The following is a 134,091-nucleotide window of genomic DNA, read 5'->3' on the forward strand; positions in this document are numbered from 1 at the left end:
ACGTCCCGCCAAAATTGGAGCGTTCGGTAACGCTGATATGTACATACATTTAAATTTTTCATGCAGGCGTTATTCACCTATATACACACATACATATATAAGTATGTATTAAATTTTTTAATTCAACACTAATTTGTGTCTTCAATTCCAAATATGATTGTTGTGAATGTAAAAGGTGTGTTTCTGCTTTTGTAAATCGCATGAATAAACTCACAAAATAGGCTTAACGATAAATGACTCTTACATTTGTTCAGAGTAGGGATGGGCATCGATATGGCAATATCGATATAATATTGATATTATGATGTAAAATTTAAGAAAAATCCGATATGATATTTAATGCGATATATTTCGAATACATCGATTTTTGTTACGATATATCTGCTCATCTCTTCCATTATTTTCCCCGCTTTTTATGAATGTACTTCGGGAAGCTTATTTAATTGCACACTTCAAATTATGCCAAAGTAAATTTTAAACATTTATGTATATATTTATATAATATTTATTGATAGTTTTTTGTTGGTTTCTTACAGAATCATCCAAAAACAAGCCAAAATTTGGCAATTTTTTACAAAAATTGATTCGGTATCTGCGCGGTGCAACATATGCAAAATATTGTGAAAACGGCAGGTAACACTACTAACCTAAACGCACATGTGAAAACTAATCACAAAAGCGAAACGATTGAGGCGGGGTTGAATGTACAACCTACAATTGAAAAAAGTTTTTCTGATTTGCGGTCCTGCCTAACAGGTGGTGATTAGGCAAAACAGATTGATAAATGCCTTTTATTCTGGGTAGTTAAAAATGATCAGCCCTTTTCAATGGTGGAAGAAGAAGGATTTAGGTAATTCTGCAGCGTATGTATACCGCATTATTGTCCACCCAGCCGCAAAAAAATGTCGGAAATGATGGACCAAACATTTCAAGAAACTTCAGCTAAGTGGAAATCATATTTAAGTGGTAAGAAAGTAACCCTTACTACTGACATATGGACAGAAACTATGAACGTGAAAAGTTTTTTGGGAGTTACGGCCCACTTTGAAAGAGATTTGGAGCTCGTCTCCATTAATATTGGTGTGACCGAATTAATAGAGCACCATACAGCTGCAAATATAGGGAGCACGCTTTCCGTTGTTTGCGAAGAGTGGGGCATTCAGCTCCATAATGTTACGGCTGTGGTGACAGACAACGCAGCGAACATGACAAAAGCTGTGGGTGACCTTTTCGGAAAGCAAAAGCACTTGCCCTGCGTAGCGCACACGCTCAACCTTGTAGCAAAATGTGCATTGAGTATTGAATCTGTCAGGCCAATAATAACAAAAATAAAAGGAATAGTCACGTTTTTTAAACAAAGCTGTGCTGCAAGCCAAGAGCTTCGTAAGTGGGAGTGCGAGCATGAGCTTATCCAAGAAGTCGCTACAAGAATAGTACTTTCTTCATGTTAGAGCGCTTTTTAATGTTGAAAACGCCCATTAGTAACGCATTGATCGCGCTCCGTACAGGCTTACAAATGCTCAACGGTATTGAGTTGACAACAGCAGAAAACCTTTTGGTCTTGCTACGTCCATTGGAATCCGCGACAAGGGACTTTTCGGGTCAGAACTACTGTACTGCCAGTTTAGTAATCCCGATAATCAATAAAATGCAGGATGACATTGACAACTTAATTTTAGCAGACGAAATAGCAGAGCAATGTTGTCGGACTATACTGTTGGAAATACAGAAACGGTTTGGGCAAATGGAACAGGTAAATAAAAACTTCTTAACAGACACTCGGTTTCGACTTTTTTATAAGTCTGATTTCGAAATGAAATAATAATTCTAAAGATAAATATTATCAATTCATTGTATATTTCAATGTCTCAATATTGTCAACGGCTACAATTTTGGACCCGCGCTTCAAAAATTATTTTTTTTTAAATAGGCTTGCCGTAGCTGCAGCTATAAGAAAACTGCCAAGTACGGAATTCTTGGATAATACCAGTAACATTGACCTTTTGGATGCTGAATCCAATTATGAAGACGTTGTTGGTGGTGATCCAACTCTTTTTGGAAAATGTTGGCTGCGCTACAGCAACAACAAACGCCAAGAACGAATGGTAGGGACGAAGTGTCACATTATTTAGCTTCACCATTGGTGAAGGATAAATGCAATCCCTTAAAAAAATGGAATGATGATAAGGTACATATCCAAGCCTTTTTAAACTGGCCTGTGAGTTTTTGCCTATTGTCGCCACGTCCGTACCATGTGAGAGGCTGTTTTCGACGGCTGGTCGAACAGTGACCCCAATGCGAAACCGCTTAAGCCCCGAAAAGCTAGCACAAGTACTTTTCCTTGGCAGCTTGCCGAAAACTGATTGGAAGTTTTAGTTTTACCTTAAAGCCTGAAATGCATAAATGGATATGCGGGATATATATGTTTCATCATTTAATTTAAGTAAACTGAACCGAAGTGAAAACAGTTCCTTATTTTAATTTTAATTTGATCTCTATTGAATGTATGTGAAAACCGTGTTACAAATATTTTATGTTCTTTATTATTTTTGAATAAATTAAATTTGTTGCTGAAACAACACATTTATTAAAAATTCCTTTTATTTCGCGAGCCAATGACTTGCAGTTGTTGTTGTTTTTAGTTTTAAAAATTTGATTTAATACCATAGAACATTATTTATTACAATCAAACAACAGGGCTCGATTCTCCAATGTATACATACATACGAATGTACATACATGCTATATATGTATGTACGTACACAGACATACATACATACATATGTGTGTACATTTGCATTTGCATATTTTGAAAATCCTGGAACGCAAAGTTATAGATTTAGTTACGTAAATTACAGTCCCCAAATTTGAAATCGATCGGAAAAAATTTATAACACAAACTTTTCATTTGAAAAGGTGAATAAATATTAAAACCCCTATAATTCAAGCTCCACCACTTTCAAATCCAATTTTGAAAATCCGAGTATGCAGTTTTGTTTGTATTCTTTTATAGATTATAAAAATCAAATTTAAAGTTGATCGGTGCAGAAATGCAGAATTTTCAAACAAACTTTGGAGCTCGTTTCCCCCCTTTGGAGCTACAATTTTCCAAAATTCCTTCTTAGTGGGCACCTTTACTATTATAGGATCCTTGAGCTCAAATTTCAGCTTCATAGCTCTTGCCGTTTCGGCTGTGGGCTATTGACGCGGTTTCCTTTTGTGTCCCATTTTTTTTACAGGAAAACTCCCATATTTCAGTCCCCAAAAAAAATTTAAAAAAACCAAGTATAAATTAATCAATTTTAAGTTTATTTGATATAAAAAAATATTTATTACAGCACTATGTGCTTCTTTTCGAGTTGATTACAAACTGAACTTAATATTTAAGCTAAGCCCTAACGAAACCTTTGTCCCAACGTTCCTACGTTGACGTCGGCGTCGACGTTGCACCGAGAATCGCTGAGGTTGCGATCCCACGGTAGCTGGCTTGCCAGCGCGTTGACCTCGTATGCACCGAATTGGACACCCAAGACTTTATGTCAGCATTTCCCAGCACGTTGATTTGCCACGTGCGTCGGTCAGTGCGACAATTTGGTACTCAATGTTGGCGTTTTGAGTAACTAAAGTGTTAACTCCTCCCTCCCTGATCTCGAACGTCCCGGTCGATGAATTAAAATCCGGGGAGATCATGGATGCTTCTAGGTTTTTTAGTATGGCTTTCCGAGGGAGTTTCTGCCGTGCTGATCTTCTCTGGGCGCTGCACTTCGCTTGAGGGATTGCTTTGTTTCTCCACTACTTTTGTGCTCGGTCCGCTCATCTTTAGCTTTACTACGTAGGTGATGAACACAAACACAACTCCGGCTGATATCCCAATACTTGAGAATGTGTTTGCCTTGAGGTTAGCTTGCAGAGCACTTATCCTTTCTGTATTTTTGATGTTCAGGTCCTTCATCAGTTGTAGGGATAGAACCTCCTCCATCGTTGTCAGCGGCCTCTCCAGTTGAATCATAGCTGGTAGCGGCTTATAGTTAGAGGTTTCGTATGATACAATTATTAAATTTAATTATGAACGATCCCTTAAGTGTTTGGGATTCATTATTATTTGAAATCTTACCACTAAAGTTGTTCAGAAGAAGAATACCTGTATCTATTAGTTCTATTGCTTTTATGTGATTATCGTTAATGATGGTACAATTGTTTGGTCTATTTGTTATTAACTTTGAAATGCAGTTGTCATTTGAAATATCTACAATATTTGATCTTAAGCACATACTGATTTTATTAATTTTTTTGCATTGGTTGTTAGTTGAAAAGACTGCATTTTTACATTTAATGACATTTTCGTCTTTTATCTTTAATACCTTTCCCATCTTTTTTAATGGTTTGATGAGTAAATGTTTACATATTTCATTATTTAATTTTGGAATGTCGATAATATAAATTAACTTTTCGCCATTAAATGCGATTTTTATATCAGCAAAATTTAGAGCTTCTTCTATATTATTAAACGGAATATTTTCTTCTGTGAAAATGCTGTTTATTATTTCGGTTTCTTCTTCCGATATTAAAAAGGTATTTACTATATTTGCCTTTGATAAATGAATGGCAAGATTGATATTACTTAAATCTTCTTTTATTAAATCTATCTTATACATACTTTAGCTGTGTGGCAAAAATGTTCTGGAAATTTTCTGAATTTCTTATGCTTTCTATTATAACGTTGTTATCTTCTGTTAATTTATTGATTCTTTGTATGATGTCTTTATTTATAATTACTTGCTTGTTATTATTGCTTATGACATAATTTAATTTATTAGTTATCATTTCGAAATCCTCATGGTCTGGATTACCAGCAATCCATTTCCATACGGATCCGATCTCATTTATTGCCCTTTTTCTTATGGAGTGGGAGGTTAGTTTGTTAATTTGGAACTTTACTAATTCAATTTCTTTTTTAATGAAGGGAAAAAGTGGGTTTGCTAGGGAGATATTATTGAGCAAATCGTGTTGTATCTGGTCTATAGTAAGTTTATACTCGGTAATATTAATGTGGTGCAGAATTTTAAAATTTCCTGATTGAACTTTGCTATCGCCGAGTTCGATAATTGCTACCTCGGCCTTAGTATAGTCCAAAATTTCATATGTGGCATTGCAGCGCATAATGAACATTAATGTTGCTAGGAATAACTTAATAGCCATAGTCCGGTTGTATAGATGTCTTCTGATGATAGATTTCTTCTGATGTATTGGGCTGTCTTCAGATGCACTCGGCTGTCTTCAATGTATTCGGAATGAGGATGTTTGGATGTCTTTAAATTTGTAGTCGTTGATTTGATTTCTTTCCTTCTTTCTTCTGTTTAGGCAACTTCGTTTTGTGTTCACTTGTGTTTCTTTTTTGTTTTTTTTTTTTTGTTTTTGTTTTTTGTTTTTACTTCCAGTATACACTCTTTTTCACTTCTTATGTAGATTTATTAATGAATTTCGATATTAACTTGTGTTCTCGTTATAATTTCTGTATGCACTTTTTGTTCTTTATATGTGTGATTTGACCGATCCCGGATGGCTAGGACCTACGTCCTTCCCTTTTGTACTACTTCACGTAGACTACTAGGGAGCCAGTATCACGAGATTTTTATAGTTGACTCGCGGACTTTTTTTTAACACTACAGACCCTTATGGTCTTATGTTTTTCGAATTATATACCGCGGTCCCTGCTCGGGCGCCAATTAATCAATTTTAAGTTTATTTGATATAAAAAAATATTTATTACAGCACTATGTGCTTCTTTTCGAGTTGATTACAAACTGAACTTAATATTTAAGCTAAGCCCTAACGAAACCTTTGTCCCAACGTTCCTACGTTGACGTCGGCGTTGCACCGAGAATCGCTGAGGTTGCGATCCCACGGTAGCTGGCTTGCCAGCGCGTTGACCCCGTATGCACCGAATTGGACACCCAAGACTTTATGTCAGCATTTCCCAGCACGTTGATTTGCCACGTGCGTCGGTCAGTGCGACAATTTGGTACTCAATGTTGGCGTTTTGAGTAACTAAAGTGTTAACTTATACAATTTCTCTTTTTCTCTGAGAGTATACAAACTAAGTTTAAAGTTAAGCAGATGAAAATTTTAGATTTTTCATACAAACGTTGGAGCCTGGTTTCCCCCCTTTGGAGCTCGAATTTTGCAAAATCCTTCTTTTTAGTGGGCACCTACACTATGAAAGGATACTTAAGTCCAAATTTCAGCTTCCTAGCTTTTACCGTTTGGGCTGTACGTTTTTCACCAATCAGTCAGTCAGGACAAACTGTTTTTATACTCTGTACATGAAATGTACGGGAGCTGAAAAATGTAACAGGCAGAAGGAGGCGTGGCAGACCCCACAAAGTATATATATTATTGATCAGCGTGACAAGACGAGTCGATCTAGCCCGTATGAACACCTGGATCTCAGAGACTATAAGAGATAGAGACACCAAATTTTGCACGAAGATGCGTTATGTGTGTATTCTATACGAGTTTGTTTTATTTTTTTGATTTTCCCCCCCCACTTCCCCCCTATGGGGGTTTTCCCGATTTTCCATTCGTATAATCGCCTATATCTCGGAGCCTATAAGACCTAGGCACACCAAATTTTAGTCCAAGATGACTTGTGTGAATACGCAGAAAATGTATATTTTGGAATTTCCCTCCCAAATGCGATTTTCTCTAACTCCCGTAATTCTTGGAATTTCGAACTAAAATTTTGCAAATACCCCCAGTTAGTAATTATGTGTCCGTATGCCAAGTTTCACTATGATAGACCGATTTAACAAGAAGTTATAGCCATAAATATATTTGCTGCTGCAGCGCTGCTCAAGCGCTGCCCGCGACTGTTGTTGATGCTGGTGCTTTGGTTGACTGCACACATGTTTACACAGACACGAATAGATGCGCATAGGCATACATACACTCACACAGACGCAATTGCTATGTAAATGTGCAATTATACACCCTTTACGTGAGTTCAAATACCGAGAAAGGTAAAATCGATCAAAAATTTTTTTTTTAATTTTCTTAATTTTTTTTATTTTCTATAATTATTGTAAACATATGTGCAGAGTATTTCAAAGTCTTTTTTACTTGTTTCAAGTTTGGTTCTTTCGAATTGGCAATAGGCAATTCTTTTCAATGCTCGATATCGTACGAAATAATTTTTCAAAAGTGGTGCGCTCTAAATGGCACCAATGTTGAAAGGGTCCGGCATGTCATGGACTCGATACAGCTGGAGCTGAGAAAAGACGGCTACAGTGCATATCCAGTGGAGTTACAAAATTGTACAAGTATTACTGCCGTCTGCAAAAAATTGTATATCCGGTGGCAAAACTGCAACCGTACCAAATTGAATGTTCTTCAGAAGCATTCGGATTGGCTTGATATGAAGCTCCTTTTTCAGTGAGAAAAAAAGCTAAAATCTCAAAGGAATCTGATAACCGTGGGCGTCCCAAATCCGATTTCAAAGAGTCTTCTACAAGAACAAAGCAACGAAGATTAGCCAAAATAGCTGATATAGATGAGTCCGCTGCAAACGCTTTACGGAATGCCTCCCAAAAGGCAAATCAAGCATTAACTGAAGCAAATGTTAACGAATTTGTTGCACTTATTATGGACGCCAATTTAACAAAAAAACAATACTTATTGATTCGACGTTTTGTTAACTCCAGAATATTATACAATTTTTATTGAATAGATTATATATTCACTGTAAAAGGAAGGGCTCATTAGGAGTAAAGTAAAAACAATAGTCGCGGACTGCCGTGCGTCTGTTCGCTTTGAGTTTAATTGGAGACTGACACTTTTGCTATACATATTCTTTATGCTTACATTCGTATGCAACAGTGACAGATAACTTGTAGATAACATAAGATTATTATCTGCTTATATGAACATGCGTGCATTGGTACTTATGTTTGTATTGATTTTCAACACCCTTCCCAATGCGAACATGTTTTACAAAATTTCAACATTTTCAAATTAAATTTAACAGCTTTGTAAAATGAACATGCTTCGCTTTAGGGAGATTTTTCGTTAAAATATCAGCTATCATTTCATTGGTTGATGTATACTGTAAAACAATTTGTTCTTCTTTTACAACCTGTCTTGCAAAATTATATCTAATATCAATATGCTTTGTTCTTTCATGGTGTACAGGATTCTTAGCTAATTGTTGAGCACTTAAATGATCGCCATGAAGAACAGTTGGAGTACTCGAGTCACCGCAGCCAATCTCCACTTTAAGACGCCGTAGGTATATGGCCTCCTTACACGCAGTTGAAAGAGCCATATACTCCGCCTCCGTGCTGCTAAGTGCCACGCTGCGCTGCTTCTCAGATCGCCAGGAAATCGGTCCTCCAGCCAAGTAGTATACATAGCCAGTATACGACTTGCGATCGATGCGGTTGCCACCCCAGTCTGCATCCACATAGCCGGTAAGGGGTTGTCCACACTCTTTGTAGTGCAACTTCAGGTCCACAGTTGACGCCAGGTATCGAAGCACATGTTTTACACCCACTAGGTGCTCTGCATGCGGATCTAGATTCCGTTGAGCTATCTTGGCAACGGAATGCAATATGTCTGGCCTTGTTGTAAGCGCCAGCCACATTAACTCGCCAATTGAAGACTGGTAGGATGCAATGTCAACCTTTTAACAATGCTCGCTGGTACACATCACTTGGAAACCAGCATCCAGTGGTGTAGCTGTAGGTCTACAGGTCTCGCATTCATGTTCACGCAATATGTCTTTGATGTATTGCGAATTGCTTAGCGAAATTTCGCAAAGCTCACCGTCGCGCTGCACTTCCATGCCAAGGAACAAATGCAGCTCTCCTTTGTCAACACATTCAAACGATGTTGTAATGGCTGACTTGATGTTGGCCAAGTCCTCTTTTGATCGGCATGCTATAATTATATCATCAACATAAACAAGGATTAATGGTAAGTCACCTCCTCCGTTCCTTTTGTAAAGACACGGTTCATTTTCACATGCTACAAAACCGATGCCTTGTAGTACGCAATCGAGCTTGGAGTTCCACTCGCGCCCCGACTGCTTCAATCCATATATTGCCTTTTTAAGCAATAAAGCCTTGCTTGGATTATTGGGATCTGTGTATCCCTGTGGCTGCTTCATATAAACAGTTTCATGCATTCCTTTTGCATCGCCTCTTGCCAGAATACTGCATATGTGCTACCAACCGCCTCATCATAGGATGTCGGAACCATTACGTCACTAACAACCAATGCTCCAAGCACATTGTATTGCTTTCTTGGACGACCAGGTTTACCAGTTCAAACAATTATAGGCCGGCCTGGCCCAATCTTAAAAATATCCTCGTCAGAGTCTTCTTTTTCGACTGCACTCTCATATGTGTTGGAGCTGCTGTCGTTAGAACTGTGCTCACTGTCATCGTCGTCGATGCTTCTGTCACCATCCGTGTGAGTGACATGCTCTTGAACCTCGCATGCAGGAAAATCGATCGTAACGGTATCTTCATTGGTATGACCACCACAACGCTCATCAAATAGAATGTCTCGTTATTCGACAATCGTCCTCGCCTCTGGGTCGTATAACCGATAGCCTTTGGCTGCTACCGAATACCCAACCATACGGTACTCATGCCGTTTGGGTTTGAATTTGCCTTTACGGGGACCCTTTGCAAGTGCAACTGCAACGGAACCAAAAACTTTTAGATGGCTAGCACAGGGTTTCTTACCTGTCCACGCTTCCATTGGAGTCAGGTTGTTCAGAGCACTGGTAGGTGTTCGGTTTCTTATGTATACTGCTGTGTTAACTGCTTCGGCCCACAAGGACTCGCCTAGTCCCGACTGCACCAACAAGCATCTGGACATCTCCGTTAATGTCTGGTTTGCCCTTTCCGCCACGCCGAAACCGTTGAATGTTGTGTTTACAAACTCGCCTCCATTGTCGGTTCGAATACATTTGAGCTTTTTATCTGTTTGCCGTTCAACCAAGTTTTTAAATTCGACGAACTTACTAAAAACTTCATCTTTCTTTCGCAAAAAATAAACAAATATACGCCTGGACTTGTCATCGATGAAGGTCAGAAAGTATTTGGATCCAGCAGATGACTTTGTGTCGAATGGGCCGCATACGTTAGCATGAACCAGTTCCAACAGCTCTTCGGCACGGTTAGTGCTTACCTTTGGGAATGGCTGTACATGTATTTTGCTTAGCATACACGTTTTGCAATTCAAGCTTGCTTCAGACTGGTAAAATTTAAGTGGCCATAACGCTTATGCCGCAATGTACCATCTGATTCAGTTGCGCAATAACATTTATTTTGTTTGCCTTGAAACATATAAAGGTTTCCAACTTTATTCGCTTTCAGTATACACTAGCCGTTTTGTATAACTTTAGCAAAGTGTGGCCCAAAACATTGTTCTTTTGCACTGACCGGCTAGACCGATCATTTCAGTGTGTGCAATAAATTTTGAAAATAACGTTTTATCGCAACACATATGGCTTGTTGCTCCGCTGTCCAGACACCACATGTTGTTCTCTATCATTTCAACATCCAACGCATTTATCAAGCTGTTCCGCTTTTCCATCTCTTTCTTTGTCGATTGCTTTTTCCCTTCACCGTGAATTTTCTCATGCTTGCACTGTGCCTTGTAGTGCCCTTTTTCGCCGCAGTTGTAATAAATGACGATTTTTCTTTTCTTTTTTGAATTCGCTTTGGAATGCGCGAGGATCTGCTGCGTAGCTATAAATGCTCTTGCATTTTCGCTCTCTCCATCTGCATTGCCTCTGCGCTCTCCCTCTTCCATCAGCTTGATACATAACACATCAAATGACCGTAAATTGTCACGCGCCTCAATGGCGACGACAAAACTTTCGTATGGTTCGGGCAAGCTTGACAACAACACAATTGTTTTTAACTCATCGTTTAATTCGATGCCAACTGTACACAAACCATCCAGAATTTCGTTAAATTCGTGTATGTAACTTGCTAATTGCTAATGCCTTTTCATCTATTGGTCTTGAACTCTCAGTATTACTAGGTTCAGCACCTGATGCCACACTCCACAATTCCGCGTGCACTAAGACAGATCGCATCTGTATGCTCCATGAGTCATAATTATGCTCTTCCAATTTGTCTATTTGATATAGCGCACTCATTATACTCTGTACATGAAATGTACAAAAGTATATTAGGTTTGCGGGAGCTGAAAAATGTAACAGGCAGAAGGAGGCGTGGCAGACCCCACAAAGTATATATATTCTTGATCAGCGTGACAAGACGAGTCGATCTAGTCCTGTCTGTCTGTCCGTCCGTCCGTATGAATATCTGGATCTCAGAGACTATAAGAGGTAGAGACACCAAATTTTGCACAAAGATGCCTTATGTGTATATTCTATACGAGTTTGATTTATTTTTTTGATTTTCCCCCCACTTCCCCCCTATGGGGGTTTTCCCGATTTTCCATTCGTATATCTCGGAGACTATAAGACCTAGGAACACCAAATTTTAGTCCAAGATGCCTTATGTGAATACGCAGAAAATGTATATTTTGGAATTTCCCTCTCTCCCATGCAAATCGCGGTTTTCTCTAACTCCCGTAATTCTTGGAATTTCGAACTAAAATTTTGCAAATACCGCAAGTTAGTTATTATGTGTTCGTATGCCAAGTTTCATTATGATAGACCGATTTAACAAGTTATAGCCATAAATATATTTGCTGCTGCAGCGCTATTAATTTTTATTAATTTTTGGTATTTTCTATAATTATTGTAAACATATGTACAGAGTATTTCAAAGTCGGGACACCCGACTTTAGCTTTTTTACTTGTTTTTAAATGTTATATTTCTTGAGCCACCGAACGATTACAATTTCACAATACTTCACAAAACTTCTCTTATGAGCCTATATGCCCTGGGCCCATTACCTATTGAATAGATTATATATTCGCTGTAAAAGGAAGGGCTCATTAGGAGTAAAGTAAAAACAAGATAGAACGCTACAGTCGAGCAAGCCCGACAGTAAAAACAGAAAAAATTAAAAAAAAAAATATTAAAAAGAAATGAAATTAATTAAGAAAATTTATTTAATACGTACATAGAAGACATATTTATGCAGATTTACATTTACATCACTTCCCTATGCTTGTTTATATACGTGTATATATAAGCAACAACAATAACAGCTGCGGGCAGCGCTGCAAGCCATGCTCTGCTTGCAGCGCTTTATTTATGTGTATCAGAATAAGAAAATAAACTTGACCTGCCTAGGGCTTAGGGGAACCTGGATACCAAGTTTGGTAATTCTAGCTCTTGTACCTTCTGAAAGACGGACATGGGTAAATCGACTCGGCTTGTCACCCTGATCAAGAATATATATACTTTGTGGGGTCTGTCACGCCACGTGTTACATACATTCGCACAAAACTAGTATAGCCTTTCACCCTTTTGGGTACAGGCTATAAAAACAATAGTCGCGGACCGCCGTGCGTCTGTTCGCTTTAGAGTTTTATTGGAGACTGACACTTTTGCTATACATATTCTTTATGCTTACATTCGTATGCAACAGTGACAGATAACTTGTAGATAACATAAGATTATTATCTGCTTATATGAACATTCGTGCATTGGTACTTATGTTTGTATTGATTTTCAACAATTTTTTACCCAGTTACGATAATGCTTTGCGAGTTAAAACACACAGTTATCCAAGTAACATTAGTGTAAACGAATCACTCGCTGAAGTTTACTGAATCTTCAGATGGATGTTGTAAATCAAATTAAATATGTGAACACACTGACCTTAATTGGAAAATGGGGTTTCGGCGGAAGCACTGGACATACTGAATATAAGCAGAAGTTTGCCAATACTTATTTGAAAGACAATTCTTTATTTGTCACGTCTTATTACCTTAAGACATATAACTATGTCGGAAAATCCGATAATTGTTTGGAAAAACCCTAGGCCGTCATCGACTCGCTTTTGTAGACCAATAAGGTTTCAATTTAAAAAAGAAACTACTGAGTTATCAATTAAAGACGAGCATTATATAAAGCAAAAAATACTAGATTTACGGCACACAGAAATTTGTAATCCAAACAAAATCAGCATATAGCACAATCTTCAACTCACAATGGTAGACGGGAAAGTTTGTAATGCTTTGAGTGGAACGTCTTCAACGAAATGTTATATATGCAAAGCCAAGCAGACAGAAATGAATAATATAGTTGACTACCTTAAAAAAACAGTAAATGAATGTCAGTATGAATTTGGCTTATCACCTTTGCATGCATACATACGGTTTTTTTTGAGTATTTCTTTCATTTATCCTATCACTTAGAGATAAAGTTGTGGCAAATCAGGTCTCCAGCTCATATAACCCACGTTACCACGGTACCACCTTTCAGAAACAATTCTAACTTGAAAGCACATACTACTGTATAACTCTAAATACCAAACTGTAACTCCTCAATCTGATCCTTCATGTAGCACTGATAGTAACCCTTTAAAACCGAAGTTTTTTAATAAAGAAGTATCAAATTATTTTACTGATTTAACAAACTTGGGTAACTACACTCAAAATCCAATTACTTTCGCAATAAGCCCACGATCCACAGCAAAAATTCATAACTTAACTAATATTGAAGATCAAGAAAATTTTCAGAAATTAGCCTCAATACACAGACCCGATACTTAAGTACGTTTGGAAAAGAACTTATGTCTTAATTGCGTCCTTTTTAAAACAGCCACCTATACAAACGACAAATATACAAGTACTGTATTGCCCATATTTAAGGAGTTCAATCAACCAGGGGATTTTAAATTTGTCTTGTTCAACTTTCATAGTTATTTTGATGGATTACTAGGAATGGAATTTGTATGCCAAGTAGGAGCTAGGCTTGACCTTGTTAATGGTATTTTTGGAAACTCACCATTCGAAAATTAAGCTCCAACAAAAGCCAACACAACATATGAAAGAATTGTTATACCACCAATGTGCAAAATCTTAATAAATCTTCCTGTCGACATAGAAGTAAGTGATTTTTACCTGGACTCAACAATAATAAATAAATCAATAATTCTTTCTGAAGGCATATACAAAGCAAACCAATGATCAGCAACTATTGAAGTGACCAACGCAAGTAGTACCGAGCAGAATATTTTCCTAGAGCAACCTTTAAAAGTCAGACCTTACAGCTCTTTAAAATACGTGGAAATACAGTTGTTAGAAGAACAACCAAAAATTATTAATAAGAGCCCAGACCTTGCACTATCAATAAAGACTAACCATTTAAATAGTGAGGAAAAAGATGTATTGCTTAAGCTCTGCTCGAACTATAAAGATATATTTCTCAAGGATAATAGCTTACTTACATTTTCAAGCAAAATTAAACATTCAATTCACACGGTACATGAGATTCAAACTCATACGAAGTCCTATAGATACCCCTATATGCATAAAGAAGTAGTACAAAAGGAAATAAGAGAATTATTAAATCAAGGTATAATTAGACCTAGTTTTTCTCCTTGGGTCGCCAATATGGATCGTGCCCAAGAAAAGCGAAAACAGAACAGAAAAGAAATGGAGTCTCGTTATAAATTTTAGGAAACTTAATGAAAAATCTGTGTCCGATAAATACCCGCTACCGAACATAAACGATATACTCTACAAACTTGGAAGATGTATGTATTTTTATACCCTGTACCCAAAGGGTACAAGGGTATATTAGTTTTGTGCGAGTGCACATGGAACACACAGAAGGAGGCTTGGTAGACCCCACAAAGTATATATATTCTTGATCAGCATGACAAGCCGAGTCGATATAGCCATGTCCGTCTGTCCGTCTGTCTGTCTGTCTGTCTGTCTGTCTGTCTGTATGAACGCAAGGATCTCCGAAAGTATAAGAGCTAGAATAACCAAACTTGGTATACAGATTCTCCTGAGACCGAGAAAGGACGAGTTTGTTCATTTTTTCTGATCCACCCCCTCACTCCCCCCCCTATTAACGATTTTCTATAACTTCCGTAATTTTTGGAATTTTGAAGTTCCAAGTTTCATTATGATAGAATGATCGGAAAGAAAGTTACAGCCATATAACCAGGCCCAATGCACACATACATACATATGTACAAGTACACAAACACGCATAAGGCAGGATTCTGATGTAAATGTAAGTGTATCTATGCATGCATGGAATATTTTATATTTAATTTGGTTAATTAATTAAATTAATTTAGTTAAATTAAATTAATTAATTAATTTAATTAAATTAATTTAATTACTTTTTTGTGGGGTGGTACAGGGTATTTAAGAGTTGAGCCTGCTCGACTTTAGCATTCCTTTCTTGTTCTACACTAGATTTAGCTAGCGGATTCCACCAAATAGAAATGAATAAAGCAGATATACCAAAGACAGCGTTTACTGTAGGCGGTGGTCATTATGAGTTTGTAAAACTTCTTGTTCGCATGCCGTTTGGCCTTAAAAACGCACCGGCCACATTTCAACGAGTAATGGATCATGTTAAATGCTTGGACGATATTATAATTTTTTCATCCTCATTGCAAAAACATATAAGGTGCGTGAAATAATTAACTGGGACACTACGTTTTAGAGTATAACAACTAAGCCGTTAAATTTATTTTCATGAAACAAATTACTGCTTAAACTTAATAAAATTATGAATAGACTTCAACTAAAATAAAACAAATAAAACTTAAGAAAATATATTAAAAAAATTAAGCAAAATATTTTCAAACGAAATAATTAACTGGGACAATTTCATTATTTGTATCTTAAAACTGAAAATGAGTAAAACAAAGAATTTTAAACTATGAATATATTCTAAATGGAACACCCGTTGTTGTTTAACACCTTAATTATTCGCCCTGGCATTGAATTGACCAAGTTTTGGAGCATTTGAATGTCCAATTTTTCCCATTCCCTAATTATGGCTTCTTTTAACCCTTTTAGAGTTCCAAACTGCCTTCCGTTGGCATAAAACCGTTGAGATAAGATTCCCCAAAGATTTTCTATTGGATTTAAGTCCGGGCTGCGTGCTGGCCATTCTAAAACGGAAATTCGTGAGTCTCTAAAAAAAGCTCTGGTGAGATGTGCAGTATGAATTGGTGCATTATCCTGCTGAAAAATCCAGGAATCACCGAAAGAATTTTCTCCAAATTGCACTAAAACACTCTCCAACAGCTGTACATAATTTTGTGCATTCATTTTATGCGTTACTAGCAGGTATTAATTATAAGGGTATTCGATTGCCCAATGTATACATTAATACGAATGTACATACATGCTATATTCATACACAGGTATAACCACATACATACATACATATGTATGTTTCTCTTTACTTTTTCAACCGTACGTAGAGAACCGCACACATAGACACGAACTGTTGCTTGTTGTGTGTGTGAGTGTGTGTATGTGTATGTGATGTCCCCAACTATTTGATATTTGTTGTTGCTGCATAAAGTTATTAATGAAAACCCTAATGCCAAATGCACTAAACAAAGAAAAAATTACTTTTAAAAATGTTCTATAATTTTCAATTAATTAACATTTCTTCTAATTAACATTTCTTGACGAATGTACATACATACATATGTAGATACATATGTACATACATAGATGTGCACATATGTATGGACATTTACACAATAGTGTCTCACATTTTGCTTTGGCTATTTTAATCGTTTGAACGCAACTACACGAACAGCTGCTTGCATGTGTGTGTGTTTTTTTTTTGTTTTTTTTTATTATTTTTTATTTATCTCCGGTTGTCGCCTCCAATCTCCTTCTGTCCGCCTCAAACCTTGGGCATGGGAAGGCTACGTGGTTTGCATCTTCCGGTATCCCTCTGCAGGCAGGGCATTCCGCACTGGAGTCGTGCCCAAATCTATGCAGATAACTTCTGAAGCATCCGTGGCCGCTTAGAAGTTGGGTCAGATGGAAGTCGACCTTGACATGTGTTCTGCCGATCCACGATGCTACGTTAGTAATGAGCGTGTGGGTCCACCTGCCTTTTGACGAGGCATTCCATCGCTCTTGCCACTTGCTGACCGTTGTACGTCTAGCCGCCGCCCGCGCGTCTCTGCGAGGCCGCCCGGCTGCAAAACTGTGAAGGTAGCTCGCTTCCAGGACGAGGAGGTCGATAGGTGCCATCCCCGAGATCACCAGCACGGCATCGTCAGAAACCGTCCTGAATCCACTGCAGACATGGAGAGCGCCAAGACGGTATGTAGCAGCGAGGTCGCGGATGTAGCTCCTCTTGTTCACCGCGGCAGCCCATATCGGTGCCGCATACAGCATTATTGATCTGGTTACGCTCATAAGCAATAACCTCCGACCTTGCTTTGGGCCCCGAGTGTTGGCCATAATTCGGGCTAGCGCCCGTGTAGCCTCTGCAGTTTTTTTTATTTCGTCTGCTCCAGATGCTCACGAAAGCACAATCGTTTGGATCGTTTGGACCGCACGAGCGTACCGTCAATTGAGATGTGCGCTTGCTCTACCGCCTTGCGGCTGCTGATAAGCACTGCCTCCGTTTTGCCAGCCGCTAGTTCCAGGCCCACGGTGTTCAGCCAGCTAATGATCGACCGGATGCAGCGGTTGCACGCGTCTTTCACGGCTTTAATATCTTTCGCAACGCCTACAATTGCGACGTCATCTGCGTACCCCACTAGCTCCGTACCGGGTGGGAGTTGGAGGCGGAGAATGCCGTCATACATGACGTTCCAGAGCAGCGGCCCTATGACCGACCCTTGGGGGACGCCAGCGACAACATTGAGGGATTTGGTGCCAGACGATGTGTGAAATCTAAGTATACGATTGCTAAGGTAGCTTCTAATTGAGCGCACCAGGCACTTGGGTACGCCTTGATCCACCAGTGCGTTGAGAATGCATCCCCAGTCTGCCGAATTAAATGCATTTTTGACGTCAAGGGTCACCACCAGGCAGTATTCTTTGGCACCTCCCTTCCATCTGCTACCTGTTATTGCCTTCGACGCAAGATCCACCACTCTACTGATCGCGTCTATGGTGGACCTCGATTTCCTAAACCCGTACTGGTTGGGAGATAGACCGATTGCTGTTTCAAGCCTCGAGCAAAGCAGTCTCTCCAGCACCTTACCGATCGAGTCCAGGAGACAGATCGGCCTGTAGGATGAGGGGTCTTCGAGTGGTTTTCCGGGTTTCGGCAGTAGGACCAGGTTCTGCACCTTCCAGCAGGCAGGGAATACGCCTTCCCTGATACACTTTCCGAACAGAGCAGCGAACGCCCCAGGGTGCATACATAGTGCCAGTTTGAGTGCGCGGTTCGGTATAGAATCAGGGCCCGGCGCTTTGTTGAGCTGCAAGCTACGAGCAGCTAGCAGCACCTCCTCAGTGGTGACGTCGCCTAAGGCAGGCGATAACTCGTTTATGGTAGGGATCATCGCAGGTGACTCAGGTCTCGAGGGGAATAGGGTACTTACAATTCGTGAGAGTTTCTCAGCATCATTGGGAGCATTGCGTCCGCCAGCGTAGATTCGCTTCACAATGAGCTTATATGCTTTCCCCCAGGGGTCGTGCTCGGCTGAGTCGCACAGCTCGAAAAAGCATCGCCTCTTGCTTGCTGCTATTGCCCTTTTCAGAGATCGCCTAGACTCCCGATAGGCATCCTGTCTGAGGGGCGACGAGGGTGTGCCGCGAGCTCTCTGCGCCATTCTTCTTGCCCTGATACAAGAGCTACGCAGTTCCGCGATTTCATTGGTCCACCAGTAAGCTGGTACGTGGTGGCGCCTATAGGGGCAACGTATGTCCATGCTGGCGTCGCATGCCGCGCGGATTTGGGCCACGGCGTCCATAGCCATAACTTCAGGATCACCGGAGAGTCGGAAGCCGCTGAGGGCGCTTGCGAAGGATGCTGGACGGAAGGAATCAAGCTTGTATGCCACGTTGGCGGACGGTGAATTCAGCATGTTGCGGGAAGTTACTCCGACTGTGAGTGTAATGGCCACATGGTCGCTTGCCGTACAAGTGTCGCTAATGGACCACATGATCTGACTGTGGAGGGAGCTACTAGCATACGACAGGTCAATTATGGATCCGCTGCCTGCCCTGCTGAATGTGTGGTGTGACCCGGTGCTCAGCAGCGTCAGATCCAATACTGAAAAAGCTTCCAGTAGTGTTCGGCCTCTCGCGTTAGTGGTGTTGCTGCCCCACTCAACTGCCCATGCGTTGAAATTTCCGCCAATTATAACACGGCTACGTCCCCTGGCGTCGTCTACCAGAGCGTCGAGGAAAGAGGCGAACTCCGATAAGGAAAGGCTGGGTGGAAGTTAGCAACTATAGACCCACAGGTCAGAAACTTTGGCTCTCACGAAGTAGTTACCAGCTTTGCATTCCGAGAAAGCGGGCGCTCTAGGCTCACAAAGCCATAGAGCAGCCTTGCCGGAAAGATCCACTGCCCAATTGCTGTTGCTGTACGTTCTATATGGCTCGCTGAGTAGCGGCAGACTAATATTCTGCTCGCCGATGGTCTGCAGAAGCAGGTCTTGTGCTGCGATGCAGTGGTTCAGATTGAGCTGCAAGAACCTTATCATCGTAGTAGTCTTACCGCCTCCTTGTACGCCGGACATTTAAAACTTCCTGTGTGTGTGTGTGTGTGTACTTAGTTGTCCCCAACTGTTTAATATTTTGTATTGTTTGTTCTGCCTGCTTTTGTAAAATGCATATTTTGAAAATCCTTGAATGCAAAGTTGTAGTTTGTTTAGTTACGTAGATTACATTACCCAAATTTTAAATCGATCGCACTAAATTTATAACACAAACTTTTCATTTGAAATAGTGAATAAATATTAAAACAAACGTTGGAGCCTGTTTTCCCCCTTTGGAGCTCGAGTTTTCTAAAATCCCTTTCTTAGTGGGCACCTAGACTATGAAAGGATACTTGAGTCCAAATTTCAGCTTCCTAGCCTTTACCGTTTGGGCTGTGCGTTGATCACCAATCAGTCAGTCAGTAAGTCAGGACAAACTGTTTTATATATATAGATAAGTATGTATGCATGTATAAATTGTACATATGTATTATGTATTTTATGTTATGTATTAAGAAAATTAAAAAAACATTTGGATCGATTTTACCTCTTTCGGTATTCGAACTCACGTAAAGGGTGTATAATTGCACATTTACATAGTAATTGCGTCTGTGTGAGTGTATGAATGCCTATGCGAATCTATTCGTGCCTGTGTAAACATGTTAGCAGTCAAACAAACAGCAACATCAACAGCAAATATATTTATGGCTATAACTTCTTGTTAAATCGGTCTATCATAGTGAAACTTGGCATACGGACACATAATAACTAACTGGGTGTATTTGCAAAATTTGAGTTCGAAATTCCAAGAATTACGGGAGTTAGAGAAAATCGCGATTTGCATCTTATAGTCTCCGAGATATAGGCGATTATACGAACGGCGTTACGGAAAAACACCCATAGGGGGTGGGGGGAAAAATCAAAAAAATAAAACAAACTCGTATAGAGTACACCCATAAGGCATCTTTGTGCAAAATTTTGTGTCTGTTTGGTGACAGACGGACAGACAGACCGACAGTGCTAGATTGACTCGTCTTCCTGATCAAAAATATTTATGTATACTTTGTGGGATCTGCCACGCCTCCTTCTGCCTGTTACATTTTTCACTTCCCGCAAACCTAATATACTCTGTACATTTCATGAAATGTACAGAGTATAACAAGAAAAGAATGCTAAAGTTGAGCAAGCTCAACTCTTAAATACCCTGTACCTCCCACCAAAAAGGAAAAAAAAAACAAAAAATTTTTAAAATAATTTAAAAAAATTATATTAATTTAAATATTTAATTAAATTATTGACATGTTCATGTACAGTTTCAACAGCAAACATTTACATCAGAGATGTACACGCAGACAGCTCTGCTTGTTTATATGCGTGTATGTATGCAGCACAAAGTTGAACCCAATCAGCAACAACAACAACATTTGCGGGCAGCGCTGCCGGCAGCGCTACAAGCAGAGCGTGAGCAGCGATTTTATTTATGGCTATAACTTTCTTCAGAATTGACCTATCATGATGAAACTTGGCATACAGACACATAATCACTAACAGGATGTAGTTACCAAATTTTAATTCCAAGAACTACGGGAGTTATGAAAAAAACTCGAATTGCGGGGGAGTGGGGGGGTGTATCAGAATAGGTCTTGGGGGAACCTGGATACCAATAGCTCTTGTACCTTCTGAGATCCTTGCGCTCATACAGACGGACAGACGGACGGACATGGCTATATCGACTCCGCTTGTCACCCTGATCAAGAATATATGTACATACTTTGTGGGGTCTGCCACGCCTCCTTCTGTGTGTTACATACATTCGCACAAAACTAGTATAGCCTTTTACCCTTTGGGTACAGGCTATAAAAAATATAATCTCTGCCCAAGCTCTGCCCGCAGCTGTTGTTGTTGCTGCTTTTCGGTAAGCGCATGCATACGCACTGGCGCACACACATAGACATACTCATACGCACAATCCGCATAGACACAATCCTGACATAAATTTGTGCTATAAACATACATACCTACATATGAATATACCTTCGCTCGTATTAAATATGTATATGTATATACATACATATGTATGTATGTATAAACACATTTGTATTATTACATATGTACATACGTATGTACATGCAGACATACCATTGAATGTACGTACATACACTTGCCCGCATAACTCTGCGTACACACAAAAAAATAGACAAATTTTAGCATTAAATGTGAATATCTTTTAATATATGCAACTTATTGATGTAAATGTTTCTGATTTGCTTAGATTCGACATTTTTCTTAGTAACTACTTTTTTTTAATATTAATATAACAATGAATATATTTTATTTCTATTTTTTAACAAAACCTTTTTGAAAAATGGACCCGCAAAAGTCTGTTTTTCAAACAAATGATGTCGCTAAATTCGTTTTTAATAACTTGTCGGGTATCCTTTTCTTTGAAGGACCTCTGCCAGACGTCGAGCATCGATTCCACCAGCTTTTTTGTGTCCGCCGGTGTTATTTTCTCCCATTCCTGCAAAATTACCTCCTTGATCATACTTTTGGAGGTAATGTTGTGCTGCCGGATTCTGCGCTCGAGCAAGTCCCACAAATGCTCTATGGGATTGAGGTCTGGAGATTGGGGAGATGTTTGCAAACGTTTTTTTACGTTACCCAGCAACCACAGCCTTACGCTGTGAGCTGTATGTTTGGGATCATTATCTTGTTGGAAATAAAAATCATTTTCCAGCCCCCACTTCTGGGCACTTGGAAGCAAATTGTCCTTCAAAACTTGGATATAGCCTTTTTGGTCCATTATCGACTCTATGAACTCCAGCTTCCCAACGCCATTAACTGCCATGGACCCCCAAACCATTATTCCTCCTCCGCCGTGTTTGACAGTTGGCACTAAATTTTCTTTATTTAAGGCTGTACCAGTTTTTCTCCACACCAATTTCTTGCCTTTTATGCCAAAAATGCAGAACTTGCTCTCATCCGAAAAAATGACCTTGTCCCAAAATTCAGCAGGCTTCGACACGTGCTCATTTGCGAACTCCATGCGCTTTTTCTTATTCACCTCTGAAATATGAGGCTTCCTACGTGCATCTCGGCTGTGATATCCAGCTTTTTTAATAATTCTTCGCACGGTGTCTTCAGATATGGTTTTGGAGAACCTTTCTTCCACCTCAAATCGCACCTGCTGAGCAGTCATCCTTGGGTTTAAGCGAACTAAAGCAACGATACGCTTTTCCTCTCGCTTTGTTAATAGAGACGGACGCCCAGATCGTGGCTTTGATAACACCGAACACGAGTAAACATAATTATTGAACACCGTCTGACATGATGAATGAGTTCTGCCCACCACCTGCCCAATTTCTCTATAAGATTTGCCCTGGACACGCAAATTATGTCCGTCCGTCTGTCCGTCTGGATGAAGGCAAGGATCTCAGAAACTATAAAAGCTAGAATAACCAAAGTTGGCATCCAGATTCTCCTAGGTCCGAGAAAGGACGAGTTTATTTTATTTTTTTTAATTCCCCCCCCCCCACCCTTCCCCGCTATAGAATTTCGTCAATAGCGTCCACATTTCAAATGCTATCTAAACCAAACTTTGGACACATAATTTATATACAATTATCTACTGTTGTTCTTTCAATTCGGTCAATTCTAAGAAAAGGTATTAGCAAAACAAATTCTCGCCAGTACAACCCCTCCAAACTGCAGCAACAAGTTCGCTCTTCTTCTTCCTCTTTTTGCTGCTGCTATGGGCGCAGCTAAAATGTTTCTATTTTTTTGTCTGTACGCAGAGTTATGCGGGCAAGTGTACATACAAATTACTATATAAGTAGTACACATGTACGTAAATACATACATAGTACATAGTTGTATGGTCTATTTCAAGATTAAGTTCAATTAGTAGTTATTGCAATATGTACATACATAATTGTAATTATCTATCTAAAAAAAGTACACTGCGACGAAACAGATATTATTTCTCTTTTGCTTCTGAACATACACACTCTGTTGCTATGTTTGGTCGTTTTTTGTTATCTGCGTAGCAGGCCTGTCGGTTCTTTAGCATTAAATAAGCAATTAAACAAGCTAGAAATAGTTAAACGATCGTTTTTATACCCTGTACCCGTAGGGTAAAAAGGGTATATTAGGTTTGTGCAAAGTATGTAACATACAGAAGGAAGCATCTCCGACCCCATAAAGTATATATATTCTTGATCAGCATGACGAGAGAAATCGATCTAGACATGTCCGTCCGTCTGTCCGTCTGGATGAACGCGAGGACCTCAGAAACTAGAATAGAATAGAATAACCAAAGTTGGCATCCAGATTCTCCTAGATCCGAGTAAGGACGAGTTTATTTTTTTTTTTTAATTTTCCCCCCCTTCCCCCGCTACAGAATTTCGTCAATAGCGTCCACATTTCAAATGCTACCTAAACCAAACTTTGCACACATAATTTATAAATAATTATCTACTGTTGTTTAAAATTTTATTGAATTCTGTCAATTCTAAGAAAAGTTATTAGCGAAACAAATTCTTGCCAGTACAACCCCCACAAACTGCAGCAACAAGTTCGCTCTTCTTCTTCCTCTTTTTGCTGCTGCTTTGGGCGCATATAACTCAGTGACGGAAGCTTACCTGGGTACAGGGTATTACACTGTCGGGCTTGCTCGACTGTGGCGTTCTCTCTTGTTCGGTTATAATATTACCCGTTAAGGAAAATGACCTCTCAGCCGCTGCACTGCTAGCTGGCACTGAGTGAATTTTCATTGCTAGTTCGTACAAATGAGGGTAGTTGTTTTTATTTTCCTGCCACCACTCCATTAAATTAAAATTTTCAGACATATCTATTGCTTCTTTGCTGTATCTGTCGATCTCATCTACAGGGTTTTCTACCGTTTTTGAGGCTGACTGTTTAATTCATTTTGAGAAAAAGAAAACTCGTTTGTCTTAATGGAACGTGGAAATTGGCTAACGGAATCTAATGTAATACTATCAGACTGACTATCAAAAGAAAATATTGATGTGGAAGAAGATAAAGGTGTAGATAAAGGTGAAATAGATTCATACCCTGGAACTAATTCTGCGGGTGAATTAGGTTTGATAAGGGAAAGGCAGAAATCTTTTATGCTATTTAAATCATTGCCTTGCATGTTGATGGCAGGTGGGTATAAAAAGAACGCAGCTTTATGCTACATGTCTAAATTGGCGACCCATATTTCATCGATGTGTTCCAAAATATGGTTCTTTAAAATGGAAATTGTAGCTATGTCTTCTGCTATAGGCTGACAAAGTTCTTTTATTGTTATTATTGTCGGCAAAACATAGCATAATGATGGCGAACTACTAAGTTGTAGTTTCTTAAAGACAATTTCAAAATTATCACACATTTGCACTAGAGCTTCAAGAACGGTTACATTAATGTGTAGCATTCGTCGGCTCTCGTCATTTTTTGCCAAAATACTGTTCACCTCTCCCCAATTATCAGTAATCGACTTAAGCATCCTATAATGCGAGTTCCACCGCGTTGGGCAATGGCTTTTTAAAGATGTAGGAAGAAGATGCTGCACATTTGCCTTTTTGAAATATTTTACCATTTTCTTGCATGCATCTAATATGTCAACAAGTTCTGTGGTGGCAGCGAAGGATTTTTTAAGAACATTTGAAAATAAATGGCTACTACAGTTAATTCGCACATTATTCTGCAAAGCCTTTACAACATTTGTAGCCCTATCTGTTATGAACTTAATTGGCTCAAGGTTGCCCACACCAAATTCATTAAAAACGCCGTTCAACTTATGAAAAATATTTTCACTCGTCGACCTTTCGAAATCCATTGATTTCATTCCTATTACAATATCAATAAACTTACAGTCTTATTGATAATGTAATGTGACACCCAGGAAGTTCCGTTTGATGTAATTGTCAGTTCACATGTCTATTGTTGCTGATGCTCCACCGCTGCCCACAATATTAGCAATTTCGTCTCTGATTTCTTCTTTCTTTTCCTTTGCGGCCTTTTGCACATTTCTAGAAATTGTTGTTGGATCTGGTAGTAGGTCCTCCACATCGACATGTTCGCCGTACGTTGCTCCGATTTTAATGAAAAATTTCACCAACTGGAGAAAGCCAGAGCCCCGGACAGCGGAAAATGGTCTGCAGTCTTCAGCTATCCATGTCGTGCACATCTCAAGAGCAGCGGTTTTGTCCTCCGGTGATACCGTTTTTAAAATACCCGCCTGCTTCATCGCTTTGCAGCAGCTGTGCCGATTAAGGTTTGATGTATGGCCTGGAATGTACTTCAACAGCGTTGTGCACGTCCGGCAGTATATCAAACCAGGCAAGATTGAATCGTCATCTTTTTTTATTTCCGATAAAATGTTCCACACAAAACTACGCCCTTTCCGTGGGCCGCATAAAGTATATGTGCCATTTACAATTTTTTCTTTAATGCTTTGGTTACAGTCTTCTATTTTTTACGCATTTTTGAGAGAACGCTACAGTCGAGCAAGCACGACAGTGTAATACCCTGTACCCAGGTAAACTTCCGTCACTGAGTTATATGCGCCCATAGCAGCAGCACAAAGAGGAAGAAGAAGAGCGAACTTGTTGCTGCAGTTTGTGGGGGTTGTACTGGTGAGAATTTGTTTTGCTAATAATTGATTTCTTAGAATTGACCGAATTGAAATTTTGAACAACAGTAGACAATTATATATAAATTATGTGTGCAAAGTTTGGTTTAGGTAGCATTTGAAATGTGGACGCTATTGACGAAATTCTGTAGCGGGGGAAGGGGGGGTCCTTTCTCGGACCTAGGAGAATCTGGGTGCCAACTTTGGTTATTCTAGCTTTTATAGTTTCTGAGATCCTTGCGTTCATCCAGACAGACGGACAGACGGTCGGACATGTCTAGATTGATTTCTCTCGTCATGATTTAGAATATATCTACTTTATGGGGTCGGAGATGCTTCCTTCTGCATGTTACATACTTTGCACAAACCTAATATACCCTTTTAACCCTACGGTAAGGCGGCCAACTTTTTCAAAAGCCAATGCGGGACAATTTAAGGTGGTGTTTTTTTCGATGTGTCATATGTACAGTTACATATGTATGTAAATATTAAACACTTAAAATAATTATTCAATTTGTTTATGTTTTTTTATTTTTAAAATCATATTTTTCACACGAGTGAAACTTTTTGACCAGTACAGGATTTTTTTACCTTGTACCCGTAAGGTAAAAAGTATATACATATTAGGTTTGAGCAAAGGAAGCATCTCCGACCCCATATGGTGTATATATTCTTAATCAGCACGACGAGAGAAATCGATCAAAGTATGTCCGTCCGTCTGAAAACGGTTGAGCGCACATTAACCAAATTAGCAACATAAACCATATTCCATATTGCAAAGATAATTTATATATACATAAACATTTTTTTTTTTTTCAATTTTTATGAAAATCGGTCAATTTTAAGTTACCGAAACAATTTTACTCCAGTACTACATCGGCAAATTGCAGCATCAAGTTTTCTTCTGCTAGGGACGCATAAGCTCATTGCCGGAAGTTAGCCTGGGTACAGGGTATTTCACTGTCGGGCTTGCTCTGCGTTCTCTCTTGTTATTTATAATGTCATTAAATAGTCCGCCAATATTATATATTAAAAAAACAGGAGAGCAGGAGGAGGAGTTGCAGTAGACAAGAACAATGGTTTTCTATCTCTTCCTCTATTATATTATGTATTTTAAATGTCATGTTGGTAATGCGGGACATGCGGGACGCGTTTTAGGTTTTTCGGGACTATTTTATTCGATTTTTCAATGCGGGACAACACCTGTCAATGCGGGACTGTCCCGCACAATGCGGGACGGTTGGCCGCCTTACCTTACGGGTACAGGGTATAACAAAAGAAAATACAAGTGCATGTGCACGCGCCGAGATCATTGCTCGGTTGCCATGACTCGAGAATTACCAATACAGAGGCGAACATTTCGGTCGTGCATGCAATGTTGTAAACACGACGTTCGATCATTGCTTGCACGCAGGCAAAAACTTTCGGTCACAACCGCTCATTATGAGTCTTTGCAGTTTTGATTCGAACTGACTGGTTGGTGAGCGTTCGTTCACAACCGGTCATTGCTTGCATTCATGCAAGAAGTTTCGGTCACAACCGGTCACTTCTAAGTCTTTGCAGTTTTGAGTCGAACTGACTGGTTGGTGAGGGTTCGTTCAAAACCAATCATTGCTTGTCACTATACCCAAATGAAATAATCATACCGAGTATGGGTAAATACTCGAGTATACCCAAAAATGAAGTACTCCTTGCAGTTCTCTGGTACACTCCAATTTTATGTGCACGCATATTTATTATTAGTGCATTTTATTAGCAAGGCACATTTTCGGTGGTACTTCGTGTGTGCGTGTGTGTATGCAGATGTATATTTTTATACTCTGTACATGAAATGTACAAGAGTATATTAGATTTGCGCGAGCTGAAAAATGTAACAGGCAGAAGGAGGCGTGGCAGACCCCACAAAGTATATATATTCTTGATCAGCATGACAAGACGAGTCGATTTAGCCCTGTCTGTCCGTCCGTCTGTCCGTCCGTATGATCACCTAGATCTCAGAGACTATAGGAGCTAGAGACACCAAATTTTGCATAAAGATGCCTTATGTGTGTACGCTATACGAGTTTGTTGTTTTTTGATTTTTCTTCCCATTTCCCCCCTATGGGGGTTTTCCGTAATGCCGTTCGTATAATCGCCTATATCTCAGAGACTATAAAAGCTAGGGACCCCAAATGTTAGTCCCAGATGCCTTATGTGAATACGAAGAAAATGTATATTTTGGAATTCCCCTCCCTCCCCCCTCTCCTCAGCAAATCGCGATTTTCTCTAACTCCCGTAATTCTTGGAATTTCGAACTTTTGGAAATACCCCCAGTTGGTTATTATGAGTCCGTATGCCAAGTTTTACTATAATAAACCGATTTAACAAGAAGTTATAGCCATAAATATATTTGCTGCTGCAGCGCTGTTCAAGCGCTGCTCAAGTGCTGCCCAAGCGCTGCCCGCTGCTGTTGTTGATGCTGGTGCTTTGGTTGACTGCACACATGTTTACACAGACACGAATAGATGCGCATAAGCATACATACACTCACACAGACGCAATTGCTATGTAAATGTGCAATTATACACCATTTACGTGAGTTCGAGTTTTTAATTTTCTTAATTTTTTTTATTTTCTTTAATTCTTGTAAACATATGTACAGAGTATTTCAAAGTCGGGACACCCGACTTTAGCTTTTTTACTTGTTTAACTTTTTGCCAGAGGGCTTGCGCCTACTTGTCTGCATACAAACGTGTCAGTGTTTGTTTTTTATACCCTGTACCCGTAGGGTAAAAAGGGTATATTAGGTTTGTGCAAAGTATGTAACATACAGAAGGAAGCATCTCCGACCCCATAAAGTATATATATTCTTGATCAGCATGACGAGAGAAATCGATCTAGACATGTCCGTCCGTCTGTCCGTCCGTCTGTCTGTCCGTCTGGATGAACGCAAGGATCTCAGAAACTATAAAAGCTGGAATAACCAAAGTTGGCATCCAGATTCTCCTAGGTCCGAGTAAGGACGAGTTTATTTTTTTTTTTTTAATTTTCCCCCCCTTCCCCCGCTACAGAATTTCGTCAATAACGTCCACATTTCAAATGCTACCTAAACCACACTTTGCACACATAATTTATATATAATTGTCTATTGTTGCTCATTTTATTTTATTTTATTAATTTTATTCAATTCGGTCAATTCTAAGAAAAGTTATTAGCAAAACAAATTTTCGCCAGTACAACCCCCACAAACTGCAGCAACAAGTTCACTCTTCTTCTTCCTCTTTTTGCTGCTGCTATGGGCACATATAACTCAGTGACGCAAGTTTACCTGGGTACAGGGTATTACACTGTCGGGCTTGCTCGACTGTAGCGTTCTCTCTTGTTTGTCTTAATACACATTTTGTCCGCTATAAATCCAACAAACATATCTAGTTGGATCGTCTCATAGGGTTTTTACAGGAAAACTACAGCTGGCCCGTTCGATTTAGACATGTCCGTCCGTCTGTCCGTCTGGATGAACGCGAGGAACTCAGAAACTATAAAAGCTAGAATAACCAAAGTTGGCATCCAGATTTTCCTAGGTCCGAGAAAGGACGAGTTTATTTTATTTTTTGGAATTTTCCCCCCCTTTCCCCGCTACAGAATTTCGTCAATAGCGTCCACATTTCACTGTAGCGTTCTCTCTTGTTAAAGACTGCTATTTTGGTTTGGTTTATTTGCCTAAAATTTAATTATTGTTTAATATATATAATAATATATATATAATATATATATATATATATATATTGATGAGTTAATTTTACAAGGATTTGCTTTATTTTAACTGATTGTACGTGCGTCTCACGTGGTGCCGAATTACAAGTGCCCCGATCATTCTCCAGTTCCGATGGTTCATTCATCGGAACCACTTAAATGCTATCGGAATTAAATAGAATCGGACTTAACTAATTGTCGGTTAGCTATCGAGTGCATATACAATCCAACAACTCGGCCAACCTGACAATGAGATCGTCCTCGATCATAATGCTTATAAATTAATTTAGTAAAGATAACAGTTAAATGAATGAATAAATAAATAGATAAATAAATTTATATTAAATTAATCGGAGCTATTTTCACACTGGTTACGCCAATCAGCCCATTTTCGAATTCGGCATGCCTCTACGATACCATCATACGGAATTTGACTAATTTGACAATTTTCAATGTCCGTGTATTCTGTCAATGCGTCAATATCGCAACCTCTTTGCTGAATCCCAAACAATAATTTTGACGGAAGCTCACCTGTACCTGAATGCTCTGAATTATTTATAGCATATTCGACTTTAACAAGGAGTTTGCTCCAATCTGAATGTTGCACTGGCTCACTAATTTTAGCTAACATTGCTTTTATTACCCTGTTGACCCTTTCGACTTGACCATTTGCTTGCGGTGATGCTGTTGCTACTTTTATATGTTCAATATTATTTTCCAAAAGGAATTTATCAAATTCTAAAGACGTAAAACATGAACCTCTGTCACTAACAATTCTACGTGGTCTGCTATAGTATTCGAAATATTTTGAAAGACATATGTTTACTTCTTTTGTACTAGTGGCGTTCACAGGAAATAATTTTACGAATTTCGTAAATCCGTCAATAACAACTAATATATGTTTCTTTTTTGAAATTATAGAAGGAAGAGGGCCAAAGTGATCAATATGTATGGTATCAAATGGGATCGATCGCTTGGGGATATTATGAAGGGTTCTATTATTTGCATGTGCAGGCACAGTAAACATAATGCATTTTAAGCAGTTTTGAATAAACGAATCAATTTTGGTTTTCATATTCGGGAACCAATAGTGTTTTGCTATTTCTTTTAAACATTTCTCGGTCCCTAGGTGGCACAATTTCTTATGAATCCTTCTTATTAAATGCGTTTCCATTTCTTCTGGTACATATAACAAGTCAATATCATCTTTACCTTGTCTATATACAATGCCGTCACTTAATACAAAATTCTTAACAATACCATGCTCCAATTTATTTCTAAGCTCTGTAATGTTTCTATCTCGATTTTGTGTTAGTTGAATTTGAAAATTAATATCGTCACTGTCAATAACTGCAATTATTTTATCTTTGTTCACGTTGGTTCGTACTTAAATTCTTGTTGAATAGCTGAAGAGTATCTACTTAAAGCATCCAAATGTTGCATATATTTTCCACTACGATGTTTCCTAGTACAATTATAGTTAGCAATCTCCATAGCCCATCTTGCTATTGCTGAATTCATTCCTCTTCGCTCAAGACATAATACTAGTGCATTGCAGTCTGTTACAATAGTAAACGGTATACCCTCTAAATAAATACGAAACTTTTTCAATGAATAGTAGTGTTTCTAATTTAAAACTTTCCATTCTCGATTCTTGTTTAGTTGCTCTCCGCGAAAAATATGCAATCGGATGAAATTTCCCGTCGTTTTGTTTCTGTAGTAAAATTCCTCCAAATCCTTCACTACTTGCGTCACAGTGCAATTCAGTTTCTCGATTTGGATTATAAAGAGCTAATATAGGAGACGAAATCAATTTTTCTCTAAGGTATTCAAAAATTGCAACACACTCATCATTAAGTTCAAATCTCGTATTTATCCTCGTAAGTTCTTGCAATGGCTTCGCGACTTTTGAATATGCTGGAATAAATCTTCTAAAGTATGAGAATAATCCTAAGCACTTTTGCATTTCATGTCGGTCTCTATGGAAATGGAAGATGTTTTATTGTAGAAATGTGCTCGTTATTTGGACTTATTCCTTTTCCACTTACGGTATATCCCAAGAACTCTATGCTTGTATATGCGAATTGGCACTTACTAATTTTTATTTCTAGTCTATACTCTGCCAGAAGTCGTAACACTTTGCCCACTGTTTTGAAGTGGTCGTCAATTGACTTTGAACCTATAGCTATATCGTCCATATATACAACTACGTCACCTTCACGAATCAACGGCTGTAATATGAAGTTTATAAATCTCATGAAAACAGCTGGTGCATTCATAAGTCCAAAAGGGACTCTGGTGTACTCGTATTGGCCCAATGGCCCAATGACAAAAGATGTATACTGCACTGAAGTTTCTGCTACTCTTACTTGATGGTAACCACTTTTTAAATCTAATAGCGTGAAAAACTGGTTTCCTTCCATTCTTTCTAAGCAATCATCTATAAGGGGTAATGGATATCCATCTCGGATAGTTATTTTGTTCAATTGTCTATAATCAACACACATTCTTTTTTCTCCTGATTTTTTCTTTACCAGAACTATAGCCGAAGTATAGGGTGAATTGCTAGGTCTAATGTATCCCTTTGTCAATAAATCGTCAATTGTATTTTCAACTTCTTGCTTTTCTTGGTATGATAGCCTTCTTGGAACAGACCTTACTGGTTCAACAGAATTGAGTTTTATATTCATCTCATAACTATGATCAACAGCTGGAATGTTGTGCAAATCTAAATAATTCGATTTGATTAAAGCGATAAGTTTTTCTTTGTGTAAAACACTGTTGGTTAAATGGTCATTAACAATCTCTTTACAGAGTTCACTATCACTATTGTCATTCAAAACACCACCTTTTAGTTCAATACACTTTTTAAAATTTTTTAGACAATTAATTTTATTCAATGTAGTAAATCCTAACCCATAAGATTTCAAAAAGTTCCGGCCTAGTAATGCTTCGGTCACAATGCTAATGTTTGGAACAACATAAAAGGTAATATTCTTCACTTCGCCAAGAAAGAGTATGTTGAGCTTAATTTTTCCAAATGAAAATATAGTCGATCCATTCACACAAAAGTATTTTGTAGGTTTCAATGTAAAGTTAAAGTTATCATAAGGCACTGCCGATTTTTGTATCAAATTAATGCAGCTACCAGAGTCGAGAAGGGCGGAAATATATTTCAAATTATTAATGCGATTTATACCAGTGTCAAAATAAACTCCTACCTTATTAAAAATGGGAATGAAATCATTGGTCTTCTCTTGGTCCAGCTGACCCGTGGTTCCAGCAACAAACTTGGACGGTTGTCCAATCTTCTGTGGGCAATTCTTGATCACGTGCTGAAGAGATCCACAGCGGAAACACGATCCTCTCTCCCGTTTTGGTGCAGTACAAGCAGAAGAATAATGACCGTAAGCAGAACAGTTGTAGCAGCGGACTTCTTTAACTGGCGGTGGTTGTGGTGTAGCAATATTCTTACGGAGTGCTGAATACTTGGGAGCAATCTCTTTGAGTTGGTCGACAGTTTGTGCGGAGTACAATAAAGCGACACTAGGTGATTTGTCGCGCATACCATCAATAATGAACTGAACAGTTAGTTTTTCATCAATCCCGGCACGAGATGCTATTTCTTCCATTTTCAATATATATCCCAAAACGGACATTTTGCCGGACTTAAATATCGTTTCTTTTAGCAGCAATATAACTTCGGCCATTGAATTGCTACGACCAAATGTCTTCAAAAATGATGCTTTAAAATCGTCATATGTTTTAGAACGATTAACACGTAAAAACGATTCAGCTTCGGTTCCTGATTTCATCAGCATACGTACGCATCGCAGTTTGAAGTTGTCGCTGTCATCAATGTCCTGGCAAGTACGCTCGAATTCGGAGATCCATTCGTTTGCCGTTTCCAAGCCATTGCCATAGAAAGGCGCAATAGATTGCTTAATCAGTTGGATATCTGCTGCAATTTTGTTTCCAGTAGGCAATAAACCCATAAGCGTCTTCTTCTTCTCTGCAATTCTAATGGCAGCGTCAATTAATGCTTCTTCTTCTTTCAAGTCGCTTAAAGTTTGGTTAGCTCGGGCTTCTCTGGACATGCTCTCACATAGCGACACAGTTTCCTCATGGTCCTCATTTTCTTCAATATCATCAATGCCGTCAATTTTGTTGTTTCTTGCAAGTATGCGTAGTTGTCTTATCGTTACAGTAGCCGGAAAATCAATTCCATTTGAAATCAGCAACTCAATGATCTGTGCCTTGTTCATTTTAGCAAATTAGCAAAATTCTTTGGATGGATGAGCAGATTATTGTAGGCAAGTAGTTTACGGGGTGTCTATCCCACTTCTGAAGTTGATGAGTTAATTTTACAAGGATTTGCTTTATTTTAACTGATTGTACGTGCGTCTCACGTGGTGCCGAATTACAAGTGCCCCGATCATTCTCCAGTTCCGATGGTTCATTCATCGGAACCACTTAAATGCTATCGGAATTAAATAGAATCGGACTTAACTAATTGTCGGTTAGCTATCGAGTGCATATACAATCCAACAATATATATATTATTATATATATTAAACAATAATATATATATATGTTCTAAATTTTGAGAGTGGATCTTGCAGAAAAGTGTATTTAGCGAAATGGGCCCACGCACTACTATTGAGCAGCGAGAACTTGTTCTCAGGCACTGTAAAGCGGGCTATTCCCACAGGAAAATTGGAGAGATGGTTGGACTTAATGATTCCACAGTCCAGAGCATCATTTATCGATTTGTTCGTGAGAACAGAACCCATGATAAGGGTAGAAATGCTCCAAATAAAATTTTTAATTCTACGGACGAGCGCTATTGTTCGGAAAATCCAGGAAAACCCAAGATTATCAGCTCCAAAACTGGCCAATGATGTTGAGGCAGAGTTGGGCAAGTCATGCCACCCAGAAACAATTCGTCGCGTGCTTCGGGAACACGACTTTAATGGCAGAACGCAAGAAGCCTTTTATAAGCGAAAAAAATAGGACGTGTCGCCTTAAGTTTGCCCGGGAGCACTTGTACAAGGATAACGATTTCTGGAGTACAGTGTTATTTTGTGATGAGTCCAAATTTAATATTTTTGGATCAGATGGAGCCTCATATGTGTGGCGTAAGCCAATCACAGAACTCGAAACAAAAAATTTAAGGGCTACAGTTAAGCATGGCGGTGGCAACGTAATGGTATGGGCCTGTATGTCAGTAGCCGGCGTCGGAAACTTACAGTTTATTGAGACGACAATGGACAAAACTAAATATCTTGAAATATTGAAGTCCAATTTGATTGAAAGTGCCGAGAAACTGGGCATAAGGGACGTCTTCAGGTTTTACCAAGACAATGACCCAAAGCATACGGCGGGCATTGTGCAGACCTGGATGATATGGAATTGTCCGCATGTTATGAAACCACCAGCCCAGTCACCTGACTTAAATGTCATTGAAAATTTGTGGTCAATTTTGGATGCAAACATTTGAAAACGCAAAATTTCAAACAATTCCGACCTCAAAAATGCATTGCTTGACGAATGGTCCAAAATTACGCCACAAGTGACACAAAAGTTGGTCGAATCCATGCCAAAAAGCCTCAAAATGGTGGTTGATCAAAAGGGTGGTCATACCAAGTATTAAATTTAGTTAATTGATCAAAAACGTAGTTGTAATAATGTAATACATTAAGTGGTTGAAATAAGCTGCGGCATTGTTTTTCGTTGAATTTTTAGTTTTTAATTATTATAAAATGTTGAAAAAATACTTTAAAAATATATGAAGTTAAATTTTGTAAGTTAAGTCATCAGACTAACTAATTGCGTTTAAATTATTTTGATATCCCTTTTAGTTAAGATTTTACAGAGGCTACCATTTTTTTTTTAGGGTGCTGGTTGAAATAAGCTGTGAGCCACTGTATGTGTATAGTGGACAATCGAACTCTGTTGTGTAATTTGTAATAGTGTTCTATGGTTTTAAATGATAAATCAAATTTTTAAAACAGCTGCAAGTCATTGGATCGGTCTTATTGTTCTTCTTTCATTCACTTTATTTCATAATTTCCGTCTTTTTATACCCTGTACCCGTAGTGTAAAAATGGTATATTAGGCTTGTGCAAAGTATGTCCGTCCGTCCGTTTGTCCGTCCGAACGCAAGGATCTCAGAAAGCTGGAACAAGCAAAGTTGGTATCCATTTTATTTTTATTTTATTTTTAATTTTCCATCCCTTTCCACGCTACAGAATTTCGTCAATAGCGTCCACATTTCAAATGCTACCTAAACCAAACACGCATAATTTATATATAATTATCTACTGTTGTTCAAAATTTTATTCAATTTGGTCAGTAATCCCCCCTCCCAAACTGCAGCAACAAGTTCGCTCTTCTTCTTCCTCTTTTTGCTGCTGCTCAGTCGGGCTTGCTCGAATGCAGCGTTCTCTCTTGTTATTGCTAGACAAAATGCCAAAAATTTACAGTTACGACTGGGTAAGCGATAGTAAAGCAGAAACTGAAAACGGACCTACGCATATTTTGCTTCGCATTTCGGGCAGATGTATGCACATTGGGCCAGAAAGCCGATTTTTTGGCAAAAATTCGAAACGTGAAGTTAGAGACTTGAAATTTAGTAATTGTACTTGTAATGACATGTATAAAAACTGTGCTAAATTTTGGACCGATCCGACCACGCCCACTCCATCCCCTATGAAACAGAGAGAGAGACGCTACAGCCGAACAAGCCCGACAGTAAAACACCCTGTACTCCAGCAAAAAAGAAAAAAATATTTTAAAATATTTTCTAAACATAATTTATAAATAAATGTTTCTAATTAATAAAAAAAATATATTTAATCCTTGGGACTGTGTGCTTGTGAGTGTGTTTACGTGATGTCCCCAACTATTTAATATTTGTTTTGTTATTTGCTTTATATGCGAGTTGAAAGCCTTATTTCTATATTTTGAAATCGTTGAATGCCAAGTAGTACATCTAGCAATTTTGAATTTGTAGCCCAAAATTTGAAATCGATCGGACAAAATTTATAACACAAACTTTTTATTTGAAAACAATAAAGGAATGCTAAGTCGAGCAGGCTCAACTCTTAAATACCCTGTACCATCCCACAAAAAAGTAATTAAATTAATTAATTAATTTAATTAAATTAATTAACTAAATTAATTTAATTAATTAACTAAATATTAACTAATTAAATATAAAATATTCCATGCATGCATACATACATTTACAATTACATCAGAATCGTGTCTATGCGTGTTTGTGTACTTGTACATATGTATGTATGTGTGCATTGAGCCTGGTTATATGGCTATAATTTTCTTTCCGATCATTCTATCATAATGAGACTTGGTATACGGTTATATAATTACTAACCTAATGTGACTACCAAATTTTAGTTCAAAATTCCAAGAATTACGGGAGTTATAGAAAATCGTTAATAGGGGGGGAGTGGGGGGGGGTGGATCAGAAAAAATGAACAAACTCGTCCTTTCTCGGTCTCAGGAGAATCTGTATACCAAGTTTGGTTATTCTAGCTCTTATACTTTCGGAGATCCTTGCGTTCATACAGACAGACAGACGGACAGACAGACGGACAGACGGACAGACAGACGGACAGACGGACATGGCTATATCGACTCGGCTTGTCATGCTGATCAAGAATATATATACTTTGTGGGGTCTACCAAGCCTCCTTCTGTGTGTTCCATGTGCACTCGCACTAAACTAATATACCCTTGTACCCTTTGGGTACAGGGTATAACAAGAAAGGAATGCTAAAGTCGAGCAGGCTCAAGTCTTAAATACCCTGTACCACCCCACAAAAAAGAAATTAAATTAATTAATTAATTTAATTTAATTAATTAAATTAATTAACTAAATTAAATATAAACATGTAAAAAAGCTAAAGTCGGACGTCCCTACTTTGAAATACTCTGTACATATGTGTATAAATATTGTTAACAGAGGCATAATTTTACATTAGGGGGTGGTGTTCCGCAAGGCAGCGTGCTTGGCCCACTGCTCTACTCGCTGTATACTGCTGATTTACCTAGACCCAATGATGTTCTTCATTGGAGGACCCCTCGAAGGCTTTAATTGCAACATATGCGGACGACATTGCGGTTCTTTATAACTCGAAAAATCACCGAGAAGCAGCAGATGGACTACAGAGCTATCTCAATACACTGGCAGCTTGGTGCACTAGATGGAATTTAGAGGTCAATCCCATGAAAACCTCTAACCCCTGCTTCATGCTGAAAATGCTAATTCCCTGCACGCCTCCTATTCAGCTTGAGGGAGTAACCCTAGAACAGACAGCGCAAGCTAAATACCTTGGCATTACCCTAGACAAGCGTCTCACTTTTCGGCCACATCTGAAAGCAACGGTAAAAAAATGTGGCCAAAGAATGCAACAGTTGCGATGGCTACTAAATAGAAGGAGCACTTTGCCACTTAGAGCAAAAAGAGCTGTCTATGCCCACTGCATAGCTCCGATATGGCTGTACGGTATTCAAATTTGGGGGATCGCCGCAAAATCTAATTATAAACGCATCCAGGTCCTGCAAAACCGTGCATTGCGGCAAATTACCAACTGCCCCTGGTACGTGCGCGGTTCGACCCTTCACCGAGACCTAAACCTGTGACCCGTGGAGGAGCAGATTGGAAGGCATACAAGTAGATACAGTGACAGGCTTCTGAGTCACCGCAGTTTGCTTGCAAGAGGACTCCTTCCTGCTAGACCTTTGCGAAGACTGAAACGATTAGGTTTTTTCAAAACACTTAGATAAGCATAAGCCACCACTAACTTATTAATCCTCGCGCGGAAGTGCTCGAGGTTGGGCTATTTTATATTTGTAAATATGTATTGTTAAGGTGCTAATCTGAATGCACGGCTTCAATGCTTTGATTAAACAGAAAAAAAAAAAATTTTTATAAATATATGTTTATGTTAGTGTCGCCGCTCGAATTGGCTCCCGATTAATGAATTTAATCGGTACCCAGGGAACACCACGGGGAGGCCATTACCTACGCAATGGGGTCCTTTAGCAAAAACTAATTTTTTGCAGACCTACGAGTCGACTTGAGTTGTGCAAATACAACTCCTATGTTCCCCAAAACTAAAAATAAAAGTATGTTATTTATAAATACTTAATAAATTAAAAAATTAAATAAATATAAATAAATAAATAAGTAAATTATACAAAATCCTAATTCTCCTGCAAACTAACTAAAATTCCACTATGATGGCTATAAACCATTTCATAAGTGCGCGCCGTGGCCCTGCGATCTGAAATATTTGAACACGTCCAATCAATATGTGTATCACTATTGGTCGTAGACGTGTTCAAATCTAACAAAAATCGAAAACTATGACTACCTAAAAAATCAACTATGCTCCTACTGCACCCTGACAGAGACCGTAGGCAAAAATTAAAATCTCCTAACACTAATGAATTATCTAAACATGGAAACTTCAGAAATAAATCCTCAAACTCTGTTTTAAACTTTTGCAGGGGATATGTTGGGCTTTTATATAGTACTAATAACCCTAAAGACTTATACTTTAACACGGCATACTCAAATACTGCAGAACGCACATTTTCGGAATTAGCAAAGCACCGACCACTGGAGCAAAGACTAACATTCTCAAATATTTCATTCCTAACGAATACAAGAATGCCTCTTTTCGGTCGGGGTCTACCAGTTACTTGCGGACAATCTAGGCGCACTGCACTGGTGAAGCCAGGAATTTCATATGTTTCGTTTGAGTATGTGGAAGCCTCAACAAAACATAAGATTGAAGATTTAAGCATTAGCTGATCGGAGCAAATATCGCTAATGTGGCAGTGCAAACTTTCCGTATTGTGGAAAAAAACATTGAAAATTGAATTTTCAAATAGATTGTCAAAGTGAGTGTGCAGTAACTTTATGCTTCTTAGATTTTGTAGCTCTTGCTCTACATCTGAATGTCGATTAGACTTAGGAGGGTCAAACGATCCAACTATGAAAAGGCCATCCGCACTTGTGGCTCTACTACAAGCTACATATAAAGTTTCACGTTACATACGAGGAATTGTGTGGACCACCACTTTAGTATATGTAGCTCCCTGACTTTTATGAATAGTTATACCTTCTGCAGGTATAACTGGAAATTGATTACGGTCAATAGTAATTTGCTCATTTGATAAATACTGTAAACTTTTAGTCGTTTTCAAAACTGGGGTCCAAGAAGGCTCTACGCGATGTGGGCACTTAGCTCGAGCATTTACTCCTACACTGTCATCTAAAAATTTTATCCAAAGAATATGAGGGGAATTGGATACATTGAAACCTACTTCCATTAAAACGCCTGTGGCTCCATTGACGAGACCATCTGCTGTATCTACATTGACCGTCATTATATACTTTGCAGTGGTTTTCAAAATCAGAGTTGTGCACAACCCTTGAGTTTGAGAAGATTTAAAGTTCTTGACGGAATCTAATTTTTGTTGCTTTCTTTCAGCATTCAGGTGTGCGGCCTTTATGGAATCAAGAGCAACTGAAATATGTTGTTCTGTAGCAATCGATTGCAATTTTATGCCATGTTATTAAGTGCTTTTGCAAAGGATTGGTCGTCTCTCTTCCGCATTATCTCTATGAGTTCAAAAAACTGAAAACTATCCCACAGAGAAGATCCATAAATAGCACTGTATGGATCATACGACGCCGAAGTGGATTGGAATATCCATCGATCTCCTACAGGACGTAGTTGTCTGAGATCGCCGAAAACTATAACAGATATTCCTCCAAATAGAACATTTCTGTTATTAAAAATTTGTTTGAGACGACTATCCAATTGGGGGAACATTTTGGCACCGACCATTGAAATTTCGTCAATTATAAGAAGTTTGAGATCAATGAATCTCGAACGCAGGGTGTTTAACAAATTTGCACCTAAATCTTTCAATGACGACGGACTGGTTCACTGGAAGTGAAAACATGGAATGAAGGGTGGAACCCCCAATTCCAAATGCTGCTTTTCCTGTGGGTGCGCACAGTACAATTTTTGCAGTTGTGGGGTCGCAACCAGGCCTACGATTATAAAAATGTGACAGGGACTGAAAAATTGCTGATATAAGCCTACTTTTGCCAACACCTGCTCCGCCACCTACAAACTCCTGGAAAATGTTATTATGCTTTGCATTGTGCAAAACATGGCTATAGAATGTTTTTTGCTTCACATTAAGTGATCTAACTATAGTTGCTAAGTTTTTAATAGATATAATTGGCGGGAGCTTTATTACTCGGATAGTATCATCCGATTCTTCTATATTACAAGTACTATCTGCATTTATATTTATAACATTTATTTGAGAATTTATCTCAGGAAAAGCTAAAACCCTATACTCATTATCTAAAACTGCCAGATTTTCTATATTTTCCTCACTAACTTCCTCATTTTACATGGCCCTTCTAAGCGCGTCTTCTAAATCTTCTAACATATTATATTGACAAAAGGAAGTCCTAATGGAATCTGTATTTTGATTATAAATTTGCTCGCAATTTCTTTGAACTAATTCCGTCTGTTCATCTCTCCACGGTAAGAAAAGCATTAGAAGTTCCCTAAAGTAGTTCTGTCTATCCAAATTGACATTGAACTTCCTATACCGAATTATACACGGCTTGGTCCTTTTTCTAACAAACCCACTGACATCGCGGTGAGGAAGAAAAACACTGCCTAGGACCTCATTTTCTTCAACATCGTCATTATCACTTTGGCGAGTTGCTCTGCGGCTTTTCGAAAAACTATAAAATGCTGCAAAATCGGCTAAACACAGGCCTTCGAGACTATCTGGTCGGTGTATATAATGGTCGAGAAGGCCTACTACAAAAATGTCAGTGAAAGATCTCAGTGCCTGAAATAAATTTATGACCGATATGCAACAGTTTTTGCCTGATGGTTAAGTCGCCTCTGTGAATCTCGTTCACGGCTTCACGCATCAGTTTCGAAATTCCCCTTTGGCTTTTATTTATATAATTAATAACATAACTGCAGCACGCATAAGGGTCCAGAATAAACTGAATATCCATGTTGGCCCTTATAATTGACAGAATGTGTTTATTATAAGCGTTAACTTTAATGGCTGCAAAGGTTCTCTTCAGAAAAATTTGGTGTTTTTATACCCTGTACCCAAAGGGTACAAGGGTATATTAGTTTTGTGCGAGTGCACATGGAACACACAGAAGGAGGCTTGGTAGACCCCACAAAGTATATATATTCTTGATCAGCCGATGTAGCCATGTCCGTCTGTCTGTCCGTCTGTCTGTCTGTATGAACGCAAGGATCTCCGAAAGTATAAGAGCTAGAATAACCAAACTTGGTACACAGATTCTCCTGAGACCGAGAAAGGACGAGTTTGTTAATTTTTTCTGATTCACCCCCCCACTCCCCCCCTATTACTGATTTTCTATAACTCCCGTAATTCTTGGAATTTTGAACTAAAATTTGGTAGTCACATTAGGTTAGTAATTATATATCCGTATACCAAGTTTCATTATGATAGAATGATCGGAAAGAAAGTTATAACCATATAACCAGGCTCAATGCACACATACATACATATGTACAAGTACACAAACACGCATAAGGCACGATTCTGATGTAAATGTAAATGTATGTATGCATGCATGGAATATTTTATATTTAATTAGTTAATATTTAGTTAATTAATTAAATTAATTTAGTTAATTAATTTAATTAAATTAATTAATTAATTCAATTACTTTTTTGTGGGGTGGTACAGGGTATTTAAGAGTTGAGCCTACTCGACTTTAGCATTCCTTTCTTGTTTCAAACCAGACCTAAGAGCATATTTATAATCCTCGTAACTGAGTTTCACTTGATCGTGAAAAAGAAAATTTTCGAATACTCTCAAGTGACTTATACTATTAGCGACAAAAGGAGAGTTTAAAACATTTTGAATTTTCGTTAAATTTTCGCGATGAAGAGAAATGTTATTAGTTTCTTCCGGCAGTGGCTTCAAAATCTTTGTTTGGGGCATTGGTGGATATGGAATACCAAAGCGACAACTCTAACTTCTCTCATACATGAATGCCCATGATTATGCTTTTGGTATTCTATAAACTGCGCTAAGTCAGTATTTGTTACATCTGTGGTAACGAAATGATCAATGAAGGCTATCACTGGAGAAATAGACGCTTCATTGTCGAAGTCCACTGCTGGGGCATCTTTAAGCCAAAACATGCCATGTATATGGGGAGAACCTCTTTGTTGGAACTCAACTCGCCAATAGTACCTAATAACGTTATGCTCACCGAAAACGCCCCCCCTCTTCTTCATGACTTTCAGTATTTGCCGATACCGAAAGTCGAAATACCTAGCGCAAGTCACAGGGTCTGCTCTAATTAAGCGCGCTTTTTCGCCGAAACTTAAAATTAGAGCAGTTTCCTCTGTTATTTCTTGCCTATCTACTGTTCTTTTTAAAATGACAAGCAGCTCAGTCCACCTCGTCTCAGCAGCCGACATAGCGATAAAGAAAGAAGGTAGGCCGAACTGACGAATCATGGCCATAACCTTCTTCTTTTCTGCTTCCCAATGAGCAGGTGACGTCCGAATACCTCTAAGGACCCTATAGCCTTCATCGTAGCGAATAAGACGATCCATATGATCATCATTAAGGGCGTTAGTAGCTGTTATGCCGTGAGGGGCGCTATGCTTTCTTAAGCATATTGAAGTATTATTTCGAATATGAATCAGCTCTACCTTTTTATAATTAAAGAATAATTTATCAGTTCTACTACCTCTCCTATCTGCATTCAAAAGTTCAGAACTGACAATGGTTTTAAAACTTTGGAAACTTTTTCTTTTTATGCCAGCAAATATTGTTGGGAAAGCTAACTCTTCTGAGTCAGCATCAAGAATCATATCCAGGGGTCTTTGGCCTTCGCCAGGAGCAATTGTGATTCTTTGCATGGCAACATTATCTATTTGATTATTCTCAAGGAGAGTTTCTTGACCCCCAGGATTGAGCTCCTCCATTTCCACATCTTCATCAATATGGGATGGCTCGCGAACTCTTCGCATAATTCCCTCCACTAATTCTGCATCTGCTTGAGAAGCTATGAAGGGAACAGTTTCGGATGCAAAATTAGACATCCACTGTTCATTAACTACTACATTATGCTTTCTATAAAGCTCTGTGTTAACTAAATATCTAATTGCATCTGCAATTTTTGAGGGCCTAATGGTTTCAGCCATGAAATCATGGGAATATTCCATTCTACGCTTGAGGTGGAGCTGGACGACCTCGGCTTCATGGAAAGCTCGTGGGAGGAAAGTCACGATATTGCTTACCGGTATGGGGACATTTACTACAGCTCCTTTAATAGCACTTTGGCGCTCAAAACCTAAAGACTTAATAATCATAAATGGAAGACGAGGAGAAATAAGGCGTTCCTCTAAAGGAGTAAGACAATCGGGCAAATTAGGAAAATCTAAGCCATTAGAAATGGAAAAATTTGGTTTCTTATTAGATTTAATACTGCGGGCACATATTTTGCAAAACTTGAAAATGCCTTCAACAGAAGGAAATTGACTGGAAAGAATTAAAATGTCCGCACTAAAATCGTTGCAATTCTGAATATAATCGCGTTTTATTTTTTCTGTTTGGTGCGGAAACCATAAGCGTTTGCAACAAACGCAAATTTGGTCTGGTCCCAACTTAACCATCCTATTCTATACCATGACATTCTGAGAGATATTTGATTGTTCACCTTAATTTTGGGAAGCATTATTCCGATTTTCTGCTTAGCCCTATTACTTCTATATTCGATAACTCGTTGGCTAATTCTCCTTGAGGCATCTAATGGTGCTTGTCGTGCTAACAACCGTGCGCTACGACGTGCTGACATATCGCGCGCTCGTTCTTCAATCCTTCTAATAGGATGGTCCCTAACTTGTGACCTATTAACCCTGTCCTGCTCTCTTTCTAATATGCGGCATTCTACATCGGATCGTAATAAGGCCCTTCTATCTGCGTCCTGCCTTTGTTCATTAGCCCTATAGTTGGCGTCTATCTGTCTCCGTCTTCTAAACTCAGTATTCTGAGTCTGTTCGCTTGACTGAAATTCCCTATCTAATCTACGATTTGCTCGACGCAGAGTATCGGCTTCCTGCTGATCCTGCCGAAACCCTGCGTCCCCACGTCTCCGTCTTCTAAAGTCCGTGTTCTGACTTTGCTCCTGCTGTCTAATCGTAGCGGTACGCCGCAGACTATTATTTTCCTGCTCATTGGCCCTATCCTCTTCATTTGCTCTACGGTTCCGCTGTGAGAGTGCATTTCTTGCTCTTTCTGCCTGTGTATAAACAGTGTTTTCCCTATTTGCCCTATTTCTCAAACGGAGATTTTCAACTCGTTGAGAAGCAGATTGACGGCCACGTCGAGGCATATCGGACGGATAGTATAATAAACAAAATAATAATAACAAAACAAGAGAGAACGCTACAGTCGAGCAAGCCCGACAGTGTAATACCCTGTACCCAGGTAAACTTCCGTCACTGAGTTATATGCGCCCAAAGCAGCAGCAAAAAGAGGAAGAAGAAGAGCGAACTTGTTGCTGCAGTTTGGTGGGTTGTACTGGCGAGAATTTGTTTTGCTAATAACTTTTCTTAGAATTGACCGAATTGAACAAAATTTTAAACAATAGACAATTATATATAAATTATGTGTGCAAAGTTTGGTTTAGGTAGCATTTGAAATGTGGACGCTATTGACGAAATTCTGTAGCGGGGGAAGGGGGGGAAAATTCCAAAAAATAAAAAAAACTCGTCCTTTCTCGGACCTAGGAGAATCTGGATGCCAACTTTGGTTATTCTAGCTTTTATAGTTTCTGAGATCCTCGCGTTCATCCAGACGGACGGACAGACGGACGGACATCTAGATCGATTTCTCTCGTCATGCTGATTCAGAATATATATACTTTATGGGGTCGGAGATGCTTCCTTCTGCATGTTACATACTTTGCACAAACCTAATATACCCTTTTTACCCTACGGGTACAGGGTATAATAATAATACCAAAATAATAACAAAATACTATAGTAGTATATATAGTATAGTAGTAATTTAAAACAAAATAATTTAAAATATGAAAAAAGTAAGAAATAGCCTTAAAGAAGGCTAATTTCATTCAAAATATAATAAAATATAATGAAATAGTTGGTGTTCCAGCGATGTCACAGCAGCTTAGGCACAAGGAATTGCTTATAACGGCGGGCAATCAACTATTAGTATTTAATTTCGCACAAAAAACACTTTCACTTGCGCTCCACAACAACTTTCGCGCCTAAAGTTAGCTGACAACTGAAATCTTATGCTCGATTAAGCAATTGACCTGTCACCGAAAATCCACTCAATTACTCTTATTTTACCACCCATTAGTCTGTTTAATTGTTCTCTTTCTAATTCATACGCCCTTTACAAGTGCCGCTTGACTTGTTCATGTGCGTTTGGGAATATCGCTCATGTCTCGTAAACTCTCTTAGCCGTCATTAAATTGCCTTTAATCGAGTTAAAAGTCATAAAATTAAATTAGATCACCAAAAAATCTTAATAATAATTATTAAAATTTTGAGAAAGAAATAAATTCAATGTGCGCAATATGCAATATGCATATCAACAATAAGTCACAAGTTTTTGTTTGATTTGCTGGATGCGGGGAGAAACGTCGCAGCAGGGAAGGAGGGGAGCTTACTCTCAAATTATATTTTGACCGGCTCTCTCTTCTTCCTCTCATTGCTGTGACAGTCGAGTGCACCTGCACTTTGCATAACATTTTTTCTCACGCAATAATGCATGCGTCTTGTGTGTGTACATACGTTTTGCAATGCATAAAGCATTTGACCATTCAGTCATATAGAAGTATTATAGTGGTTTATTTTATCAAAACTATTAATGGTATTAACACTTAAAGAAAATATAAAAGGAGGGGCATTTTGTGATTTACTGGGATTTTTAAGCATTCGTATATAATTTTTTATCCCGCCAAATTTAACAGGTCGCTCTTCTAATATTTTTCATGCTCTTATTATTGACAAATAGAGCTCAAAATTCTGTCATATGACAGTGTCCGTAGTGATGTCACAACTCTTTCTCTTTACGCTCTTTATTATTGTGGCCTTGAAATTATTTGCAGTAGCATTAGCCTTGGCCTTGATCGAGTAAAGAAAACACGAGTTGAGATAGGCCATGGTTGATATTCCTTGTTGTCTTCTTTATTAAATACTAGCAGGTCTTGCCCGTCTTTACTGGGCTAAGTAAAATGTGCTTATAATTAAAAGTTTATTTACTATATGATATTCTTCTTTCGACACTCTCTAAAGGTTTTTAAAGAGTTAATTTTCCAAAAAGCCAATATAGTACAATAAGTACTATTTATGGTTATACGTACATACACACATATGTACATATCAGTCCTGACTTAACTCTGTGCTTCCTCAGCACGTTGTACGCACTGTCGAGTTATCCCCGAAAAGTCCGACGCGGGACATTTAATTTTGATTTATAAATCGGGACGTCCCGCCAAAATTGGAGCGTTCGGCAACGCTGATATGTACATACATTTAAATTTTCCATGCAGGCGTTATCCGCCTATATGGATACATACATACATCTCTATATATATAAAACAGTTTGTCCTGACTGACTGACTGACTGATTGGCAATCAACGCACAGGCCAAACGGTATGAGCTAGGACACAAGATCCCTCTTATAGTGAAAGTGAGCACTAAGAAGGGGTTTCGGAAAATTCGAGCTCCAAAGGGGGAAAACGAGCTCCAACGTTTGTATGAAAAATCTACAATTTTTATCCGATTAACTTCAAACTTAGTTTGTATACTCTCACAAAGAATACAAAAAAACCTGTATACTTGGTTTTTCACCATTTTTCCTGGGGCATGAAAAAGGGGGGTTTTCCGTGGAAAAATTGAAACACAATCAACACCCCACAGCCCAAACGGTAAAAACTAGGAAACTGAAATTTGGGCTCAAGTATCCTATCATGGTGTAGATGTGCACTAAGAAGGGATTTTGAAAAATTCGAGCTCCAAAGGGGGGAAAAGTAGCTCCAAAGTTTGTTTGAAAATTCTGCATTTCTGAATCGATCAACTTTGCATACTCGGTTTTTCGAAATTTGGAGCTTGAATTATTGGGGCTTTAATATTTATTAATTTTTTCAAATGAAAAGTCTTGTTATAAATTTTGTCCGATCGATTTCAAATTTGGGTAATCTACGTAACTAAAATTACAACTTTGCATTTAACGATTTTTAAAATATGCATTTTACAAATGCAGGCAGAACAAACAATACAAAATATCAAACAGTTGGGGACAACTAAGTATACATACACACACACACACATACATACATACATACAAGCAGCTGTTTGTGTAGTTGCGTGCAAACGGTTGAAGTAGCCAAAGCAAAATGTGAGACACTAATGTGTGAATGTTCATTTGTATGTATGTACATACATACATACATATGTACAAAAGTACATTCGTCTTGCACTGACAGGGCAAGAAATGTTAATTAATTAAAAATTATTAACATTATAACATAAACATTTTGATGTTATATTTTCGTTGTTTAGTACATTTGGCATAAGGGGTTTTTAGGACAACGGACTACAAGGGCGTACGCAGGTTGGGCAGGGGGGACATTGCTCCCCCTAGAAAAAATTTCGCATTATGAATTACACCAGCACCATATGTATTACATACGTACATACATATGTACATACGTCTGTATTTATAGTATGTACATATGTATGTACATCAATAAGTATGTACATATGTACGTTCATACATTCCTATATACATATATAGGAATGTATGAACGTACATACATACTTATTGATGTACATACATACATATGTACATGCTATACATACAGACGTATGTACGTATGTAATACATATGGTGCTGGCGTAATTCATAATGCGAAATTCTTTCTAAGGGGAGAAATGTCCCCCCTGCCCAACCTGTGTACGCCCTTGTAGTCCGTTGTCCTAAAAACCCCTTATGCCAAATGTACTAAACAAAGAAAAAATAGCATAAAAATGTTTATGTTATAATGTTAATAATTTTTAATTAATTAACATTTCTTGCCCTGTCAGTGCAAGACGAATGTACTTTTGTACATACATATGTATGTATGTATGTACATACATGTGTACAAATGAACATTCACACATTAGTGTCTCACATTTTGCTTTGGCTACTTCAACCGTTTACACGCAACTACACGAACAGCTGCTTGTATGTATGTATGTGTGTGTGTGTGTATGTATACTTAGTTGTCCCCAACTGTTTGATATTTTGTATTGTTTGTTCTACCTGCATTTGTAAAATGCATATTTTAAAAATCGTTAAATGCAAAGTTGTAATTTTAGTTACGTAGATTATATTACCCAAATTTGAAATCGATCTGACAAAATTTATAACACAAACTTTTCATTTGAAAAAATGAATAAATATTAAAACCCCAATAATTCCTGCTCCAACACAAATTTTGAAAAACCGAGTATGCAGTTTTGTTTGTATTCTTTTATAGATTATAAAACCTAAATTTAAAGTTGATCGATTCAAAAATGCAGAATTTTCAAACAAACTTTGGAGCTACTTTTCCCCCCTTTGGAGCTCGAATTTTCCAAAATCCCTTCTTAGTGCGCATCTACACCATGATAGGATACTTGAGCCCAAATTTCAGTTTCCTAGCTTTTACCGTTTGGGCTGTGGGGTGTTGATTGTGTTTCAATTTTTCCACGGAAAACCCCCCTTTTTTCATGCCCCAGGAAAAATGGTGAAAAACCAAGTATACAGTTTTTCTTGTATTCTTTTTGAGAGTATACAAACTAAGTTTGAAGTTAATTGGATGAAAATTGTAGATTTTTCATACAAACGTTGGAGCCCGTTTTCCCCCCTTTGGCGTTCGAATTTTCCAAAACCGCTTCTTAGTGCTCACCTACACCACTGAAGACAACATGTGTCCAATTTTCAGCCTCTTAGCTCTTACCGTTTGGGCTGTGCGTTGATTGCACATAGCTTTTCGTTTACCGAATTTTCCACCGGAAAATCATTATTATTCAGGCCGCAGGAAAAATATTGAAAATCCAAGTATACAGTTTTTTTTGTATTCTTTTTGAGAATATACAAACTAAGTTTGAAGTTAATCGGATAAAAATTGTAGATTTTTCATACAAACGTTGGAGCTCGTTTTCCCCCTTTGGAGCTCGAATTTTCCGAAACCCCTTCTTAGTGCTCACTTTCACTATAAGAGGGATCTTGTGTCCAAATTTCAGCTTCCTAGCTCTTACCGTTTGGGCTGTGCGTTGATTGCCAATCAGTCAGTCAGTCAGTCAGTCAGTCAGGACAAACTGTTTTATTTATATAGAGATGTTTTTTACTTGCCATATATCAAATATCAAATAGTTGGGGACATCACATACACATACTCACACATACATACAACAAGCAACAGTTCGTGTCTATGTGTGCCCATGCATACATACATATGTACTATACAAGCATATGTATGTATGTATGCCTGTATATGTATGTAGCATGTACATACAAAACAACAACAACAACTTCAAGTTGTTGGCTCGCACATCTTCTTTCGTTTTGACCATTTAATGTTAATTGCAAAGGCAGAACGCCAAAAGTTTACAGTTACCGTCGCTAGGCAACGACTGCGTAAGCGATAGTAAAGCAGAAACCGAATAACGGAGCTACGTATAATCTGCTTCGCATTGCGGGCAGATGTATGTATGTATGTATATGATTTGTTCTTATTGATATCAATAAATAATTAGATTTTATTATTTAAATATTCTGCTTATTGCATTCAAACTTCGATATTTTGATGGTATCGGTGGCTTCAACTATCGAAAGTTTTACTCTAGCAATTGAGATGAGAATTGTCAGTTCTTTATGATCGTGGCTCATCGCTGCACGGCATTGACACGAGTGCCGTGTTTCATATTCTGAGTTTGTGCGTGACCGTATTGACTCAATATGGCACGAAAAGACTCAAATGTGAATTTAAAATTAGGATAAACCCTTATAATTATTCCCCTTTTTTGCACAAAGTCTATCTTAAAACGTTGCGTTATCTCTATATATAAAACAGTTTGTCCTGACTAATTGGTGATCAACGCACAGCCCAAACGGTAAAAGATGAAATTTGGACTCAAGTATCCTTTCATAGTATCCATCATAGTGTAGGAGCACACTAAGAAAGGCTTTTGGAAAATTCTAGCTCCAAAGGGGGGAAAACGAGCTTTAAAAAATATTAGTTATGTTCGTTTAACGAAATAGTTTGGCAAGAACAAAAATGTAACGGGCTACTGAACAATATTTTGTCAAGAACAGAAAATGTTCATTTAAATACCTTAAATGCCTTCCTACTGGTAACTTATAAGGTGAAAACATATGGGTAGGTTATGCACACACAAAATAAATACTATTGGAAACATTATATTGAGCCGGGTTAAGACGGGCAATACCTGCTAGTACATACATATATAAGTATGCATTAAATTTTTTAATTCAACACTAATTTGTGTCTTCAATTCCAAATACGATTGTTTTGAATGTGAAAGGTGTGTTTCATTTGCAGCGATGTTAGCTAACACTAAAACGGTAAGTCGCTGTAAATATGCGATCAGCTGAGATGCTAGAGATGGGCATATGTCGGATGCTCTATGTGCTAGAGCATCAAAACTATCGATAGTTGAATCCGTCGATACAATCAATAATTCCATCGAAGTTTGAATGCAATTAACAGAAAATTTAAATAATAACATCTTTTAAATTATTGAGATCAATTAGAACAAATCATATACAAACATACATATGTACATCTGCCCGCAACGCGAAGCAGAATATGCGTAGGTCCGCTTTCGGTTTCTGCTTTACTATCGCTCACGCAGTCGTTGCCTAGCGACGGTAACTGTAAACTTTTGGCATTTTGCCTTTGAAATTAACAGGCGTAAATGATCAAAACGAAAGAAGAAGCGCGAGCCAATGACTTGCAGTTGTTGTTTTTCGTTTTAAAAATTTGATTTAAAACCATAGAACATTATTTATTACAATCAAACAACAGTGATCGATTCTCCAATGTATACATACATGTGTACAATGTGTACATACATACGAATGTACATGCATGCTATATATGTACGTATACAGGCATACATACATACATATGTATGTACATATGCATGCATGTTTCTCTTTACTTTTTCATACATAGACACGAACTGTTGCTTGTTCTGTGTGTGAGTGATGATGTCCCCAACTATTTGATATTTGCGCTCTTTTTAATTTGTTGTTGATGCATAAAGTTAATGAAAACCGCAATGCCAAATGTACTAAACAAAGAAAAAATTACTTTTAAAAATGTTATATAATTTTCAATTAATTAACATTTCTTGCTCTGTCAGTGCAAGACGAATGTACATACATACATATGTAGATACATATGTATGTACATATGTACATAGATGTGCACATATGTATGGACATTCACACATTAGTGTCTCACATTTTGCTTTGGCTATTTCAATCGTTTGCACGCAACTACACGAACAGCTGCTTGCATGTGTGTGTGTGTGTATGTATACTTAGTTGTCCCCAAATATTTGATATTTTGTATTGTTTGTTCTGCCTGCATTTGTAAAATGCATATTTTGAAAATCCTTGAACGCAGAGTTGTAGATTTAGTTACGTAGATTACAGTCCCCAAATTTAAAATCGGTCGGAAAAAATTTATAACAAGACTTTTCATTTGAAAAGGTGAATTAATATTAAAACCCCAATAATTCAAGCTCCACCACAAATTTCCCAGTATGCAGTTTTGCTTGTATTCTTTTATAGATTATAAAAATCAAATTTAAAGTTGATCGGTGCACAAATGCAGAATTTTCAAACAAACTTTGGAGCTCGTTTTCCCCCCTTTGGAGCTTGAATTTTCCAAAATCCCTTCTCAGTGCGCACCTACACTATGATAGGATACTTGACCCCAAATTTCAACTGTGTAGCTCTTACCGTTTGGGCTGTGGGCTGTTGAGGCGGTTTCCTCTTGTGCCCCAAAAAAGCCACAATATTTCAGTCTCCAAGAAAATATTCAAAAAACCAAGTATGCAACTTTCTTCGTATTCTTTTACTGATTTTAAAACCCAAGTTTTAAGTCTATTGGTTGAAAAATGAGGATTTATCAAACAAAATTTGGAGCTCGTTCTCCCCCCTTTGGAGCTCGAATTTTCCAAAATCCCTTTTTAATGTGCACCTACACTATGATAGGATACTTGAGCCCAAATTTCAGCTTCCTAGCTTTTACTGTTTGGGCTGTGCGTTGATCACCAATCCGTCAGTCAGTCAGGACAAACTGTTTTATATATATAGATTTAATAAAAACCAAAAATTCTGGCAACCTTAATGTTATTGGTGCTGTAGTATTTCAAATTTAATTAATTTTAAACAAGATAGAACGCTACAGTCGAGCAAGCCCGACAGTAAAATAGCCTGTACTCTCCACAAAAAAGAACAAGAGAGAACGCTACAGTCGAGCAAGCCCGACAGTAAAATAGCCTGTACTCTCCACAAAAAAAGAAAAATTAAAAAAAAAATTAAATTATTAAAAAAAATGAATGAATTAATTAATTAAAATTAATTAATTAAATTAAATTAGAATACATGTTTATGTTCAGTTTTAACAGCATACATTTACATCACGTACCTATGCGTGTTTATATGCGTGTATGTATGCATCACAAAGTTGAACCAAAGCAGCAACAACAACAACAGCTGCGGGCAGCGCTGCCGACAGAGGCAGCGCATGAGCAGCGATTTTACTTATGGCTATAACTTTCTTCAGAATTGACCTATCATGATGCAATTTGGCACACGGACACATTAGTACTAACTGGATGTACCTACCAAATTCCGAGAATTACGGAAGTTATAAGAAAAAACACGAATTGCGGGGGAGTGGGGGGGTGCATCGAAAAAAAACTCAAACTCGTACTTTCTCGGTCTTAGGAGAATATGGAAACCAAGTTTGGTTATTCTAGCTCTTATACTTTCTGAGATCCTTGCGTTGATACGGACAGACAGACGGACAGACGGACGGACGGACAAGGCTATATCGACTCGGCTTCTCATCCTGATCAAGAATATATATACTTTGTGGGGTCTGCCACGCCTCCTTCTGTGTGTTACATACATGCGCACAAAACTAGTATAGCCTTTCACCCTTTGGGTACAGGCTATAAAAATTAAAAAAAAAAAAAATTTCAAAAAAAATTAAATTATTTAAAACAAGAGAGAACGCTACAGTCGAGCAAGCCCGACAGTGTAATACCCTGTACCCAGGTAAACTTCCGTCACTGAGTTATATGCGCCCAAAGCAGCAGCAAAAAGAGGAAGAAAAAGAGCGAACTTGTTGCTGCAGTTTGTGGGGGTTGTACTGGCGAGAATTAGTTTTGCTAATAACAGTAGACAATTATATATAAATTATGTGTGCAAAGTTTGGTTTAGGTAGCATTTGAAAAGTGGACGCTATTGACGAAATTCTGTAGCTTGGGAAGGGGGGAAAATTAAAAAAAAAAAAAAAAAAATAAACTCGTCCTATCTCGGACCTAGGAGAATCTGGATGCCAACTTTGGTTATTCTAGCTTTTATAGTTTCTGAGATCCTTGCGTTCATCCAGACAGACGGACGGACATGTCTAGATCGATTTCTCTCGTCATGCTGATTCAGAATATATATACTTTATGGGGTCGGAGATGCTTCCTTCTGCATGTTACATACTTTGTACAAACCTAATATACCCTTTTTACCCTACGGGTACAGGGTATAAAAAAAACTGCTGGAAAAACACACCGCACCGGGGTTTGAACTTATGAACGCGGCGACTCAGCGTCTTTGAACACCGCAACTTAAACAACTACGCCACCGAGGCATTTGAATCAACTGAAGCTATAACATTATATTAACATAAGAACTAACAATCATTGGTCAGTTCAGCAGATCACTCGCTCTTCTTATTTCAGTGTTATGTTATGTTATGCAACAAAAACAAAATATAAACCTATAAATATAAACTCCTCTTGGAGAATCGAACTCACGCGCACCGTGCACGAGCAACCGAGGACTTATACGGCTTTGCCACGGACGCTATCACACACTCGGAAATTTGGTTGATTAATCTAAATGACACTAAAATATATATTGATGGAGGCATTTGAAACGTTTTTGCTCATGAGAAGGTAACTAGCCAAAACTTCGGAATATCTCCGTTGTTTATGGCAAACAAAAAAACATATTATTATTAAAGATATTGATTTAAGCAAATTATACGTGTGCGCGTGGTTGTTAGTGTGTGTAAATGTGTTCAGTACAAATTTAAACCAAAGCAGCAACAGCGACAACAGCTGCAGGCAGCGCTTGAGCTGCAATTACATTTATGGCTATAACTTCCTTGTTAATCGGCCAATCATTACTAAAATTGGCGTATACACTGATGATAACTAACTAACTATTTGCCAAATTTGAGTTCGAAATTCCAAGAATTACCGGAGTTACGATTTGCGGTGAGAGGGGGGAGGGAGGGAAATACCAAAATACACATTTTCTGCGTATTCACATAAGGCACCTTGGACTAAAATTTGGTGTCCCTAGGTCTTATAGTCTCCGAGATATAGGCGATTATACGAATGGTAAATCGGGAAAACCCACATAGGGGGAAAGAGGGGGGGGAAATCAAAAAAATAAAACAAACTCGTATAGAATACACACATAACGCATCTTTGTGCAAAATTTGGTGTCTCTATCTCTTATAGTCTCTGAGATCCAGGTGTTCATACGGACGGACAGACAGACAGACAGGGCTAGATCGATTCGTCTCGTCATGCTGATCAAGAATATATATACTTTGTGGGGTCTGCCACGCCTCCTTCTGTGTGTTCCATGTGCACTCGCACAAAACTAATATACCCTTGTACCCTTGTCTGTCCGTCTGACCGTCTGTCCGTCTGTCTGTCTGTATGAACGCAAGGATCTCCGAAAGTATAAGAGCTAGAATAACCAAACTTGGTATACAGATTCTCCTGAGACCGAGAAAGGACGAGTTTGTTCATTTTTTCTGATCCACCCCCCCACTCCCCCCCTATTAACGATTTTCTATAACTCCCGTAATTCTTGGAATTTTGAACTAAAATTTGGTAGTCACATTAGGTTAGTAATTATATATCCGTATACCAAGTTTCATTATGATAGAATGATCGGAAAGAAAGTTATAGCCATATAACCAGGCCCAATGCACACATACATACATATGTACAAGTACACAAACACGCATAAGGCACGATTCTGATGTAAATGTATGTATGCATGCATGGAATATTTTATATTTAATTTAGTTAATTAATTAAATTAATTTAGTTAATTAATTTAATTAAATTAATTAATTAATTTAATTACTTTTTTGTGGGGTGGTACAGGGTATTTAAGAGTTGAGCCTGCTCGACTTTAGCATTCCTTTCTTGTTTATATTTAATTTAATTAATTAATTAAATTTTTTGTGGGGTGGTACAGGGTATTTAAGTGTTGAGCCTGCTCGACTTTAGCATTCCTTTCTTGTTTTTATACCCTGTACCCGTAGGGTAAAAAGGGTATATTAAGTTTGTGCAAAGTATGTAACATACAGAAGGAAGCATCTCCGACCCCATAAAGTATATATATTCTTGATCAGCATGACGAGAGAAATCGATCTAGACATGTCCGTCCGTCCGTCTGTCCGTCCGTCTGGATGAACGCGAGGATCTCAGAAACTATAAAAGCTAGAATAACCAAAGTTGGCATCCAGATTCTCCTAGGTCCGCGAAAGGACGAGTTTATTTTATTTTTTTTAATTTTTTCCCCCTTCCCCCGCTACAGAATTTCGTCAATAGCGTCCACATTTCAAATGCTACCTAAACCAAACTTTGCACACATATTTTATATATACTGTTGTTCAAAATTTTATTCAATTCGGTCAATTCTAAGAACCCCCCCCAAACTGCAGCAACAAGTTCGCTCTTTTTCTTCCTCTTTTTGCTGCTGCTTTGGGCGCATATAACTCAGTGACGGAAGTTTACCTGGGTACAGGGTATTACACTGTCGGGCTTGCTCGACTGTAGCGTTCTCTCTTGTTTTAATTTCTATAAATATTCTACCTATTCCACTTGTTTTATTTCTCCCGCCAAATAAAAAATGCCAAGGCCACGCTAAATCAGTGCTAGAAGCCTAACGTTAGAGAAAGAACGTTAAAAGTAGATCTGAATACCCAGCTGCGCACGACACATGCTTTGGTTGCCTTCTCTTTCTTTGGCGACACAGTGGATATTTCTCAGAGGATATTTATTAAAAAGTAAACAAATTTTTAAGTATTTTGAAGAATTTTCGATAACAATATATTGTCGGGAAAAAACTCAAACTCGTACTTTCTCTTCGGTTATTCTAAGACTTATACTTTCTCAGATCTTTGCGATCATACAGACATACATATGTATGTATTTTATAATTTTTTTGATGCTGACAAATATGTACATAAATACACGCATAGAATCACAAAAACACAATTCCTATGTAAATGTTCAGTTATAATCCATCAAAAATTTTTCCTTTATAATATTACAATTTCGTTAAAATTCTATAATTATTCTAGGAAAGAAAAGTTGTTAGAGAAACAAATTCACTACAGTACTTCGCCCATAACTGGGCACATATGTACATACAGGGTGCGCCATATGTATAACTCGGTGCCGTCTGGGAACAGGGTTTTTTACTGTCGGCCTTGCTCGACTGTAGCGTTCTTCCTTGTTTTAATATTAATATGCGTATATATTACTCGTGAATAAACTTTTACAATTATAATTATTCGTGCAACTGATTATTCTTATCATTGATGATAATAATTGTTGACAAAAATGCTAATGGCATTGAACAAATAAGTAAGTTTTTTATTTGAATCAATCTTAAATTATATTATTTGAAATGTAATTAGCAAATTAAAACAAGAAAGGAATGCTAAAGTCGAGCAGGCTCAACTCTTAAATACCCTGTACCACCCCACAAAAAAGAAATTAAATTAATTTAATTAATTAATTAATTAAATTAACTAAATTAATTTAATTAAATATAAAATATTCCATACATGCATACATACATTTACATTTACATCAGAATCGTATCTATGCGTGTTTGTGTACTTGTACATATGTATGTATGTGTGCATTGGGCCCGGTTATATGGCTATAACTTTCTTTCCAATCATTCTTTCATAATGAAACTTGGTATACGGATATATAATCACTAACCTAATGTGACTACCAAATTTTATTTTAAAATTCCAAGAATTACGGGAGTTATAGAAAATTGTTAATAGGTGTGAGTGGGGGGGGGGGGGGGGTGGATCAGAAAAAATGAACAAACTCGTCCTTTCTCGGGCTCAGGAGAATCTGTATACCAAGTTTGGTTATTCTAGCTCATACTTTCTGAGATCCTTGCGTTCATACAGACAGGCGGACATGGCTATATCGACTCGGCTTGTCATGCTGATCAAGAATATATATACTTTGTGGGGTCTACCAAGCCTCCTTCAGTGTGTTCCATGTGCACTCGCATAAAACTAATATACCCTTGTACCCTTTGGGTACAGGGTATAAAAAAGATCTCCTTTATATTATACAATATATATATTGCAAACAATTTGTTGACATACTGTACATTCGTACCAGTGTGCACTGCACTGGAATGGCCTTGAATAAATAGTAAAGAATAAAAGAACCGTTAGAATTGTCAGCTCGGCCTTCTCTGCATTGTTTGATGATCAGTTAGCAAGTGAACGTCATAAAAATCGGTTGTGTTACATTCTTCGGAATTATGTTTTACTTAATAAAGTGCGGAAAGTTGTACGTTTTTGAGAAAAAGAAATGTAAAATAATATCAAAAAACATTTGTTTAACAAAAATAAATGGAGCTACTTTTGAAGCAGAAATTATTAATTCCAGTGGTAAGTTGCATCGTAAATTTGGTCATACTAACATGCACACATACTTATGTACATTCGTATGTACATATTTACGTTTATGTACATAGAATCAAAAGAACTTCTCGAAGGCCTATGCAAAAAGATGAATGAGGCGTTATACAGTAAGTATAAAATTTTTTTCACCGATATAAAAGAGTGGCAAACAAAAACTAATTTTTAATTAAATTTTTCCATTTTAGAGGCCAAGAGCAAAACCTCTGATGGTGGCGTTAACAAAGAAAACATTCAAAAAGATTCTGGTAAGGTATCTTGATTATTATAAACATGACTGTATTATTAATTATACTCTGTACATAAAATGTACAAGAGTATATTAGGTTTGCGGGAGCTGAAAATGTAACAGGCAGAAGGAGGCGTGGCAGACCCCACAAAGTATATATATTCTTCGAATTTCCCCCCCTCCCCCTCTCCCATGCAAATCGCAATTTTCTCTAACTCCCGTATTTCTTAGAATTTCGAACTAAAATTTTGGAAATACCCCCAGTTAGTAATAATTTATTAAAATGTCCGTATGCCAAGTTTCATCATGATGGACCAATTTAACAAGAAGTTATAGGCACAAATATAGTTGCTGCTGCAGCTCTGCCCGCGGCTGTTGTTGATGCTGGTGCTTTGGTTGACTGCGAACATGCTTACACAGACACGAATATACGAGCATATACATACATACACTCACATAGACGCAATTGCTTTGTATATGTGCAATTATACACCCTTTACGTGAGTTCGAATACCAAAAGAGGTAAAATCGATCAAATTTTTTTTTTAGGTCTCTTACTTTTTTAAATTTCTATAATTAAACAAAGTCGTACTGCTTATATACATAGGGCATTTGTGTTTAAATTTTCTCTAGCTCTTATTATCTTTGAGATCCAGTTGTTCATTTGGACGGACAGACATGACTCAATGGACTAATCTCGTCACGCTGATCATCAATAATATATATTTGCAGGGTCTGTCATCTTCTGCATGTTACATTTTCACTTTGCACAAACCTAATAAGTATTCGCATTTTTCATTTCATGTATAGAGTATAAAAATGTCACTAATCCATAAAATACCCCGTCCGTCTACGAAATATTTCTTGCGTAATAAGTGAACAGAGTATTTATAGCCTGTACCCAAAGGGTGAAAGGCTATACTAGTTTTGTGCGCATGTATGTAAAACACAGAAGGAGGCATGGCAGACCCCACAAAGTCGATATAGCCATGTCCATCTGTCTGTCTGTCCGTCTGTCTGTATGAGCGCAAGGATCTCAGTAAGTACAAGAGCTAGGATAACCAAAATTGGTATCAAGGTTCCTATAAGCCCTAGGCAGATCGAGTTTGTTTATTTTTTCTGATACACCCCCCCACTCCCCCGCAATTCGTGTTTTTTCTTATCACTTCCGTAATTATCAGAATTTTGAAATCAATTTTGGTAGGTACATCCAGTTAGTACTAATGTGTCCGTGTGCCAAATTTCATCATGATAGGTCAATTCTGAAGAAAGTTATAGCCATAAGTAAAATCGCTGCTCATGCGCTGCCTCTGTCGGCAGCGCTGCCCGCAGCTGTTATTGTTGTTGCTGCTTTGGTTCAACTTTGTGATGCATACATACACGCATATAAACACGCATAGGTACGTGATGTAAATGTATGCTGTTAAAACTGAACATAAACATGTATTCTAATTTAATTTAATTAATTAATTTTAATTAATTAATTCATTCTTTTTTTTAATAATTTAACTTTAAAAAATTTTTTTTTTTTTAATTTTCCCTTTTTGTAGAGAGTACAGGCTATTTTACTGTCGGGCATGCTCGACTGTAGCGTTCTATCTTGTTTTTTTTTATAGTTTTATAAGATACGTTAATTTTAAAATGTTAATTTAGAAAGCTTAATAATCATTTTTAATAGATTCTACAGAACTTTCAGAAGTTAGTTCAAAAGCAGTTAGTGGCTATACCGACACTTTGGAATCACTCGGCTCTAATTGGCCAGAATCTGCAACATACGATGGCATCAACTCATCATTAACAATAAACGAGTCATTTTTGATTTTAGAGATGTTGAAATACAGCAAAAACACAAACAAAGAGCAAAAGACAATTTTGTACGTTCTGCAAAAAATTGCAAACAAAATTTGCTCGACACTTACAAAACGTTCATATGAATGAACCAGATGTTAAGAAATTTATGGTTCTTTCAGCTAACGATCCCAATCGAAAAATTCTAATTGATTCTATTCGGAAAAAGGGAGGTTTTATCTACAACACGGATCAAATATATAACGAAGGTATTATAATAGCACCTCGCCAAAACCGAATTAATTCTCGTAATGGTCCACATGACTTAATAAGTTGTAAAGGTTGTCTTGGCTTCTTTCGGAAATCGACAATTCGTTGCCATATTCGCAACTGCCGCGTTTTTCATCCTAATGGTTCGAAAAACATGTTAAGGGATGGACGCAGCAAAACTGGCTACATGCATAAAGCTGCAAATGTCATATTGCGTCGAAAAGTTGTTCCAGTTTTAAAAGACGATGATATCACGAGAAAATTATTATATGACCATTTGATCGTATTATTGGGAAATGCAGAATGCATGAAGTGTAATGCATTACAACATGATATAATTCGGTCTCATTTAAGCGTATTAAGTAGACTGGTAATAGAATTAAAACAACAGTCGCAAGGCCAAATAAAGGAGTTAAAGGATGCCATTCATCTTATGATGACTAGCATTCGAACTGTTTCCCAGTGGGATAACGAACTTTTGTTTTTTAAAACCCCATCGGTACAAGTCTAAGCTCATTAATAAAAAATGTGCAAAAATATTATTGACACATTGTATAATAAATCAAGATGAGACAAATAAAAAATTAGTAAATGATTTTATTGTCTTATGGGAAACCGAAATACCTGTAAACATAAACAAAAAAGCAATCGAGGACCAAGCCAAAAAACGTCGAGCTGTAAAAACAATTTTACCTTTGAAAGAGGATATTAAAAAACACTTTGATTTTGTTAACAAAAAACCCGCCGATGCACTGAATGTTTTGAATAAGAAATTCGATTTTGAAGCGTGGAATAGTTTGATACGAAGCACATTAGTAAGTCTCCAAATATTAAACCGTCGTCGGGCTGGAGAAATAGAACGATTGAGCATTGAAAATTATAACACCGCTCATGCAATGGAAGAAAATATAGACAAAGATGTTCTAAATAAACTGACAGCTAAAACGAAAAGGTTGACTCTTCGAGGAAAATTAAATAGAACAGTGTCAGTACTTCTTAGTCCCTTTGATTGTTTTTGTATCGATATGATCCTCAAACACCGCAGCGAAGCTGGTGTCGATGAAAAAATTGTTACATATTCAGCGTTGCAAGCCCGAAATCACTTGGGAAAGAGTACATTCGTGCTTGCCCAATTTTAAAACAATTTGCTTATGAATGTGGTGCCAGCTGCCCAGAAGCCTTGAGGGGCACAATGCTTCGCAAACATTTAGCAACATACACTTCTATGCTAAATGTTGAAGATATTCAGATAGACCGACTTGCCAATTTTATGGGCCATCATAAAGAAATACATAAAAATATTTACCGTGTCCCCGCTACAATTGCGGAAATTACAGAAGTGTCCCAAATGTTAATGGCAGCCATTGGGAATAGCCCCGAACGGAATAATAAGAACCCAAAGCCCGGTAAGTTTCTATGCTTAGAAAAATTAGGCACAATACGTCACATATATTACTCTAACTTACATATTCTCATTAGGCGAATAAAATAATAATGAGAAAGATAATTGTGCACAAGACATCGAAAATGAAGGTACAATATTGAAATTTTTAAATAATTGAATTGTGTATGTGTGTGACTGGGTGCATATATGTTATATATAGTATATCACTTAGGGACCTGATCAAGCTCTTGGCCATTGATTTTCATTATTTGTCGATAAGTCCTGAGACTCCATTACAGTTTCACCTCCGGGCCCTGAAAGATATACTATAAGCCATATATGAACCATATGGAAAGTAGCCACAAGGTGTGGGCGGGTCAGCTAAAATACTTAAAAAAAAATGAATTCAATTTAACAGCTGAACCTTTTGAAGATTATGGATCCGAGTACATCGACGAAGATGAGTATGAAGTCAAAAGAGGAAATAGTTGAGCCGCAGCCAAATCGAAAACGCCGCAGTAGTAAGAACAAAAAACTATAACATTATATGTATACAAATATAAACCAAATTTTGAATGCATGAATTGTATTTGCGGTGGAGAGGGGGGAGAGAGAGAAATTCCAAACTACACATTTTCTGCGTATTCACATAAGGCATATTGGACTACAATTTTGTGTCCCTAGGTCTTATAGTCTCCGAGATATAGGCGATAATACGAATGGAAAATCGGGTAAACGCCCATAGGGGGGAAGTGGGGAGGAAAACCAAAAAAATAAAACAAACTTGCACAGCGTACACAGATAAGGCATCTTTGTGCAAAGTTTGTGTCTCTACCTCTTATAGTCTCTGAAATCCAGGTGTTCATACGGACAGACTGACAGACGGACAGACAGACAGGGCTAGATCGACTCGTCTCGTCATGCTGATCAAGAATATATATACTGCCACGCTTCCTTCTGCCTGTTACATTTTCAGCTCCCGCAAACCTAATATATTCTTGTATATTTTATGTACAGAGTATAAATAGTCTCCTTCTGCTTCAATACAGCTTTTTGCACGATTCAAAAGCACGTCGTTTTAGCTCGTTGGCCGGTATTGCCGCCAGTATGCCGGTGCAAGCCTTTTGAATGGCCTCCACGTCTGCATAACGCTTTCCTTTCATGGGCAAATGCATTTTTCCGAAAAGGTAGAAGTCGCACGGTGCCATATCAGGTGAATACGGCGAGTAGTTAATGGTTAAAATGTGATTTTTGGTCAAATATTCGGTCACAAGCGTCGATCGATGATACGGCGCATTATCGCGCAACAAACGCCAACTTTCATCTTCGCGATATTCGGGCCGAACACGTCGAATACGGCGCACCAAACGCTTCAAAACTCCAAGGTAGAATACCGCATTTTCGTTTTGGCCGGGTGGAACAAATTCTTGGTGGACAATACCTTTGAAATCATAAAAACAAATCAGCATTGTCTTTACTCTAGACTTCTCCATGCGCGATTTTTTGGGTTTCGAGTCGTCCGGTGCCTTCCATTCGGGATCATATTAGAAACACCACGTTTCGTCACCAGTCACAATATTGTAAAGGAAGTTTTTGTCCTTTTTGACCTCTTTAATGGTATCCTTCGAATGTTGGATTCTGAGCAATTTTTGGTCGTCAGTCAATTTGTGCGGAACAAACCGTGCACACACCTTTCGTAAGCCCAAATGTTCGGTCAAAATGCGATAAATCGATTTTTTGGAGATGTTCAATTCCATTTCCATCAATTTCAATGATGATTTCGGCTTATTTTTGGTGAATTCACGCACAGTTTCGATGGAATTTTCGGTAATCACGAATTTTGATTGGCCCACATGTTGATCGTCATTTATGTTCTCACGACCACTTTGAAAACGTTGAAACCATTCGTGCACTCTGCTACGGGATAGGCAATCATCGCCATAAACTTATTCCATCAATTGAAACCTTTCGGTAAAAGTTTTACCAATTTTAAAACAAAATTTAATGTTGGCTCTTTGTTCGAAGCTTATTTTCGCACCAATCGATGAAATGTCAATAAATTCTCACTGGACAATCGATAAAAATAGCAGACTTGACTTTATTTACATATGTACATATAGTATGTATGTGGGTATGAAGGTACATATGTGAAATCAACGCACAGCCCAAATGGTAAGTGTTAAGAATTTGTCAAAGTGTGGGTGGGCACCAAGAAGTGGTTTTAGAAAATTAGAAATCCGGTGTACTTTAAGCTTGGTTTATGTATTTACTCTGAGAAAGAATACAAGATAAACTGCGTGGTATTTTTGTAACTTTTCATTAAAGATTAGGAGAAATAATTATGATATATGTATATACATATAGTACATATGTGTGTATGCTCACTTAAATGTTGTGCAGTTGCATAATTAGACCAAATAACTTTGCCAAATTGTACAGCTTTTAATTCTAGAAATTACTTGCCTTGATTTACATACATACATACATATGTATGTATATAACCATATATAGTATTTATTGTACTTTACGTCCTAGCTCTCGAATCGTAAAAAGTAATTTGCTGTTTGGAAAATGAATTCTTTAGAAACTTTAGAGAGTGTCGGGAGACAAAATATCATATAAACGTGTAAATAAACGTATAATTGCAAGCACAAATACTGAGCCAGCATAGACGGACAAGACCTGCTAGTAGATTATAAAAACCAAATTTTTAATCGGTGGAAAAATGAACATTTTTCAAACAAACTTTGGAGCTCGTTTCCCCCCTTTGGAGCTCGAATTATCCAAAAGCCTTTCTTAGTGGCAGCTACACTACGATGGGATACTTAAGCCCAAATTTCAGCTTCCTAGCTTTTACCGTTTGGGCTGTGCGTTGATCACCAATCAGTCAGTTAGTCAGGACAAACTGTTTTATACTTGTATATATAGAGATGTTGCCATTGCACTATGGTTTTTTTGCCCGATTTTTTGGCAGAAACTCGAAATATTAAGATATGTACCCAAAATTTAGTTTGTACGCATATTTTAATACCTCGAGACGACATAAAGTTCGATTACAACTTGACATGTTTTTTTTAATATAATTGGAGAAGGATTTTACTTTTACCGATATTAACATAGTATTGTACTAAGATGCTTACGTTAATTTTCTGCAATATATTCTGCTTAAATGCGTCTTCTGAGTCTTTGTTGCTGCTAAAAATTTCAACAATTTCTGCATGCCCAAACAGTAGTTTTGCTGCAACAAACGCAATTTTACAGAAAACGTGAAAATTGGGACGAAGTTCTTTAGTAATTCCATAATAAACATATATTAGTTAGTATTTCCACATTGATAACTTTTTGCAACTCTTTACCATTCAAAAGTACTATTCCACAAAACACAGCGCAACTTATTAAGGTTAATTTTAAAAAAAGCACATGAACAACACATGGCACAATTACACGAACACACTATATCGCTTAAAAACAGTTTTGGATTATAATTTTACATACCTTGATTAACGTTTTCCATTATATAACTTAACTTTTGTTGATTCTTTTCTTAATTCTGCAAGCTCTGAAAGTTTACTAAAAATTGCTGCCAAAATCACAAATACATGTGTTTCACACAATTAGGTAACTTTCAATGCGCGCCAAGAAAATGGTGTTGCCATATCAGCAGGAATTAATTTAATTTTCGCTTAATTAAACAATTTATAATAAAATAAAAATAAAATTTTTTATATTTGGACAGAATGTTTTTTTTGACTTTCTGCCAAAAAAACGGCCAAAAAAACCATAGTGCATTGGAAAGGTACTTCTCAATACCCCAAAAGCCTTATTACCTTTATCAACTGATGAGGTTTTAGTCTTGGAGGAATTGAAGCAACTTATTTTTTCCTTCGAGCTCTCAGTATTGCACATTTCATCAAGCTCTTCAGTAACAGTCTCTATGAATATACCGCTGGTTTGCGGACTATTACATAATTTGGAAAACCTTAAAGGCAACATGAAGACTGTTGAAGGCCATGAAGCATGTAAATGATTAATGGAAGGCGTTAAGCAAAGATTATTGCCATATGAGAAGCGCACAGTCACACGAGTGTCAACACTGCTAGATCCTCGTTTTGAAAGGGAGGTTTTCTTGCATTCTCTTAATAAAAATTTCTGGAAAATGACCTCTCATCTCTCAACATCGCCTTGATCTACGCCTCCTTCAGAAGGAAGCGTCCGTATAAGCACCTGGATCTTAGAGACTGTAAGAGCTAGAGACACCAAATTGCGCAAAGATGTGTGTACGCTATATGAGTTTGTTTTATTTTTTCGGTTTTCCCGATTTTCCATTCGTATAATCGCCTATATCTCGGAGACTATAAGACCTAGGGACACCAAATTTTAGTCCCAGATGCCTTATGTGAATACGCAGAAAATGTGTATTTTGGAATTTCCCTCCCTCCCCCCTCTACCGAGCAAATCGTAGCTCCCGTAATTCTTGGAATTTCGAACTAAAATTGGAAATTATGTGTCCGTATGCCAAGTTTCACTATGATAGACCGATTTAACGAGAAGTTATAGCCATAAATATATTTGCTGCTGCAGCGCTGCCCACGGCTTTTGTTGATGTTGCTGTTTAGTTGACTGCGAAAATGCTTACACAGACACAAATAGACGCACATAAACATACATACACTCACATAGACGCAATTGCTTTATATATGTGCAATTATATACCCTTTACTTGAGTTCGAATACCGAGAAAGGTAAAATCGATCAAATTTTTTTAAATTTTCTTATTTTTTATTTTCTATAATTATTGTAAACATATGTACAGAGTATTTCAAAGTCGGGACACCCGACTTTAGCTTTTTTACTTGTTTTTTAAATGCATCGTGCATTATTTAATACAAATTTTTATACCCTGTACCCAATTGGTACAAGGGTATATTAGTTGTGTGCGAGTGCACATGGAACACACTGAAGGAGGCTTGGTAGACCCCACAAGGTATATATATTCTTGATCAGCATGACAAGCCGAGTCGATATAGCCATGTCCGTCTGTCCGTCTGTCTGTATGAACGCAAGGATCTCAGAAAGTATAAGAGCTAGAATAACCAAACTTGGTATACAGATTCTCCTGAGCCCGAGAAAGGACGAGTTTGTTCATTTTTTCTGATCCACCCCCCCACTCCCCCCCTATTAACGATTTTCTATAACTCTTGTAATTCTTGAAATTTTGAAATAACATTTGGTAGTCACATTAGGTTAGTGATTATATATCCGTATACCAAGTTTCATTATGAAAGAATGATCGGAAAGAAAGTTATAGCCATATAACCGGGCCCAATGCACACATATGTACATACATATGTACAAGTACACAAACACGCATAGGCACGATTCTGATGTAAATGTAAATGTATGTATGCATGTATGGAATATTTTATATTTAATTTAGTTAATTAATTAAATTAATTTAGTTAATTAATTTAATTAAATTAATTAAATTAATTAAATTAATTAAATTAATTAATTTAATTAATTTAATTTCTTTTTTGTGGGGTGGTACAGGGTATTTAAGAGTTGAGCCTGCTCGACTTTAGCATTCCTTTCTTGTTATTTTTTTGGCCCCCCCTTTGGTAAAAGCTGTCTACTACACCCTTGTTTGTGTGGCCTGCCACGCTTCCATCTGTGTGTTACACACATTCGCACAAAACAAATATAGCCTTTTACCCTTTGGATACAGGCTATAAATAACCATTAGTACTATACAATTTTTCTTTATAAGTGCAATAAAATGTAAAATCAGGAGACCTTCTTTATCAAATCACATATTGTACAATTTTAATCAAATAACTCCGGAAAAGTGAGGTATGATCTATATAATGAGCCGCCATCGTAAAGCTCAGCAAATATTCAAACCTTGTTTGTGTCAAAAACCACATAAGCACATACATCCAAAGCTTTGGCACCTAAAGTTCAGCTTTAATCACAACCACTAAAGCTTTTCTCACATACACGCAAATGCATTAGAACACACACACAGCCCATTTACCGTTATTATTCAAAAGGTTATACCGCTATTAATTGGTACGGCTAGGCTTTTTATACTCTGTACATAAAATGTACAAGAGTATATTAGGTTTGCGGGAGCTGAAAATGAAACAGGCAGAAGGAGGCGTGGCAGACCCCACAAAGTATATATATTCTTGATCAGCATGACGAGACGAGTCGATCTAGCCCTGTCTGTCCGTCTGTCCGTATGAACACCTGGATCTCAGAGACTATAAGAAGTAGACACCAAACTTTGCACAAAGATGCGTTGTATGTATTCTATGCGAGTTTGTTTTATTTTTTTGATTTTCCCCCCACTTCCCCCCTAGGGGGGTTGTCTCGATTTTCCATTCGTATAATCACCTATATCTCGGAGACTATAAGACCTAGGAACACCAAATTTTAGTACCAGATGCCTTATGTGAATACGCAGAAAATGTGTATTTTGGAATTTTCCACCCTCCCCCCTCTCCCATGCAATAGCTACCGCAATTCTTAGAATTTCGAACTAAAATCAAAACAAACAAGTACAAAACCTAAAGTCGGGTGTCCTGACTTTGAAATACTCTGTACATATGTTTACAATAATTATAGAAACAAAAATAAGAAAATTTAAAAAAATTTGATCGATTTTACCTTTCTAGGTATTTGAACTCACATAAAGGGTATATAATGGCACATTTACATAGCAATTGCGTCTGTGTGAGTGTATGTATGCCTATGCGCATCAATTCGTGTCTGTGTAAGCATTTTCGCAGTCAACCAAACAGCAACATCAACAACAGCCGCGGGCAGCGCTTGAGCAGCGCTTGAGCAGCGCTGCAGCAGCAAATATATTTATGGCTATAACTTCTTGGTAAATCGGTCTATAATAGTGAAACTTGGCATACGGACACATAATTACTAACTGGGGGTATTTGCAAAATTTTAGTTCGAAATTCCAAGAATTACGGGAGTTAGAGAAAATCGCATTTGCGGGGGAGAGGGGGGAGGGAGGGGAATTCCAAAATATACATTTTCTGCGTATTCACACAAGGCATCTTGGACTACAATTTGGTGTGCCTAGGTCTTATAGTCTCCGAGATATAGGCGATTATACGAATGGAAAATCGGGAAAACCCCCATAGGGGGGAAGTGGGGGGAAGATCAAAAAAATAAAACAAACTCGTATAGAATACATACAACGCATCTTTGTGCAAAGTTTGGTGTCTACTTCTTATAGTCTCTGAGATCCAGGTGTTCATACGGACAGACGGACAGACAGGGCTAGATCGACTCGTCTCGTCATGCTGATCAAGAATATATATACTGCCACGCTTCCTTCTGCCTGTTACATTTTCAGCTCCCGCAAACCTAATATATTCTTGTACATTTTATGTACAGAGTATAAATAGTCTCCTTCTGCTTCAATACAGCTTTTTGCACGATTCAAAAGCACGTCGTTTTAGCTCGTTGGCCGGTATTGCCGCCAGTATGCCGGTGCAAGCCTTTTGAATGGCCTCTACGTCTGCATAACGCTTTCCTTTCATGGGCAAATGCATTTTTCCGAAAAGGTAGAAGTCGCACGGTGCCATATCAGGTGAATACGGCGAGTAGTTAATGGTTAAAATGTGATTTTTGGTCAAATATTCGGTCACAAGCGTCGATCGATGATACGGCGCATTATCGCGCAACAAACGCCAACTTTCATCTTCGCGATATTCGGGCCGAACACGTCGAATACGGCGCACCAAACGCTTCAAAACTCCAAGGTAGAATACCGCATTTTCGTTTTGGCCGGGTGGAACAAATTCTTGGTGGACAATACCTTTGAAATCATAAAAACAAATCAGCATTGTCTTTACTCTAGACTTCTCCATGCGCGATTTTTTGGGTTTCGAGTCGTCCGGTGCCTTCCATTCGGGATCATATTAGAAACACCACGTTTCGTCACCAGTCACAATATTGTAAAGGAAGTTTTTGTCCTTTTTGACCTCTTTAATGGTATCCTTCGAATGTTGGATTCTGAGCAATTTTTGGTCGTCAGTCAATTTGTGCGGAACAAACCGTGCACACACCTTTCGTAAGCCCAAATGTTCGGTCAAAATGCGATAAATCGATTTTTTGGAGATGTTCAATTCCATTTCCATCAATTTCAATGATGATTTCGGCTTATTTTTGGTGAATTCACGCACAGTTTCGATGGAATTTTCGGTAATCACGAATTTTGATTGGCCCACATGTTGATCGTCATTTATGTTCTCACGACCACTTTGAAAACGTTGAAACCATTCGTGCACTCTGCTACGGGATAGGCAATCATCGCCATAAACTTATTCCATCAATTGAAACCTTTCGGTAAAAGTTTTACCAATTTTAAAACAAAATTTAATGTTGGCTCTTTGTTCGAAGCTTATTTTCGCACCAATCGATGAAATGTCAATAAATTCTCACTGGACAATCGATAAAAATAGCAGACTTGACTTTATTTACATATGTACATATAGTATGTATGTGGGTATGAAGGTACATATGTGAAATCAACGCACAGCCCAAATGGTAAGTGTTAAGAATTTGTCAAAGTGTGGGTGGGCACCAAGAAGTGGTTTTAGAAAATTAGAAATCCGGTGTACTTTAAGCTTGGTTTATGTATTTACTCTGAGAAAGAATACAAGATAAACTGCGTGGTATTTTTGTAACTTTTCATTAAACATTAGGAGAAATAATTATGATATATGTATATACATAGTACATATGTGTGTATGCTCACTTAAATGTTGTGCAGTTGCATAATTAGACCAAATAACTTTGCCAAATTGTACAGCTTTTAATTCTAGAAATTACTTGCCTTGATTTACATACATACATACATATGTATGTATATAACCATATATAGTATTTATTGTACTTTACGTCCTAGCTCTCGAATCGTAAAAAGTAATTTGCTGTTTGGAAAATGAATTCTTTAGAAACTTTAGAGAGTGTCGGGAGACAAAATATCATATAGTAAATAAACGTATAATTGCAAGCACAAATACTGAGCCAGCATAGACGGACAAGACCTGCTAGTAGATTATAAAAACCAAATTTTTAATCGGTGGAAAAATGAACATTTTTCAAACAAACTTTGGAGCTCGTTTCCCCCCTTTGGAGCTCGAATTATCCAAAAGCCTTTCTTAGTGGCAGCTACACTACGATGGGATACTTAAGCCCAAATTTCAGCTTCCTAGCTTTTACCGTTTGGGCTGTGCGTTGATCACCAATCAGTCAGTTAGTCAGGACAAACTGTTTTATACTTGTATATATAGAGATGTTGCCATTGCACTATGGTTTTTTTGCCCGATTTTTTGGCAGAAACTCGAAATATTAAGATATGTACCCAAAATTTAGTTTGTACGCATATTTTAATACCTCGAGACGACATAAAGTTCGATTACAACTTGACATGTTTTTTTTAATATAATTGGAGAAGGATTTTACTTTTACCGATATTAACATAGTATTGTACTAAGATGCTTACGTTAATTTTCTGCAATATATTCTGCTTAAATGCGTCTTCTGAGTCTTTGTTGCTGCTAAAAATTTCAACAATTTCTGCATGCCCAAACAGTAGTTTTGCTGCAACAAACGCAATTTTACAGAAAACGTGAAAATTGGGACGAAGTTCTTTAGTAATTCCATAATAAACATATATTAGTTAGTATTTCCACATTGATAACTTTTTGCAACTCTTTACCATTCAAAAGTACTATTCCACAAAACACAGCGCAACTTATTAAGGTTAATTTTAAAAAAAGCACATGAACAACACATGGCACAATTACACGAACACACTATATCGCTTAAAAACAGTTTTGGATTATAATTTTACATACCTTGATTAACGTTTTCCATTATATAACTTAACTTTTGTTGATTCTTTTCTTAATTCTGCAAGCTCTGAAAGTTTACTAAAAATTGCTGCCAAAATCACAAATACATGTGTTTCACACAATTAGGTAACTTTCAATGCGCGCCAAGAAAATGGTGTTGCCATATCAGCAGGAATTAATTTAATTTTCGCTTAATTAAACAATTTATAATAAAATAAAAATAAAATTTTTTATATTTGGACAGAATGTTTTTTTTGACTTTCTGCCAAAAAAACGGCCAAAAAAACCATAGTGCATTGGAAAGGTACTTCTCAATACCCCAAAAGCCTTATTACCTTTATCAACTGATGAGGTTTTAGTCTTGGAGGAATTGAAGCAACTTATTTTTTCCTTCGAGCTCTCAGTATTGCACATTTCATCAAGCTCTTCAGTAACAGTCTCTATGAATATACCGCTGGTTTGCGGACTATTACATAATTTGGAAAACCTTAAAGGCAACATGAAGACTGTTGAAGGCCATGAAGCATGTAAATGATTAATGGAAGGCGTTAAGCAAAGATTATTGCCATATGAGAAGCGCACAGTCACACGAGTGTCAACACTGCTAGATCCTCGTTTTGAAAGGGAGGTTTTCTTGCATTCTCTTAATAAAAATTTCTGGAAAATGACCTCTCATCTCTCAACATCGCCTTGATCTACGCCTCCTTCAGAAGGAAGCGTCCGTATAAGCACCTGGATCTTAGAGACTGTAAGAGCTAGAGACACCAAATTGCGCAAAGATGTGTGTACGCTATATGAGTTTGTTTTATTTTTTCGGTTTTCCCGATTTTCCATTCGTATAATCGCCTATATCTCGGAGACTATAAGACCTAGGGACACCAAATTTTAGTACCAGATGCCTTATGTGAATACGCAGAAAATGTATATTTTGGAATTTCCCTCTCTCCCCTCTCTCCCCCGCAATTGCGATTTTTTCTAACTCCAGTAATTCTTGGAATTTCGAACTAAAATTTTGGAAATACCCCCAGTTGGTTATTATGTGTCCGTATTCCAAGTTTCACTATGATAGACCGATTTAACGAGAAGTTATAGCCATAAATATATTTGCTACTGCAGCGCTGCCCACGGCTGTTGTTGATGTTGCTGTTTAGTTGACTGCGAAAATGCTTACACAGGCACAAATAGACGCACATAAACATACATACACACACATAGACGCAATTGCTTTGTATATGTGCAATTATATACCCTTTACTTGAGTTCGAATACCGAGAAAGGTAAAATCGATCAAATTTTTTTAAATTTTCTTATTTTTTATTTTCTATAATTATTGTAAACATATGTACAGAGTATTTCAAAGTCGGGACACCCGACTTTAGCTTTTTTACTTGTTTTTTTTTTTATTTTCTTAATTTTTTTTATTTTCTATAATTATTGTAAACATATGTACAGAGTATTTCAAAGTCGGGACACCCGACTTTAGCTTTTTTACTTGTTTTTTAAATGCATCGTGCATTATTTAATAAAAATTTTTATACCCTGTACCCAATTGGTACAAGGGTATATTAGTTGTGTGCGAGTGCACATGGAACACACTGAAGGAGGCTTGGTAGACCCCACAAAGTATATATATTCTTGATCAGCATGACGAGACGAGTCGATCTAGCCATGTCCGTCTGTCTGTCTGTGTGTCCGTCTGTCCGTATGAACACCTGGATCTCAGAGACTATAAGAAGTAGACACCAAACTTTGCACAAAGATGCGTTATGTGTGTACGCTGTGCAAGTTTGTTTTATTGTTTGGATTTTTCCCCTACTTCCCCCCTATGGGGGTTTTCCCGATTTTCCATTCATATAATCGCCTATATCTCGAAGACTATAAGACCTAGGGACACCAAATTTTAGTATTTGGTATCGGTATTTGAACTCACGAAAAGGGTGTATAATTGCACATTTATAAAGAAATTGCGTATATGTGAGTGTATGTAGTACGTCTATGCGCGTCTATACGTGGCTGTGTGAGCATGTTTGCAGTCAACCAAAGCACGAGCATCAACAACAGCTGCGGGCAGCGCTTGGTCAGCAAATATATTTATAGCTATTACTTCTTGTTAAATTGGTCTATCAAAAACTTCTATCAAACTATTTTAGTTCGAAATTCCAAGAATTACGGGAGTTATGTGAGAAACACGAATAGCGGGAGAGTAGAGGTGTATCAGAATAAAAAAATAAACTTGACCTGCCTAGGACTTAGGGGAACCTCGATACCAAGTTTGGTTATTCTATGATAGGTCAATTCTGAAGAAAGTTATAGCCATAAATGAAATCGCTGTCCATGCTCTGATTGTAGCTCTGCCAGCAGCTGTTGTTGTTGTTGCTGCTTTGGTTCAACTTTGTGCTGCATACATACTCGCATAGCAATACACAGAGATACGATTCTGATGTAAATGTCTGCTGTTGAAACTGTACATGAACATGTCTCCGAACAAATCGCCGAACAAATTAGTAGTGAACTGAAACAACCAATATCGAAATACGGATTTGACTTAGAAACTTCGGTGAAAATTCGTTGGAGAAGAAATGCTGAATGATTTTTTCTAGGTATCATCCAATCGGATGTTCAAGCTCACAGGAGACTATAGCTGATTACGAAAAAAAACTTATTTTATTCATTTTAGTTTTTTAAGTGCGATATGAATTTTAATCTTTTCATAATGAATACAATATAGTTACATTTAGTTAAGGACTAAAGCTAGAGTAACCTATTTACGAAATTAACAAGTATTTTGTGTAACGGTTTCCATTGTGCTACGGCCACGCCGGGATGCCTGAATATCTAGGCGACCAACTCGGCAACTCGCACTCGACTAATTTAATGACTATTGTTCACTGACTCGGCTTGATGTAACGGGAAAGCAAAGACGTAGACGATGAAATAACTGAAGAGTACTTGTAATACTTATTAAGTTAACACCTATGGAAATACTTATATACATAACATTTGTATGCAAAGTACCAGTATGTGTGTAAAGAGTGTAAAAGTAGAAAGATTCTTATTTAGTTTAATTGCTAATTATCACACAGAAAACTTAATGCGTACGCGTATGTACTTGCACTGATTCGATTGCATTGACTTGACTCGTTGGCTGCTGGAGGGGGACGCATTCAACCATAGCCCAGCAGGTATTTGGGCAAATAGGTTATCGAGGAGAGCAAACTGTAGCTGCAAGTGGTTAATAGTTGAAGAAAAAAGAGTTCCATTGAAATGTGTGCACATTTATTGTCATCAGGATTAGTTTAGACCTCGTTACCACAAACTTGTTAACAGCGTATTTACAAATAAGCATTTATTGAAACTCAGCCAAAGGCATAGATAACATCTATCGGCTCCCAAGTCGTCGTCTCTTCTGCGCTGGGTTCTTTATCAGTCTCTGCCCTGTTTTTAGTCAAACCAACACCGTGCAGAAAGTAAAAATATGTATTTATTATTATTATTAAGTGCATAACTTTCGGCGCAAGCTAATGAACACTAAACAAAAATGGCAGCAACGTTTTTGAGCGTTTCATGAGTTACCAACAATACCGACAACACAAACAGAAAAGTGAATAAAACTACGTTAGCAGTACATACGAATTGCTCAGTCCACGATAGAACCATGACTTCCAAGACTTTGAAGAGCCCTCGTCTATCTTGGATTCCACATCTGCGCAAAAATGCTTGCGATCATGGGAACGGCCGCTCTTGCAATCGCAAAGCAGACGTTTCTTGCATTCCGCATCACAGGTTGGCCGTGCCGGTGAGTTTTTCCAGTAATTTCTAACATAAATGTAACGTAGAGATAGGCGGAACAAGTAAAGTTTTATAATTGCCAACCCACTTGTAATACAGATCGAAAAGCTCCTGGTTGTTGGTCAGCTCGTTTATCAGATCATCCCAATCTGCGGGTCGCAAAGCTTTCATGTTGTAAGCGGCCCTCGCTGAATAAAGCTTGTACCATATGGGATAATCATAGAGATTGGCCTCCTTGAGATTCATAATCCAAGATTCATGGTCGATCACCAATCGAGTCGTGGTATCATGATCGCCGTCCACATAGTAAATGCGATACCCAGGGTTCAGATCATAATATGGGGATACGGAGGGTCCAATATATGCAATGCTGTTGGCGTGCGCTAAAATAGTACCAAGATCCATGGACCATAAATATTGCATTAAATGGATAGACAGACCTAAAGGTAAAACTCACTCAGATCATGTGGATCGTAAAACATTTCAAACTCATCGTAGTGCGTATGGCCATAGAACTGCGCTGTTATAGTGTTTTCATAGCGAGAAATGATTCTGTAAAAGTTGCGCGACCACACCTTGAGGCAATCCGAGTGCCCTGGAGGAATATGGCCGATGACGTGCACCTTTTCATTGGAGAATTCGGCACTTTGTAATTCGTATATGAACCTTAAAAGAGAATAAGAAATTATAATTTATTATAAACAAGTATTTCACATTTTTGTGTGTTTTATTTAATTCATAAAACACATTTTAAAATTTGTATGTGTCCTTCTGGATTTCTTGCGATACGTTCAAAGGCTTCCTTATTATCTATATGTATGTGTATACATATGTATATAAAACAGTGTGTCCTCACTGACTGATTGGTGATCAACGCACAGCCCAAACGATACGATGTAGGAAGCTGAAATTTGGATTCATATCCATTCATAGTGTAGATGCGCGATAAGAAGCGGTTTTGGAAAATTCAAACGTCAAAGAGGGCAAAACGGGCTCCAACGTTTCTCCAAATACTATAATTTTCATCTGATTAACTTTAAACTTAGTTTATATGCTCCCAGAAAGTAACTGTATACTTGGTTTCCACAATTTTTCCTGGAGCATAACAAAGTTGGAACACAATCAACATCACACACCCCAAACGGTAAGAGCTAGGATGCTAAAATTTGGATACATGATTCATTTTAAATTCTACATGAGCAACCAAGAAGCGGGTTTGGAAAATTCGAGCTCAAATTTCGTTTTAAAAACCGTCATTTTTTAACCGATCAAGATGGGTTCGTATAATCTATGAAAGATAAAAAGAAACCGCAAACACGGTTTTTTGAAATTTGTCTTGAAGCTTGAATTAATGGTCTTGTAATATTTCTTCAATTTTTTTCAAATGAAAAGTTTGTGTTATAAATTTTGTCTGATCGACCAAATTTGGGGTACATAATCAACATACATAACTAGATCTACAACTTGGTATTTGACGTTTTTCAAAATATAGGAAAAAGTCTTTACGAATGCAGCAACAATAAATAAGAGACAACGCAAAATATCAAACAGTTGGGGACATCACATACGCACACTCACAGTATTAGAGATTGGCATAGTCGGTGCTTTTTGTTCGTGGCACACTGCTGCACTGCGTTGACACGAGTGGCGTGTTTCATATTCCGATTTCGTGCATGGTCGTGATTGACTTAATAAGGAACGAAAATACACGAACGTGTTATAACAAGATAGAACGCTACAGTCGAGCAAGCCCGACAGTAAAATAGCCTGTACTCTCCACAAAAAAGAAAAATTAAAAAAAAAAAAATATTAAAAATAATTAAATTAATTTATTAAATTAATTAAGAAAATTTATTTAATATATACATAGAAGACATGTTTATGTACAGTTTTACATTTACATCACGTGTCTATTTGTATGTATACAAGGACGTACTCAGGGGGGGGGGGGGGGCAGGGGGGGCCGTTGTCCCCCTAGAAAAAATTGTTCCATATAAAGTCGACCACACGTTCATTATTATGACGCACTATTTCGCCTTCAGATGGATCTGCGTTGGATTTATTGAAGTTTTTTCATCGATCATATGCATAAATTATTTTTTAAATGCATCGGGCATTATTTAATCAAAATTTTAATTTTTTGGTCATGATGAAATTTGGCATACGGATACATAAGCACTAACTGGACGTAACTACTAAAACTGATTTCAAAATACCAGGAACTACGGGAGTTATAAAAAAAACTGCCTAGGGCTTATGGGAACCTGGATACCAAGTTTGGTAGTTCTAGATCTTGTACCTTCTGAGATCCTTACGCTCATTCAGACGGACAGACGGACAGACGGACATGGCTAAATCGACTCGGATTGTCACCCTGATCAAGAATATATACTTTGTGGGGTCTGCCACGCCTCCTTCTGTGTGTTACATACATTCGCACAAAACTAGTATAGCCCTTCACCCTTTGGGTGCAGGCTATAAAAATAAAAGAAACACGACCAAAATATATTTTAACATTAGGAAATACTCTATTAATTATTTCAGTTTTTATACTCTGTACATGAAATGTATAGAAGTATATTAGGTTTGCGGGAGCTGATAAATGTAACAGACAGAAGGAGGCGTGGCAGACCCCACAAAGTATATATACGAGTTTGTTTCATTTTTTTGATTTCCCCCCCCCCCCCCCCCCCCACTTCCCCCCTGGGGGTTTTCCTGATTTTCCATTCGTATAATCGCCTATATCTCGGAGACTATAAGACCTAGGAACACCAAATTTTAGTCCAAGATGCCTTATGTGAATACGCAGAAAATGTATATTTTGGAATTTCCCTCCCTCCCACCTCTAGGTAAGTAGGTAGATAGCGCCTGCATAAAATAATTAAATGTGTGTGTGCATGGTCATTTAAATGTTGTGCATAATAATGCATAAGTTGATCGAATATCTTTGGCAAATTATGCAGCTTTTAATTCTAGAAATAACTTGCCCTGAACATCGCTATCATAATTCAAAAATATACATATATGTATATGTGCATATGTATGTGTTATGTATAGGTAGATAGTATATGTATGTACATATGTACATACATATATTGCACTAAATGTCTGCCCTAGCTCTCGGAAAGTACCACAGAGATTTGCTATTTGGTAGTTCCTGTCGGGCTTGCTCGACTGTAGCGTTCGCTCTTGCTTACATTTTAGCTTTAATGTCCTATATGTATTTATGTACTTTGTCCTACTCTTCTACAAAGATAAATCCCCAGTCACGGCAACCCCAATCCCTAGTCCTCTGTTCTTACTCACCATTGCAGCTCCGTTGCGGGATCTGTAGAGTTAAGGAGTAACCACCAGTTCTTGTTATTACAATAGTTCATGTTCAGAGATATAATTCGAAATCCGGGTCGAACCAGAACCGAATAGAAGGCTCCGCGGCGAACGGTGTGCGATACACTTTGCGGCAGCCAGCGACGCCACTGCACGTCCAGCTCATCGTATAGCCAATTGATGGATATGTCCACCTGATTGACATAGGGAGGCGGAAAGCTGTTGACCGGCGCGCTTTCGTGATTGCCCAGTGCAGGAAAAATGGGTACGCCCGGGAACATCTCCGTCATTTGTCTCACAGTCTCCTTGATGATTTCCAGATTTTCCTCTTTCGTCTGGTTCCAAACATCGTGCGGTGGCAAGTCTCCGGTCCACAATATATAGTCAATATCTTTGTGGGTGTCTGCGATGTGGGACAACATGTTGTCCACCGTGCGCTTGGGCGTGTCACACTTACGGTAGTCCCCCCATTTTCCCGCCGCCGCATTAGGGTTGGCCGGCCTACCGCTGCTCAAGCGACAGCACAGGGGCTCGTTGCAATCGGCATTGGAGCCCTCCACATAGTGGGGGTCGTAGTGCGTGTCCGAGATGTGCAGCACTTTGAAGAATGGTGCCGCCTCTTTAGGTATAGGCAGCTCGGCTAATACAGGGGGCTTGGGAACTGGTGGAAATACGACCTCCCACTCATGGTACGGGTTGTACACGTCACCACAGCCATCGCCTATGACGAAGCTGCAAATTTCATCGGGGCCCAAGTTGACACGCTGGAGCACGTAAATGACCTCGCTGCCAAACAGATGTGAGACGCCCTCGCAAACCCTTGGGCTCTGAATAGAATTGTAAAATAAATGCCAGTTTAATATATATTGGAAGAAATGTTTTGTCTAATTCTGACCTGTATGTTGAGATTGACGCAGAATTGGTAGATCATCTTCATGATCTCGGCCTCCGTTTTTCCCGCCTTGATGTAGTGCTGGAGCAAACCCGCCCCCGCCTTGCAGGCAGTGCACGATACCTTCGACATAACGCTGTTCTCTATCTCAAAAGCAACCTGCTTCAGATTGAATAGCTTCAGTGCCTTATCCACGAAGGGTGGATATACTAGACCATCGCCCACTGATGTGTCATACCAGAGCATGCGTGGTGAAGTACGATTGCGTTTCATTTGCCGAAGTCGCTCCAAAAACTCGTCATCGCTCTCTGAGGGCTCACTGTTTGTCCGATTGGCAAAAGTCTTGAGCTCTATGTGGGGACTTATGCTGCGGGGCTGGGCTTCTACAATCCACTCATCGACTGGCTGAGTCCAATTCAATGGGGGACGTGCATTTGTGTAGAGAAAGGGCAGCGCTATAGTTGGCAAAACAATAACTACATGTATAGTACCCGAATTCAGTTCAGAATTTTTAACATTTTCCGCACTCACCATGAGCAACACCGAGCACACCAAGTGCCACGATGAGGCAGCAGATTAGTCGACTGCGACACAACTGCTGTGTCATAATTGAGGCCCCAGGTGCTTCCTCTGCTCCGCTTTGTTTATTCCCTCAATTTCTCTGTGTTTCACGGCACGCACAGGTATTCCCAGTTGCCACTTGACCTACATTTTTGGGTTATAAAAAAAAGTGAAAAATCATTATTGTTGTAAACTCGTTTCGACTTGTTGCCACCTTCTTGCCCTTCATTAAATATTTTTCACTCCTTTAGCTGTATTTTTGTTTTACTTTCTTTACATATCTCCATTTTATGACACAACTGCTTGCCATGCATGTTTATAAATAAATTCCCACAATAATTTATAGAATTTAATTGCAATTTTTACACTTGCATGACTCGTATCTATAATTCGGAATCTCCGCTGTCGTCAATTAATCAATATACAAAACCTTCCCTTGACGAGGCAACAAACTTAGTGGCGAAAGTAAAACTGCTGGGGCCTGGTAAGAATTCCACAATATGAGTTTGTTCCAGAGTCGACTCCGGTTCGAATTACGGCGCTACCATCATCATCGAACTTACAAATATAATACTTAAATTCTTTAAGCGTGGGTCTCTCCTTTATAAGAAACGTAAAACTGACGCATTATGGACAATGGTGGAAGCCGATTCACAACACAATAATTAAAACAAAAAAACAAAACTACTCATATAAAATTACAGAAACTTCTGATATCTAAAAGAATCAGTCTGTGTTGCTCATTTCCTATGATACAGCAGTTGGATTACAATGTTTTAAATATAACTAGACTGGAATGCTGGAGTCGAGTGGGCTCTCTCAACTTAAATACCTTATTCCGACTCCCACAAAAACAAACAAGTGGAGAAGCTAAATATCTTTATCTTTTTATACTCTGTACATGAAATGTACAAGGGTAAATTAGGTTTTTCGATGTCGAGGATATCGAAATATATGAAAATATAAAGCATTCTTGCTTGACTCTTTGTACTATCAGGAAGATTTTAAATAGCAAGGGTCAATGAAAAATATCTCTCTTTAGGAAATATGATCAAAACAGAAGTGTGATATAAATATCCAAATGAGAAACTTTACATTTTCGCGACTTTGGAATAAAATATCTCGAAACGGGTTGTTCATAAATTTAAAATTTATTTAAATTGTTTGATTATTTCTCTGTAAAAATATGATAAGCAAAGTGAATTCAATAACTTTTAAATTTTGGTCTCGATGTACCTTCCGGTGGAAATGCCCATATGTACATGACAAGTGTATGTGTGCAGTACAGAAAAATAGATGTAAATCGAAGAAAAAACATCGATGTCTTTATACAAAAACTTAAAGTATTAAATACAGCTTTAACAAGTGGAGAAGCTAAGGGCGGGTGTCCCGACCTTGAAATACTCTGCACAGTTGTTTGCATGTGTAGAATAATTATAGAAATTGAAAAAACATTTTTTTGATCGATTCCTCCCTTGGTATTCGAATTCACGTAAAGGGTGTATAATTGCACATTTACATAGGAATTGTATCTATGTGAGTGTACTATATGCATGTCTATGTTATAGTCTCTGAGATCCAGGTGTTCATACAGACGGAAGGACGGACAAACAGACAGAGCTAGATCGACTCGTCTTGTCATGCTGATCAAGAAAATATATGCTTTGTGGGGTGTGCCTGCCACCTTCTTCCTGTTACATATTTTACTTCCCGCAAGCCTAATATACGGAGTGTAAAAATATGATTATAAGTTGTAAAATTATTATTTAAAAAAAAAGTTCATTTAAATAATATAAAAATAAATAACACGTACTTAGAGTCGTAAAATACATTTACATACAATATTGTCTTTACGTCTCTGCACACAGAGTCCAGACGGACATTTCTTTATCTACTCGTCTGGTCATGCTGATCAAGTATATACATATGTATACTAGCAGGTCTTGCCCGTCTTTGCTGGGCTAAGTAAAATGTGCTTATAATTAAAAGTTTATTTACTATATGATATTCTTCTTTCGACGCTCTCTAAAGGTTTTTAAAGAGTTCATTTTCCAATATAGCCAATATAGTACAATAAGTACTATTTATGGTTATACGTACATACATACATATGTACATATCTTCGTTCCGCACCGGGCGGACTGCCAGTCCTGACTTAACTCTGTGCTTCCTCAGCACGTTGTACGCACGGTCGAGTTATCCCCGAAAAGTCCGACGCGGGACATTCAATTTTGATTTATAAATCGGGACGTCCCGCCAAAATTGGAGCGTTCGGCAACGCTGATATGTACATACATTTAAATTTTTCATGCAGGTGTTATCCGCCTATATACATACATACATAAGTCGCTGTAAATATGCGATCAGCTGAGATGGGCATATGTCGGATGCTCTATGTGCTAGAGCATCAAAACTATCGATAGTTGAATCCGTCGATACAATCAATAATTCCATCGAAGTTTGAATGCAATTAACAGAAAATTTAAATAATAACATCTTATAATTTATTGAGATCAATTAGAACAAATCATATACAAACATACATATGTACATCTGCCCGCAACGCGGTTTCTGCTTTACTATCGCTTACGCAGTCGTTGCCTAGCGACGGTAACTGTAAACTTTTGGCATTTTGCCTTTGAAATTAACAGGCGTAAATGATCAAAACGAAAGAAGAAGCGCGAGCCAATGAGTTGCAGTTGTTGTTGTTTTTCGTTTTAAAAATTTTATTTAAAACCATAGAACATTATTTATTACAATCAAACAACAGTGTTCGATTGTCCAATGTAAAATTTACATACGAATGTACATACATGCTATATATGTACGTACACAGGCATACATACATACATATGTATGTATGTACATATGCATGCATGTTTCTCTTTACTTTTTCAACCGTACGTAGAGAACCGCACACATAGACACGAACTGTTGCTTGTTCTGTGTGTGAGTGTGTTTATATGATGTCCCCAACTATTTGATATTTGCGTTCTTTGTAATTTGTTGTTGCTGCATAAAGTTACTAATGAAAACCTTAATGCCAAATGTACTAAACAAAGAAAAAATTACTTTTAAAAATGTAAAAAAATTTTTAATTAATTCACATTTCTTGCTCTGTCGGTGCAAGACGAATGAACATACATACATACATAGATGTGTACATATGTATGTATGTGTGTACATTCACACATTAGTGTCTCACATTTTACTTTGGCTACTTCAATCGTTTGCACGCAACTACACAAACAGCTGCTTGTATGTGTGTGTGTGTGTGTGTGTGTGTATGTATACTTAGTTGTCCCCAACTGTTTGATATTTTGTATTGTTTGTTCTGCCTGCATTTGTAAAATGCATATTTTGAAAATCCTTGAAAGCAATGTTGTAGATTTAGCTACGTAGATTACAGTCCCCGAATTTGAAATCGATCGGAAAAAATTTATAACACAAACTTTTCATTTAATATTAAAACCCCAATAATTCAAGATCCACCACAAATCCGAGTATGCAGTTTTGTTTGTATTCTTTTATAAATTATAAAAGTCAAATTTAAAGTTGATTGGTGGAAAACTGAAGATTTTTCAAACAATTTTTGGAGCTCGTTTTCCCCCCATTGGAGCTCGAATCCCTTCTTAGTGCGCACCTACACTATGATAGGATACTTGAGCCCAAATTTCAGCTTTCTAGCTCTTACCGTTTGGGCTGTGGGCTGTCGACGCGGTTTCCTCTTGTGCCCCAAAAAAGCCCCAATAATTCAGTCTCCAACAAAATATTCAAAAAACCAAGTATGCAACTTTCTTTGTATTCTTTTATTGATTTTAGAAGTCGATCGGTTGAAAAATGAGGATTTTTCAAACAACTTTGAAGCTAGTTTTCCCCCCATTGGAGCTCGAATTTTCCAAAATCCCTTCTTATCGCCAGCCTACACTATGAAAGGATACTTGAGTCCAAATTTTAGCTTCCTAAATTTCACCGTTTGGGCTGTGCGTTGATCACCAATCAGTCAGTCAGGACAAACTGTTTTATATATATAGATATATATATGTACATACATTGTGTCTGGGTCTGCCACGCCTCCTTCTGCCGGTTAAATTTTTCACTTTCAACAAACCTAATAACCTTGTATATTGCATGCAAAGGGTATATTAAGCTGCAATACAAGTATTAGCGTAGTGTTAGGCAGCTATGTGCTGGTGGTTTCGCCACTACTATTACGGTGAAAAAAAGGCGTCTGTGCAGGTTCTTATCAGAACATGTTTGTATGTAAAAAATCTGAATTTTTTTTTGAAATATTGCAGTTTTCAAAATTATACTAATTAATAAATTGGAATATCTGTTTATGTGACATGCGTTTGGACAGATTGGGAAACAGGTTGACATATTTCTGATTCATAATCTCAAGTGAATGGAAATTTACCACTTTTGTAATCTCTCTGCTGACTCTTATGGCGACCAGCTGACTTAAAATAGTTTAACTTTAACCGCAAACAATAAATGTTTATTAATTTCCTTACTGCTCCTTGCTGCTAAAAAAAACTCTGATCAGTGAAAATATTTGACTATGTCTATGACTTAAATATCAATTTGTTTATTTTTGGTGCCTTTAACTAACGTTAAAAGTGAAGAAAGACGTATCGAATAAAATTTAAACAATTCGAAATACTGACCCATTGGATTACGTTTGACTTTGGTAACTACAACACAATTAATTATGTAAGTGTGGACACCTCATAGAAGTAGTTAAATTAAATTACTAATGATATCATTTTTAACAGCGAGGGGTATCAGAAAAAAAAGTGGTAAAATTTTTTGCAAATTAATCGAAATGCCATTGTTTTAAGCTTTCAAGTTAGTTATTTTTGGACCCTAAACCTGATGATTTTTACAACACGCTGGATTAAAATCCAATTTATTTAAGCGATGTATCGTCTATGCATTATAGGTCAAATAGTTATATTCTTGAGCAGTATGACAAGACGAGTCGATATCGAAACTTTCTGTTCATCCGTTGCCGTTGTTTATATACTTTTTGAGGTCTGTGACGCCTCCTTCTCGCACTTAACTTGTATACGCTTTTGGTACAGGGCCCCAAAAAGTTTTGAACATAATTTAACAATAATACTGTTGTGCCGGCCCTTTTATAAAAATAAATATACAAATTTCTCAATCAAGGACTCGTGAATATGAAAACAGATGACTCCCAATTACTATCAAAGATATGTGCGATCCTTGGGAGCTCTACGTATCACGTATCGTAGATCACTTTAATGAAGCTAAAGAACATTTTTATTTTGTTTTGTTATACTATATATGTTAATTTCACTTTTGTTTAACATTATTTTTTCTTGAAAAATATTTATTTTTTATTTGACGCATTTAATGGCCTCACAAATGTTCGTGATAACCTCAGGTCGTTGAAAAATATATTACGTCCATACATATATAACTGTTGTCATTGATAACAAAATCGTTATACAAGTAGCCAACTTATACACACAATTCTGATTATTAACTGCAGATATGAAGCTAAAGATGCAAGAGGCAAAGGCAACGTCATAATTATTAAACTCTGTACCTGAAGTACTAAAGTAAGTATATTAGATCTGTGAACAAGTGAACAAGTGAACAAGAGAGAACACTACAGTCGAGCAAGCCCGACAGTAAAATAGCCTGTACTCTCCACAAAAAAGGAAAATTAAAAAAAAATTAAATTAATAAAAAAAATTTAATTAATTAATTAAATTAATAAAGAAAATGTATTTAATACATACATAGAAGACATGTTTATGTTCAGTTTTAACAGCATACATTTACATCATTCGTGTTTATATGCGTGTATGTATGCAGCACAAAGTTGAACCAAAGCAGCAACAACAGCAACAGCTGCGGGCAGCGCTACAAGCAGAGCATGGCAGCGATTCTATTCTTCTATATATTTTATGGCTATTACTTTCTTCAGAATTGACCTATCCTGTGGACACATAAGCACTAACTGGTTGTAACTACCAAAATTGATTTCAAAATTCCAACAATTACGGAAATTTTAAGAAAAATCACAAATTGCGGGGGAGTGGGGGGTGTGTCAGAATAAAAAAATAAACTTGATCTGCCTAGGACTTAGGGGAACCTCGATACAAAGTTTGGTTATTCTAGCTCTTGTACTTCCTGAGATCCTTGCGTTCGTCCAGACGGACGGACAGACGGACATGGCTATATCGACTCGACTTGTCACTCTGATCACGAATATATATACTTTGTTGGGTCTGCCACGCCTCTTTCTGCCTATTGCATACATTCGCACAAAACTAGTATAGCCTTTCACCCTTTTGGTTGACTGCAAACATGTTAACACAGGCACGAATAGACGCGCATAGTCATCCATTGCTTTGTATATGTGCAATTATACACCCTTTACGTGAGTTCGAATACCGAGAGAGGTAAAATCGATCAAAAAATTTTTTTAATTTTCTTAATTTTAATTTCTATAATTATTCTAAGCATATGTACAGAGTATTTCAAAGTCGGAACACCCGACTTTAGCTTTTTTACTTGTTAATAAATTAATGTAATTTTTTTTTAAAGTTTTTATACTCTGTACCCGTAGGGTAAAAAAGGTATATTAGATTTGTGCAAAGTATGTAACATGCAGAAGGAAGCATGTCCGACCCCATAAAGTATATATATTCTGAATCAGCATGACGAGAGAAATCGATCTAGACATGTCCGCCCGTCTGAATGAATGCAAGGATCTCAGGAACTATAAAAGCTAGAATAACCAATGTTGGTATCCAGATTCTCCTAGGTCCAAGAAAGGACGAGTTTATTTTTTTTTTAATGTTCCCCCCTTCCATATAGCGTCCACATTTCCAATAGCGTCCACATTTCAAATACTACCTAAACCAAACTTTGCATACATAATTTATTTATAATTATCTACTGTTGTTTAATAAATGGCCAATTCTAAGAAAAGTTATTAGCAAAACAAATTCTCGCCAGTACAACCCCCCCCAAACTGCAGCAACAAGTTCGCTCTTCTTCTTCCTCTTTTTGCTGCTGCTATGGGCGCATATAACTCAGTGACGGAAGTTTACCTTGGTACAGGGTATTACACTGTCGGGCTTGCTCGACTGTAGCGTTCTCTCATGTTTTTCTTCTGCTGGTGGTGATTGCTCTTTAACTGAGATGAGAAAATTGAAACTGGGTTCATTGTAAACAAAAGCACAACGCGATTAGCTGACAATGCAGCGCAATTCCCAAGAAGATACATTAAACCGACAGTCGCATATAATCTCCTTTGTTTTGTTTAATAAGCAAAAGGGGTGACAAATTCACTAAGTTCATCAGCAGGCCAGTGGTTGCAGCAGAAAATGAAACAGATACGAGCATGGCAATAACGAGCTACTGCTCTTAAGCATCGGGAAACAATTATAATTGTATCATTGTTGTTGTTGTTTTTGAATGTTGCTATCTCGGCTACCGCGGTTGCGGCATGTTCAGAATGGGTTCGCACATGACATGTGCACATGCCGAGGTCTCAAACTATAAATACAAGTATGCAAGTCAAGGGGATCTTGCTGTGCAGAGAGTTACTTGATGTTCATATACATATGTATGTACTTAGTTCTATATGTAACTACACGTATGTAGTTACCAAACCAAAACCTTTATACTATAATTGTTCTACACATAGGTACAGAGTATTTTAATATCGGGGTCTCCAACATTAGCTTTTTCACATGTTATTATACTCTGTATATTTAAAAGTATACTAATTAAAATAATTTAGGCATATATAGGGTATAGGCTTTGCAAAAACCTAGGTCATTCCTTTTTATACCCTGTACTCAAAGGGTACAAGGGTATATTAGTTTTGTGCGAGTGCACATGGAACACACAGAAGGAGGCTTGGTAGACCCCACAAAGTATATATATTCTTGATCAGCATGACAAGCCGAATCGATATAGCCATGTCCGTCTGTCTGTCTGTATGAACGCAAGGATCTCCGAAAGTATAAGAGCTAGAATAACCAAACTTGGTATACAGATTCTCCTGAGCCCGAGAAAGGACGAGTTTGTTCATTTTTTCTGATCCATCCCCCCACTCTCCCATATTAACGATTTTCTATAACTCCCGTAATTCTTGGAATTTTGAACTAAAATTTGGTAGTCACATTAGGTTAGTGATTATATATCCGTATACCAATGATTGGAAAAAAAGTTATAGCCATATAACCAGGCCCAATGCACACATACATACATATGTACAAGTACACAAACACGCATAAGGCACGATTCTGATGTAAATGTATGTATGCATGCATGGAATATTTTATATTTAATTTAGTTAATTAATTAAATTAATTTAGTTAATTAATTAAATTAAATTAATTAATTAATTTAATTTCTTTTTTGTGGGGTGGTACAGGGTATTTAAGAGTTGAGCCTGCTCGACTTTAGCATTCCTTTCTTGTTTGAGATAAGCTTGAGAAAGTACCATTAGCATTACTAAGAAGCTCACATTTTTGCCTATTTGCAACTGTATCATAATGATAAGACACATATTAAAAATTGCAACCAATCTTAACAGTTCAGTAAATTTTTGGTGTTTTACATTAAAAAAATAAAAATAGGACATTTTTATTTAATGGCGTGATTAAACCTTTTATCTAACCAAGAAAAAGGCTTAATAATGGCCTATTTTAAATCTGGATTGAATAATAACCAAATTTCACGTGCGATTGGGCAAAGTCGCACAGTAATCGCGAAGATTTTGAAAGATCCAGCAAAATATAGAGTTAAGCGAAGATCCGGAAGGAAAGCAATACTTTCTACTCGCGACAAAATGCAAATATTAAACAAGAAGAACACAAAGTTGAACCAAAGCAGCAACAACAACAACAACGGCTGCGGGCAGCGCTGCCAGCAGAGCTGCAGGCAGCGCATGAGCAGCGATTTTATTTATGGCTATAACTTTCTTCAGAATTGGCCTATCATGATGATAGGTCACACGGCCACATAAGCACTAACTGGATGTAAAAATTGATTTCAAAATTCCAAGAATTACGGAAGTTATAACAAGAGAGAACGCTACAGTCGAGCAAGCCCGACAGTGTAATACCCTGTACCCAGGTAAACTTCCGTCACTGAGTTATATGCGCCCAAAGCAGCAGCAAAAAGAGGAAGAAGAAGAGCGAACTTGTTGCTGCAGTTTGTGGGGGTTGTACTGGCGAGAATTTGTTTCGCTAATAACTTTTCTTAGAATTGACAGAATTGAATAATTGAACAACAGTAGATAATTATTTATAAATTATGTGTGCAAAGTTTGGTTTAGGTACCATTTGAAATGTGGACGCTATTGACGAAATTCTGCAGCAGGGGAAGGGGGGGAAAATTAAAAAAAAAAAAAATAAACTCGTCCTTACTCGGATCTAGGAGAATCTGGATGCCAACTTTGGTTATTCTAGCTTTTATAGTTTCTGAGATCCTCGCGTTCATCCAGACGGACAGACGGACGGACGGACATGTCTAGATCGATTTCTCTCGTCATGCTGATTCAGAATATATATACTTTATGGGGTCGGAGATGCTTCCTTCTGCATGTTACATACTTTGCACAAACCTAATATACCCTTTTTACCCTACGGGTACAGGGTATAAAAATAAACTTGACCTGCTTAGGGCTTATGGGAATCTGGATACCGAGTTTGGTTATCGTAGCTATTGTACTTGCTGAGATCGTTCCGCTCATACAGACAGACAGACAGACGGAAGGTCGGACGGACGGACAGATGGACATAGCTATATCGACTTCTCTTGTCATCCTGATCAATAATATATATACTTTGTGGGGTCTGACACGCCTCCTTCTGTGTGTTACATACATTCGCACAAAACGAATATAGCCTTTTAACCTTTGGGTACAGGCTATAATAACCCCAACAATCATTCAATACATTCTAAATTTCATGACAAGCCGAAGAATTGAGTGACTACTACTCAATTACGATTACCACTCCGCTCTAAGAATGTCTCTCGGCGCTTTTCGAGAAACCCCCATAAATAACATAGTTTTTATTAAGTTTCAACAATTTCGAGCATTGATCTTCTACTTAAATAAATGATCTAAAGCATTTAGGAGGCTCACACCCACCATGGATGCTTACCTCAACTTCACGATTGCCAAAGGTCTGCTCCCATATTTGAGCTCCATATAACTACACAGCGAAAACAAAAGCAATTAAATTTGCAAAAACATCAAAACATAAATACTGCATATGCCCAGATTTACTACCTTCAATTGAATCAATTCTGAGCATATCCCTCTAATGTTCCACAATCTGCCAACTGATTTTTTCAAGATCCGGGAACCCAACACAAATATTTTGGGAAACGATGTTTTCACGAAATCGCCAACTTCAAAGAGCAGCTTTTGGATCGGAAACATCCCGCTCATTATCGCACACATACATATGTACATATGTACTTAAAAACACGACTATCCAAACACAAGTGGCTGACATAAGAAATAATGCCAATTATTATTAATAATTATAACAAATATTTATACATCTTCCGTTACTACATAATATACAAGAACGGTCATCTAAGGTCAATCAGTCAAATTGGTCATTACCCGTTCGTTAAACGCTTCCACAAATACCCTAAAAACTATAAATTCCTTCTTCTGTAAATATTTAACTAGCTCTAAGTCTAGCTTAAGGTCATCGAGCTATGGCTGTAATCTAAGTTCGAATAGTGTTATCACATCACATAGGAATTTACAATGAATAAAAAAAATAAATAAATATATAATTGTAATTATAAGATGGGCACGACCTGATAGCTTCCACTGGAATGATATGCTTTTGTGTTATTTAAAAACGGGGAAGTATAGTAGCACAGCGGCCTATTTTGGCGACTTATCAACAATCATTTAATCAGTTAATGAATGTATGAATTTTGAGTAGAGCCCTTGCTTATCAGCTAATATTATTTTGACATTCTATCCTATGCTATCCTATCCTATCAGTGCCCGCTGAGTTGCTCAGACTCAGCTCACTTGTTAGCATCACATGACACGCACAAAACAATAACAACAACAATGCCAATAAAAGCGGCAACAATGCAACATGTGTAAATTGATTTGTTTGCTGTTTATTTTGTATCTCCCGCTAGCAAAAGCTTAAGGCCATTTGTGACAATGTGTGAGTATGTGAACGTATGTTTGTATTCATATACATATGTATATCTTATGTACTACTATAGTGTGAGGTATGTACGAATACGTCTTATGCATAATTTCAATGAACGAGTATGTAGACGCAAAACATTGCTTTGGAGGCCTCAATTGCGAGTGCGACGCTGCCTTTGGCCGCTGGCATGGTAATTGGCATGCCGGTAAGGCCCAACAGTACGTACATTGGCCTCCGTACTTACGCAGTGAAATCGTCCCAGACGGGGGACTAATGGTGGAGTAAGGTCTCGACAAACCAATGTCTTTTCTGTGAAAATCGAAAGTGCCTCAGTCGAGGCGCTAAGTAAGTAGCCCACAACTACTCGTAAAAGAGTTCAATGGGCTAGATAAGCTTTGATGGCGGACGCTTGAACACTATATTAACTCATCGGCAGGGCTGCGACTGCCATGGCTCTGGGCATTGCAACAAGAAACTTGTTTCGGTCTAGGCAAGGTTAAGTCTGAGAAGCTGCTATAACTAAGACCGAGATATGCAGGTCAAGTTTCAGCGATAAAACGTCGCATGCAAAATATTTTTGGAATCAACCCCAGGTATTACAAATAAAAAAGGGAAAAGGAAATGATTTACAAAACTCTCGGAAACCGGTTGTGCACGTGAACAACTTTTGGCACACTTTTTGACTCAATGCCGGGCTCTTGTCTTGTTTGTTTATAGCTTTCCCATAATTGTCCATCGAATGACATGCTTATTGGGCATTCAGTGCACGGCTGTAAGGGCAGCCAATAATAGAAAGGCCGTAGTGGCAACAGAAACGATTCCAACCAAAACAACAACGGTTCCATATATATTTAATTGTGCGCCCAGCTTTCACTTTCTTTAGAGATGATTTTGATATCGTAATCTTGTTGTTGCCTTTTTTCTTTTTGTAGATGAAAATGAAAATGTTGTTGCTTGGGGAAATGTGCTAAATGGCTTGTCTCTATTATGCAGCTATTGTGTAACGGTGCAGGCGTCACGCTGCGCCTAATGTCTTAATCTTTGTATATATATATATATAAATATGTATATACGCGTGTGTCGTTTTATAACAATTAAGAGGCTCTGAAAAGTGCCTTTAGAAAAAAAAAAAAATGAAAACGAAAGTGAATTTTCTTGAGCTGTGGGCGCACCATCAACTTTTGTTATCTAACCTAACTTTAAGATACGCCACATAGCATTAACAAATATAAAATACTTACATATCTATATCTTTATGTAGATACATATGTATGAATGTATTTATACATTTATCTGAGAAGAGGTGGAGATAATTTGTGGGGATTGGCCTAGATTCTCATTGTTTCATTTTTTAATTAATGCGGAGCTGCTATCGAAACGCGGGAAATGGGGGCCACGCACGATTGAAACAGAAATCACGGCCAAATCCAAAGGTGGCTATAAATAATGAAAGCGGTACGTAACCAACCAGCCCAGACCAAACGCACTAAGAAGTTTTACGCCTGCTGACGCCGACTGAATAACAAAATTAAATTAAACGGCGACTAGACTCGAGAGCGATAATGAGCGACTGGGGAAGATTGAAAGAGAGAATTGGCATTCTAAAGCTAAACAAGGCAATTTGTAGAAAAAAGTGAAACAAAGCTTTGACAACTTTACAGCATAGCCGCCAACGGCCGTTGTACAATGGCCAGAGCCGCACATAACGGCTATTTTGCAAGCAGCCGCAATGGCAACAGCAACAACAACAGCAGCATGGCTCTGCGCATGCGCAACTGCGCGTATAAACATCGCCAACGATGGCAAGTGAAATGCTAAAACGTGTTTTCATTTCAACCGATAGCCCGCAAATTTTTGCTCTTCTTTGTTATGCCCACATTGACAAAATGTGTAACGCTTGGTTTCAATTCCCCCCTCCGAAAAAAAATAAAATAGTGTAGCAGCTGCACAGATTTACGATTTTTACCTCAATTTATAACAGATGTACGAACGGTATTTTAGTATCACATGTGTCACACACGTATACGTATAGTACATGCATACAAACACATGCACTAAACAATGGAGCCTTTTGTATTTTCTTTTCGTTTGATTTTGTTTTCGTGTCTGGGGCACGCGTTTTATGGGATTTTGTTCTGTTTTGTTTGTCACTTTTTCTTTCGATTCTCTATTCTTAGCACTTTTGTGCCTCTAATTCGCGATTCTTCTTTGTTTGGTGGCCCCGCTTAAATACATCTCAATACTATGACTAAGGTTGTTTATTTTCGTTGATTTTATGAAAGACCAACCGCGACAATAAACTTTTGCACATGTACACTGATTATTGCTGTTGTTTTTGTTGCTGGCGTAGATTTCACCGACTAGCTGCCTCAGCTTCTCACGCGCTCGTTTCTCTTTAATGCCGAACAGCGCAACCGCACGCCTTGAACAGCCGAAAGCAACTGAATGATGGTGTAGCTTTCAAGAGCGCAACTTTTGAGTCAAGCTTGTGGGATAAGCAGCTGTTTTTGATTTCTACACTATGGAGAGGCCAGCGATACTGGCAAGCGGCAGTCGAGCTTTTGAGCTTTCGAGCTGCAAATGTGCGCTTTGATTTTTAAATGCACAAAACGCCGTTCAGGTTCGGTTATTTCTGTTTGATGTATAATTAAGGTTTGTAGTTGTATCATAAAAACAAATCTAAAATCATTGTTTAAATAACTTCAAGCGGAAGCTGGTCTGCGTTAATAATTAAAAGTACGAATGTGAATTTGTGTTTATCAGCAGATCAGTCATACAAATTCTAGGTAAAATAAATTCAATGATTGTAACACCTACGCTATTAAAAATATTAGTGATATTCCGGCAACAGCTATGGATTGGTAATACGAGTATGTATATATTTAAACAAGTAAAAAAGCTAAAGTCGGGTATCCCGACTATGAAATACTTTGAATACTCTGTAAAATAATTATAGAAATAAAAAAAATTTAGAAAATTAAAAAAAAAATTGGATCAATTTTACCTTTAGCACTATTCATTATGCATATGATCAACGACTTTTTATACCCTGTACCCGTAGGGTAAAAAGGGTATATTAGGTTTGTGCAAAGTATGTAACATGCAGAAGGAAGCATCTCCGACCCCATATAGTGTATACATATATTCTGAATCAGCATGACGAGAGAAATCGATCTAGACATGTCCGTCCGTCCGTCTCACCGTCCGTCTGGATGAACGCAAGGATCTCAGAAACTATAAAAGCTAGAATAACCAAAGTTGGTAGCCAGATTCTCCTAGATCCGAGAAAGGACGAGTTTATTTTTATTTTTTTTTAATTTTCTCCCCCTTCTCCCGTCATAGAATTTTGTCAATAGCGTCCACATTTCGAATGCTACCTAAACCAAACTTTGCACCCATCATTTATTTATAATTATCTACTGTTGTTTAATTTTATTCAATTCGGTCAATTCTAAGAAAGTTATTATACAAATTCTCTCCATCTATGTGGCAGATTCAAACGACGTGACCCGGGGTCTCTCGTTCCGCTCATAATCATACAGTTGATGTGGTGGACCTAAATTGCTAGCTCCTGTTTCCAATGTAGGCTCATCTCGTCGCTGACAGTGCCACGTGAACTGGAGCACTCCACAGCAGTTGCTGCTCCTCGTTGCCTGCTGGTCGTCAACTGGTGGAAGTTGCTTCCAGCAGCGACAGCAAAATATGTACCCCAGCTTCTCCTTCAGTAGCGACATATAGCGAATGGTCTGTAACAGATAGGTATAGAAGAGGGGATTCAACGCGCAGCTAGTCAGGTTAAGGACGCCGAAGCTGAAGTACAGCAACCAATCCACGGGCGTGGAAAAGGAGCCGTAGAGACGCATTATCAAAAATATCCAAGCGGGCAGGCGCAAGCAAATAAACACCGCCATCATAAGGACCACGACAAGCACCATCTGGCGATGACGTGACTCCCGCGCAGCCGCTGCCGGTGTCTGTGTAGGGGGTGTGGCTTTAGTAGCCCATGTGCTGGGCAACGTGGTCACATCGACAGGCAAGGCTACACTTAGTGCAGTCATCATGGTACAGGGCAGAAGGAGACCCATCAGTAAGCCAGGCGACATATCCAAGGGCGCCTTGTGCATTCGGCATTTGAGATGTTGATGCTGCTGATCCTGTTGTATCCGCTGCTGCTGATGTCGTCGCAGCCACAGCTGACGCGCTATTATCGCATTCAGCCAGATAAAGCCCACAATGCAGGGCAAGAATATGATGCCGAACAATATGACGTAATAGAGTCCGACATCGTGCTGTGCGTAAATGAGCAAAATGATAATTGTTATCGACGAACGAGTACACGGGTATAACTATTTGACTATGTTTTAAGATAAGGCAACCGCAAAACATTTGTCAATGAGTGCCTCATAGTTGATGGGCTTAACTTACATCTTCTGATAAGCACATGTTAACCGTTTCCAATACACTAAGCTCCTGATCCTTCTGGTCCCACTTTTTCGAGGAGTTATTATCCAACTGCTGCACCTGGACCTCCTCCAGTGCATAAATCCTAGCGAGCGGTACTGCAGTACCAATGGAGGTCAACCAAATGGCAGCCATGGAGGCGGCACAGAAGCTCAAGCGTTGACACAGATTCTGCATTGCACGCAGGATGACCATGTAGCGATCCAGCGCAATGGCCACCAATGTTAGGCTGCTTGCCAAAATGGCAGCGGTTGTAGCAAAAGGCATAAATTTGCACATCACATGACCCAAAGTCTGCAATATAATTACAAACTACAATAAGAAACTGAATATGATATTAATTATTGAATCATAATTTCACTGTTTATTAACCGATTTAAAAAAAGGAGGTTATCAATGAATGTTTTTTTTTTCTGTTTGTTACCTCAGCACATCCGAATCGGTCCGGATGATTCTTTTTCCATTTCCAATTTGGTCCAGTTCTGACAGTGCCATACATACGAAAACCGTATAAGTCGTAAATGTGCATCAAGTATGTTTGTGCGTGACAAATGGACGAATAACCGATTTCGATGATTCTTTATTATTGAAATCAATTTACTTCAAGTGAACTTTGATGAGAGTTTGGTTAGGTTTTGTAAAGGAGGATGTTCTCAATTCGACTGTATTTTTGATTGTTAACTCAGAACTTTCGACTGGTTGAACCGATTTTGATGATTGTTTTTCCATTTGAAAGATGGCGCTTCCCGAATGGTCCCATTTCAATATGGCCCAGTTCTGACACTGAACAGGATGCTGTTTCTTACGTATACCCAGTTAAATAATTGGACGATATTTCTTAAAAGCATAGCCGAACTTGCGCTGCTCAAAGTAATTTTATTCACCAACAACCGGTACAATATTTAAGCGGAACTTTAACTTTTTTTGAAAGATGTCCAAGGAAATTTAGCACAAATTTTTTTAAATGCCTCATAACAATCTAATGATCAAATGATTAGTACTTGAAAGTGTATTTCTGTTAAAAAGTATTTAGAAGGACCATAGTCATTTATCAATTATTAAGATACATTTGACCTGGAATTTTAAACATAAACAAAGGTTCCGATATTATTTGTTAACGACCTTAATAAATAAGGAATTTGATAATCAACGACTTTCGTGGAATCACAATCGGGGAGAAAACGTGAAAGATTTTTAAAAATTGTATGTTTAATATTTTAGTCCATACTCTCGTACTTTTTTTTTTTATTTCCTGCAAAGTATACTTCCTCGACGATATACTCGCACAAACCCGTATATAAATATAAGCTATTTGTCATATGTGCATACATACTCGTATTTTAAACTCACCCACACTTCCAGGTACTGGGCAGTGAACTGCGCCATGTATGCCACGGATGAGAAGAGCGCCGATAACAGATCACTGCATGCCAACGATATCAGACAAAATCGAAAGAGTGGACGCAGCTTACGTCGGGAATTCACATACAGAGTACTCAGGTTACCGATGCAAGCGATCAGACAGAGAGCCCCAACAATACCCATGAGAATTTTCCGCCTGTTCGCGCTAATCTGACTTAGGTCTGTGATGAGTATACTCGGACTCTGTTGTACATAGTCGTGGATCTCGGCAATGCCAGCGACCCACTTCTCGTACAGTTGTGCCAGTGTCCATTGGAATAATGCCATTTCGTGACAAGCCTAAAAGTATACTATGATTTTGACCGCCTTTCCTTGCGAGCTTCCACGCTTGACTAAAATCGAAACCCAAAGTGGCAGTTGAATTGTCCATCGTTCATTTTTTATACACTATACTGGAAAAGTGAAAGGCTTTACGAAATCGATCGGTTTTTGCAACACCCCGCTAATTATGTATATACTTGATCAGCTTAACAAGACGAGTATTACTTGTAGAGCAAGGGCTTGCTATCTATACTATATTCATCCCCCCCCCTCCTCCACCAATCAACACTCTTTCAAGTCGTTTTAAAAATTGAGCCTATTTATACCAATTTATAGCTATTGCGTTTTTTTCGTAATTCCGTTACATATAATTCCGGCACATAAAAACATAGAGTTATATATTATTAATATCCTGTATTTTTAGTTAGAGCTGCAATAAAAAAATCCATATTAGATTCTACTTAACCTTGATCCGCGTACAGGGTATATAAGAGTCGGACTTCGACTGTTTTATTTAATCAATTTTCGTGCCTGGATAGCTTATCGTACGATTTTTCATTCGTTTGTTGACGTTTAGTTACGTATTCGAAATACCATGGACGACATTATTGTTATCAAATGTCTGATAAAAGTATGAGCGATGATGTGAACATGCACATTACCATACATGTAACATATTATGGGAACAAGTGTCTCTTTGCGTTAAACGCTTGCCACGCAATTGCCAATGGATTCTACGCTTTCGTTCTCAATAATGTCAAAACTATTAGTTATTCAAGCTAAGCTGCCATTGCCTTCTTGGTATAACCACTGAAAATTATTTAAAATTATGAAGTAGATAAGTGGAATTTAAAGAATTGGCCGCGCACAGCTCTTGCATTCAATTCTTATTTAGTAATTTAGTATTTACAACGTTTTTATATTGGATACACCAAGCTTGGTGGTATTGAGACTTGGCTTTTTTACACGCAGAGCAAGTTTACTTCAAATAGGAATTATAGCTGCAGAAATCAACCTTAGTACCGAGACTTGCTTGCCATAGAAATATTGGGTACAGCCAAGTTAATTTTAATTGGGATGTCACGGCTGCAATACCTTTCTATGAAATATTCATTTTTCCAAAAACAAACCGGGTTTTATGAGTTTAATTCTTAGCTCGATAGGTCCGATTTCAAAATGGCTCGAATGAAACATCACAAGTTTTATGTAATCCATTTAATTTAGCATTTTTTGCCATATGCTTAAAGTACTAGATCAATATTTTGAGCATTTAATTTTAGCGCTTATTTTTTATCTGCTCTTTTGCTACAATATTATAGCACATTTGTTAAAGTTATTGTCGATCTTTTTGCGTAAGTGGCATCAAAAAATACAACCCGCCTCGCTGCTCATGCACATGTCTAGATATATAGTTTTGTATATATGTATGTATGTTTGTATATGCTAAGCTAAATTAGGAGTTAATGAAAGATTACAAATAAACTTTGTTAAACTTAACAGCAAAAGCCTTGCGTGAATAAAACAAATTACATCTATGCCTTACTCATACAAATTTAAACAATGAACACACAAAAATAAGTAATCGTTGACAATAAGAAGTGTAAATCATTTATACAAAACACTAAAAGCTAGCTTAAGAAGTACGCACGACAATTACCTGGAATTTGTTGGAAAGCATAACCCACACACACTCTAACCCCTTCTCGCACTTACACTCACACACACATACACACTCACACACACACACACATCTACAGTCGCAGTCACACACCAGCACACACAAATGCATATGCAACAGTTACGCTCGCTTTATTCTCGTACGTGTATGTGTGTATCTAGCAATATTTTAAATAGCTATAGTCTTTTTTGCTTAGCGCATATCCGCCACAATCTGCATGTATTATGTATTATGTATTATATATATATATATATATATATATATATATATATATATATATATATATATATATATATATATATATATATATATATATATATATATATAATACATAATATATATATATATATATATATATATATATATATATATATATATATATATATATAGTATGTTTAGTATGTAGTGGTATTGGATTAGTTCTGTTATAGGTAGCTTTAAGACGACGGAGTAGTTTAAGTTGCAACGCGCATACGCCTAGTAATACGCCAGCTGTTCGAGGGAGTCGTAGCTGGCATCCACGATACTCGCGCACTGACTGGCCATGTGGACGGTGAGCGTTTGGTAGGGAAGGGGCTTCCCTATACTCAGATTTGCGGTGACATAGATCAGATAGCTGGCGCCTGGCGTGAGGCTGAGTATGGTTTCCGTTTCTAGTTGGTCACTCGTGCTGCGTATTGAGAATAAAGAGATGAGAGATTGAAAGAACTAATTTATTAATGGAACGCCCCGACACTCACTTCTGCTGTTTTCCGCGACATTTCATATACTGGAAATCGCTTAGATTCTGCACCCTCTGAGCACCGAAGTCCATGCAATAGTTGGAGTAATCCACAAAGCTCCTATTGCGCTGCGGCAGATTAAGCACGATGATACAGTAGCTGAAAGAAAAGGAACAGTTTTTCGAGGTTGACCATCAGCTTGCCACACGAAGTAGACCTACCTTAGTGTACGCTGATCCGGTGATCCGTGCCAGGCGATGACGCTGCTCGTGCACCGCGTGCGCACGTCGTACACCGTGATATTTTGGGGAAGCTCTGGCAAGTCCCGAAACTGTCCGCTGCTACTCACTGCCAACTATGGAATAGAAACAGTTCATATCAGCTGGAAATCGTTCAATATCGGAGAGTTTTAGTTATATTTGTCTGTTCCGAACATATAGTACATATTTTAATATTTTACCGTCCCTAGCCGTAAAATCAGGCTTCTATGTTAATAATGCTGGTCTACTTTTTTTACGAGTAAGTGCGATGGCATTTTGTTAGCTCTTATTATACTCAGAGTAATCAGTAATAACTGTGGTCCGCATCGGGTTTTATGAATGGATGCAAAGTTTAACCTCATCCTCAATTTTGCAGTTTAATGCAGGAGAACTTTGCGAGCAGTCCTACCGGATAGATTTGCGCTTACTTTTCGTGCTCTAATTGTTCGTAATTTGAAATCTTTCTGAAAGACATGAACAGTTCGCGGTCAGCTAATGTAACGATGCGGTTCGCGGTCACTAGTGAAGTTTTTCTTGGTGCTCCCTGTATTTCGATGAATTTGTCTGGCTGGAGAGCATTCTTTACGAAATTTTAAGACCATCCCATTGATCTAGCAATAAATTTGTAGGTTATGGGAAAATATTCAAAAAGTTTGGTACAACGTTCCTGTAAAGATTTCTCAGAAGTTGGTATCCTTTATGTCTGCAGGAATCGGCAAGATCATTAAGAATAATGCCGGATGTTCAGGGTACTAAGTGCGCTCCGACTTTGAAATACTCTGTACATACATATGTGTAGAATAATTATGCGTGTCTACGCGTGTTCGTGTGTGTCTGTATATGTCTCGTGTTCCTGTGCAAAGCAGTAACAACAACAACAGCTGCTGGCACTGCTTGGTAATAAATACATATATGGCTGTAATTTCCTGTTAAATCGCCCTATCATTATGAAACTTGTGAAACACTAGCTTGAGATATTTTCAAAATTCCAAGAAATACGAGAGTTATGGAAAATCAGTGATTGCTGGTGAGAGGGGGGAGGGAGGGAAATTCCAAAGTACACATTTTCATTCACATTCATTCACATAAGTCATTTGGGACTAAAATTTTGTGTCCATAGCTCTTATTGTCTCTGAGATATAGGCGATTATACTAATCGAAAATCGGGAAAATCCCATTTCCCCCCAGGGGTGGGGGGGGGGGGGAATTTAGTGTCTCTATCTCTTATAGTCTCTGAGACCCAGGTGCTCATACAGACGGACGGACGGACATGGCTAAATCGACTCGGCTTGTCACCCTGATCAAGAATATACTTGTATATATAGTACTTTGTGGGGCCTGCCACGCCTCCTTCTGTGTGTTACATTTTTTAGCTTGCGAAAACCTAATTTACTCTTGTACATTTCATTTACAGGCTATAACGAACCTAATATACTCTAGTACATTTCATGTACCGAGTTAAAAAAGCTTGCCTCGTGAAAAAAAATTCTCACACCAATTAATCTGTCCAGGTGTGTACATAGTTTGTTGCTATACTTACGCGTACTTTCTGCGCCCGTAACTCCTCGTCTACATTGCTTGGCTCAAACCGCATTAGATAACGTTCGCCCGGCTGTACGCTCTCCAGCTTGATGTAGGTGGGTCTATAGATGTTGTCCACTTCGTGAACAAGTCGACGCTGGCGCAGCATCTTCACTTTGATCTCACTCCCCGAGCAGGGTAGGAGCAAGTACCTTACATAGCTGGTGCCTGGCGGCACCTTATAACTATAAACTTGCACACCATGCATTCCCCCGATCTTGAGCTGTGAGAGTGACTGCGGCCGCAGCGCTATGGGATGCGTCCTATTAAAGTGTACCATAGTGTGGGCCAGATGGAAGGTAAGATTCTGCCGGCGCTGATGCACCCCGTAGACATCCAACCGATAGCTGGTATTAGGTTGCAGTCCACGCAACAGCAGGTTGGTGCGTGAGCCCGTACAAACGATATGCAGACTCTGCCGCTCATCTAGACGACGAGCACGGTCTGCCTGGCGTGCCCACACAAGATCCACCAGATTGCTTGCACAGTGCATTGTTGATTTTTGTTTCTGCTGGAGAGCGTAGGCGTAAGCTGCCTCACAAAAGTTAGCAAATAAAGGAGCATTTCCGGCTCCTACACGTTGACCCGGATTGCTGACCACTACCAGACAGTAATGCATGGCATGGTAATCCAATTTGCTGCAAAAGAAATGTCGTTGTAGACAATTGGAAAAATCAGTCATGGCTGAAGAATTGTCTGTCAATAGTATGCTCCAGAATAATATCGATATATGGCTAATCGGTCAAAATAAGAATAAATCGGGAAGAACATAATTGTTATATAAGTGCACTAGCAAGTCTTACCCGTCTTTGCTGGCTCAGTATTATTAGTACTTACAATTATACGTTTATTTACTATATGATACAAGGTGCGTTCCAAAGTAAACAGGACTTTTTGAATCCAACTACCCCTGTTGGCGCTATCTACAAGTATATGTCGACTGGTGCGTTAGAATCTGCTATCTTTATCGATTGTCCAGTGAGAATTTCTTGACATTTCATCGATTGGAAGTGAAGTTATTGCGTTTTAAGTGTCAGTATGTTTGTGTTATCGGTGCGAAAATGAGCTTCGAACAAAGAGCCAACATTAAATTTTGTTTTAAAATTGGTAAAACATTATGTCCTGGAATATATATTTCTCATCCGACTTTCTCTAAAGTTTATGAAGAGTTCATTTCCCAAACAGCAAATTACTTTGGTACGATTCGAGAGCTAGGACATAATGTTTTACCAATTTTAAAACAAAATTTAATGTTGGCTCTTTGTTCGAAGCTCATTTTCGCACCGATAACACAAACATACTGACACTTAAAACGCAATAACTTCACTTCCAATCGATGAAATGTCAAGAAATTCTCACTGGACAATCGATAAAGATAGCAGATTCTAACGCACCAGTCGACATATAGATAGCGCCACCAGGGGTTGTTGGATTCAAAAAGTCCTGTTTACTTTGGAACGCACCTTGTATCATATAGTAAATAAACGTATAATTGTAAGTACTAATAATACTATATATTTATATATATATATTTATACATATGTTTTTTGCTTTAAGTGATCCAGTAATTAGATGATCTGCATAGAGCAGAAAATCAGCTACAGATTTGTGTTTTTTAAAGCCAAATTGATTTTGCCATAAAAAGTTGTTGTGGTGAACGAACCACCACAGGCGATAATTTGCAATAATTTTGTCCAATACTTTAGAGAGGCATTGATTGAGAGATATGGAGCGGTATGAGTCGGGTTGTGTTTAGTCGGAATTGGGTTTGTTAACTGGGATGACTAAGCTGGTTTTGTATTGTTGTGGTATTTTGGAATGAAAAATATTGTTAAAGTGTTGGTTTTGTGTAAATTGAATCTGTGTGAGAAGTTACTATCTTTGGCAGAGCCGGCCCAAAATTGGGCTAAGAGGTTTGCAATTTGGTTGCGGTCGGTGGTATTTTGGTTGGAGAATGGATCTGTGATTGCATGTATGGATTTAATACGATTGAGACCATGAAGAACACGAATATTTGTCCAAATTTTAGATGTAGGTGTATTGCGATTCATTTATGCAGTAAATTCGGCAGTTGATAATCTTTTGGCGGTCTTGAGTACATGTCTGAACTGAGCATTCTCTTTCTTAAAGCTTTTTATTATACCCTGTACCCGTAGGGTAAAAAGGGTATATTAGGTTTGTGCAAAGTATGTAACATACAGAAGGAAGCATCTCCGACCCCATAAAGTATATATATTCTTGATCAGTATGAAATCGATCTAGACATGTCCGTCCGTCTGTCCGTCCGTCTGTCCGTCCGTCTGGATGAACGCGAGGATCTCAGAAACTATAAAAGCTGGAATAACCAAAGTTGGCATCCAGGTCCGAGAAAGGACGAGTTTATTTTATTTTTTGGAATTGTCCCCCCCTTCCTCCGCTACAGAATTTCGTCAATAGCGTCCACATTTCAAATGCTACCTAAACCAAACTTTGCACACATCTATATATATAAAACAGTTTGTCCTGACTGACTGACTGATTGGTGATCAACGCACAGCCCAAACGGTAAAGGCTGGGAAGCTGAAATTTGGACTCAAATATCCTTTCATAGTCTAGGTGCCCACTAAGAAAACTCAAGCTCCAAAGGGGGGAAAACAGGCTCCAACGTTTGTATGAAAAATCTACAGTTTTCATCTGATTAACTTCAAACTTAGTTTGTATACTCTCAGAACAATTCCAAGAAACACTGTATACTTGTTTTTTTTTTGGGGACTGAAATATGGGAGTTTTCCTTTTAAAAAATGGGGCACAAAAGGAAACCGCGTCAACAGCCCACAGCCCAAACGGCAAGAGCTATGAAGCTGAAATTTGGGCTCAAGGATACTATCATAGTGAAGGTGCCCACTAAGAAGGAATTTTGGAAAATTCTAGCTCCAAAGGGGGGAAACGAGCTCCAAAGTTTGTTTGAAAATTCTGCATTTCTGCACCGATCAACTTTAAATTTGATTTTTATAATCTATAAAAGAATACAAACAAAACTGAATACTTTCAAAATTTGTGGTGGAGCTTGAATTATTGGGGTTTTAATATTTATTCACCTTTTCAAATGAAAAGTTTGTGTTATAAATTTTTTCCGATCGATTTCAAATTTGGGGACTGTAATCTACGTAACTAAATCTACAACTTTGCGTTCAAGGATTTTCAAAATATGCATTTTACAAATGCAGGCAGAACAAACAATACAAAATATCAAACAGTTGGGGACAACTAAGTATACATACACACACACACACCCACATACAGGGTGCGCCATCTTTTATGTCGGTATGTAAACATTGAATATCTTTGAAAATAAACAACTGATTTTCAATAATGAGATATTTTTATTTAATTTGGTTCTGTACAATTTCTTGAACTGAGGTTTTCAACTCTGGTCTACTCAAATCAATCGGTTCACTAATGACAAAGTTATTCAATATTTACATACCGACATAAAAGATGGCGCAACCTGTACTTCAATCGTCTCCCTCGATTTCTCCAAGGCGTTCGACCGAATTGGAGTTCATGCAATAACAGAGTAACTTATTGAATGGCAAGTCGACCCAAAAATAACAGAATACATTAAAAACTTCATAACTAATAGAAAAAACATTATTAAAGTAGGCTCTGTCCCGATCGATAATAGTATACCACAAGCTTTGCAAAATCATTGATGTTCAAAAAGACATAACCTTTTGCAGCTACTCAGACGATTTTCAATTAATTATAAGTTTCAATAAAAAGAAAAATTCCATGAAAAGCTTAGACAATTTATTCCAAAATATTCTAGACTGGGGTGAAACTCTGAATACTCTATACATATCTGTAACAAGCACCAATGCCAAAGTCAAATCTCATCAAACAACATTGTTATTCCAACAGTAAATATATTAAAAATGCTTGGAATTACGTTGGAATAAGCACATCATGGACCTAATTATCTCACTTTCAAAAAAACTGAAAAAACTGGCAGACCCCACAAAGTATATATATTCTTGATCAAAATGACAAGCCGAGTCGATATAGCCATGTCCGTCTGTCTGTCCGTCTGTCTGTATGAACACAAGGATCTCAGAAACTATAAGAGCTAGAATAACCAAACTTGGTATTCAGATTTTGTTCAGTTAATGATGATATATCTGTATACTAAGTTTCATTATGATAGGTTGATTAGAAAGAAAGTTATAGCCATATAACCAAGCACAAACTGTATTTGTTGCTGCTTTGACATAATTATGTAATGCACACATACATATGTACAAGTACACAAACACGCATAGACACGATTCTGATGTAAATGTATGTATGGAATATTTGATATTTAATTAAATTAATTAATTAAACTAATAAAACATTTTTAATACAATTTTTTTTTTGTGGGGTGGTACAGGGTATTGAAGACTTGAGCCTGCTCGACTTTAGCATTCCTTTCTTGTTTACTACTATAGTGTATAATATTTTATTTGGTCAACTTATGCAACTTCACAACTTGTTAACACGCACACACACATACTTGTACATATGCACACATTGATTTATTTTTTTCCTAAAACTTGATATGAATTTCATTCGGTATTCTTTCCTATAGTAATATAATTAAGATTGAGGGTATTCGGTTGTAAAACTCAGATTTTTTTTTAGGAAAATGATGGAATCTGTGTTCCCGCTTTGGAGCTTAAATTTTAAAAATTAGTTCGCAGCTACACACTTTGTGAAAGGAAGCTTGTCTCCAAATATTAGCTTCCTAGCCTATGTCGTTTGGCCTGTGCATTTATAACCAATCCGTCAGTAAGCCAAAACACGCAATTTTTTATTAGTACAGTGCCCGGATGGCATTCCAATTGAAAAGGCTTGAATATTTATAAAGCAAAGGCTTCAGGGAAAACGACTATTAATTCTTTAGCAACTTTCCGTGAAATTCGAAAAATTAGGAAGTCGCTTCCAATCGAATATGCTGAAAATTTAGTGGAAATCATGCCTCGCAGATGCCAAGGGATTATTGACTCTGGCTGTGAATAGAATAGAATCAGTATTAATGCAATTGCTCCTGAGCACAATTATTAGGATTATCTGCAAAAAGTTGTTTAAAAATAAAGCGTGTTCGAAATACGTCCCACATGCTCTTACTTAACATACTGTACATATGTATATGCTCATACTGTATTATAAACTTGATTAGGCTTAAGTTGAACTTCAGCAACTAGGAGGATCTTCAAGAATTCAGCCCTTCTTCTCTCTATATATCGATAACATCACAAGTGTCCTTCCTGAATGTCTAATTTTTAGTCATGCCACCAACAAGGCCTTAATGAACGCAGATGATCTTGAGAGAAACGCCTCGACAGTTGCAGAAGATGATCAACACTCGTCGTGAAGAAAGAGGTCGTCTAATAAACGAAAGTTGGCATTTATATGTGAAGCCGCTATTTATAGTTAAAGAGTTTAAATATCTAGTGCGAAAGCTCGGAACTTCAACTTCTATGCAGACTTGAAGCTAAAATTTTCGGACTTAATAAAAGCAATTGACAGTCATATACCGAAAACGAAAAATTACAGTGTTTCTTTAGGTTACCGAGAAGCACCCCTAATTATCCTATTCACAATGAAACGGTATGATCGATTCTTTATACCGAAGCTTTGAATGCTCACTTTTTATATATACTAGTACAAAATACCATGCTATGCCGAATACAAGATTATCAACAATTATCAAAGTATTTCTGCAGACAGATTCAAGTAAATTTTTCGAAAGCGACGCTTTTGGAGATATTTGGTTATGTCACCAGGCTTTCAGCTCAACAAATTCTTTGCAAGATATCCTATTCCCACGATAAATATAGCAAGATAAAAAGTTATGCACTTGATCGCTATATCTCAAATTTTGAGCGAAATTTTAGTAAAATAATGAAATAATGTTAAGAAACAAAATACTATGACTGACTGCGGTCAATCTTTAGCTTTGCTTAGCTTCACGCCAACAATATGGTATCTGGGAAAGACCCGGGCAGCTAGGTGTAGTAGCCGGTATAGTTCAGTACCCCTACTGGTACACATTGATCGATAGAAATTTGGTTGCCTTATATCGGAAAAGTTCTGTTTGTTTGAAACACACCCTTCTTCAACAACAACAGAAAGCATTTGTCCTCTTCAACTCACCTGTGTTGCCATTTGACAATAAGCTGCCGCTTTCGCACGCGGTTCTGAGTCTTAATACTAATGCGATGTGTCCGATTGAGTAGTGGCCAACTCTGATGAGGATGCGAGGCATGCGCTTCAATCTTGAGCGATCCGCGCTGACGGGCCTGCACAAATAAATCGTATTGGCCGCGCAAGGCACAGGGCAACACCAAGCTATGCAAAGAAGCCCGCTCTCCACCTCTAGTTGCAGCTGCAGATCCGAGCCCAGGCTTAGCAGCAGCTCCTGCAGCCATCGCCGCTGCCGGCTTCAAGATGTTGGCTGTGTTAGTGAGGACAAAGTTTAGTTGCTGGTCTTGCTCCTCGTCCGACCCCAACCGACTTACCTGTCTGGTTGTAGTACATTTTGCGAGCCACGTGCTCCGAGAATTGAATTGTCAGCGGCGTTGACTTGTTTAATTGCAGCACAAATCTGTGGAGAAAAAAGGGAGGGGAGAAAAAAAAAAGAAGTGAGAAAAGGTTGCATGAGGGAGTAGCAGTCGACGCCCTTTGCCAAAAATCTTGACACCAAAAAAAAAAAAAACATATAAATCGCAATTTGTTTTGACCGCTTTTACCGTCGGCGTCTACTGAGCAAATGACTCAGCGCTTTCGGCGTTGCAACTTTGTTGCATGCACATACACACACACATACATACACACATTTAAAATACAGACTATACAAAAATGAGTCTAAGCGCTTTGTGCCAAGTGTTGTCGAATAACTGCCGCTTGGGTTCTCTGGAGTAACCGGAGGCGTTTTGTTTTGTAACCGGAATTATATTTATTTTTACGATCCCTATTTGGTAATGTCTTGGCCACACAAATGTTTGTCCCTTTCAAGCATCAATGTACCCGAACTCGTAACTAAGAGCAAACAAGTTAAGAATGAGGGAGGGAGGGAGGTAGGGGCTCCTCAGTCAAACAAGAAGTGCCGCCAGCGCCATTGCGTCAGATGACTCATTGAGTTGGCTGGCGTTTCTTGTCTGCTCGCCATTTGCCGACCCCCGGCTCAAAGTTTTATGAGCCTCTACTTCCGGAGAAAGGCATTTGCCTCGCCCTCACGCTTCTCAAGCGTCCCAAGGACTCAACGCCTTCAACTTTTTGAGTGTATTATGTATGTTTGCGTGTTTGTTGGACAACTGCAGCAATGCCTGCCAACGCCCCCCGCCTGTTTGATTGAGTGTTTTAATGCATTTCATTGTTGGCGGCCATTTGCAGTTCAGTTTTGGCGCCGCAACGACTTTGCAAATATTTGGCTTAATTCAAGCCTTGCATGATGCCAATACAGCTGTTTTTGTTGTTGCTGTTGCCTGTTTGTTGACTGATGATGACACGAGCCGCAATTACATAATGCAAGCAAACCCGATTCGGACATGTGAACTACATTCTAATCGCAAGTTTAATGCTCTAATACAATGTCCTGTTAGGAGCGCTGAAGCAAATCAGGAAGGCGTATACATTTTTAAAAATAAAATATAAAAATAAAATAAAAACAAGAGAGAACGCTACAGTCGAGCAAGCCCGACAGTGTAATACCCTGTACCCAGGTAAACTTCCGTCACTGAGTTATATGCGCCCATAGTAGCAGCAAAAAGAGGAAGAAGAAGAGCGAACTTGTTGCTGCAGTTTGGGGGGGTTGTACTGGGGAGAATTTGTTTCGCTAATAACTTTTCTTAGAATTGACCGAATTGAATAAAATTTTATACAACAGTAGACAATTAAATATAAATTATGTGTGCAAAGTTTGGTTTATGTAGCATTTGAAATGTGACGCTATTGACGAAATTCTGTAGCGGGGGAAGGGGGGCAAAATTAAAAAAAATAAAATAAACTCGTCCTTACTCGGACCTAGGAGAAGCTGGATGCCAACTTTGGTTATTCTAGCTTTTATAGTTTCTGAGATCCTCGCGTTCATCCAGACGGACGGACAGACGGACGGACATGTCTATATCGATTTCTCTCGTCATGCTGATCAAGAATATATATACTTTATGGGGTCGGAGATGCTTCCTTCTGTATGTTACATACTTTGCACAAACCTAATATACCCTTTTTACCCTACGGGTACAGGGTATAATTACTGATTACTGACATTTGTTTAGGCTATTTTCAATCAAAAGTAGACGAGAACGACTGCCGTACACAACATACAGGTTCGCTTCTAATTCTGCGGCACAACCTAACTAATAAATCAGTATAAAACTTTGTATGGTGCCCTTTGACAGATAGTTTACTAAACGGTATTTTGATAATTTTCAAACACTAATCAATCTTACGTTAGACTTAACTTATATATAAGTATCCAATATCTTTTCATAACATATACGTGTACTTTATATTTACATTTCTGTAGCACAACAAGAGTATTACAAATGGCCTCCTCATGTGAAGCAACACATCTGAGCACTAGCCAGTGTAGAGTGCACAACTCGATAATTAGCATGAGGACTATCCCTCATGTTGCCACCTCAACATCAGTTGCTCTAGCAGCGCGGCATGGCACACAATGTGGCCAATCGTTTTGTTTTCATTGCCGCTGTGCATTTGGGCCATCGTTAATCCGTCCAATGAATCGGCCAACACGGTCATTTACATGTTACCGGAAAGCGAGCTGGGGCCTCACACCTGGCAAGTGGGCGTCGAATGTCTTCATCAGTTCGCACAGATTTTCTTTCATCGCAAGCCGGTCGAGCGTCTCACCCGAGCGTACAATCTACTGCTGGCCAATGTCTACAACATGTCCGCGCCGGCTGACCAAATTCTTTACGGCTATAGCAAAGTGATCAACGAGGCTGCGACTGCAGCGAACGCAACCAGGGATGAGATCTTCCAGCTACGAGTGGTATCCGATCGGAACTACAAAATGACTCTTCTGAACGCAGGCGAGATTCTGTTGAGCGACAACTATGTGATTGTGGTGGACAGCGTGACGCGCCTGCACAACCTAATGGATAACTACATTAGTCAGATGCGCTCCTGGAATCCAGGTGCCCGATTCCTTGTACTTTTCAACTCCGCCAAGTTTCACCACAAGCCGCTGAGTGTGGCCACCCAAATTTTCAATGATCTTATGCAGAACTTCTATGTGCATCGGGTGGCGCTGATCTTTGCCACCTCGGCCACCGAGTACAATTTATTGGTGAACGACTACTACAGCAATGTGGACTGCCGAATTTTGAACGTCCAGAGTGTTGGACAATGTCTCAACGGCAAGCTGTTCCCAGATGCGCAGTCGGTTCAAGCAGCCATGACCGATTACATATCCGGATTCAGTCCAAAGAACTGCACCTTCGATGTTTGTGCGACTATAGCGGCGCCTTTTGTGGAGGCCGATTGCGTTTTAGGCTTAGAAATGCGCATACTCGGATTTATGCGGAATCGACTACAGTTCCAGGTGCGTTTTCATGAAATATTCCAATAAAATATGAATTTCACATTTCAACACATTTCCGTTTTCAAACTTCAGTTTCATTTTTAACAAATTAAATTATTTTATCGAGTTAAATTCGTTTCTCTTCTGCGGGTAAAATCAAATGAAATAATGAAAATGAAAACATCGCATCATCTGCTTTTTAAAGTCTATGTATCTCACAATAACTTTTTATACTCTGTACATGAAATATACAAGAGTATATTAGGTTTGCGGGAGCTGAAAAATGTAACAGGCAGAAGGAGGCATGGCAGACCCCACAAAGTATATATATTCTTGATCAGCGTGACAAGACGAGTCGATCTAGCCCTGTCTGTCTGTCCGTCCGTATGAACACCTGGATCTCAGAGACTATAAGAGATAGAGACACCAAATTTTCCACAAAGATGCGTTATGTGTGTATTCTATACGAGTTTGTTTTATTTTTTTGATTGGGGGTTTTCCCGATTTTCCATTCGTATAATCGCTTATATCTCGGAGACTATAAGACCTAGGCACACCAAATTTTAGTCCAAGATGCCTTGTGTGAATACGCAGAAAATGTCCCCCGCAAATGCGATTTTCTCTAACTCCCGTAATTCTTGGAATTTCGAACTAAAATTTTGCAAATACCCCCAGTTAGTAATTATGTGTCCGTATGCCAAGTTTTACTATGATAGACCGATTTAAAAATAAGTTATAGCCATAAATATATTTGCTGCTGCAGCGCTGCTCAAGCGCTGCCCGCGGCTGTTGTTGATGTTGCTGTTTGGTTGACTGCGAAAATGCTTACACAGACACGAATTGATGCGCATAGGCATACATACACTCACACAGACGCAATTGCTTTGTATATGAGCAATTATATACCCTTTACGTGAGTTCGAATACCAAGAAAGGTAAATTCGATCATTGAATTTTTTTTTATTTTCTTAATTTTTTTTATTTTCTATAATTATTGTAAACATATGTAAAGAGTATTTCAAAGTCGGGACACCCGACTTTAGCTTTTTTACTTGTTGAAATTAATTTTGCAATGCATTAAAAAAATCATCAACAATATGAATTGAAAATTCGTTTGATTATTATAGGATTGGTTTAGAGTAAGCGTTACTATAAACTTTATAAAGTGAGAGGGGAATGTAAACCTATTGACATGTTTATTTAACTGTTTTACCAAAAGATGACAGAGAACCGAATCATGCACTCTAAAAACAAAATCATCAAAAAAATCCTATTTGTCAACAATTCTAAATTTGCATACTCCGTTCAGAATGGGTGGAATGCTATAACTAGTTTCATGTGATTATTGAAATTGATGTATCAATACTAAAACACCTTGTTCGAGGTTGTCCTTTTAGGGATATAAGTAATAAATTTCAGTCTGTTCTGAATGTTCTTATTTTTACTTGCTTTATTTGAATATGTGCCTTAATAAATAAAAAAATGAATGTATAATATTACCCGACATTATAGAAATAATTCTTCATCAATTTAATTGCAGTCTCTTTCTAGTTTGATAAATGCCAACAGCAATTTATAGTACGACAGACAGAAAAAGTTTTTCAAAATTTCCGCCATGCTATATATATTTTTAGACATTTTTTTTTTCGAAATAGAAAAAATAGAATTTCACTCTATTATATGAATATTTTTTGTTTTGAATTGTACCTGTTTGCTAATCAAACAATATGACTAAGCCATTTTCTGTGTGTAATGTTCAATATCTAATTATTATTCCCTTTGTAGATCAATCAAAGCTGCACACGAGAGGCCCGCGGCGACATAGATTCTGGTTCTGGCAATTGGAGTGGACTCCTAGGAAAGCTTACCGACGGGGAATGCGATTTTATAATAGGCGGCTTTTACCCCGACAATGACGTGGCTGATTTCTTCTGGGGCTCCGACTGCTACTTGCAGGATGCATATACTTGGTACATTAGGCTGGCCGAGCACCGACCTGCTTGGCAAGCCATGGTGGCCATATTTTCACTGGGGACTTGGCTTTGCTTGTTCGGAACTCTGTTAATCAGCTGGTTGAGTTGGTACTTTCTGGTTCAGGTGTTACCTGAGCCACAGTACTACCAGCAGCTAAGCCTAACGGCTATCAACGCTTTGGCTGTATCCATTAGCGTCGCTGTCTACGAGCGTCCGCTTTGTGAGTCAACCCGCCTCTTTTTTATGGCTCTAACTTTGTATGGGTTGAACATAGGAGCCACTTATACATCGAAGATGATAGAAACCTTTCAGGATCCTGGTTATTTGCATCAGCTGGATAAGCTTGAGGAAGCTATGGAGGCCGGTATTCCCTTTGGAGGTCGTGAGGAAAGTCGCGATTGGTTCGAAAATGAGAACGACATGTGGATCTTCGACGCCTACAATACTACGTCCGCCTTTATTCCGCTCACCGAGAATCTGTTAGCCGTGAAGAACGGCGAGCGCTGTATACTTAGCAATCGGATGTACATAATGCAGAATATCTTTGCGGACGACATATACGCCTTTTCCTACAACGTATTCTCCAGTCCCATACAGATGATCATGAAGGCGGGCTTTCCCTTCATCTTTGAGATGAATACCATTATACGCTTTATGCGAGACGTAGGCATTTTTCAGAAGATTGATGCAGACTTTCGTTACAATAACACGTACCTGAATCGAATTGCCAAGATGCGACCAGAGTTCACAGACAACGTCATTGTGTTGACCACCGAACACCTGAAAGGTCCTTTTGGTATCCTCATTGTGGGCGTTTGGGGTGCCTCGCTCACATTCCTTGTCGAGCTCTGGTGCGGCCGAAGGAGATCTCGGCAACTGAGACAGCTGAGACGCCAACACCGCAATCTGCGACGTCAGAAGCGCAAGTACACGCGACAAATGCATGTGGCTCCGGCCTCCATACGCTTTACGCCGCTCAAGCGCCGCAAAGTTTTATAGATAAGCAGCAGCTGACAAACAAGCTAACTAACCAAACAACCATCCGACCAAATAACTTACTAACTAACTGCACTTGCTGCGATAAAAATTGACTCAATTCACATAAATTTGCAATTGAAGGCGGCGGCGTTGGCGGCATCTCTGGCAATGACGATGCACGCACCCCAAAGAGTCGCCAACGCTATCCTCCTCGTCTTCGTCGTCGTCGTTGCCATCGTTGCCGTCGTCGCCGTCGTCGGTGTTGTTGTCAGTGTCTACTGGCACGCCAAGTCTGTCTGGTCCCGTCTGGTAGTTTTCACGCGAAATACTTAAAATCAGAGACAACGTTCTATTTTTACAACTATCAAAAGCGACGGCAAAAACAAGCAAGCAACCCATGAGGCGAGCAGCCACCATGCCACCATGCCACCAGCCGGCAATGGAGCCGCCCGCCTGTTGGCAACACATGCCGCGGTTCGTAGGACAATGCCTGACTCACTGACTTCAGCACCCTAGCTCCCCAGCCACCCGACTCCCAACTCCCACGGCGTACCGCACACCGCCTTCGTTCTTCACATTGTCTACGTGGTTTCTCTGCAAATTGACAATCAGCTCTGAATGAAACTTTTCCTGCACAGATACGCAAAACTCGCAAGATATTGTTATAAGTAGCATATTTACTTATTGTTAGCAAAAGAATAGAAATAAAGATTCTTAAATATAGCCAAATAAAAGAAAAGAGCACAAAAGTACTTTCAACTCAGCCACAATAAATTGGGCTACCATATGGGTATCATATCTAACATAAAACAAAGAAATATGAAATGGAGTGAAACCGAAACATGATTAAACATAAAACTTTCTTAAAAATATATGTTGGTTTTCGCAAAAAGAATTTTCGAGCGTACTGTACATACATATGTACATATGCCACTGTTTTTTGCCCCAATCAATAATGAAAACATTCATAACGAGATCCATATTCACAAATTCAGCATAATGTACTGTTTTACCCAAAGATTACGTTATTACGTTTTACATACTTCTATTATTGACACACTTGGTATATAGTAGAATAGAGATGCTCTCATATATATTTATCTGTTTGCTACTTTCTCACGATAAGGCACATTTCGGCACTGAATGCAAAAAAGAAAAGAAAAAAGAAAATCATAATACAAGCATACCATTTTTGAACAATTGAAAAGAATCTGCAATCCATTTTCAACCCTACTGATGATTCCATACACAAATCAACTCATTAAAACTTACTCAACTGAGTTACAAGCAGGAAACATGCGCCACGATCTTCAAAGAGAGTGTCGGCTTACAAATGCTGATGGTGAAGCTTGTATCACATTATCAGTAGCTGGCACTTGACAGAAGCTTTTAATGAAACATGTGCATCAGTCATGGGTGGTATAGAGAAGGAGAGAGAGAGAGGACGAGAGCTGGGCCGAAAAAGACAAAGGGACAAGCAGTGAGAGGGATGGAAAAGAGAGAAGTTAGCACGTGTTGAGCTCCTGGCTCATTTGTTTACTAAAGACGCAAAGCAGCTGTGAGTGAAGAAATGCGTATTATCCGTTTTAAACAAACCATATAGTATTCATGTGCGATATACACACATACAAATGTACTATACATGCATACGTGTACACACTACATACTTAAGTACTCGGCAGCACTCACAAAATGGGCACAAACGCTCTTACGCTCCCATATCTGAGAGTGCGGATGTGTGTGTATGTGTGTGTGTCAGTCCGATTTGCATTTTGGTGAAATTGTAGACTATTGAACTATGGCTGTGTCTTTAACTGTCCGTCGGCATCGCTGCTCTCTGACCAAGAATACGCCGTCTTCGGCTGACTAACAACAGACTGACGCTGACGCCCATGTGTCTGTGCGTATTGCATTTATTTTTGTATTTTCCACTTCTAAAAATACAAATCATACGAACAATTTTCGACGCAAAAAGGCTGCCTAAGTGATTGTGACTCTGGCTCTGAGTGTGACGACGGCGATGACTATTGGCATGGGTATGGGATGCAAGGTCTGTCCAACATCTCGGTGCTGCGCAGTTGTGGCGAATTATGCAGCACATTTTATGGCAATTGTTGTTGCTGTTGTTGTTGCCGTTGCAGTAGCTCCTTTGATATGCTTACAAATAAATAGTTTCACGCCATAAAAAGTGAACAAAATATAAAATACAGCTAACTAAAAGTATGAAAAACAAGGCGAATGGGCAGGCAAGCAATAAAAGTTGTTTACAACTCGCCGTTCTCTGAGCCTGCCAAGCACGTCGTCCATAAAAAGCCGTGCAGGCGGGCGGCGGATGACTGTGGTGGAGGCACATTAACAACATTTTGTGGTTTGTTTGCGTTTTCGGGCCGCTGCCAACATATAATGCACATACAGGTGGTCGCTGGAGCGTTTGCCACCAAACCACTGAGCCAAGTACCAGGCAACGAAAATTGCAAATCGAAAATCGCAAATGTAAAATTAAAAGAGTGAAGCAATCCAGTTGGAGGAACGTATTGCGTATGTCGAATTAGGTCGTAAAATTAATATTTATGATTTGTTTGCGCAAAATATGAAGGGGTCGAATCGACAGGACATAGGCCTCTCACTACTTGCCGCTGTTTGCCGCTGCTTGCCAATAGCCACCGTGTTCTGTTGATTCTGGCAAAATTCTTAATGACTGCACGCGCCATAAATTGACTGGACTAAGTCACTAGCTAGCTAACTGACGGACTGGCTAGCACTGGCCGGCTCCTTTGCCCCTCATTCACACGCTACATATGCCACATGCAAGGTCTCAACTTGACACGAACATCACGTACACACCGCTCGCAATCGGAGCTGTGTTGGCGCAATTGGAGCAGGCCGGCCAACCGCTTGTCGGCTGGGAGGAGGGGCAATGAGGGGTAGGGAGCGAAAAAGAGGCGCGCGCTCGCGCGTTTGCCCCACTGGCTGCCGGACAATAAAAATCAAGTGTGTGGCACATTAATTTGAATGGACATGGACCGTGGACAGGCTGGACAGGCTGGACATACTGGACAAGCGAACAAACCAAAGCAAACGTGCAAAACATTTGCTATTTTATGCCGCGCGAGAATTATCAAAGTTATATGAGAGGCAACGACGTCGTTTAGGCGGCCCCAAAAAGTACAAAAAACAAAACCTAAGGAAAGAACAAGAAAACAGTTCGCACGTTCATCGGAGACGCGCGCGACATGGAAATCCAAGGCGCGGTGACAAGCACAAATATATATTAAAACAAAATGCCTGCGTCAGCCTGCTGCCGACTGCCTCCTGCCCGTTGCCTCCTGCCTCCATTGTCGCCTGCTTCAGCCTTGGCGGCGGCGAAAACGTGACGACTATTCCTGACCCGCCGAAAATGAGGAGGATAAAAAGTTTCTCATACGCCATGTGCGGCAACGACCCAAGCGTAAACCCGAACCCAGGCCCAAGGCACTTGCCATTTGGCAGCAGCAGCTGTGTGGCCAACAAAATGAGGGAACGGGAACACATGAACACACACACACATGCCTTGCCTAGACCTACACTCATATTTATGGCCAGTGTAAAAATCTTTAGCTAGCTATTTTTTGCTTTTCTTTTATTTTGATTCGATTTGTTTGGCTACCACACGTCGTGGTTATAAATTATTTTTGTTTCTGGCGGAACACTTTTTTTGGTTCTAACTTTTTGTCTGGTCTGTTGTTATTGTTGTTGTTTTTTCTTTAGTTGGTCTTGTGTTGCTTGTTTGTTTGGCCATAATTTGATTTGTGTCTGATGCCGGCGCCACATTCGCCGAGGCACTTAGGAATATTAGTTAGATGATATATATTACTATATGTATCTACACTCACCGTTTCTTCTGCCGCTGATCCAGTGCGATGTGCACGGGCACATCCAGATCCAAGTCCTCCACATCGTCTATGGTCCGCACCATATTACGATACTTGTGCTGGTGTTGGGCGCAACGTGCTGAGGGAGAGGAGGACTCGGTAGCGATTAGACGATTTCCACCGACCGATGTACGCGCGATCTCCGCTTGAAGCTCCTGCAACAGGAGCAGGAGGAGGAACAGGAGCATTGCTGGAGGTGATGACGGCGGAGATTGAGTTGCGCAATCGACTTGCCGTCGCATTTTAATTCGCATCGATAACTTCAGTTGATTTTTAGAATTTCTTATGATTTTTGTATTTTTGTACAGTATTCATGCACAGAATACTTATGATCAGACATGAAGCAAGCAGGGTGACTTCGAGATACAGTGAAACCAAAGTTTCTTCATCTCATTTCCTAAGCCTTTAAATCCATAGCTATGTACATATGTATATCGTATTCCCAGTTGAAAAGGACGTTGCGAAAAGTAAAGAAAACTGTTTATTTCGGTAAGAGTTTTTCCTCCAAGCCGCAAGTTTTTCAATAGATAATGTTTCTTTAAAATTTTTCAATAGATACTGTTTCTTCAAAAGTAGCGAGGAATTTCTAAAAAAAAATCCAAATGTCAAATATTGACGCTGATGATTTAATAGTATATACATATATTTTTTTGCATGTAAAATTAATTTTCAACTAATTGAAACAGTAATGTATTTATAAGAAGGAGCTAATTTGTAAGCATTCCATTGATTCCAACTATACTCCAAAGGGGTTCCTTTCTTTTCAATTGCAATGCTGTTTGAATTCTTGAATTATTGAGTCAAATGGCAACAATTCTGCTCGTATTCAAAATGAATGTACAAAAAAAATCTAGACGAACTTGACTCCTCTTTGCACCTCCGGCTGCTCTTTGTCATTTGTTTCAACTCTTTTTCTTCACATATCCATCGCCCACATAGGACTGTGCTTATGCGGCATAGGCAGCTGTGAGAAAAAACAGCCTACAGAATCTATGACCATATTGCCACTTCACTGTCACTCGTTTTCACGTTAGCTTTGCCCCTCACTGCTTGAGAGAATCACATGCATCCACGTCCTGCTACCAACTCTGTCCGTTCAATTAAAGCTTGTCAAACCTTTGACACACACAAACCATTGTCCACTTTCGGTGGCGCTTTCTGACATCTTCACTGCCTCATTCCTATTTTCATACTTTTTGTCGTATTGCTTCAGTTGAAGAAGCAACAAATTATTTTCGGCTGTCGCCCCCATTGCGAAATCCCCAATTTGCGTTTTTGTGCCTTAAGCTGTCGCCGGCTCGCTTTTTATGCAGGGGTGAGCCAATTAATTTGGCTGCAGTGGTAAATCGATTCTCGGAATTGTTAGATTTGCTAATTGCTTGCTTTTAGGGGGCTGCCACACGCCCCCTCAGCTGCCTGGCCTGCTTCAGCTTTGAGCAATTAAACTTTGTGCCGCATTTCTGCGAACTTGCGTTCCCCACCACAATTAGCATACTCGTACACATGAGTAGGAGCGTTGGAACACAGCGTTGGCCCAAATTGCCACCTGTAGCATCTGCGGGTTTGGCTTGGTGGGGGCAATTAATTCGTCGCACTTTTTACCTTCAATAGCTTTATTGCAGTTTCTTTGGCTAACACATTTGATGCTGTAAGTTTGGATTTAACGCTTATTTAGGAATTTAGGAAGAACACTGTCACACACGCACACACACACCCGCACTTCGAAAACCGCGCGCGTTATTGTTTATTGTTATTTTTGTTGCTATTGTATGCAAGGCGGAAGTGTATTATAGATTGGTGCAAGGCTTCGTGCTTCCGTCTGCGTTGACGTGCAAACACAAAATGCCCGAGTCGTTGGCAAAGCAAAGAAAACCGAGCAGCGCGCAGCAGGCAGTGACGACAGCGTCAACGTCAGCATCAGCGTTAGCAGCGAGCTCTTCGGCAGACGCGGGCGTCTCTAGACCGAAGACGATGGCACCCGAAGCATCGACCCGAAAGTGTCAGCTGCGCTGCCAGCGTCACACACATACCCTCACATGTTGTACATAAGCTTTTGTGCCTTAATTAATGTGCTGCCTGCCCATTGATGAGATGCCCCTACCCATGACTCCATCTCCGCCTCCGTCCGTTTTGTCACAGCTCTATGCATTTCGATTTTTGAATTTCATTGAACAGCAAATGAGAATAAAAAGCATTAAGAGCGACAGTATCAGACAAAAAAAATCTGTGCGTTCATTTTATTCCCGGCACGTGACTTTTAATGCAAACATGAGCGCCACTCTAGAGAGGAAGCCCACAAGCATCTGAACTCTAGAATGTGAAACTTGGCAGTTGTTTCAACGCGGTAGGCAAATATTAGACACACAAGCCCAGACTTGAACTGATTCTGTGGCTGAGCCAGATGATGATGCTGCATGGCACCCGGCCTACCATACAATCCCATGTTTCCCTCAACAAAAACAAATCCGTCCTCGTGTCAAAGCCGCCCAAAAACAACGTCAGCACGAAAACGCAAATCCAAAGCTTGTGAAAATTTCACATTAGCGCTGCCCCTATCCCTGCCCCTTCTCCTGACCCGGCTGGCTTTTCTGCTGATCACTTCGATTTGCATTTTGTCGTTTAAGGTTTATAGCTTATGGACTGCTGACGCTAAGTGAGACACAGGCCGAATGGCTTGTTTGACCATCATCAGTTACCTGCGCATATGGGGCTTTCCCGGAATTCTGACAGTGCCAAAAATTTTGCGTTGCGACATCGCTGGCGAAGACGGCGACTACAGCGATTGCGTGCGCAGGAAGGAAATTGTTCAACTTGGGGCTTTTCCTGCCGTCGCAGCAACAAATTAATGGCAAATTAGTTAGAAAAACAAGCGGTAAACATTTTAGTAACTTAATCAGACTGTCAGTTGGTCCGCAACTGCTGACATATGGACGAACAGACGGATAAAAGGTAACAGATGACAAGACGACACCGACGTGGGGCAACCTTGAAGGCGTCCCTAAAGCGCATAACTCAAGGGCCCCCAGGCGAGTCCAGCCTGCGACCGCGACCGCGACTACTGCCGCTCATGCATAATGCAACGAGCCGCTCTGTCCTCAGCCTACGGCTTTGGCTCCTACTCCAACTCCGACAGGGGCTTTGGTGGTGGCCGACGTTGTGTTGCATTTTCAACAAATTAATTATTGACAAAAAGGTGGAACGAATAGGTCTTTTCTGTACTCACTGTTGTTGTTGCTTGAAGCATACATAGCCAACTACTTGAGATATTGATGCTTTGATGGATGAATGGGCGGAAAGCTTAAACAAGTATCTCGGGTGGCGAGGGTTGATCAAACGAATATGTGCCTGTTAATGTGCCTATTAAATATTGTACATATTTTTGATTATCCATTCCACATAGTTTATGAAGTATCCGAGAGTGATTTTTATACCTTGTACCCGTAGGGTAACAAGAGAGAACGCTACAGTCGAGCAAGCCCGACAGTGTAATACCCTGTACCCAGGTAAACTTCCGTTACTGAGTTATATGCGCCCAAAGCAGCAGCAAAAAGAGGAAGAAGAAGAGCGAACTTGTTGCTGCAGTTTGTGGGGGTTGTACTGGCGAGAATTTGTTTCGCTAATAACTTTTCTTAGAATTGATCGAATTCAATCAAATTTTACCCTAGTGAAAAAAATCAAAATCAGATCACTATATCCGATAGTTATCATATTCGCAATAACATCTTTGATTTTAAAGCTACCTTTACCCAATCCGATAAATGTTGTGCTCGCTTCGAACTCAAAAATGCAAAAGGTTTCGAATGTCAAAAAAATATTGTATACTGGGCTATCTAATCGAAATTTGGCATTGAGAAGCTTATTGGCATAATGGATTCGCAAGCGGTAAGTTTGAAAAAGTCTTTATATGAAAATATTTGGAACCACTGATTTGTATCTGTATATCAATAAAAAATTTAAAACTTTTTTCCATTGAAGAGTTATTTCAAAATCGTAGAATTTTTCCAAGAATTTCTCTTTTTATGTATTAATAAAAAAGAATTAACAGTAAATTACAAAACGTTAAAATATAAAACAATAAGAAGGCCACAAAAATATGCTTACAACTGTATTTACAATAATGTCTGATTACGCTGTTAATATTTAAAAATTCTATTAAATTTTCGATTCCATTACAAATTTAAGTAACATTCGTACTCGTTTAAAAACATTCGTACTCGTTAAATAATAAAATAATACTCGTTTAAAGTAAGTAAAATAAATTGATTTTAATTATTGGACTAATTAAGTCTCCTCGTGAAGTAAATAAAGAAAATCGCAGTGGAATTGTTTTTGTTTTCAAAACAATTAGCCATGAATTCTGTTAAAACAGTATCCCTGACATTGTCATAGCAGCGCCGAAACCCTGCACAATCATGTCCTGTTCGACGTGGCCCAAAATACTTGGGGTTCGAGTGCCTACAACATTTTTGCCTCACACTCACACTTCATCATCGCGAAATGATTGGCATGCCAGCGTCAGCGGCAACAGCAGCAGCGACGGCAACGGCGACAGCCTCCGACATGTGTAAAGGAATCGTTTAAAATAAATGACAGCGCCCTGTTGCATCTGCCCCGTCCCGCACAACGCTTTCTGCTCCTTGTATAATTACCAACAGCGCACATACTTATACACAGCGAGAGCGACACACACAAAGATCATCACAATAATCAATACGGGCACGTTGAGTCGCTGGCGCTGGTTATTGGAGCAGCCATCGCCTGGCCGAGTTTTTTTTGCTTGCGACCACATCCTCATCCAAGTCCATTTCTGCTTCAACATCCACGTCCAAGTCCATGTCCGTGTCCCCGAGTGCGTGTGCGTGTGGTCAGATTTTTACATGTTTTCGGTGGCGTTGTTTGAACTTGTCGGGTACTGTATATAGCAGCGGGGCGAGAGTGGCTGGCGACGGAGGGGGGAGAGAGAGAGAGAGAGAGAGAGCAGAAGAAGGCCTAGATCTAAATGATTTGTTTACACGCATCAACATACAACGGGCAACGTCATCAGCTCGAGTGCAGCAACATTAAATGGGCACCAATTCATCATGAGCTCTCGGCTCCCCCTCCCTGCAAATAGACAAAGACAGCCCGATTTCGTTTTTTCCAGTACCTTACAACACCTTGGACGAAAGCCGCCGCGGGCTAGAAATAAATTTTGCACACACGACACAACCGCACAGCCAACCAGCCCGCAGGTAGGTGGGGAGTGGAGCACAGCACAGGGAAGCAGCAACAGTTGGTCTCTGTTTCGCCAGGTGTTGTACCTGTCTGATTGACAGTCGGGCGTGTCCCCCTCGCCACAAAGGGGGAGGGAGGCGAGCATCACAAAAGTAAGAAAAGAAAATCGCTGGAAAAAAACTTTAAGCAACTTTTGCTGCTTAGTTGGCGCTTATCCTTTCAAATGCCATGCGAAAATTGTCAACTTGGCACGCATTTTATTAAATGCAAAAATGTTTTTTAGTTACAAGGAGTGGAAAGAGGCTTCTCTACGCACCATCCCTCCCTAGCGACTGCTGCTGTCAAACTCACGCAAAACAAATCGAGAAGGGCCATGGCAACTCTCACGCAGACACACAGGCATGAACACAGAAGGGGAGGGAGGTGGGGAGTAGCCATGACGATGAAAGCTGCGACAAAGTAAAAATTTTTTAATTGCATTTTTGCCAACTGTCGCTGTGGAATATTGGCAAGCAATTCATTCCATTGAACGCGCCCGGCAAACTGAAAATTGCAGCGGAAAATCCTTTTCCTGGGCCAACACAACAATTGCATTAGATACGCTCAAGGAGGCGTCTGAGCCTGGAAATTGCCTTTGGCACTTTAAATAAATACAGAGCTCGTCATTCCTTTGATAGCTCGAATATAAGTCAGTAGTAAATACTAAATAGTAAGTAAATAAGTACATACATTATTACATTATCTAATTTATTTATTTATTTATCTATTATCTATCTATATACATACATATATAAAGTCGTGTCTGTTCTAGCACGAAAAAGTCGAGAACAGGTGGACGAATTTTCATAGTTTTTGATTTGTTGTGTTTCTCTCCTTCCGGAATAGCAGAATAACTACTAAAACATTTCGAAACATTCTAAGTCGAAAGTGTAATTTATTTAAATTATGTTGTCTGTGATTTGGTTCCATGTGTGAAGATCTAATTTTGCGACACGGAGCCGTAATGCAATTAGGCTAAAGAACATTGCGAACCAATTAACCGATGAAGAACGGCAAATTGCACGAGAAGAGCGGCGCGTTGCTGTGGCACGAAAAAACACAAAAGCAAAGATAGGCAGTGCGTGAAACTGCTAGATTAGAAAGGAGATATCATAGAGCTAATCGCAATTAACAACGAGATAGTCTTCGACGTGCAAGAAGAAATACTTCAAATGTTGATTTGAATCGTACAGCGTTTCTATACGATTAAACAATTGACTACAGCTCGCATCCTTTCGTTTGCATTGGTCTAATAGACGTAGTTAGTGAGCATTGTGTGACATTGAAGTAAGCTGGAGAAACGGATTGTGCTGCCATAATGGCAAAGTGAAATTGCCATTATAGGGCGCGCCATCAGAGCCATTGCATTCCTTGCTTCACAGCGAAACACCAGAATTACGGCCTTTCCTAGTGAGCACACAAAAAACAATGGCTGTTTTTCAATGGCTTCATTTGGGACCGAAATTCCAGAAGAACACAGATTTCATCCAACATTCAAGGTAATTTCTGTTGAAGATTAAATGTTCATTTTCTACTATGATAAAAATGTTCCATGTTTTATCATCAATTATCAGTAATACTGACTTTGATCTCGGCTTACAGATTCAGCATCGAATCGGGTCATTACGTATACAACATCCTGCATAAATCCACAGCATAATTTCTTACTATACTTGTATTTGTAAGAATGAGCATTAGTGAACAATTGGAAGACGCGATATTGTGCTACACGTGCTAATACTGGGCAACTAAAAAAATATATGCAGTACACCGTACATATGACACGTTTCAATACCCGCTGATGTTTTGGCAAGGAGATATCACTTCAATATCAAGATTATTAATCGATTAAATGTTGGGCATACTATACCATTAACAGTTCGTAGTGTTTCAAATGATGTGAATACTAACTTCCATTGCAAAAGTTGCTAAATCTTATGAGTTAGGTCAAATTAGTGTAATCACGGAATTGGTGAATTATCAATTCAGGGATGAATCGATAGGCATGTCCTGCTTGCAGGGAAAAGTAAAATTAGACGAAAGTCTCTCTTTCTACTTACGGGCAACGAAATGTGAACTCAAATCAACATGCTGCCCGTGCGAAGCCGGGGCGGGCCACTAGTTACTTATAGAAGTACATAATACAGCTAAGGTCGGGTGTCCCAACTTTGAAATACAATGTTCATATGTATGAGTAGAATAATAGTAGAAATTTTAAATAATTATTATTAAAAAACTTGAGAAAAAAAATAAAGAAATTGTAATATCACAAAATGTTTCGATCGATTTTATATCCTTCGGTATTCGAACTCACGCAAAGGCTGTATAATATTTAGATAGGAATTCTGTCTATGTGAGTCTATACGTGTCTGTGTGTCTGTATGTGATTAAGAAATTCCAAGAACTACTTCAGATAAGGCATCTTGGACTAAAATGTAATGTCCCTAGGTATATGTGATTATATAAACGGCATTACGGTAAATCCTCTATATTGAATCAAAAACTACAGAGAACGCTACTCTCCACAAAGTGGAGACTCTGGCACTGTGTTATATGCGCCCAAGCCAGAAACAAAAAGAAGAAGAACGAACTTGATGCTGCAGTTTGTGGGCGTAGTACTGGAGTGAAATTGTTTGGCTAATAACTTTTCTTAGAATTAATCGATTCGTATGAAATTTAAAACAAAACTATAGAATTGAATACAGAAAAAATAAACAAACTTGATCTGCTCAAGGCTCAGGAGAACCTGAATACCGACATGGCTATATCGACTCGTCTTGACATCCTGATCAATAATAAAGTATATATACTTTTTGGGGTCTGACGCCTCCTTCTGTGTGTTACATAAATGTAACTATCTAAATTAAACTAAATAAATTCTATAAACTATTTGAAAAATATAGCGCTAATAGAGAAAACACAAACTCTCCATCTACAACTTAGGAAGCCTTCTTTGGTCCATGCAGGCTGACGGATATGGCTATATATGTGTGCGGGAGGTGAATAGTTTGGAGTATACCAAGGGAGGTAAAATCGGTCAAACATTTTTAAAACTTTGTTTTACATTTTCTTAATTTTTTTCAATTTTTATAATTATTCTATACTTATATCTACAGAGTATTTCAAAGTCCATTTGTTTATTGTTAAACTGGTCACGAATATAAATTTATTTGATGGGATTTTCCACACCTGCTTTTTGATGAAGGGAGAAAATGTGGAGCTCTTCTTTATGTGCATACCTACGCACTTATGGTTCCATACCATGAAGGACTTTCTTTTGCCTGGCAAATGACAACATTATTGCTATTAGGTTTGACCTTTTGGTTCAATCATCGCAATGTAAATAATACTATTTTGTTGTTTTTAGTGACATATCCAACATAGACAAGGTACTTCTGCGTCCTATAGCACATGTGTACATACTCATACAAGTATGTATGTATGCATGTATGTAGTGTTTAATATGTATGTACCACTGTACAGCACGAAGGTAACGCGCATACACTCACGAGCCGATACCGAAACGATTTGGCTGTGCCTTGGTTATTGTTGCTGTTTTTATTTAAACGTTTCAGGCGCTGCCGGATGACATGCGATGGAAGAGCTTTTTGCGTACACATGTATGTATGTGCCAGTGTGTTCGAATGTGTGTGTGTGTGTGTGAGCTGTTACGCGTCGCCACCCAGAAGCTCAAGTTTATAAGAGCCTGCCTTCGTATTCCATCATGATCATCATCATCATCCTCATCGTTTTTGTTGTCTCATGTCCGTTTCCAAAAGGCAGCGCCGGCGCACAGTTCTTAGTACATGTATGTATGTGTGTATGTGGGGATATGTGTTGAGTGTGCATACATAAGTGTGTGTCAAAATGTTGCCACGCAACGCGACATAGCCTCAGCAATAACAACAATAACAACCATAACAAGAAGTAAACAGCGAAAAGGGCCGGACAAGCTCATTATGAAGCTGCAGCTGAACAAGCTCATAATCGAGGGAGCAACGATCGACATCATTATCTTCATTATAATCATCGATGCAGGCAATAGTGGACAGCTACGTGCCGCATTTGATTTGTTTCGCTTGCTTGCTGCCCATTAAAAGTACAATGACCAGAAAATAACGTTATTAAGCCAAACACTGGCAGCGCCGACGACCCAGACCGGAGCACAAAAACCTAAAAAACTTGGAATCAAAACAAAGTAAGAGAATTGCCCAAAACACGCCATTAACAGCCGAGCTTGGGGAGGCGGAGTGGCGGTGGTGGTGCTGGTGGTCGCGGCATCCAGGGCACGATCGAAAGCGAAAACAGTTCAGATCAGAATGAGAACTGGACTGGAACTGGGACTGGGACTGAACGAACGTTGGAGGTCCGCATGGAACCCAAAAACAACCAAAATCACTCTCTGTGTGTATTTATAAATGTATTCCGTGTGCTCTGTGTTGATATTGTTGTTGTACTTCTTTTTAAATGCGCCCTAACTGTTTATCACAGCCTAATTGGTTGTGGTTTTTGAGTTGGGTTCGCATTTTGGCGGCTAGAATTTCCTTGATTAGAAGGCAGTGCCACAAACCGCATGCAATGCAAAAGCACATATGTATAGTACAAACATATGTATACTCGAACAAAGCAGACCAATTACATAAGTTAGTTCACTTGGCCAACACTAGCACATTAGTTCGATGGCATAGTGGTGCAGGCTTATTCAATAAGCTGCCTGTTTTGCGGTTTGTTTTGATACCCTGTACCCGAAGGGTAACGAGGGTATATTAGGTTTGTGCAAAGTATGTAACAGGGAGAAGGAAGCATCTTGGAACGCCTGTGGAAAAGCTAATGCCGGGTGCCTTGACTTTATAATACCCTCTCTATATGTGTAGAATAGTTACATAAATTTAAAAAATAAACAACATTCTAATCACTTAAAAAAAAAAAAAAAAAAATCGTATTTTCACCAGACTAGTGTCCATCCAAGCATGGAATATGTGTGCAGCACAATCGAGCCAAATCAGCAATAACAGCAATAGCTACTGGCAGAGCTTGGACAGAGTATACATTTATGGCAATAGTTTTCCTAATAATGGCCCTTTCACGATGAAACTTAACATAAGGGCAGATATGTACTAGCCGGATGTGATTCACAAGAATTGACCAAATTTGGGTAAAAAATCCAAGAATTACGGGAGTTATACATTGTTATACACTAACATTGGAGGGAGTTGTGGATGCATGAAAAAAGAACGCTTGTACTGCGTGTACATACTAGCAATAATTACTATGTGGTGTTTACCACGCCTCATTCTGCCGGTTAGATTTTTCACTTTGCACAAACCTAGTATACTATTGTTCCTTTGAGGTACAGAGTACAAAAACCTACTCCGCACACTTTCTTTCTACTACAATTAATAGTTAAATAATCAATTTTAAAGAAACATACTGGATATCAAGTATGTCAGTATAGAACCGACTTCTGTCCGTTTGTGGATCAGGGTGCATTGCAGCTAAAGTGGGAGTGATGACTTGCACGCCCACTGCTCTCCATTAGCATCTACAAAATGGGTTACTGCATGTGTCCACTCATCTGTTTGATTGTGGCTTAAAATTGATTGAAATTATCAGCTTTGGTTTTTGGCATGTGGGCATGTGCATATATACAAGAATGTACATACATATGTATATCTATAAACATACTTGTATGTGTGCATGTCTGGATGTGACATTTAATGGGTTAAACGAGTCGGTCTGTCGCACCACTTGTCCTTGTTGTCCTTGGCTGTTCGTTGCTTCCCGCAACAATGAGTGGCATTTGCCAAAAAGCTTAAGCTTGTTACTTAATTGGATTTGGCTTAAGCTACCAAACGACGCTCAACATTTCGTGCCATAACAATAACAATAAAATTGTAGTTTAATTGTATGATGCGCACATTGAAATATTTCCCACAATGTCTGCCAGAAATTTTACCAACACAGCCTCACATCGGCACATTCCGGCCGTTTATGTATGGATGCATGTTTGTACGTATATGTACTATACGAGTATGTTTGTATGTATGCTGGTGGGTAAGTGCTCAAAAGAGCGTGTCAAAAATCATGCTAAGGTTAGACGTTGCATGTAATTAGCAATGGCAGCAACTCAACATTCAAAATGAAATACTAGCTGGCCAAAAAATAAAAGCAACTGGCAACTAAAGCAACAACAGCAGAACGCATTGCGCCAAGCAGCAACCAGCAACAACAATGGCGACAAACGCCATTTTGACATGGCGAAAAATGCCACAAAAAACAGACAGTACAACAAAAACAATGACTACAGCAAAATCTAGATTGTAACGAGACTTGTAGGTTCCGGCAAAGCTGAATTGGCGGATCCCTTGCACAGTCTGTGCTAAGTGGTATATATACTTGTACATGCATGATATAAAGAGATGTGTACACCTAATTCTGTGTTTATACGGTCTTCTTTTTTACACGGTTTGAAAATGAAACATTTTATATATGGTTACATTATTCCATTATTCATTCCGATTTAAAATAACACATTGATCGTCTTTTTTGCACGGTTTTTTTACACGACTTTTTCTGGAACCAATCTACCGTGTAAAAACAGAATTAGGTGTACATACTTACATATGTATGTTGGAGTGAAACAACATATTCGGAAATTTCGATTTTGTTTGTTTTGATTCGATGTGTTTTAATCATTTTTTGTACATGTAAGAAAAATTGATTACCGAATTAAATAGTAAACTTAAAAATTCCTTTTTTTTCGTTTCAGTTGTATTAGAAATTGTGCCCTTCATTTAACTTCATAACTTGAATTCGAACTTATAAACATTTCATAAAATAACATTTGAAAGACTTAAAGGGAACAATAACACAACACCTGGTAAAAATTCAGTTTAAGAAATGAAATCTGCAAACAGGAAAATACTTAAATCCTTGTCAACTGTGGTATAAATTTATTTATTTTCTCAATTGGATTTAAATGGATAGTTAATTAGAACCGATATTTGGGTCAAATATTCTAAATAGATATATATATTTTTTTTATTTATTTAAAGTTAATAGCAAATGATACTGCCATTTTGTATAACAAAAGAAAAAGAAAAGTTATAACATAATTATAAAAAAGGGGGTGGATGTATGTATTTATAAACAAGAAAGGAATGCTATAGTCGAGCGGGCTCAACTCTTAAATATCCTGTACCACCCCATAAAAAAAAATAAATAAAAAAAAATAAAAATAAATATTAAAAAAATGTAATTTAATTAAGTAATTTAATTAAGTATAAAATACTTAACACATGCATACAGACATAAGTGCTTATGTACAATTTCAACAGCATAGATACACATCAGAATCGTTGGGGAGTGGGGGGGTACATCAGAAAAAAAAAACACAAAACTTGTCCTTTCTCGGACTTAGGAGAATCTGGAGTACTGGAGTAAAATTGTTTCTATAATTAACATTTCGTAGAATTAACCGATTTGGTGCTTTATTTAGCTTTGGAATTATGACTAGTATTTTACTTAGATCAATATATACATATGTGGTAGTCAATATTCATTCGCTACGAGGCCCGACACATCAAACAGCCTCTTGCCATTGAAATGCTCCACTTGTGGCCACTTACATTAAAATCGCAACTAAAAGAAGTTGCTGGAAGTGAGTGGAAATTTTGACATGCTTTTTACATTTCTAGTGTTGCTCGCTGTTGGCTTCCTTGGGTAGATGAGAGTACTCCTTCCTTGCACCATTGTTTTTGTTCCTGTTGTGTCTGGCAACATGATAACGTCGCACCCCGCGCTGGCTGTCTGTCATATTTTCGTTTACATACGTACGAACATGTATCCATACATATGTACGTACTACAATTGGTATTTTGTAAATTTCTTCCATCATTCTGCTTTCTCTGTCTATGCACCTAGATAAAACACACAGTAATACCTTTATACTATATCTCTACAACTAAAACGTAATACGAAATACAATCCATTTAATTGGAAACCATATAAATGCCATGTCATCCGCATCCGTGGGGTAGGCAACAACACATTTTAGATATACTCGTGTATACTACTATCACTAATTTAATTATTAAATTAAATGATTAGATTTATTAAAAATTATCTAGACTACCTTCCTTTTGGTTTTAAAACATAGTTTATTGATTCTTTGTTCGGTGTGCCGACTTTGAAATACTCTGTACATATGTTTAGAGTAATTATAGAAATTAAAAAAAGTAAGAGAATTAAAAAAAAATTTTTGGATCGCTTTTACCTCTTTTAGTATTCGTACTCACGTAAAGGGTGTATAATTGCATATACGTCTATGTGAGTGTATGTAAGTTTATGCTCGTCTATTCGTGTCTGTGTAAGCATGTTCGCAGTCAACCAAAGCACCAGCATCAACAACAGCCGCGGGCAGCGCTGGAGCAGCGGTTGGGCACCAAATATATTTATGGCTATAACTTCTTGTTAAATCTGTCTATCATGATGAAACTAACTGGGGGTATTTGCAAAGTTTTAGTTCGAAATTCTAGGAATTACGGGAGTTAAAGAAAATTTGCGGGGGAGAAGGGAGAGGGTGGGAAATTCCAAAATACACACTTTCTGCGTATTCACACAAGGCATCTTGGACTAAAATTTGGTGTTCCTAGGTTTTATAGTCTCCGAGATATAGGCGATTATACGAATGGAAAATCGCGAAAACCCCCATAGGGGGGCGTTACGGAAAAACCCCCATAGGGGGGAAGTGGGGGGTAAATCAAAAAAATAAAACAAACTTGCACAGCGTACACTCATAACGCATCTTTGTGCAAAGTTTGGTGTCTCTACCTTTTATAGTCCCTGAGATCCAGGTGTTCATACGGACAGACAGACAGACAGACAGGGCTAGATCGACTCGCCTCGTCATGCTGATCAAGAATATATATACTTTGTGGGGTCTGCCACGCCTCCTTCTGCTCCCGCAAACCTAATATACTCCTGTACATTTCATGTACAGAGAACAATTAAACAAGAGAGAACTGTAGCCGAACAACCCGGACAGTGAAATACCCTGTACCGAAACAAACTCCCATGCGCCCCTAGCAGAAGCAAAATGAAGAAGAAGAGCGAACTTGATGCTGCGGTTTGTGGGCGTAGAACTGCAGTGAAATTGTTTCGCCAGTAACTTTTCCTAAAATTTACCGATTTGGATCAAATTTAAAACATTTGTATATAGATAATGTTTGCCAAGTTTGGTTTATGAAGCTTGTGAAATGTGACGAAATTCTGTGAGATTCCTTTTCTTTTTGAAAGCATGCACATATTAAACCTCTGCGAAATTATTAATGATATTACAAATAAGAGCAAGAAAGGAATGCTAAAGTCGAGCAGGCTCAACTCTTAAATACCCTGTACCACCCCACAAAAAAGTAATTAAATTAATTAAATTAAATTAATTAATTAATTTAATTTAACTAAATTAATTTAATTAATTAACCAAATTAAATATAAAATATTCCATGCATGCATAGATACATTTACATTTACATCAGAATCCTGCCTTATGCGTGTTTGTGTACTTGTACA

The 134,091-nt window shown here is 38.4% G+C and overlaps 4 protein-coding genes and 1 long non-coding RNA gene across 7 annotated transcripts; 2 read left to right on the forward strand and 3 right to left on the reverse strand.

Moving 5' to 3' along the window:
• The first annotated feature begins 59,001 nt into the window (after positions 1–59,001).
• LOC115624983 lies at positions 59,002–59,382 on the forward strand. The gene is made up of 3 exons (XR_003995504.1): positions 59,002–59,106; positions 59,193–59,246; positions 59,325–59,382. It is a non-coding gene; the product is annotated as an uncharacterized LOC115624983 (long non-coding RNA).
• A 15,998-nt stretch (positions 59,383–75,380) lies between these two features.
• On the reverse strand, positions 75,381–94,869 carry LOC115624529 (sphingomyelin phosphodiesterase). Of its 3 annotated transcripts, XR_003995474.1 has the most exons (9): positions 94,419–94,869; positions 81,231–81,404; positions 80,703–81,154; positions 79,787–80,634; positions 76,938–77,146; positions 76,569–76,863; positions 76,322–76,507; positions 75,994–76,126; positions 75,896–75,913 (listed from the first exon to the last, which is right to left on the reverse strand). XR_003995474.1 is itself a non-coding variant. In XM_030519251.1 (8 exons), exons 2-8 carry the CDS (start codon positions 81,304–81,306, stop codon positions 75,856–75,858), a joined length of 2,124 nt encoding a protein of 707 aa, XP_030375111.1. In that variant the 5' UTR covers positions 81,307–81,404; positions 94,419–94,869; the 3' UTR covers positions 75,381–75,855. The 3 variants fall into 3 exon arrangements, 2 of the variants coding, with proteins under 2 accessions (XP_030375111.1, XP_030375110.1); XM_030519251.1 differs by lacking the exon at positions 75,994–76,126 and having other exon boundaries at positions 75,381–75,913; XM_030519250.1 differs by lacking the exon at positions 75,896–75,913 and having other exon boundaries at positions 75,951–76,126; positions 94,419–94,868.
• Positions 94,870–95,934: 1,065 nt separating this feature from the next.
• LOC115624859 (neuropeptide Y receptor type 4) lies at positions 95,935–98,602 on the reverse strand. Its single transcript, XM_030519704.1, has 3 exons — positions 98,264–98,602; positions 96,878–97,207; positions 95,935–96,741 (listed from the first exon to the last, which is right to left on the reverse strand). The coding sequence occupies exons 1-3, from the start codon at positions 98,600–98,602 to the stop codon at positions 95,935–95,937; spliced, it is 1,476 nt and encodes a 491-aa protein (XP_030375564.1).
• A 2,088-nt stretch (positions 98,603–100,690) lies between these two features.
• LOC115624711 lies at positions 100,691–119,603 on the reverse strand. Its single transcript, XM_030519533.1, has 7 exons — positions 119,230–119,603; positions 109,377–109,462; positions 109,012–109,312; positions 102,797–103,475; positions 101,218–101,351; positions 101,015–101,155; positions 100,691–100,944 (listed from the first exon to the last, which is right to left on the reverse strand). Exons 1-7 carry the CDS (start codon positions 119,520–119,522, stop codon positions 100,752–100,754), a joined length of 1,827 nt encoding a protein of 608 aa, XP_030375393.1. The 5' UTR covers positions 119,523–119,603; the 3' UTR covers positions 100,691–100,751.
• On the forward strand, positions 111,539–115,378 carry LOC115624841. The gene is made up of 2 exons (XM_030519685.1): positions 111,539–112,426; positions 114,191–115,378. Exons 1-2 carry the CDS (start codon positions 111,539–111,541, stop codon positions 115,376–115,378), a joined length of 2,076 nt encoding a protein of 691 aa, XP_030375545.1.
• Positions 119,604–134,091: the final 14,488 nt, after the last annotated feature.

The sequence above is a fragment of the Scaptodrosophila lebanonensis genome, unplaced genomic scaffold, assembly GCF_003285725.1.
Source record: "Scaptodrosophila lebanonensis strain 11010-0011.00,11010-0021.00 unplaced genomic scaffold, SlebRS2 tig00000061-arrow-pilon, whole genome shotgun sequence".
Classification (NCBI taxonomy): Eukaryota; Metazoa; Arthropoda; class Insecta; order Diptera; family Drosophilidae; genus Scaptodrosophila; species Scaptodrosophila lebanonensis.

Bases quoted from the DNA above. Each gene is read 5' to 3' on its own strand.
- LOC115624529 (XM_030519250.1), bottom strand. From the start codon at position 81,306: ATGACACAGCAGTTGTGTCGCAGTCGACTAATCTGCTGCCTCATCGTG. The intron at 76,864-76,937 runs GTGAGTTTTACC...GTACTATTTTAG, and splicing joins TTACGATCCACATGATCTGA to CGCACGCCAACAGCATTGCA. The intron at 76,127-76,321 runs GTATGTACTGCT...GACTAAAAACAG, and splicing joins TATCGTGGACTGAGCAATTC to GGCAGAGACTGATAAAGAAC.
- LOC115624859 (XM_030519704.1), bottom strand. From the start codon at position 98,602: ATGGCATTATTCCAATGGACACTGGCACAACTGTACGAGAAGTGGGTC. The intron at 97,208-98,263 runs GTGAGTTTAAAA...ATTATATTGCAG, and splicing joins CCCAGTACCTGGAAGTGTGG to ACTTTGGGTCATGTGATGTG. The intron at 96,742-96,877 runs GTAAGTTAAGCC...ATTTACGCACAG, and splicing joins ACATGTGCTTATCAGAAGAT to CACGATGTCGGACTCTATTA.
- LOC115624841 (XM_030519685.1), top strand. From the start codon at position 111,539: ATGTGGCCAATCGTTTTGTTTTCATTGCCGCTGTGCATTTGGGCCATC. The intron at 112,427-114,190 runs GTGCGTTTTCAT...TTCCCTTTGTAG, and splicing joins GGAATCGACTACAGTTCCAG to ATCAATCAAAGCTGCACACG.
- LOC115624711 (XM_030519533.1), bottom strand. From the start codon at position 119,522: ATGCGAATTAAAATGCGACGGCAAGTCGATTGCGCAACTCAATCTCCG. The intron at 101,352-102,796 runs GTAAGTATAGCA...TCTATTCCATAG, and splicing joins TACGGGCGCAGAAAGTACGC to TTGGCAGTGAGTAGCAGCGG. The intron at 101,156-101,217 runs GTAGGTCTACTT...CTTTTCTTTCAG, and splicing joins CCGGATCAGCGTACACTAAG to CTACTGTATCATCGTGCTTA.